The sequence below is a fragment of the Andrographis paniculata genome, unplaced genomic scaffold (assembly GCF_009805555.1).
Source record: "Andrographis paniculata isolate CXL003 unplaced genomic scaffold, ASM980555v1 Contig82END, whole genome shotgun sequence".
In the NCBI taxonomy this organism is placed as follows: Eukaryota; Viridiplantae; Streptophyta; class Magnoliopsida; order Lamiales; family Acanthaceae; genus Andrographis; species Andrographis paniculata.
In genome coordinates, this window is record NW_026137620.1 from 1,962,477 (window position 1) to 2,066,536 (window position 104,060).

At 33.4% G+C, this 104,060-nt stretch overlaps 11 protein-coding genes and 1 non-coding gene across 17 annotated transcripts; 4 read left to right on the forward strand and 8 right to left on the reverse strand.

Annotated features, from left to right (window-relative positions):
* Positions 1 to 8,275: 8,275 nt before the first annotated feature.
* LOC127241415 (uncharacterized) lies at positions 8,276 to 10,161 on the reverse strand. Of its 2 annotated transcripts, XM_051260452.1 has the most exons (5): positions 9,668 to 10,161; positions 8,997 to 9,393; positions 8,704 to 8,912; positions 8,533 to 8,625; positions 8,276 to 8,432 (listed from the first exon to the last, which is right to left on the reverse strand). In XM_051260452.1, exons 2-4 carry the CDS (start codon positions 9,315 to 9,317, stop codon positions 8,556 to 8,558), a joined length of 600 nt encoding a protein of 199 aa, XP_051116409.1. In that variant the 5' UTR covers positions 9,318 to 9,393; positions 9,668 to 10,161; the 3' UTR covers positions 8,276 to 8,432; positions 8,533 to 8,555. The 2 variants fall into 2 exon arrangements, with proteins under 2 accessions (XP_051116409.1, XP_051116408.1); XM_051260451.1 differs by having other exon boundaries at positions 8,279 to 8,625.
* A 2,364-nt stretch (positions 10,162 to 12,525) lies between these two features.
* LOC127241188 (uncharacterized) lies at positions 12,526 to 17,547 on the reverse strand. 5 transcript variants are annotated; one of them, XR_007836488.1, is made up of 4 exons: positions 17,312 to 17,547; positions 16,317 to 16,414; positions 13,983 to 14,726; positions 12,526 to 13,095 (listed from the first exon to the last, which is right to left on the reverse strand). XR_007836488.1 is itself a non-coding variant. In XM_051260113.1 (4 exons), the coding sequence occupies exons 1-3, from the start codon at positions 17,101 to 17,103 to the stop codon at positions 14,489 to 14,491; spliced, it is 354 nt and encodes a 117-aa protein (XP_051116070.1). In that variant the 5' UTR covers positions 17,104 to 17,547; the 3' UTR covers positions 12,526 to 13,092; positions 13,983 to 14,488. The 5 variants fall into 5 exon arrangements, 3 of the variants coding, with proteins under 3 accessions (XP_051116070.1, XP_051116069.1, XP_051116071.1); XM_051260113.1 differs by having other exon boundaries at positions 12,526 to 13,092; positions 17,086 to 17,547; XM_051260112.1 differs by having other exon boundaries at positions 17,086 to 17,547.
* Positions 17,548 to 19,106: 1,559 nt separating this feature from the next.
* Positions 19,107 to 20,816, forward strand: LOC127241228 (E3 ubiquitin-protein ligase WAV3-like). Its single transcript, XM_051260159.1, has 3 exons — positions 19,107 to 19,640; positions 19,708 to 20,622; positions 20,745 to 20,816. The coding sequence occupies exons 1-3, from the start codon at positions 19,107 to 19,109 to the stop codon at positions 20,814 to 20,816; spliced, it is 1,521 nt and encodes a 506-aa protein (XP_051116116.1).
* Positions 20,817 to 28,668: 7,852 nt separating this feature from the next.
* Positions 28,669 to 30,114, reverse strand: LOC127241230 (E3 ubiquitin-protein ligase WAV3-like). Its single transcript, XM_051260160.1, has one exon. It carries the CDS (start codon positions 30,112 to 30,114, stop codon positions 28,669 to 28,671), a length of 1,446 nt encoding a protein of 481 aa, XP_051116117.1.
* Positions 30,115 to 40,451: 10,337 nt separating this feature from the next.
* On the reverse strand, positions 40,452 to 42,138 carry LOC127241458 (E3 ubiquitin-protein ligase WAV3-like). Its single transcript, XM_051260517.1, has 2 exons — positions 40,992 to 42,138; positions 40,452 to 40,793 (listed from the first exon to the last, which is right to left on the reverse strand). Exons 1-2 carry the CDS (start codon positions 42,127 to 42,129, stop codon positions 40,537 to 40,539), a joined length of 1,395 nt encoding a protein of 464 aa, XP_051116474.1. The 5' UTR covers positions 42,130 to 42,138; the 3' UTR covers positions 40,452 to 40,536.
* A 5,447-nt stretch (positions 42,139 to 47,585) lies between these two features.
* On the reverse strand, positions 47,586 to 49,031 carry LOC127241231 (E3 ubiquitin-protein ligase WAV3-like). The gene has a single exon (XM_051260161.1). The coding sequence runs from the start codon at positions 49,029 to 49,031 to the stop codon at positions 47,586 to 47,588; it is 1,446 nt and encodes a 481-aa protein (XP_051116118.1).
* A 4,503-nt stretch (positions 49,032 to 53,534) lies between these two features.
* LOC127241232 (uncharacterized) lies at positions 53,535 to 55,784 on the forward strand. Its single transcript, XM_051260162.1, has one exon. It carries the CDS (start codon positions 53,535 to 53,537, stop codon positions 55,782 to 55,784), a length of 2,250 nt encoding a protein of 749 aa, XP_051116119.1.
* On the reverse strand, positions 53,706 to 53,812 carry LOC127241557 (small nucleolar RNA R71). The gene has a single exon (XR_007836554.1). It is a non-coding gene; the product is annotated as a small nucleolar RNA R71 (small nucleolar RNA).
* Positions 55,785 to 67,181: 11,397 nt separating the features above from the next.
* LOC127241233 (E3 ubiquitin-protein ligase WAV3-like) lies at positions 67,182 to 68,426 on the reverse strand. The gene has a single exon (XM_051260164.1). It carries the CDS (start codon positions 68,424 to 68,426, stop codon positions 67,182 to 67,184), a length of 1,245 nt encoding a protein of 414 aa, XP_051116121.1.
* A 6,638-nt stretch (positions 68,427 to 75,064) lies between these two features.
* On the reverse strand, positions 75,065 to 76,528 carry LOC127241234 (E3 ubiquitin-protein ligase WAV3-like). Its single transcript, XM_051260165.1, has one exon. The coding sequence runs from the start codon at positions 76,526 to 76,528 to the stop codon at positions 75,065 to 75,067; it is 1,464 nt and encodes a 487-aa protein (XP_051116122.1).
* Positions 76,529 to 81,369: 4,841 nt separating this feature from the next.
* LOC127241443 (E3 ubiquitin-protein ligase WAV3-like) lies at positions 81,370 to 83,317 on the forward strand. Its single transcript, XM_051260495.1, has 2 exons — positions 81,370 to 83,092; positions 83,178 to 83,317. The coding sequence occupies exon 1, from the start codon at positions 81,558 to 81,560 to the stop codon at positions 83,082 to 83,084; it is 1,527 nt and encodes a 508-aa protein (XP_051116452.1). The 5' UTR covers positions 81,370 to 81,557; the 3' UTR covers positions 83,085 to 83,092; positions 83,178 to 83,317.
* A 3,889-nt stretch (positions 83,318 to 87,206) lies between these two features.
* On the forward strand, positions 87,207 to 89,651 carry LOC127241405 (SHUGOSHIN 2-like). Its single transcript, XM_051260437.1, has 10 exons — positions 87,207 to 87,456; positions 87,786 to 87,946; positions 88,041 to 88,078; positions 88,165 to 88,273; positions 88,360 to 88,383; positions 88,481 to 88,552; positions 88,637 to 88,678; positions 88,865 to 88,958; positions 89,045 to 89,099; positions 89,192 to 89,651. Exons 1-10 carry the CDS (start codon positions 87,387 to 87,389, stop codon positions 89,445 to 89,447), a joined length of 921 nt encoding a protein of 306 aa, XP_051116394.1. The 5' UTR covers positions 87,207 to 87,386; the 3' UTR covers positions 89,448 to 89,651.
* The last annotated feature ends 14,409 nt before the right edge of the window (positions 89,652 to 104,060 follow it).

Consider the following 104,060-nt stretch of genomic DNA (forward strand, 5'->3'; position numbering starts at 1 on the left):
ATTTTATAATAAATCAAAAAATAATAGTATTTTATTAGTTAGCGAAAGTGTAAGAGATTTTAATATTTTTGCCCACTTAACTTTATTTAAAAAGTAATTGTATGTATAATGGATGTTTGTAATTTTAGGTAAAAATTAAGTGTATTTTGGTATTTCTGTATGATTACTTTTACTAAAATAGAAAATAAGATACTTTAAAGTGGGACGGATAAAAATGGTAAAATTGGTATTTTGAGTTGGGATTGATAGAGTATTTTTTTCAGCATATAGTGACGTAATATTAGATTAGTAAGTTATTAATAATAAATTATAATACATATTAGTATATATATATATTTTTTATATGAGTAGGTATTTTAAATATTTTTAACATTATATTTGAATACAATATATATAATATAAATATTGATAATAAAATTATACTCCCTCCGTCCACGGATAAAGTATACACCTACTGTCAAGTAGACTCAATGATATCTGATTCTTCGTCATTTTTAGAACATGTGTAACTTCATTCAAGGCGAAAAATACCAGGTTTAGGACTTTTTCTAACCTTTATGGGTCGGCTTCTTCTTTCCAGATTTCTTGTGCCCCTGACCCGTTAGACAATCCTGATGCTTGATTTTGTGTGGGCGAATCAGATGCCTGTTGACGATCTTCTCTACTATGGAGGACAGATCGAACATCTTCCAAAGATAAATTATTTTTCCAATTAGTAAAATATCCAACAAAATTCTCACATGATTCGGGGCAATTATACTAACAGAATTCAAGCAGCATCCTCACAATCTAATATAACATCAATATTTCGCAGATCAAACTTTTCTAGATAGTCCCGAAGAGAGGTACCTTTCTGCATTCTGAACAGACGTTGCTTCAAAAACAACTTATTGGTTAGAGATTTTGTCATGTACAAACTCTAGAACTTCTTTCAGAGGCCAACAACAATTTCCAAATCGGCAACTTCGATAATTACATCATCGGACAAACACAACATGATTATCGAGTGGGCCTTCTCCGTTATTCCATTATTTATCATCTACTTTTGCACCTCTAGGTTTTTTAAATAGTAACGCCCACAAACCCTTCTGCTTCAGCGAAGATTGCATCTGGATCAATCATAGGCTAAAACTATTTATCCCAGTAAATTTGTCAACCTTTACGTTGAAAGAAGACATTGTTGATCGATTCACGAAACCCTAGCAGAACGGAAATAAATAGAACCCTGATCGAAATGATCAAGCTCTGATACCAGTTTTTTGTAACGGATTATGATGTAAATTGTTTTTTTAGTCCCGTAACTAAACTCCGTTATCATTTTAGTCCCGTAAGTGGAGCATGTCGCAAACTAATCCTATAAGTGAAAAATTTTCGTTGTTTTAGTTATTTGGCGCTGGAGACGCCCGCATGGCTCGCCGGAAGCCACGTGTTCCGCTAGGTCAACGACACCTAGTAGATATGAGATTTTTTTTTTTCATTTTTTTTTTCAATTGGACCGAATAAAAAAATTTTAAAAAGCAAATAAAATTTAAAATAAATTAAATATAAATTTTAAAAAATAAAAAAAATTAAAAAAAATATAATCCACGTGTCCGCCAGGTGTCGCTCACCTAACGGACACGTGGCCTCCGGTGCCGGAGGACTAAAATAACGAAAATTTTTCGCTTATGGGACTAGTTTGCGACAGGCTCCACTTACGGGACTAAAATGATAACGGAGTTTAGTTACGGGACTAAAAAAAACAATTTACCCAAAATATAAAGCACAATTTTACTTTTATTAAATATTATAAACATAAATTATGATGTAAAAATAAATTTTGATCTCATTGAGTACAAATAAATCAATTTTAGTCTTATCCATAAGAAATTATGAAAATTGATCTCAATAAACAAAATTTAATCAAATTTGATCACAATGTTAAAAAAATCTAACTGAACAATGACTGAATTTGAATTTATTTGATCCCAACATTAAAGTAACTTTTGTTGGAATTAATTTTGCTGACTATTTTTATATTGAGACTAAAATTTATTATTTAATTTTTAATAGATCAAAATTGATTTTTTCTGTATATTTTAGGTATTTCTTATAGATAAGATGTACTATGAAAAATAAAAGTTTGAAGGAAATTTTGGTTGAATGGAAAATCTAACTGGAGATCTCGACAAAATAGAAGAGCGGAAAAACTAAAATGACATATAAAATTATAACAAAAATAATTCTATGATTTGAATCGATTTCTTTACAGTGGAGAGAAATCAAACTATTACATAAAATGATTAATAAATATTAGTTTTTACAATAAATAAATATTTTTAAATATTTAACCGTCTGTCTAGTTATATATATATATATATATACATATAAAGATATGAAAAAAAAATTACAGAAAAAAATAAGTTTTTTATTTTATTTATTTATTTATTTTTATAACCCTTGAGATTTAAATAACAAATAAAATTGTATTAAAAAAACTATAATTTTATTTACTTTTTTTCTTTTTAACTATAAAATTATAAATTAGTTTTTTTTTTTTTTTTTAAATACAAAAAAGAAGTATGGGTGTGTTTTAATTAAATTCATGAATAATTTATGTTGGAGTTGAATTAAAAATAAATATACATTAATCTTAAAAATAATTCAAAAAATATCGATCTTGTTGTTCCGTTGATGAATTTTCATCTTTGTACGACTTTGACATCTCCCTGGACAATAACGTGATGCCGGTGATCTTTTGAACCAAAGCAGTGGCACGCTAGGATTGCGCAGGAATCAGTTTTGGCTACTGGATACATATAATTACGGTTGGTTACTTCACCGGGGACAACAAGCCATTGTTCCATTTCTTTTTCTACCCGTACTTAATAATCTATTTTACAAATTAACTTATATATATTTTATGTAATGCTAAGGGATATTATAATTGTTTATACAAAAAACATTGTCAATTCAAATGTTATGTTAACCATTATAAAAAAATTTTAAGAAAAAATAAAAAAGAAGTAAAGAACAGTTGAAATATATATATATATACACGTAGCCATCCACCTTTTATAAAGGTATTTTTTTTTTTTTAAGAAGAAGTGAAAGTACATTTTTTTTATTACTCAATATTTAATCCACTCCTATGAAAATATGATATTGAATAGTTATTTTTCTCATATCAAATATCATATTTAACAATTATTTCATCCAAAATAATATAAAAGAAAAAGTTTTGATTTAAAATATTTAATGTATTTTTATTTAAATGTCTCTTGTTACTAAAACAAACACAATAGTAAAATCATAGTTATATGCTTCTTATAATATGTGTTACTTTATTCTAGATAATTGTGTATCTCATTAATGATTACTATAAATACCTACATAAGACTTTTGAGTTGTTATTTGTTTATTTATTATTTATCATTTATTTAAATTTTGGTCATGTTTTGCTAGAAAAAAGAATATTGTTTTTATAAAGAAACATAAGTTAAATATTAAAAAAATAAAAAAATTAAAATAAGTTGGAAAATGATGATACACGTTGCATCTATTTCTATTAAAGATCATATCACTGCGAAGAAAACTTACCTTTTGTAGCGTCTCTGTAACAATAAACTCGTAGCAAAAAGTAGTTTTAATTACATATATAAAACCTTTGCCTCCACATAACTCTCTTGCCTCAATATTTCCTCAGTTGGCCCTCACAGCTTCATCTTTTACTTCCACCAAATAGCCCTGAACACCGGTCATGATACAAAATTTTAGGATTCTTACAACCAAGAATGTCAAAATCAATTCTTAGAGTCTAAAATGTGAGAATATAACACATGCAAAATTGAAACTTAAATAATTATTAAAAAAATAAAATAAACTTAATAACATGTAACGACAAAAGGTGAATGAAATAGATAATATATATAATTTTTTTTAATTTTCCATGTTGAACATATAATGATAAACTTAACTATTTAATGGTACTTGTAATTGAAGAAGTGAAAACAACGATTGCTCAAACAATAGAAGATCACATTTTACTTTGATAACTGGATTAATTAATATTTATGGAACTTGATAGTTAAAAGGTTACTGTGCTCCTTCCTCCAGACACGTGGTGACAAGAGACAACGCAACCAATTAACATTTTATTTTATTTGAACACCTGGCGATAGCAGTCGACTTAGAACATTTGAAAACCCGCGACTCATCAACTTCTTGATATATGCACAGTTGTTCAACATAAAACACAACTTCACCAAATTAACAAAGACTGTATCAATGTACATACATAAAGACATCCGCTTGTACACATCGAAATCAATTTATCCTTGGTTTGTAATTTTCCTGTACACATCGAAATCAATTTATCCTTCACAACATCCCAAGTAACGACAAGAAGAAGAAGAAAAAACAAAGCATGGATTGCCAAAAACTTGATCAAATCATGAATTTAACTTCAAATTAAACAGTTTTAACTCAAAACCCTCCAAATCCAAAACGGGTGAAGATCTGCGAAAAATTGGTCACAACCTCGAAGATTAAGAATTGATCTGCATGAGAGAACAACCAATTTCTCATATCAATGAAAACAACAACCAAAGATGACGAAATCGATGTAATCGCTAATAAATTAGATAAGGAAATTTAGATTAGCAAAAACCTCATAAATGGAAAAGATCCAAAGTCGAGAGAGAAGATCGAGATGATGATGAATGATTGGACAATGGTACACTACAAAAAAATATCAATTTTGTAACCAGATTTTTTCGTTGTTAAATCCACTTTTTCTGTTACTAATGATATTAGAGACGGAATTTGAGATGGAATTACGTTAGCTACGTGAACTTTAGTAACGGAATTTCGTTACGAATAAACTATTTTTTTGTAGTGGTAGGCAACAAGAGCCTTGAGCGGAGATGCGAGTTTGCGTGCGTTTCTATAGATATATATAAAGGAGGATGAAGATGAGGGGAGTCGATAGGTAGTAGGTACGCAAAAATACTACTGATGGTACTGGCTTAACTATGGTGAATATGGCTCGGTTAAGCTTATTAATACTTACCTTGTATTTTCATTTTCAATTTTATTATTATTATTATTGTAAAATATATTTGTTCATTTATTACAATTTGTTAGTGTATCAAAAGTGAATATTTATATCATTGACTAATTTGAAAGGTTACATTGTATTAATTTTATTTGGAGGTAATTTTAATAAATGAGATGGATAGAATTTTTTAAAATCAACCGGTTATAAATACTCCCAAATTAAAGTTTTTAATTGATGATAAAAATAGAAAAATAAATTATATGATTTGAGTTATTTTTAAATTTACAGTATTTTAAATTAATTTTTTCATAATATTATATTATTTAAAATAGAACATATTTTAAGATATTTTAAAACTTTCAGGGTTTTAAATAAAATTTTACATAATTCTAAGAAATTGAAAAGATGAAAAATGAACATTTTATTGGATTGTGACTATTTTTTCAAATTAAAAAAAAAATAGAAAAGGGCTATGCTTCGAGATATTAAAAAAATTACAGGTTTTATAATGATTTTTTTTTAATAATTTTATAATATTGAAAAGAGAAAATAAGAAAACTTTAATAAAGTGCCATTATTTTACAATCTAATTTTTAAATTGATGATAAAAATTAAAAAGAACATTATATGCTTTGAGATATTTTGAAATTTATAAAATTTTAAATTGAATTTTTTATAATTTTATAACATTAATTGAAAATAGGAAATATAGAAATTTTATGTTTTGCCATTATTTTAGAAACTAAAATTTAAAATTGATGACAAAAATAGAAAAATGCATTATATGTTTTGACATATTTTAGAATTTGCACGATATTAAATTGAAATTTCCATAATTCTATGAAATAGAAAATAGGAAATACAAATTTTTTTAATTAATTGTCGTTATTTTCCTACTTAAAACTTTAAATTGATGTAAAAATAGAAAAACGCATTATATGTTTGAACTTTATTTATCTAAATGATAGCCAATGCATTATAATTTTAAATATTTAATTAGTGGCTTGTAACGGTTATTTTAGTCTTAGCGCTACAAAGTAGAGCTTGTTGGTTGATGAATGAGCTTTTCGGTGTGGTGTGGCGGCGACATTCCGATTTAAGCCGACCGGTGTATTACAATTTGTATCTGAACTGTTTGATGGTTGAAACACCATGTGTATGTTGAATCCGTTTGAACTGGCTGCCTCCTGCAGTCGGGGTCATTATTCTATATATCCGGAGTAGCATTGTCTTGTTGAATAATAATGACGTTGCTTAAGCTTGTCGGTACTTGTTTTTTAAATGGAAACATTCTAATTTTTTCATCAAATAAAGTCTTCCCATCCTCTTTATAGAATGACTTGCTCACAACGCAAAAAAATATTACTTTTGTAATGAATCTTTTGCTTCGGCATACCACCCTACGCAATGTTACGAAAAGTTCCTCTTTTACAATAATGTATTCCTTGTAGAATTGTTTCTTCTGTTGCTGCTTAGCTTAGTTTATTTTCAATGATGTAATTATGTATAAGTGTTAACAATTTATGAAGTGAGAATACTTTTGAAAATCGTTCAACTTGTTTTATTTATTTATTTTTTTTTAATTTCACTAATACGAGTGGTAAAATAGACATTTTTGCTACCCTACTACACTACGTATTTATAAAATATTAATTTATCTTAATTGTGAAAGTCAATTGAAAAAATTATCATTGGACAGAGGGAGTATATTATATGCTTTGACATATTTCAAAATTTACTAGAATTTATAAATTTTAAAATTTTTGGTATATTTATTTTTTTATTAAAATTAAAAGTTGATTTTTTAAATATTTATTATGAATAATGATTTAAATTTTTAAAAAAATTTTAATTAGTAGAAAGATAATAAATATAGAAAAATATATATATATTTTTTTTCTAAAAGATGTATATTTTGTAAGAGAAAATAATTTATTTATAATTGAAAATTGTGTTACCTGAATAGTGGTAATTTATATTTGAAATACATACCAACCAATCTCATAATTGTATATATATTTTAATTATTATTATTATTATTGTTGTCGTTTATTTATTTTTTCTCGAAGAGGAAATTAGCTAAAAACATAAAAGAGACAAATATCTTATTAAATCATATAAAATTTGGAATTTATTCAATTGTTCATCTCATTGGGATCCAAGAGATTATAGTGACATACTATTAAATCCATCTTTAAAATATCAATTATATATACGAGACAATTATTTCAAAAAATACGGTGGTATTTGTAAAGGTACAATATTATTATGATTAATTTATTTCAAGTACATGCCAACACTAGTTAATGATGAATATAACAAAAAATAGTGAAACTATGTCTGATTGAAAAATGGTAGCTTTATATAATTATAATAGTCAAGTCGATTAGTTACAAGATAATTGGATAGTAATTGTAAAAAATCAAACAATTATAAAGCCATCTAAGTACATAGTGGTAAATTTTTATTCAAACAATTATCTACGTATATATTTTGAGTACACCATAATAAAATTAAAATTAAAATCCGTCCCATTGAATGATTGTAGTTTACTTTTTGCACCTAAATTTTTAAATATTAGTATTATATTATGTTGCAGTAAAAAAACAAAACTACCCGTATTAGTATTTAGTATTGTATAATATAAAAGTAATAACATGTAATATAATATATTGTAAATAAAAAGGGTATTTATTATATCAGTTAACTAGTACAATTAATAAATTATGTACATGTGACTTAAACATACAAGGTCAACAAAATAATTAAAAGATCATGAAACAAACTCAATATATTATATAAAACATATTTTTTCTCTTGCAGAATATCACATCAAAATTCCAAAACTCTGTGTCTAAATGGTGCCAAAAGGATTGGGATGCAGTGTAGTGTACCAATATTTTCTGCTAGATACCCATTCTTACATACGAAACAACATATAGTTTGATTCATATGTTTAATTTTGTGCCCATTGTAGGTGTTGCAGTGTGGGCAATACGACCAGAAAGCAACCTCTGCTTCTGCTCAATGTGCAGATTGTGTTGCACCAGGGTGGATTAATGTGAACAGGGGGAGATATTGGCTATACCAAGAGAGTAGCTGTCCTAACCAATATGACTCGCTATATGTCTTGCGGTATTCATGGACACCTGAACCCAATGCTACAGAAAAATATCAATTTTGTAACAAGATTTTTTCGTTGTTTAATCTACTTTTTCCGTTACTAATGATATTAGAGACGGAATTTGAGATGAAATTACGTTAGCTACGTGAACTTTAGGAACGGATTTCCGTTACAAATATACTATTTTTTTGTAGTGCAATTTCTCAGCATACTTTGGGCTGAGGTCTAGTGGAGTAATGTGAATGGGGGAAATATTACTTTCTTGTATTCCTGAAAAAGGATGCAAGTCGAAGAATTAATTACTCACGCATTATTCAAGTTCAACAAGTCAGCATTTTGGCGCGGCGAGTTTGGAAAAACTACAACTCACCCTTAGTCTGAGAAAACCCTTTTTTATGAGCATATATGTGTATCATGCCAGCTTTTATATGTAGAATGTAGGTTCTGCATCTCATCCCTTAACCTGAAATTTATTGAAGAGACTTACATTATAAGGATTTATAGTAAGATGGCATTATGGAGTGCAGCTAATGGTAATTACCATATTAAATACCCCCGGAGGTTCGTCTGAGGGTAGTCGATACCAAATGAACCACGGGCTTGAATGTTGGTCTTGAGATCCTTCAATATATTATCGTCCATGTGATGCGCCATGCATTGAATAAGTTCCTCAATGAATGATCCTTCTCCTTCCGGGCTAACTCTTTCCAGTGGTGGAGGTGCTTCTTTTGGGTCACCAAAATACTTCACCTGGATCAATATTTGAAATGAACAATTACAGCACCGTCTCTAATCGATCTAATATCATGGTGTGAATAATAGCCGTGAACGTACCCATGAAATCATAAAATGTTGGTTCACCCGTGTTCTGCGATTGACTTGAACTTGTACAATGCCTCTCTTCAAGTCATACTTAAGCCTCTTCGCCTTGTCGGAGATCAAGTCCCAAGCAACAGATCTCTTTTTATCTGCATCAGATGGCTTAAAGCCAAGAACCTTGTACCAATCGACCTCTTCTTCATGGACCTTCTGTACAGACTGATAGACATCAAATGTAGACAAAATTTGGGTGATGTCATCTAACTCAGGATATACAGCCTTTGCTCGCAACGCCAACTTCTTTGCCTCGATAACATAATTCTCTTGCCCCAACATTTCCTCAGCTCCAACTTTGGCCTTCACAGCTCATCTTCATGCTGTTCCATCTTAGTGTAGGCTTCACCCGGTCATACTACAAAATTTTAGGATTCTTACAACCGAGAATGTCAAAGCCAATTCACTGAGTATAAAATGTGATAATAGCACATGCATTGTTGAAGCTTAAATAATTGTAGAAAAATAATTAATTAATAACATATCATGGAAAGAGGTGAATTAAAAAGTTAATTTGTATATGTTTTTTTAGTTGACCACATAATTGTAAACTTGAACTATATAAAGATACTTTTAAATGAGAAAAGATATAAATTGTTTATTTCATAAATGATAAAGAATTATCGTTTCACCTAAAAGCTCGAACTGTTAGGGAAACGCAACCATTAATTATCTATATATCCGGCCTGAGACATCCTCTTGTTGTTGGTTTGTAATTTCTCTGGAGTCTGGACACATCAAAATCAATTTATCCTTCACAACATTGCAAGTAAAAAAAATAGAAAAGAAAAACAAAGCATGGATTCACAAAAACTTGATAAAATGACAAATTTCATCTCATACTAAACAATCCTAACTCAAAATCTTCTAAATCCAAATCAAACAAAGTTTTAGAGAAAACTGGTCACAGCCTCGAAGATTTGGAATTGATCTACATGAGAGATCAACCAATTTCCCAGATCAATGAAATCAACAACCATAGATGACAAAATTGACATAAACGTTGATAAATTAGAAAAGGTCATTCAGATTAGCAAAAACCTCAAAAAAAAAAAAAAAAAAAAAAGATCTGAAGTTGAGATAGAAGATCGAGATGACGATGGTTCCACAATAGCAGACGACAAAGCTAGCGTGAGTGGTTGTGGGAAACTGGGTGCGTTCTATAGATATATATATAGAGGAAGATGAAGATAAGGGAAGGCCGGAGAATGTGACGGGATTAATTAAACTTTAACCATGGTTAATTCTTGCCATATATTTTTATTTAAGGAAACTTTTAATAAATGAGATGAATAATTTATTTTTTTTTATAAAAATGGAAAAAGAAAGAAATATGAAATTGTAATTAATTGACATGATTTTACAAAGTAATACTCTCCTCCTTATGGTAAATTTAGTGATTATGGCTTTGGCACGAATATTGAGAAAAAAAATATGTTATTGAATGTTAAAAATAAAAATATAGCTTTGGATAATTTTTGAAATTTACATAGAAATTTAAAAAAAATGAAAAAAAATATAATAAAGACAATCACATTTATAAATAAATAAATATTGAATGAAAGTTAATATTTAAATTTTGATTAATTTACTTTTCTAAAATTAGTATTGAGATAAATTTAAACAAGCCCCAAATTAAAAAGTTTAGTAAAAGTAAATTTGACATGAGAGGAATTATTTAAAATTGAGATATTTTTAAATTAGATGATTTTAATTTAATTTTTTTATAATTCTATAAAATTGAAAAGAAGAAATATGAAACTTCAATTTCAATGAATTGCTATTATTTTCCAAATTATAATTTTAAATTGATGAAAAAAATTAAAAAAGAAATGTATTATATATTCTGAGATATTTTAAAATTTACAAAAAATTTAAATTAATCTTCTTATAATCTTATGAGATTGAAAATGGAAAATACAAAAACTTTAATGAATTGCCATTATTTTATAAAATTATATGTAAAATTGATAACAAATAGAAATATGATAATTTTAATAAATTATCATTATTTTCCAAACTAAAATTTTGATATCATAAATAGAAAAGTGTATATATTATATATTTTGAAATCTTATAAAATTTACTAGATTTTAAATTAATTTTTTTATATGTGATATTGAAAACATAAAATATAGAAATTCAATAAATTGCCATTATTTTTCAAAATTAAATTTAAAATTGCTTTCAACAACGTAAAATTGCATTATATGTATTTTAAAATTTTTTATAATTACAGGATTTTAATTCAAAATTTTCCTAATTATATAAGATTGAAAATACCAAAAATGAAAACTTTAATGAATTGCAATTATTTTCCAAACTAAAATTTAAATTGATGACAAAAATGGAAAAATATATTATATATATTTTGAGATCTTATAAAATTCACCATATTTTAAATTATGAAATTGAAAAGAGAAAATACATAAACTTCAATAAATTGCCATTATTTTCCAACATTAAATTTTAAAATTGTTGTCAAAAATAGAAAAATGCATTATATGGTCTGAGATATTTTATAATTACATAATTTTAATTCAAAATTTTCCTAATTCTATAAGATTGAAAAGACAACTTTGAAGGATTACAATTATTTTCCAAATTAAAATTTTAAATAGATGACAAAAATGGAAAAATGCATTATATATTTTGAAATATTTTAAAATTTATAAGATTTTAAATTAATTTTTTCATAATTTTATTAGATTGAAAAGAGAATATATGGAAATTTTAATGAATTATCATTATCTTCCAAACTAAAATTTTAAATTAATGACAAAAATTTTAAACATATAACATATTTAGAGATATTTTAATATTTACAGGATTTTAAATTTAATTTTCCATAATCCTATGAGATTAAAAAGAGAAAATTTAATTTAATTTATATTATCATTATCATTATCTTCCAAACTAAAATTTAAAATTAATGACAGAAATGGAAAAATACATTACATGTTTTGAAATATTTTAAAATTTACATGATTTTAAATTTAATTTTCCATAATAGAGATTAAAACGAGGAAATATGAAAAACTTAAATGTATTATTTTTTAAAATTATTTCACCAATGTTTGTATTTGTTTTGTATTTTTATTAGAAATAATATTTTTCATATGAGCTACAGAGAATTATATTAATAATATAAAAATAATAATTTGTTTGGCAAATGTGTCAAAGAAATTTTAGGTTAAAAAACAAAACTATAGTAACTTAAAAAATATATGTCAAACTAATGTCACCGGCTTACTTCAATCCCTCGTAAATAGTCAGAAAGTGTTGGAAAGACTTAAAATTTCACAAAGAAATTTGACATCATCTTTAAGTATTACATAAGAATCACATGAAATTGCAAATAATATATTCATATTCACAACTAGTGTAATCTTGGTTGTCGCCTGCCGTTGAATATTGGATGCCCGGATCCCTTCTTAACATGGTATCAGAGCCATGGTACTCGTACTGAGTTTGGATTCTGTATGGATAGTGATCAAAGCTACCATTTTCATCGTCACTTAAATAGAATAGCATTTACACACAAAAAACTCAATACAATCACTCCTCAACTTCATTCCATAAAACAAAAATGACTCGAAGAATTATATATTATATCTGATAATAGTTCAAGTAAAAAAAGACTACAAGAATTCAGATAACTATAACATACAAAGCTTCACAGGTATGATCTTAAAAATACAGCCACAACAAGCTCCCAAACACACACACACACACTTATATATACTTGAGGTTGCCTAACAAACCTTTGCCACTTTGGGCAACAAAATTGGCTGCAACAAATCCTTCGAGTGAAATCATTCTCAAGTTTATTTGAATTTTGATATATCTTTTTACGATCAGGTATCCTCTGCTGAGAATGGGCCATGTGATCTGATACATATATATATATATATGTATAATCCTTCTTGAAGCAAAAATGAACTTACCGAGTAATTTCATTTATGTATACGACGAGCACAATATGAAATATTTGTAGTATTGTAGGAGTATAAATAATCATCGATCTTGTCGGCGGCATCAGAATCAGTGATTTGTCCTTCTACAAGTAAAATTGTAACACTTGAGAGCTCAAAGGCATACACAGTGAAGCATAAGTCAAGTAATATTCAAATTAATGCTGTTTGCAAATGTACTTTAAATTCTAGGAACAAGTATAGATTGACAAAAATGGAGAAAGCATGAACGCAATTCCAGCCCATATACTTTGCTACTAACTGGTTAGATAAAAGCAAAATTATCCTCGATAACCAGAAGAAATGGGAATAGAAAAATTATCACTCAAAAGGCAACACAACATATGCATAGAAAATTCGATGAAGTACTTCAGCTAGTTATTGATTAGCAACTACGATGAGAATGGAGAACATTAAACATAAAAGCCAAATTTATACAGTAAAATAACTAGAAGAGGTAAATAACATCCCAAAACTTAAAGATTGGTGAATCTTCATGATGACTACATTAAATCTTTTGCTATCCTATAAATGGTGTTACAGTATATGGCCACAATCGCATTCGGGCCACTATGTGTGTCTTAATATTCATAAGAATAGATTTTAAGCATTTGCCGCTCCAAAAGTCCAAACCTATCTTGTCGATCATCCCACATCTGGATATAAAACCAAGTCATACAGTAATACTTTTCTGTAGAACGCTATGCCATTCCAGCACCATACTATCGCACTTAGCTTCAGTAAAGCAATGGGTCATTGATATACTATGGCATTTGGTTTCGATAAAGCAATGCGTGTCACCGTTCTTACTTTGACATGTGATTGCAATAAAGGAATAGGCGGGACAAGTAAGGAAAGTAGTATAGCATAAATTAAAAGATCAACTCAGTAATACCCAAAATACTATCACATATTTCTTATAAGCAAGTAAGAAGAAATAGCAATTAACATATAAACAAAGATATATACTTACAAGTAACATTGAGTCTAGGTTCATTAGGCTAGTCGGAAGTATCAAGCCATTGCATTCTCTACTCAAAGCATTTCCGCAAAGCATGATTGTGAGACGTTAAGTTCCCAATCCAAGGAACGAACAAATTCCATGGTATACTAATCAGGTCAAAATCCAACTCCTTTAAAAGATTTTCTTAATCATCCCTGCAGGCAAATGAAAGAATTATGTAACAGGCAGCTGCCCCTCTTGTGCATCTTAATCATCAAAGATTGCTGCCTCCTCATCAAATCCTTCGCATCAAAAACTTTCCCCAAGTACAATAGGCTAAGAAGATCAGAAACAGCTGCCATGTGTGTCTTTTCCCTTTCCCTTTCTCTACCCAAGGCCTTGAAGATTCTTGAACTTCAAAAGTTCAAATTCCCCACCAACAGACCGGACAGCAAGGGGCGAAGATTCTCCAATTCCTTTATTCCAGCCTTTTCTCTTTCCCTTTCTCTACCCAAGGCCTTGAAGATTCTTGAACTTCAAAAGTTCAAATTCCCCACCAACAGACTCGACAGCAAGGGGCGAAGATTCTTCAATACCTTTATTCCAGCCAGAATGGACGGATTAGAGTTGAAGAGCGCCTCCTGCTCTTTTTTGAGAGATTTTTCCCTGGCGAGGGACTCCTCCATTCTGTCAATGTGGTTGAGTTTCTTGCGCATAGCATGGGGACACCTGTTGTCGACGCTGAGGACGGGGAATGCCAATGCAGCAGCCTTCCTGTCGACATCAGAATATGGTGATTTTTCCTACTACAAGAAAAGTAGTTCAACACATGAAGGCTCACAAGAGGGCACATTAGACACAGCATAGATCAAGTAATATCAAATTAGTATAATCTGCTCATGTATTTTAGATTGATATGGATGGAGAAAATTGCACATTCATCACATATAGTTTCCTACTAACTGGTGAGATAAATGTAAAAGTTTCCTAGATAACAACGAGGAAATGGAAATGAAAAAATAAAAACTCAAAAGGCAACACGACATAACCATAGAAAATGAAGTACTTCTACTACTCATTGATTAGGTAAGTACGATGAGATTGGAAAAATAGAACTCAATAAAATAACTAGCAGAAGTTAATAACATCCTAAACTCAAAGATTGATGCATATTCATGATGACTACATTGAATCTTTTGCCATCCTATAAATGGTGTTATGTTTATAGGACCACAAACTATAACAGGACATGCACGCCACGTGTTCTGTGAAAACACAATGGCTTTTAACCTAAAGGAATACGACAACTGATGAAGAATAATCCCAAAGTCAATAGAATAATTCAAAGATGGCGACAAACCATCATTCAATACCAAAGCCACACAAACTTCAAATGCAAATAAGTTTCCAGAAAATTTTTAAGCCAAATATATGCATCACAACTTATGTTGTTTCTACCAAATAGATGGCGATCGACTTATTGTTTGTAGGCAAGAATATTAATAATTCACTGCTCCAAAAATCTATACCTATTTTGTCAATAGTTCCACTTATTAAAATAGAATCAAGCCATTTTTTGGTTTAGGTTCGGCCTCAATGGGAAAAGAAAAGCAATGTGAAATGCCATTCTTATAATTAGACTTTTGGTTGGCGCCATTTGTATAATATGGCATAGGGTATGAATAAAGTAATATGTGTCGCTGTTCTTATACTCTGACACATTTCAATAAAGAAACAGATAGCACAACTTTTCGACAAGCCATTTTTTCATTTCTTTTATTTATCCTATTTTATATATTCTTCTTAAATTCTATATGGTTTGTATTATTTATTAATTACTACGCATGATTTGATTATTGTATTTCATTATCTAGCTCGTATAATGTATTTTATTTGTAGATTATTTTTCAGTAAGCGAGTGCATATAATAAAATGTCTTCCCCATTTCACTTGCAGCACAACCATGCCAGTGACATATATACTAAAGTAATACAACAAGAAATACTAAGGCAGAGATGTATCTTCCATTTTCTATTCCATGTTTTAATTCTATAAGCCGATAGTTCCTCAATTGCCTTGCCTATAGTTCTCAACTTTTACAACGCTCCAAATGAAATATCGACTCAATTTAAGAATATTGAAAGTGAATACCATTTTAATAATATGCTACATTGGACTCAGTACTATCATATTATCAGTATGCATTCCATTGGTATAGTCAGTCCTGCATGACCAAATAGGTTTATGTTCCGTTGCTTCAACTCCATTACAAAAGTGATTTCTTATATGGTTTGTGATTCAAATAAGACGGATGATTTCAAGAATGTACATGGAACAAAATGGAATGAAAAGACACGTACATACATTGCAAGGTTTGTCATACAAATCTGCATAAACTTGCACGTCCAACTGCCAGTGATGGAGGGCTTCCCCACATTTTCTTTGATGGAGCTCAACGCAGTCTGTAGACAAGAAAAAACATGAAACAGAACACAAAAGTTCTAAGGAAGCAATCCAGCTTTTAAGATACACAATCAGTAACATTTTAACATTCTAAATTATTAATAGTCCACATGAGCCAATGAGGCAGCAGATCCGAGAGTGAGATAGTGTCACCGTCTTGGTTGAAAGACCTGTTAGCTTATCATAACAAAATATTGTCTATATATTCAACTAGAAGTTATAGACCATCATAACAAAAGAGAATCCTTGAACTCGGAAAAGTGATCACTTTGAAGAACTTTGTGATAAACATTTCCAAAAATAATCCTTTCGGAAACATATCACCTTTAATGAAAAGAAGAAGAATAATAACAATAACAAATACTTCTAGTTGAATAAGTAGAAGTAAGCAGTGTCTCCATAGATAGTAAGACACATTTTTTCATATTATTTTTTCTTCTAGTTTTCCAAAAATATACATTTCCGCATCGCATCAGTCAAACGAGACAAATGTGCAATTCACCAACAGACTAACACATAAAATTATCGACTATATATATGCTCTATAGTTTCATTTACCGATCTACATCAGATATTCATAAATAGTAACACAATTAAGCAGATTAGTAAGGCATATATAAAGATTAATGCATCAATACTTAAAAGACTATACCAAAAGTCCTGTACTCACAAGGGAAAGCGAATGCATGTCTGTTAGGGAAAGGGAAAGAACTTTCTCAACAATAATCAACAATAATCAGGTCTAAATCCAACTTCTTAAAAAAAAAAAATCTTTGTTGATGATGGAATCATGCAGGAGACAGCTACGAGAGCTACTCCTCCTCTCCTTCATCCGAATCATCAAAAATTGCTGTCTCCCCATCAGATCAGTAACATCAAAAATATTTCCAACGTACAGCAGACTAAGGAGATCGGAAGCAGCAGCAAAGCGCGCCTTCTTCTTTACCCTTTCCCTTTCCCATTCTTTAACCATGGCGAGTGAAAGTTCAATTTCGCTGGCAACAGCGCAGGAAAGCGAATAAAAGTTCAATTCTCCAACTCCTTTACAGCGGCCATAAGGAGCGCCTTCTGCTTCTTGCTGAGAGATGGCGGAAATAACGATGAAGAAATTGGAGGCTTGCTAATGGCAGCAAGAGAGAGATGAAGAAGAGTCTAGAGAGTGAATGGACAGATAGATATATATATATATATGTATATGCAGGTTCTTTATGGTGACGGCTGTCGATACACTGTGCAACAATATAAATAAGAATAATCTCTCTATGATATATTCCCTCCGTGCCCGATAAGATGGGCATGTTACCGTATAGGAAAATTCAGGTAAAATATAATTAATAAAAAATTAAAAATTATATTAATAAAATAATTATTAATTAAAATAATTAAATAATTTAATTAAAATTAAAATAAATTATAAATTATAAATTTTTAAATATATAAATATAATTAACTTTTTAAAAAGAAAATTGCGAAAATAGAAAATAAAGGAGTATTATTTCTTTCAACCATGATTTTTTAATTATTTATTTTTATGTAATAATTTTAAATAACACACCATAATTTTATAATTTTTCTTTATAAATAAAAAAATAAAATAAAAAATTAATTAATTATTTATTTTTATAATATAAAATTAATTTAATTTAAGATTTTTTATGCAAATTTTATATTAAAATAAGAATGATGTATTATATAATTTATCTTTATATTTATTTAGATTTACTCTGTATGTCCGGCAATCATTGACACTTTTGGTTTATAATATGATATTTAAAGTAATAATATAGAGTATGATATTATTCTATTATTTTTTATGTAATTAGTATTTTTTGTAGTTTTAAAATAATAATAATAATGTATATGACTTAAAAATTAAGAATATGTATTTAAATTAAATATTTTTAAAATTATATCTAAATAAAATATATGTAATATCAATACTCTCTCCATTCCATCGAAAGGTTGTCATTTTTTATTTTTGTCAGTACCCTTTCAACGTACAATATATTATAAAAATGTTATTATTTTTATATTAAACTATTTTTGTATTTTTTATTACAATCCAATATAATACTGATATTAAAAAATTTACGTGAAAAAAGCAAATGTCACTCTTTCACCGAAACGGAGGAAGTATTATTTTATAATGAATAAAATTTTATATTATATAAAAAAAATAAAAAAAAATATATTTATTTAATTAATTAAATAAATTAATGAGAAATTTTAAATATATATAGAAAAAAAATAAGAGTTTTAGAAATACCAAGATTTTGAATAAAATTTTCAAGCAATCTGAATCAGACCGAACTTGACTTACAAATATCGAAAATAGACTGACCGGCCCGGAATGAATAAACCGGCCTGGCCCGGAATCGCAACCGGTTAATTTTATTTACAGCTCTTTTGACTATTTTATTATTATTATTATTACTTATTCAGCGCCCCGCTCAAACTGCATTCTCGAACTTGTTAGCAGTTATTTCCATCTCCCATAACCACTTTAAAGCTTCCTTTGCTGATATTACTATATACGAAAGATCTGTTGCAGATCTTTAAAAGATTACTTGAATCATCAGTCTCTCCTTCACCACTCAAATCAAAGTTTCATAATCTGCAATCGATCCATTTCTTCGCATTCAATCCAATTTCAAAACAAATTTCCCCATACACAGATCTACTTCAGTTTCCATGGCATCTTCTTCCCAACAAGAACCCCACCCCTCACTATATCTGTACAATGACGACGATCCTCTGCCGGCCGTCGACAAAGAATCGAACGACGGCGACGACGCACCGGAGATCAGAATCGAAGCGGTTCCACACTACCTTGCTCTCGATGCTTCCGCTTCCATATCTTCCGTCTACGTTTTAATTAAACTGGTTGCCCCGCCGATGTCTGAATTCCGGCAAGAGCTCCGGCATGCTCCGATCGACCTCGTTATAGTGCTCGACTCGAGCCAATGCAGCTTCGACGACTCGTACATGGCTCACATTAAAGAAGCACTTCATTTCGTTATACAGAACTTAGGCCCCTTCGACCGGCTTTCGATCGTGTCGTTCGCGAATCAAGCTCGACGAATTTTACCGTTGCGCGCAATGAATGGCCGCGGGCGAGAACATGCGGCGGCAGCAGCCGAGTCGATCGTGGTCGAAGGTGGCTCGGCGAATCTTGCCGAGGGGTTGAAACAGGGGATTCGAGGAAAGGCGATACGACGAAAATCAGTTTGCGAGTATTATACTTTTATCCCACGCGAGGCAAGCGTCGCCGATTCGCGACAAACATTTCCAGTTTCCTATTCACGCCTTCGGCATTGGTCGGGACCATGACGCTGTCGCAATACACGCGGCGTCGGATAAATCCGAGGGCAGCTATACGTTCCTCGAGTCGTATGGAACAGTTCTTGAGGCGATTTCTAGCTGCATTGGAGGTCTTTTAAGCGTCGTCGCGCAAGATGTTCGCATAACGGTATCGGTGACCTTGCCGGTAGAAATCAAAGAGGCGTACACCGGAGGGTTCAAAAAGATCAAGTCCGGTGAAAAGAATCAAGTTACAGTACACGCCGGGGACTTCTACGCCGACCAGAAAAAGGAATTCGTCGTCCGTATAGTGATCCCTCAGCTGTTTTGTGAAAACATCGACGGATTTGGGAAGGCGCCACCGGTGAATATCGTATGTTTATACGACGATTTGGTGACACAACTCTCGGTGTTGGTAAAGTGCCCCTTACTCGAGCTGGACAGGGCGACGACGACATTCTTGCCAGGCGAAGAATTTCGACCAGGAAATGAGATTAATGCATTCTTTGCCTGCCTTATTAGCGCACATCGGATCGAACTTGCTCGATCGTATCTAGAGGAGGGCAATTTGTCGAAGGGGACGGCTGTTATCTCGAAAGCTATAAAATTCCTCGACTCCTTATCTGCCGCTGTTCATGATGATCGATGCGGTTGGGCTTCGGGTGAGATGCACGAGATTCAAAAAAGAGTAAGAAGTTTGGAGGAGTACAAAGCCGGTGGACGAGCTTACATGCTCTCGACTATAAGTTCGCTAAAGTTTCAAAGGGCGACGACAAGAGGCGATCGACTGCCCAAGGCATTCACGATGCGAGAAAAAGCTTTCGACGAATGCGACGCAGCTCCTAAAATGGCTACAAAGATGAAAGACAGCTTTATTACCGACGGAAATCGCATCGAAGATTGGATGGTTTCTAAGGACTGATGCTAAAAGTATGGATCATATAAGTTCGTTGTTGTTGTTAGCTTTTGGTTTTAACATTTTTGTGTCCTGATCTTGTTTTTCGATTGTCTATGGCTTTCGCTATGCAGCCATTGTCGTCATCCCTACAAGGTTTCCATTTACAGAATATATCTGCTGACATTGAGTCGAAGTTAAAGTGAAGAATGTTTTCAGCTTAAATAAGGATTGAGGAATGAGTAAATTATGTTATAGTTAGAGTTACCGCTCAATTAATGGCACGGTGGATTGAATAGGTTGAAAATTAGATTTCTTGATAAAAAAAAAAAAAATTGTTTAGATAAAAAAAAAAAATTGAAAATTTGATTTGATATTTTGTGAAAAAATAAAAAATAAAAAAAAATTAAAATTGTATTTGATATAATATTTTTTGAAAAATGAATAGTGTCATATATAATTGAAAGTGTGTTGCTTAAATAGAGCGTTTATAAACAAATTAGCACATATCGCTGAATCGAAATAATAATAATAATAATAATAAGCAAGGCGCAGCAAAAGTAATTGAAATTAGGGATGTCAACGGGGCGGGGTTCGGGACGGGTTCTATAGGCCCCGAGACCCGCCCCGCTAGAAAATATTAAGCTCCGAGATCCACCCCGCCCCGCCCCGCTTTCACCCGGCCTTAGGACCTGCCCCACCCCGAACCGGAGGGTTCAGGGCCAACCCGACAAATCCGTTTTTTTAAAAAATATGGAATAATAAATATATATTTTTTTAACAATCGAATATTAAAACAATCGCGGTTGAAAAAGCAGAAAAAGAAATTAGAAATTTATGGTTGGGGGCAGACAACTAATTGAGTTTTATGTTTAAAATTATTTAATTAAATAAATAATATATTTTTATTATATAAAAATATACATATATTAGGTATAATAATTTTAAAAAATTATTTAGAACAGATGACTAATTGAATTTTATATTTAAAATTATTTAAATAAATAAATAATATATTTTTGTTATATAAATATACATATATTATTAGCTATAATAATTTTAAAAAATATCCGGGTTCGGGTTGGGGCTGATTTTTAGTAAAATCCGTATCCCGCCCCGAATTCGACCGGATTTAAAATTTTAAATCTACAATCCGCCCCGAAACATATTATTTAGACCCAAACTCGCTCCATTAAGAACGAATCCGAAGTGGGTCCGAGGCTAACCCGCCCCATTTTTGACATCCTGATTGAAATGTGTATATATTAGTAAGTGCGTTTGTGATAAATACACAATATAATGAAATACAATATATATATATTTTATATATATATATTTATACGTAAAGAGATAGAGAGGCAGAGAGATAATAAATATGAGAGAGAATGGGAACTTTGGTAGTCAAATTCATATAGATACGTCGTTGCCTCTATTTCATTACTTATTTTTTTTTTTCATTTATATTTAGGGTGTGTTTGTGTGGGGGAAAGGATTTTAAATTTACTGTTTATTTTATTTTATTTTTTAAAAATATTAAATTAAATAATTATTTTTTATTTTTTATATTATACTAAAAATTAATTTTACATTCAAAATATTACATCAAACACCTATTTATATCACATCATACAACTATTCAAATTCAAAATTTTTACTACTCAAAATTCAAATCCTCGAACAAACACAAACACGTGTATATTTATTTCTATACAAATTGCTTTCTGTATGACCCGTTATAATAATCAACTTCTACAAACTACTTTTACTATTTTATAGAACCCACATAATTTATTTATTTTTATACATTTTTATTACATAATATATATTATTTATTCACTTCTGTTGTACATAATTTGTTCCTCTTTTTTATTTTCGTTATATTCACATAACTTGTCCTTTTTTTTTAAAATATAATTATAAACTTTAATCACATTTAAAAAGTTATATTTTATAATTTTTTTAATCTTAATTAAATTATTTAGTTTTCTTAATCTTAATTTATAATTATTTTTATTATAGAATAATTACTTTTACTAATATACTTTTTAATTACTTACTAATTATATTTTACCTAAATTCTCGCGTTTATAATGACACGCTCAAATTACATGGGACAGAGAGAGTATTTATTTATACATATTTCTATATATTTTTAATGTATAATAATATTTTTTTTAATATAATATTATATTTTAATTTTTAAATATTATTCTATATAAATTTTAATATATTGAAATATATGATTCAATATTTTAAAATTTAAAATTATTCAAAATAAATCAATATATATATATATTTATAGATTTATGTTAAATTTAAAATTTTAAAATTAAAAAAAATAAAAAAATTGAATAATATTTAAATTTTTTTTTTTTAAAGGGTAACCTGCAAGAGGCTCTCGTAATAGCATCTCCAATTAAGTACAAATGGCTATTTATAAGCAAATGACATCATCCTTGGTAATCATTTTAAATTTGTCGCGTGACACCTATATATTATGAAAGATAGGTCCCACTAATTAAATGCATTAATGATTTAATATTTTCTCCGTCATTAAAAATAAATGGAGAATTTTGATATAATTCTGCGTCAGATAAAATATATTTAATGTTCGGTCCCTACATGTTATTTCAAGATATTGCACTTTCTATTTTTGTAAAATATTTACAAATAGTTTTTTACTATCCATTTTGCCCCTAGAATGATGATTTTATTTAACGGATATATTATATACTCCCGTTGAATTTACGTAAACCTACATTCTTTACTTACGTACTCTAAAATTATCGTGTTATACATGTTTAATTCCTATGTAATGTACCTTGATTTATTATTTATATACTATAATCGGTTATAAAAATAACTCCAAAAACAAAACCAACCTAAAAAATACACACGATCTTAATCACTCATTTTTTTTTGAAACCTTTCTCCTCTCATTTTTAAGTCGTCGCCTCCGATCGTCATCCTTGAAATCATCATTGCGAATGCACTGAAATTTTTTTTTTTTTTTTTTTATCAAAGACCAACCGAAATGATAAAACAAAGGTGCCCAGTCTGCTCAAAATGTCGAAGAGAGTCTCCTCTCCCAAACGAAGTTCAAGAATTAAGTTAAAAATTTTGTATTTGTAAAATCGATATCTTAGTTTTGTGCCTGTTTGGTTTATATAAGTCTAGGTGCCAGTCGAGCTTATTTTGGCATCGTAACCCAACGTCATTTCAAATATAGGTTACTTTGATGTGTTTTAAATTATAAGTAACTTTATTGTATATAAAAAATTTTAGTTTTTATCTTGTTAGCTTTAATTTATAGTAAAATGGTTACGATATGAGGCGGGTGGAGTTCGATTTTTTTCCAATACCGTTGGTGACAATTTGTTATGTGGAGTGACTTTTTTAAGTATTGAAAGTGTTTGTTGATATCTCTTTCGCATTGTAGGTTGTTCATGTATCTATTTTGTCGATTTATGAAAATTTTGTTTGTTTTTACTAGTGTGTGTTAGTGCCTCCAAATGCTTTTGGTTACAACAAATGGCATAAATGTGTGCTCTGATTTTCAATTGATGTTCCTCTACAGGAAAATTATATACTTATATAGTTATGTCATAAACTTAAATTGGTGTATATATGTTCTTGCAGACTTATGTACGCTTTATGCAACACGAAAACTTACTCACTTTGTAGATGGGCTACCAAATTTGACAATATCAAAATGTATTGATAAAAAATTGTTGTGAAGATTTTATCAAAAGACCCTGAAGACACTGTCTAGAATCATTTATCGGATTTTTATTCAATTATTATGCATAAATTGAAAAAAAATTGAGGTTTGAAGCATATAATTATCAAAATTTGGGTAGTTAGTCATTAATGTTATTTTTGTCAAAAACTTTAAGGATCATCATAATTTCTAATTTAACATACAACATATGTGGTTCTCCATAAGTATGAACCTTGGTATTAGATATACGTATACAAAGAATTAAGAAATATATTTTGGTGCGCAAAATTTTATGATTGGGTGTGGAGAAACCCCTAAATTGGAATAACATACTCCAACAAAGATATATGTTCCTCAGTTAATTAACTTACATACTTATGACATGATTACATATACTCATATTAAGGAATAGACTTTGTAAGTAACTGCATACATATTCGACATGTAGTGAAAATAGGAGTACTCACCATATTATCTTGAGAACACCGATGGACACATTCAATGTAAACCTTAATGACAAATGCTTACTTATAGTATGGATAGTACCCATATGTCTCGTGTATAATATTTTACTTCTCATAAAAAATTCCCTTGTGTTTCCCGAATTCATTAAAATCCCTCATAGTTCTAAAATTCCAAAATCTACTCGTGATTTCTAAAATGTTACAGGAAAACCTCTCTCAATTAAGACTTAACTGTTGAAATGTGATTTTTAATTTTTAATCTAATTTATTAGAAGATTCAAAAATTTCTTTCATTTTAATTTTAAGTCCGATAAACCCTACATCAGAAAATTCTAATCTTACAGCTACCAAAAATTGAGAAAACCAAACTTGAATTTGAACACCAAATTTAGAATACATTTAATCAAACGGAACGAAGACGAGAATGCCGCTCAGCGTCGATTTTTTGCTCACCCAACCTAGAAATCCAACTTTACTCAATCTACAATTGACTTTTGTTTCACCCAACCCAGAAATCCAACTTTACTCAATCTACATCCTATACAAACCGCAAAACGCCAGTTCAAACTGCCGGTTTACGGTTTGAACCGGCGGTTCAACCCTTATATTTTTATTTTAAATTGGCGGCGACAATTGTGGAATGTTGTGGACAGGTGGCAATTGAAAAGGAGGAAGAGAAAAAAGAAAAGAATTTGAAAAAAAAAGAAGAAGATATAGAAAGAACCTGGTGGGTGCGGCTGCGGTGGCGACTGTGAAGAATGTGGAAAAAAGAAGGAATAAATAAAAGAATTGAAAAAAAAAAGAAGAGATACATAAAGAACCTAGTGCAGGTGCATCGGTGACCATGAAGAAGAAGAATGAGGAAAGAAGAAGGAAGAAATAAATCAATTGGGGAAGAAGAAGAAGAAGAAAGGGGAGAGAAGAACATGTTGCCGGCAGGGGGAATGTGCAATGTGGATGTGTATGGTTGATAATCATATATCGCATATGATAAATATTCATATTATTTGTAATATTTGGTTGATTTTGATTAGATTTTACATGATTTGGGTATATATTATTTATATGTGATTTGCAGGAAAAAAAAAAATAAAATTAGAGAACAAAAAGACCCAAAGCCCAATTATTACAAAATTAGAGCAAATATAAAGGAAAGAAAGAAAGGAGATGCGCCACTTTTGCCACTTTACATGCCACGGAGGAGAACACCTTGCAAAACAATTCCAAGGAGAAATTGCACAAAGGTAAGAAGGAGAAAAAGTCTTCCAAAAAGATTTCGAGTTCTACCCCTACCAACATTATTCTCAGGCGATGTTTATCTTTGTTTTCTTTGTTCTTCCTCCTATGATTAGCCAGTAGCTTACTTTTCTAGTGTAGGAGTGAAAAATAATTTTGTATGGATTTGAGAGATTAGACTTGTTTTGATTTATCATATTTCTTTTGTTCCTAAGTATTTCTGTGGTTTTTTATTTCTTTGGTTTATAATCTTTTATTTGGTTGGATATTGTGGCCAGATATTTCAATTGGATTAAGGATTTATTGCTAAACTAAATTAGATGTCCGTAATTGTTTTTCAATTTGGTTCAAGTAGCAAATAGTGACAAGTACCATTAGGAAATTACTTAATCAATTTAACAATTTTGAATTAGGCTATTCTAGTTCATAAGACGGTTAGACTAGTAAATTCTTTATGGCATCACTAGGGTTCTAGTATAACTAGGGAAGCAATTGACGGACGTACCTAGACTGTCGAGAAATTAAGGAAGAGTTGGTTATTAGGCGCGTGTCGGTAACTATAACTAATTTATTTAGAAACCAGTAAAATTAAATATTTATCGATGATCAAATCCACTATCCAAGTTGTCAATTTCATTCATAGATTGAAAACTTATTTTTATTGAATTTATCTTTTAGTCGTAGAGTTTTTAATTTGTTATTTTATTTTTATTTTCTAATTCAAAAATCCTCCATTTTATTATATTTATAAATTAAACAATCGAAAATAAAACATTTTTAATTCCCTTAGAAGACGATCATACTTCATTGATACTACATTATTTTTATTGCAGAAGTAGGTTTATTTTATTTAAATTTTGCAGCGTGTGACGAACGTCTGTCGATGGTGTAATGGATTAGGGAAAAACTGTGTATTTAACATAAATAATACGACCTCCGTCCGATTCTAAGGGTATTATTTACTTTTTGTGTGTTGATATTTGAATATTAATTATTATATCAAAACGTAGTACAAATTAAGAAAAAATTGCAAAAATATTTCCATTAGTATCTTATAATACTAAAAGAAGGATATTTGTACAAAAGTTATACAAATATAAAAAATTTGTAATGTTAAGTACATTGACGCAAAAGGTAAATGTAACCTTTAGAGGCGGACGGAGAGAATATTATATTCATAATTTAATTACATAGGATCAATCACATTATTTATTATATAATATTTAGGGTAAATTTTATAAGACCCTTGTGTTTTTAGTAAAAATACACAAAACATCCTATATTTTATTTATTACGTGAAACTCCTTTGTGTTAATGTAAAGTTTGTACGAAACATTCTCCTTGTCCAAAATTGATCTTTAGTTTTAAATAAAGACCTATATTACGCAAGTCTTAACAAATAAAAAATAAAAAATATCTTAAATAATTTTTTTGAATAAAATAAATAAATAAATAGTTGTTTAATCCTTCATTTTATAGTTTTTTAGAGATAAATTGTTATTGATTTTTACACAAGCTATAAAAATAAATGATTGATCAATTATTTATTTATTAAAAAATAATTTAAAATATTTTACGTTTTTTATTTGTATAAAACTTGCATAATTTAAGTTTTATTTAGAACCAAACATTAGTTTTGGACAAGAAGTTGTTTCGTGCAAACTTTATATTAACAGTGCAATAAATAGAACACGAGAAATTTTATACATTTTTATAAAATATAGTGGCATATTATATAATTTGCCCTAATATTTTCAATAAAAAAAAATCAAATAATTTAAATTCAAATATTTTCAAATCAAAATCTTTTTTCAAAACTCATATCTAAATGGAGTTAGAATTTTTTTTAGGTAGATTAAAATATAGATACCAGACTGTGTTTTTTTTTTTTTTTTTTTTTTTTTTTTTTTCTCTCAGTAATTTTAATGTGATTATTATTATTTAGTTTCGGAATCTTTCGCTAATTTGTTCAATAATTTATCCGGCAATACACAATTTTGAATCTTTTATCGGAAACGCCCAAGCCGAAAGTGCGCACGGACCGAACCTAATACCCTGCAAATTAAATTCGATAGGCCAATCACACTACACTAAGCGAACCACGTGTGGCAGTGACATAAGATCGATCAGTTTTAACAAGACCAAAGTTAAATAGACAGGGACAATTAATTTTTTTAAGAAATGAAACATGGTTTCATTTGAATTTCCACATAATAAATCCTTTAACCTTTTAGTAATTCACCTACCCCAAAATGATATATATGAATAATTAAAATCATCAATATTATGCTCAAAAATGGCAAACATACTCAGATGTTTTAAATCGTTCCATAGATCATCTATAACAACCATTCTTCACTATAAATGCAGACTGCTTCCAATGAAAGAAGTTGCTTTATTATTCTGTAAATGGAAAGCTTGTAGGGATGACAACAATAGCTGCATATATAGCGAAAGCCATAGACAATCGAAAAACAAGATCAAGACACAAAAATGTTAAAACCAAAAGCTAACAACTAACTTATATGATCCATACTTTCAGCATCAGTCCTTAGAAACCATCCAATCTTCAATCCAATTTCCGTCGGTAATAAAACTGTCTTTCATCTTTGTAGCCATTTTAGGAGCTGCGTCGCATTAGTCGAAAGCTTTTTCTCGCATCGTGAATGCTCTGGGCAGTCGATCGCCTCTTATCGTCGCCCTTTGAAACTTGAGCGAAGTTATAGTCAAGAGCATATAAGCTCGCCCCCCAGCTTTGTACTCCTCCAAACTTCCTATTCTTCGTAGAATCTCGCGCATCTCTGCCAAAGCCCAACGGCATCGATCATCACGATCAGTGAAAGATAAGGATTGGAGGAAATGGATCATTTTTGAAATAATCTCCTTGGCATTCGATACATTTCCCTCCTCTAGATACAATCGAGCAAGTTCGATCCGCTCTGTGCAAATAAGGCAGGCAAAGAACGCATTAATCTCATTTCCTTGTCGAAATTGTTCGCCTGGCAAGAATGTCGTCGTCGCCCTGTCCAGCTCGAGTAAGGGGCACTTTACCAACACCAAGGGTTGTGTCACCAAATTGTCGTATAAACATGTGATATTCACCAGCGGTGCCTTCCCAAATCCGTCGATGTTTTCACAAAACAGCCAAGGGATCGCTATACGGACGGCGAATTCCTTTTTCTGGTTGGCATAGAAATCCCTGGCGTGTACTGTAACTTGATTCTTTTCATCGGACTTGATTTTTTTGAACCCTCCGGTGTACGCCTCTTCGATTTCTACCGGCGAGGTCACCGATACCATTATGCGAACATCTTGCCCGACAACGCTTAAAAGACCTCCAATGCAGCTAGAAATCGCCTCAAGAACTGTTCCATACGACTCGAGGAACGTATAGCTGCCCTCGGATTTATCCGACGCAGCGTGCATTGCAACAGCGTCATGGTCCCGACCAATGCCGAAGGCGTGAATAGGAAACTGGAAATGTTTGTCGTGAATCGGCGACGCTTGCGCCACGTGGGATAAAAGTATAATACTTGCAAACGGATTGCCGTCGTATCGCCTCTCCTCAAGAACTCGAATCCCCTGTTTCAACCCCTCGGCAAGATTCGCCGAGCCACCTTTGACCACGATCGACTCGGCCGCTGCTGCCGCAAGTTTTCGCCCGCAGCTATTCATCGCACGCAATGGTGAAATTCGCCGAGCTTGGTTCGCGAACGACACGATCGAAAGCCGGTCGAAGGGGCCTAACTTCTGTATAACGAAATGAAGTGCTTCTTTAATGTGAACCATATACGAGTCGTCGAAGCTGCATTCGCTCGAATCGAGCACTATAACGAGGTCGATCGGAGCATGCCGGAGACCTTGCCGGAATTCAGACGTCGGCGGCGCGATTAGTTTAATTAAAACGTAGAGTGAAGAGATGGAAGCGGAAGCATCGAGAGCAAGGTAGTGTGGAACCGCCTCGATTCTGACCTGCGGTGCGTCGCCGCCGTCGTTCGATTCGTCGTCTACGGCCGGCAGAGGATCGTCGTCATTGTACAGATATAGTGAGGGCTGGGATTCTTGTTGGGAAGAAGATGCCATGGAAACTGATTATGAAATGGATCGATTGCAGATTATGAAACTCTGATTTGAGAGACTGATAATTCAAGTAATTTTGTAAAGATGGAAGCTTTAGAGTAGTTATAGGAGATGGAAATAACTGCAAGCAGTTCAAGAATGCAGTTTGAGGAGTGATTATCGCTGACTAAGTAAATTAATAATATAATAATAATAATAATGTTATATAATAAATATTATATTTGGTAAGTATAATAGTATATATATATATATATAGTGTGTATTATAGATACAATATATGTTCATGTAATGATGATATATATATATGTATGGTGATAGCAGTGTGTGAATGACGCGCGTGTGTGTGTGAGTAAATATATATATATATATGTATGTAAGTAAATTGAGTGAAAGAGAAGGAAGAGAATGAAATATTGGGTGGGATGAGACTTCTGCTTGTGTATTTCATTTTATTGAATTGGGTACTTACAGCATAGCAATAAATAACATTTGTGGTTAATAATATACCACACAAGTTATCAACGCACTTACTACGTATATAGTATATAAAGTATTCAAATAACATCTACCTAGTTACTACATGTACGTTTTGTAACACTCCCCCTTGGATGCTTTCATACGGAAAATGTGTCTCGATAAAACCTTACTATGAGAAAACCCTGTGAAAAAAAATCATAGTGAAGGAAAAAGAGTACATCATTCTTGTATTAATGCGCTCCCCCTGTTATGAACTTTATTTGATGTCTTACATCCGACGCATTCCAATTCCTTGCACCAGTTTGTTGAATGTTGTAGTCGGTAGCGTCTTCGTAAATAAGTCTGCAAAATTTTCAAAAGATCGAATTTTTTGCACATCAATTTCACCACTTTTCTGAAGATCGTGAGTGAAAAAGAACTTCGAAGATATGTGCTTTGTCTGATCGCCTTTAATATATCCTCCATTTAACTGAGCTATACAAACCGCATTATCTTCGAATAATGTTGTAGGAGGTAATATATCATCGGAAATCAAGCCACAATTTTTCTGAATATGGTGAGTCATAGACCTCACCAAACGCATTCACGACTGGCTTCGTGAATTGCTAAAACCTCAGCATGGTTTGAAGAAGTAGTTGTTATCGTCTGTTTAGCAGATCTCCAAGAGATTGCGGTTCCACCAAAAGTAAATAAATAGCCAGTTTGAGATTTTGCTTTGTGTGGATCAGATAGATAACCAGCATCAACATAACCAATTAATTCATTTTGAGATTCACTCGAATAAAATAAACCGAGGTCATGAGTCCCCTGAAGGTAACGAAAAATGTGTTTGATACAATTCCAATGGCGCTTTGTGGGGGATGCGGTAAACCTGGCCAGTAGATTTACTGAAAAATATCTGGTCTCGTACAATTTGCAAGGTACATTAATGCGTCAATAGCGTTGAGATATGGTACCTCGGGGCCAAGTATTTCTTCTTTTTCTTCTCTTGGCCTAAATGGATCTTTACCGGGATCAAGGGATCTGACCACCATTGGTGTACTAAAAGAATGAGATTTATCCATATAAAATTGCTTTAATACCTTTAGGGTATATGTGGATTGATGGATAAATATTCCATTGTTCACATGATCCACTTGTAATCCCATACAATATTTTGTCTTTCCAAAATCTTTGATCTCAAATTCTTTCTTTAGATATTCAACTGCAATTTGGATCTCTTCTGGAGTTCCGATTAAATTGAGATCATCAACATATATCGAAATAATGACAAAATTTGATCCATTTTTTTCTTGATAAAGACGCATGGGCATATTGGATCATTAGTATAACCTTCTTTTATTAAACATTCGTTGAGACGGTTATACCACATTCCCCCTGATTGTTTAAGTCCATATAATGACTTCTTCAATTTGATGGAATATGATTCCCTTGGGTTTAATTTGTATGCTTCGGGCATATTTAATTCCTCATGAACTTTTATATAAATATCAGTATCCAGTGAGCCATGAAAATATGCAGTTACTACGTCTAGAAGACGCATGTCGAGCTTTTCTCACACTGCTAGGCTCACAAGGTATCTAAATGTTATTCCATCGACAACTGGAGAGTATATTTTATCAAAATCTACTCCAGGTCTTTGTGAGAATCCCTGAGCTACAAGACGGGCTTTATATCTCACAATTTTATTATGCTCATTTCTTTTTCTTACAAACACCCATTTGTATCCAATTGGTTTTATACCATCTGGTGTTTGAACAATTGGTCTCTCTTTTGTTTAATGAGTCAAGCTCTGATTGAATCGCATGTTCCCATTTTGGCCAGTCATTTCTTTACCGACATTCATAAACTGATTTTGGCTCTGGAGCCTCGTTTTCTTCCATTATATCAAATGCTAAATTGTATGTGAATGCATTATCAATTATTGTCTCTTTGCAGTTCCAACATTTTCTTGAAGTAACATAGTTAATTGAGTTTTCAATAATTTCATCATGTTCTTCAAGATCGTGCTCTTCTGGAGCAATTATTTCAAGGTTGACTTCCTCATTAGGTTGAGGTTTATCAATGTCATTCATGATATTTTAATGATTATCATCATTAATTCCTCATTTCTTTCGAGAATGTTTGTCTTTGGAACCGAGTGGTCTGCCACGCTTTAAACGTGTGGCTGATTCATTAGCACTTGTAATTTGTCCATCAGGGACAATTATTTTAGCCGGAGCATTAGCAACTTGGATATATGATCGAGTGACTTTGCTCGAGCCATTGAATGCATTTGGTAACTGATTTGCAATATTTTGCAAATGTATAAAGCGTTGAACTTCTAGTTCACACTGCTTTGTATGAGGGTCATAAAAATTCAATGGGATTTTCCAGTTAATATCCCTTTTCGGTTCATTTTTGTCTCCCCCTAATGTTGAAAAATATGATTCATCAAAATGACAATCTGCAAATCTTGCAGTGAATAAATCACCCGTCATAGGTTTAAGATATTTTATAATTGACGGCGATTCATATCCGCCATAAATGTCCAATCTACGTTGAGGACCCATTTTTGTACGTTTGGGGGGTGGAATAGGAACATAAACAGCACACCCAAAAATACGTAGATGAGATATATTTGGTTCGTGACCAAATACTAACTGGATTGGGGAATAGCTATGAGAGCTTATCGGCCTCATTCTTATAAGTGTTCCTGTATGTAAGATTACATGCCCCCAAGCTAAAACGGGCAACATAGACCTCATCAGTAATGGTCTAGAAATCAATTGCAATATTTTAATAAGTGATTCTGCCATACCATTTTGTGTATGAACATGAGCAATTGGGTGCTCTACATTAATTCAAATCGACATGCAATAATCATCAAATGCATTTGATGTATATTCACCAGCATTATCCAGGTGTATAGTCTTGATGGGATTATCGGGGAATTGTGCTCGTAATTTAATAATTTGGGCAAGCAATCTCGTAAATGTCATATTGCGAGTAGATAATAAACAGACATGTGATCATCTGGTAGATGCATCGATAAGCACCATAAAATATTTAAATGGCCCACAAGGTGGGTCTATTGGTTCACATATATCCCCGTGTATTCTTTCCAAAAATGTAGGTGATTCAATACCTACTTTAGCTGGCGATGGCCTAGTTATCAATTTTCCCTAAGTGCAGGCAACATAGGTTAATTCATTTGAGTTTAACACTTTTTAACCTTTTAATGAATGGCCATGCGAATTCTCAATTATTCGCCTTATCATTATACTGTCAGGATGGCCAAGACGATCATGCCATATTTGAAAATCGGTAGTCTTTTGATCTACCGTGAGGTGTGTTTCAACAACACCTAATCTGGCATGATATGAGCCAGTAGAGAGTGAGGGTAATCTCTCAATGATGCATTTCTTTTTATCAATGAAATTGGTGATCAATAAAAATTCACAGTCGGTATCACTCATAGTTTCAATGTGATAACCATTTTTCCGAATGTCATGAAAGCTCAGTAAATTTCTTCGAGCTTTAGTGGCCAATAGTGCATACTGTATCACAATTATCGTCCCCGCGGGGAGAAATATAATGGCTTCTCCAGAGCTTTCAATTAATTTTGCACTGTCACTTATTGTATTGACATTCATCTTTTCCCTTTTCAAATGGGAGAAATATTTTTCGTGTTTCAATATGGTATGTGTCGTTGCACTGTCAATAAAACACATATTTGCACCATTTTGATTGGCATCCATTTAACCTTCAAATATAAATAAACGCAGTATTAATAAAGACATATATAAGTATTACAAAATGCATTACAAAAAGGTAGTATGCGATAATTTAAATATTACAAAATATAAAATGACATAATATGTCTATCACTAGGGGTTTGCTGGATCTACGACAAAATTCGCTATATCAAGATGCGTTGTGTCATTATCCAGAAGATCATCATCGGGGTCGTCATCATTATCAACGTGATTTGTCTCGACCTTCTTCCCCTTTTTCTGCAGTGAGGCTTGATAAAGATCGGCTAGGTGTTTGGTTGTTCTGCATGTATTGGCCCAATGGCCTTCAATGCCGCACCGATTACAAATGCCGATTTGCCTCTTTCCATATTTAGCCTTTTCGGTTATGTCCCCATATTGGGGTTTACTCTGCTTCCTGTTAATGTCAATACCGCGATGATTGTAAGAAGTATATCGACCGCGTTGACTCTCACAACCGCGACCACGTCCACGGCCTCTACCACGTCCTCGGCCTCATTCATAAAATGTCACGTTCGCTTCAGGGAACAGACTGGAACCAGTGGGCCGGGACTGATGATTTTTCATCAATAACTCATTATTTTGCTCAGCTAATAAAAGACATGCAATGAGCTGTGAGTACTTTTGAAAATTTTTCTCGTGATACTGCTGTTGCAGCACAACATTCGAAGCATGAAAGATAGATAGAGTCTTCTCCAATTTATCATTCTCAGTAACAATTTCTCTGCAGAGTTTGACCTGAGATGTAATCTGATGGATAGCAGAGTTGTACTCTGTAACAGTTTTAAAATCCTGCAATCGCAGGTTAAGCCAATCATGTCGGACTTTCGGGAGAGTGATATATTTCAAGTGTCCAAATCTCTCATTTAATTCATTCCACAAATCTAGTGGATCTTTCACCATCAAATATTCACACTGTAGAAGAATGTCCAAATGATGACGGATGAAAATAATAGCCTTAGCCTGATCTTGGCTTGTAGCCGTATTTTCACTGGCAATTGTATGAACAAGACCCATAAAAACCAGATGAATTTCTATATCCAAGGACCAAGTCAGAAAATTATTGCCGGTAAGAGACAGAGGTTTAAAAAAAAATTTGCAAGATTTTCCATAGTTTAGAAAATAGATAATATATATAGTATAAAAATAAAACTTACCAAAAATAGGCAAGAGCACATTGTGCTGATAATGTGTTATATAATAAATATTATATTTGGTAAGTATAATAGTATATATATATAGTGTGTATTATAGATACAATATATGTTGATGCAATGATTATATATATAATTGGGTATTTATAGCATAGCAATAAATAACATTTGTGGCTAATAATATACCACAACTTAACAACGCACTTACTACGTATATAGTATATAAAGCATCCAAATAACATCTACCTAGTTACTACGTGTACGTTTCGTAACAAATAATAAGAATATAATGGTTAAAATTGTTGAAAACGAAATTAAAGGTTGCGATTTCGGGCCGGGCCGGCATAGTCCATTTTCAATATGTGTAGGGCAAGTTGGGGCTGATTTTCAGTATCCAGTGGACCCATCAACCCCATGTGCAGCAAATCCAGACATGTGTTGTTGCTTTGATTAGTGGCGGACTTAGGATTATATTCGAGGGGGGGCTAATGTTGAAATTTATAAAATTATACTCCCTCCGTCCCAAAACTATAGTCTGGGTTGTGTTTGACACGAGATTTAAGGAATATTAATATTATATTGGCAATGGGGTAAAAAGTACGGGTAAAAGACTTTTTTGCCCTTGTGAGTGTATTAGGGTAAAAAGTAATGGCAATTGTGTAATAATAATAAAAAAGTAAGGGTAGTTTTATAGTGATATGATTATTTATGAAAACGAGACTATTGTTTTGGGACGGAGAAAAATAGTAAACAAAACTATTGTATTGAAACGGAGGGAGTATATTTTATTTATAAATATTTCTTTGTTATCCGAAAAAATTATCATTGTGATTATTATATTTTGAAGAAAATAAATACAAATAATGAACTACAACAATAATAATAGTTATACACTGTATTATAAATATTTCTTTTTGTATTCCTTTTTATTCAGACAAGATATACAATTTTTTAGTATTTTTTTTATTTATCCATTTTCTCTACATTACATATATTTAAAAAAAATACATAAATTTAAATAAGTAAAAAAAAAATTGGGTTGGGGTGGGGTGGGGTGGGGAGGGGGGGCTGCAGCCCACCCTTGCCCCCACCTCGGTCCGCCACTGGCTTTGATGTTCCAACTGTGAATGAGAGACACGCTTCTGCTTTTCACGAGCACAGTCACCACAAACAAAGTCTGATAACTTTGAGAACCTAGGCATACCTCTGATAATTCCCGTTTGGTCATCCTCAAGGGATCGAACATACTTTTAACCCTTTGGAGTTTTGTTTCATTGACTTCAGCAGTCCATTCGAAAGCATTCTTCAAGGTTCTCCATGGATTCTTGGCTTTCTTACAGTTTGAAATGACAAAAAACTGAACTTCATCGACAAAAGAAAATATGGCATTTACAGCTTTATTATTTCCACTTGCTGTAATTTTTCTTCAGTTGTCCATTCATTTTTCAGCTTCAGAACAATGGTTGGGGGGTCATTCTAAGTTTCTCCACGCATTACTTCGGTTAGAAGAGTCCAGCCAAGCTCTACAGCTTCCCAAGTTTCATCTCCAAGGGTTAATAAGTAAGCCTCTATCCTGTTTTTCCAATAGCTGTAGTTGTTTCCATCGAAAACTGGTAGACGAATGGATGAGAATACTTCATGACTCATCTAGAACTACAGACAGACCTAATCTGGGTATTGAGCATGCTGCTCTAATACCATATGTTGGAAATCGGGGGGCCAATCGAGTAAGATGTTCAACGCCTCCGAGTAACTTGCACAGCGGAACTGAGAAACATTTCAACGTAAACATAGCTTTACAGCGTAGTTGTCGTGTGGTCGAAACTGTAGTGTGTGTTCGTGCACAGACCGATGGCTGAATAAGTGCAACAAACTAAACAACACACAAAGTTTGTTTACCCAATTTGGTTTTCCAACCTACGTTTGGGGGATTTCAATCCAAGAGTCTTAACTAAGTCAAACACTTAGTTTACACCATACAAAACTACCCAAGCTCAATTTCGTTTTTACAAACTCTCATGGACTGACTATTACTACTCTGTAACGACTCCAGCAAACCTACGGCCAAGCTAAGAATAATGTTGCATGTCGGATGATTATCTCTTTCGGCTTTGACTCCAAGAATCATTCTTCTCGTCTCTTCAAATCTCCACGGATGAACCTCTCAAAACTCTATCTGGTAGAGAGAATAATATACTCAAAGTTCCTGTGTTTCATCCATGTAAACACATCCATACATATAAACAAAACACAAATCTAGTGCGCCCAGGTCACCTGTCACGCATGGTTCGCCTAGTATGACTTGTCTGTTGGGCCTAGTTTGCAGAGTATTAGGTTCAGCCGGGAGTTTACCCAGTGCGCACTTTCGAGTATCGGTTGCGGGTTCCCACATCATTAAAAAAAAAAACACAAATCCAAACATAAAAGACAAAGTTGACTATATGTAGTGTAGTTTTATGACAGCGAGTACGAGACATTAAATGCCTTCCAAGATGAGTGCAGCACGCACGTATCATCTCATGCACGTCCTTTAATGGGATAAGTTGATTTGTCCTGAAACATTTAATGTTCAAGAGGTTTGACCTGCCCAAAGGTGGCTACTTGGCCACAGTATCTGTTTGTGTTATAATTACCAAAATTGTGTCACACAGCTGCTACGACAACCTGACTGATATCTGCTTATTGTAAAATACAACAAAGAGTAGTTTTCGTCTTTTTGCATAATATAACAAATTCAGCCCGTATGTGTGAACCACGGCCGAGGCAAGAGATCTAATTCAAAACTAGTCCCATCTAGGGATGACAATGAGTCGGGTATAATCATACTTGAGACCCAATCCGAATATATATTATTGGATCAAAGACCCAAATCAGACTACGCTATACTCGGACCGGAGCATACTTGGATCCGATCCGAATAATATCCGATAAGACCCGCAAAATATTTTTATAATTTTTAAATTTTAATTTAAAATTAGATCCGAACATGGACCCGACATATATTAAAATGTATGTATTTTATTTAAAAATATTATAATTAAATAATGAAAAAAAAAATTAAAGTAAAAATATTTCCTCCGTCCCAAAATAATTGACCTATTTTATTGGTGAGACAGTATTTAAGATAATAATGTTTAAATACTTAATAATAGTGAATTATGGTATTATTTTATTATTTTTTTATGTAATTAATAATATTGAGAGTTTTAAAATAAATTTAGTATATATGATAAAAAGAATCTATGTTTTTGAGGAAAAAAAATATTCCTTCCGTCCGTTTTAAGCGTCATATTTACCTTTTGTCTTATTGTATTTAATATTAAAAATATCATTATATTTGTATATTTTTTTGTACAAATGTCCTTATATTAGTATTATAAGACATTAATGAAAATAATTTTTTATTTTTTTTTAATTTGTACTACGTTTTGATATAATAATTAATATTCAAATATCAACATACAAAAAGTAAATGAGACCCTTAGAACCGGACGGAGCTAGTAACAAATAGTAGAAATTCAGGGAAATATTGCAAACGAACACATCATTAGTAAATTTTACCCAAAAGAAAAATGTGTAATTGTTACGAGAGAGAGACAAAAGTAAATGTATCAATTGATATAAGACGGGAGAGTATTTTTTAATATAATTTATACTGCTAAAAATTATTTTTAATATATTAAATTGATATATTATTAATAGATAATCGGGTTCGGATAAGGTCCAAGTCTAGGTAGGATCTACCCTTGGACCTGAGACCCGAATCGAATCCGATAAGAATACACAATATTCAACTCAAACTTGATCTGATATTCAAATAATTAAATTCGATCTCAAATAAATGGGTCTGATATCGAGTCTACGGACCGCTACCATCTCTAGTCTCGTCATAACAAAGTATCTATTTTTTTCATTTTAATCCGTCCTATAACAAAATATTCATTTCTTTTTTTTTAGTAACTGTACTATCTGCCTAACATTACAAATACCCTTACAACTTACAATATATTACACGAATGTCTTGACCTTTGTATCACACCATACTAACAAAGTTATTTTAGTCATTTCTACTTTATTCCTGCTATATTCCAATATAATACTAATATTTTTAAAATTACGTGCAAAAAGTAAATGAAAACCCAGTTATGGGACGGAGTATATTAATATATATTTTTAATCAACTTTTAAATTTACTTTTATAAATTTGATATCATTGTAGTAATTTTCATGTGATTATTCGTATTATTTAGTTTCGGAGATCTGTTGCTAATTTGTTCTATAGTTTATCCGGCACAACACAATTTCGAATCTTTTATTGAGAAGTTTAGGGTGTGTTTGTTTGGGGGTTTGGATTTTGAATTGGGATATAAATAGGCGTTGATGTGATGTTTTAAATGTAAAATTGATTTTTAGTATAATATAAAAAGTAAAAAATAGTTGTTTGATTTGATATTTTTTTTTGAAAAAAAAAATAAGATGAATAGGAAATCCAATCCCCGAACAAACACACCCTAAGGTGTTTTTTGTTGGTTCGATCCACCGAGCCGTAGAATTTTTTTGACATATAACACTATCTAAAAGATAATTTACTTACTCCTCAATTTTTATTTAGGCTGAAAACAAGCAATAAAATATTTTCCTTGTTCTTATGTTTTTACAAGATCAAAATTAAATAGATCGAGGGGAATTAATTCCTTTTAAATTTGAATTTCGACATAATAAATCCTTTAAGTTTTTGAGTAATTCAAAATCCTCCAAAATAATAGGAATACACTGACTAAAATCATCAATATTATGCTCAGCAATGGCAAACATACTCAGATGGTTTAAATCCTTCCATAGATCATCTTCTTCACTATAATCCAGACTGCTTCCAATGAAAAAAGTTGCTTTATTATTCTGTAAAAGGAAAGCTTGCAGGGATGACAGCAATGGCTGCATAGCGAAAGCCATAGACAATCGAAAAACAAGAACAGGACACAAAAATGTTAAAACCAAAAGCTAAGAACAACGAACTTATATGATCCATACTTTCAGCATCACAACTTATAAACCATCCAATTTTCGATGCGATTTCCGTCGATAATAAAACTGTCTTTCATCTTCGTAGCCTTTTTAGGAGCTGCTTCGCATTCGTCGAAAGCTTTTTCTCGCGTCGTGAATTCCTTTTGCAGTCGATCGCCTCTTGTCGTCGCCTTTTGAAACTTGAGCGAACTTATAGTCGAGAGCATATAAGCTCGCCCCCCGGCTTTGTACCTCTCAAGAGTTCCTATCCTTCGTAGAATCTCGAGCATCTCTGCCAAAGCCCCACGTAATCGATCATCACTATCAGCGAAAAATAAGGATCCGAGAAATTGTACCGCTCTCGAGATAATAGCCTTCGCATTCGACGCATTGCCCTGCTCTAGATACGATAGAGCAAGTTCGATCCGATATGTGCAAATAAGGCAGGCAATGCATGCATAAATCTCATTTCCATGTCGAGATTCTTCACCTCGCAAGAATGTCGCCGTCGGCCTGTCCAGCTCGAGTAAGGGGCACTTTACCACCACCGAGAGTTGTGTCACCACATCGTTGTATAAACACACGATATTCACCAGCGGCGCCTTTCCGAATTCGTCAATGTTTTCACGAAACAGCCGAGGGATCGCTATACGGACAACGAATTCCTTTTTCTGATCGGCGTAGAAGTCCCCGGCGTATATTGTAACTTGACTGTTTTTCCTGGACTTGACTCTTTTGAACCCACCGGTGTACGCCTCTTTGATTTCTATCGGCGAGGTCACCGCTACAGTTACGCAAAGATCTTGCGCGACGACGCTGAAAAGACCTCCAATGCAGCTAGAAATCGCTCCAAGAACTGCTCCATACGACTTGAGGAACATATAGCTGCCCTTGGATTTATCCGACGCCGCGTGCATTGCGACAGCGTCATGGTCCCGACCAATGCCGAAGGCGTGAATAGGAAACCGGAGATGTTTTTCGCAAATCGGCCACGCTTGCTGCGTGTGGGATAAAAGTATAATACTCGCGTACGGATTGTCGTTGTATGGCCTTTCCTCGAGAACTCGACTCCCCTGTTTCAACCCCTCGGCAGGATTCCCCGAGCCACCTTCGACAACGATCGACTCGGCTGCTGCCGCCGCAGCTTTTCGCCCGCGGTTATTCATTGCGCGCAACGGTAAAATTCGTCGAGCTTGGTTCGCAAATGACACGATCGAAAGCCGGTCGAAGGGGCCTAAGTTCTGTATAACGAAATGAAGTGCTTCTTTAATGTGAGCCATATACGAGTCGTCGAAGCTGCATTCGCTCGAATCGAGCACTATAACGAGGTCGATCGGAGCATGCCGGAGATCTTGCCGGAATTCAGACGTCGGCGGCGCGGTTAGTTTAATTAAAACGTAGAGTGAAGAGATGGAAGCGGAAGCATCCAGAGCAAGGTAGTGTGGAATCGCCTCGATCCTGACCTGCGGTGCGTCGCCGCCGTCGTTCGATTTGTCGTCTACGGCCGGCAGAGAATCGTTGTCATTGTAGGGATATAGTAAGGGGTGGGGTTCTTGTTGGGAAGAAGATGCCATGGAAACAGAAGTAGATCTGTGTATGGAGAAATTTCTTTTGAAATTGAATTGCATTTGAAGAAATGGATCGATTGCAGATTATGAAACTCTGATTTGATTTGAGTGGTGCAGGGGAGACTGATCATTCAAGTAATTTTGTAAAGATCTGCAACAGGTGGTTATAGGAGATGGAGATAACTGCAAGCAGTTCAAGAACGCAGTTTCAGCGGAGCGATTATCGCTGACTAAGTAAATTAATAATATAATAATAATAATAATATAATGGTTGAAAGAGTTGTAAACGAAACTAAAGGTTGCGATTCCGGGCCAGGCCGGTTTATTCAGGCCGGGCCGGCACAGTCCATTTTCAATATGTGTAGGGCAAGTTGGGTCTGATTTAGAATTGTGTGAAAATCTTAGCCGGATTACAGCCCGGTATGAATACTTATTGGATTGGGTCAGTCCAATTTTCAATTTGTTTTAGCTTAAATATACTTACGTAAATTTGTTATTATATTAAAAAAATAATATTTCTTTCGTTCGAAAATAATTAATTATTTTTCTTTTATTTTATTTAACTTGACATATTTCTATATAACATATAATACTATACATTTACGATCCACTCAAAATCTATTTACTATCTCTCCTTTATTATTATTTATATTTAAAATTTCTTTTATAAAAATTCATTTATGTTAATTACAATTAAATCAATATACTTTTTATTTATTTATATTATATAAAAATTTTAATATCTATTAAATGATATCATATTATATATCTTATTCATTTAAAATACTTGAAGGTCTATATAGGCGTATCGGAATGTCAAATCTTCTATAACCGGCAGCGTTTTTTACAGGCCGACTTACGGTAATGATGCAGTACTTCCGTTGGAGATTACAGTGTCTTCACTCCAAATTTTGAAGGTGAATGGGTTGTCGATGGAAGAGCATGATATGGCCCTGCTCCAGAAGCTCAATGCCTTGCCCGAAGAGAGGTTGCAAACCGTTGAATGCATTCGACATCAAAAGAAGAAGGTTGGATCAACTTTCCGGAAGCACATGAGGCCTCAGACCTTTCAGGAAATATTACATGGTCTGGAAGGCCGTCCTCTCGGAGGATCCCAAAGATGCAAGGCTGGGGAAACGGTCCTTCACATGAGAATGACCGTTTGCTATATCGGCTAAGTCATCTAGTGGTGCATACAGACCGATGGAATCCGAGGCGAAAGAGTTGAAGATGTTAATAAATAAAAAATATTTGAAGAGATTTTATCCCTCTCTATGGGAACTGGAAATAGAGGAACCTGCTTGATCAAAAGTTTTGAAGTTATATATCTTTCAAGCACAATCGAGACATAAAAGCAGTATGTTGGAGGAAAGAGGAGAGCGTGTATTAAACTGATCAAAATCAAAACAGAAGATTGTGTCATACTTGTCAATGCCTTCGTACACGGATTACCCTACATGATTATAGACCAAAACAAAATAACAAAGGGCATGTCGAAAATGAATCATGCAAAAAGAAAGTCACAACGAGACACTACACTATTCGATAGGAAGGTCATTCAAGTCCACATCACGGTTAACACTGACATCCATTATTAACATAGTATAAATATATTTCTAATGAATATATATTTTTTCATTAGAAATAGTATAAATATAAAAGAGTAAAAATTATTAATATATGTATTTTTATTAGATTAATTTTTAATTAATATATATTTACATTAAATTTATAATTTTAAATAAATATATTTATTTTTAATAAAAATATTATGTGATAAAAAATGATACATAATTGATTCAACAATATTAATATTTTTATATTATCTTTATTCTAAAAAATAAAAAATAAAAAATAAAAATTATAAATAAGATAATTGACATATAAAAAAATAATTATTTAAAATTTATAAATTTATGAATTTATAAGTTATTAGAAGAAAATAGTGTAATAAAAAATATATGAATATTATGCGAAAGAATTAATTAATTTTAATAGCAAATAAGGAATAAAAAAATTAAAATGAAAAAGCTAATCTGAAACGTTCTGAAACGTTGGTATATACAGTTTTTTTCAATATTAGCTTTTTGGACCCAATAAGCTAATTGAAAACGTTAATTTACCGAATACCAAAGCTAAAAGCTTTTCAATAAGCTAAAAATTCTGGAAAAAACTGTTTACCAAACACCCTCTTAATTAAACGAAACGAAGACGAGAATGGCAGTCAGGGTCGATTTTTTTGTTCCATTTCACCCAACCCAAAAATCCAACTTTACTCAATCTACAATTGACTTATGTTTCACCCAACCCAGAAATCTAACGTTACTCAATCTACATCCGATACAACCTGTAGAGAGACTTGCCAATCCAGTTCTAAACCGCCGATTCGCCGTTTTTTATTTGTGTCTTTGCCAAACCACAAACGCCGGTTCAAACTGCCCGGTTTATAGTTAAAACTCATTTATTTATATCTCTCCTTAAAAAATATTTTTATCTATAGTTAAAACTTGTAAAATTAATTTATCTTAATTATAAATAGATATATATAAATTATTTATTTGTATTATTTAAAATTTTATTCTTAAAAAATGATATTCATATTGTATATTTTTTTAGATATAATATTTAAATACATATTTCAAATTTATTTTAATTATATATTAATTTTTTTTTTGAAAATTACTAACTATATTATTTATATAAAAATATAATAAAAAAATATCGTAATTCACAATTATAAACTAATTAAACCACTTTACCTAGTAAGGTGGGACCGAGGAGAATGAGTATTACATATGATTTGTACCATTATAAATGATTTTATATTAATAATAAATTAATATTTTTATTTTTTATATTATGTAAAATTTTATTTTTTTAAAAGTATGTATGTATTGATTATATTTGTATTAATATATTTATAAAATTTAATTTAATTCATTGTTCTGTATAATACTATCTCAAATGATCATTTCATGGCTATTGATAACTAATTAAATCAGATAGTTCAATTACTCAATCTTTCTGACTTGCTTCTATTAATATATATATAATTTAATTTAATTCATTGTTCTATATAATATTATAAGGATCTCATTTACTTTTTTATATGGATTTTTAAATATTAATTATTATATCAAAATATAATAAAAATTATGAAAAAATTGCAAAAGTACTTCAATGAGTGTCTTATAATACTAATAAAAGGAAATTTGTACAAAAAGTTATACAAATATAATGATATTTTTAATGTTAGTACAATGATGCAAAAGGTAAATGTGACTTTGAGAGGCGGACGGATGGAGTATTATATTAATAATTTAATTATATAGGATCAATCACATCATTTATTATATAATATTTAGAGTAAATTATATAATACCCCTGTGTTTTAGTAACAATACACAAAACACCATGTTTATTTATTGTGTGAAACCGTGTTAATGTAAAGTTTGCATGAAATACTCTCCTCGTCCAAAATTGATCTTTGATTTTAAATAAAAACCTAAATTACGCAAGTCTTAAGGAATAAAAAATATCTTAAATAATTTTTTGAAAAATAATAAATAAATAAACAGTTGTTTAATCTTTTATTTTATAGTTTTTTTTAGAGATAAATTGTTATATGCTTTTTACAAAAAGTATAAAAACTAAATGATTGATCAATTATTTATTTATTTATTTATTTTATTAAAAAATTTATTTAAAATATTTTACGCCTTTTTTATTTGTATAAAACTTGCACAATTTTAGTCTTTATTTAAAACCAAACATTAGTTTTGAACAAGAAGATGTTTTTGTGCAAACTTTACATTAACAGTTTCACACACTAGAACACGAGAAGCTTTAGGCATTTTTATAAAATACAAAGGGATGTTATATAATTTACCCTAATATTTTCAATAAAAAATTATTTCAAATAATTTAAATTCAAATATTTTTAAATCAAAATCTTTTTTCAAAACTCATATCTAAATGGAGTTAGAATTTTTTTAGGGAGATTAAAATATAGATACAAGACGTTTTTCTTTCTTTTTTTTTTTTTTTCTCTCAGTAATTTTAATGTGATTATTATTATTTAGTTTCGGAGATCTTTCGCTAATTTGTTCAATAATTTATCCGGCAACACATAATTTTGAATCTTTTATCGGGAAATGCCCAAGTCGAAAGTGCGCACAGGCCGAACCTAATACCCTCTAAATTAAATTTGATAGACCAGTCACACGAAGCGAACCATATGTGATAAGTGACCTGGATCGATCAGTTTTGAGAATTAATTTTTCTAAGAAATGAAACATGGTTTCATTTGAATTTCCACGTAATAAATCCTTTCACCTTTTAGGAATTCACCTAACACCAAAACGATCTACTTCCTCCGTCCCAATACATTTATCATTTTTGTCAGTATCAAAACAAGAGTCTCATTTCCATAAATAATCATATCACTGTAAAATTACTCTTACTTTTTCATTATGATTATAAAATTACCACTCATTTTTACACTAATACACTCACAAGAACAAAAAAAATTTTTACTTGTACTTTTTACCCGCTACTAATATTATATCAGTATTCTTTAAATCTCAAATACAACTCAAACTATAATTTTGGAATGGAGGAAAGGAGTATATGAATAATTAAAAATCTATCAATATTATGCTCAAAAATGGTAAACATACTCAGATTATGGTAAACAAACTCAGATGTTTTAAATCGTTCCATAGATCATCTATAACCATTCTTCACTATAAAATCCAGACTGCTTCCAATGAAAAAGTTGCTTTACAATCAAGACTCTTGATATGTCTTTAATTTAGGGATATGATTTGGATATTACAGGTGTATTTGTTTGGGAATTGAATTTTAATTATACTATTTATCTCATTTTTTTTCCCAAAAATATCAAATCAACCACTTATTTTTCATTTTTTATATTATACTAAAAATTAATTTTACATTCAAAATATCACATCAACCCTATTTATCACATCATACAACTATTCAAATTCAAAATTTTTACTATTTAAATTCCAACTCAAAATTCAAATCTCGATATGGATATTAGATAGTATTATATCATAGATTTAAATATATGAAACAAGCCGCGGCTCAAATTCTCCAATAAAATTTGTTCTTCCGTGGAGGTAGCCAACTCGTTTTTTGTCGACCACGTAAATCTGTATCTTATTTACGTTTTCTGTTTGTTATTCGATCATTAACCTTAATCCATCACAACAATACTTTATCTTCACAGAATTAATGTCAGGAGAAATATTCTGTAAATGGAAAGCTTGTAGGGATGACAACAATGGCTGCATAGCGAAAGCCATCAACACAAGCTCGAAAAACAAGATCAGGACACAAAAATGTTAAAAGCAAAAGCTAACAGCAACAACGAACTTATATGATCCATACTTTCAGCGTCAGTCCTTAGAAACCATCCAATCTTCGATCCAATTTCCGTCGGTAATAAAACTATCTTTCATCTTTGTTGCCATTTTAGGAGCTGCGTTGCATTAGTCGAAAGCTTTTTCTCGCGTCGTGAATGCTCTGGGCAGTCGATCGCCTCTTGTCATCGCCCTTTGAAACTTGAGCGAAGTTATAGTCGAGAGCATATAAGCTCGCCCCCCGGCTTTGTACTCCTCCAAACTTCCTATTCTTCGTAGAATCTCACGCATCTCTGCCAAAGCCCAACGGCATCGATCATCACGATCAGTGAAAGATAAGGATTCGAGGAAACGGACCATTTTTGAAATAATCGCCTTCGCATTCGATACATTTCCCTCCTCTAGATACAATCGAGCAAGTTCGATCCGCTGTGTGCAAATAAGGCAGGCAAAGAACGCATTAATCTCATTTCCTTGTCGAAATTCTTCGCCTGGCAAGAATGTCGTCGTCGGCCTGTCCAGCTCGAGTAAGGGGCATTTTACCAACACCGAGAGTTGTGTCACCAAATCGTCGTATAGACACACGATATTCACCAGCGACGCCTTTCCAAATCCGTCGATGTATTGACAAAACAGCTGAGGGATCGATAAATGGACGACGAATTCCTTTTTCTGATCGGCGTAGAAGTCCCCGGCACATACTGCAACTTGTTTGTTTTTACCAGACCTGATTTTTTCGAACCCTCCTGCGTGCGCCTCTTTGATTTGTACCGGTGAGGTCACCTCTACCGTTATGCGAAGATCGTGCGTGACGACGCTGAGAAGACCTCCAATGCAGCTAGAAATTGCCTCAAGAACTGTTCCATACGACTCGAGGAATGTATAGCTGCCCTCGGATTTATCCGAGGCCACGTGCATTGCGACAGCGTCATGGTCCCGACCAATGCCGAAGGCGTGAATAGGAAACTGGAAATGTTTGTCACGAATTGGCGACGCTTGCGGCGTGTGGGATAAAAGTATAATACTCGCAAACTGATTTTCATCGTATTGCCTTTCCTCGAGAACTCGAATCCCCTGTTTCAACCCCTCGACAAGATTCGCCGAGCCACCTTCGACCACCATCGACTCGGCCACTGCCATCGCATGTTTTCGCCCGCGGCCATTCATTGCGCGCAACGGTAAAATTCGCCGAGCTTGGTTCGCGAACGACACGATCGAAAGCCGGTCGAAGGGGCCTAAGTTCTGAATAACGAAATGAAGTGCGTCTTTAATGTGAGCCATATACGAGTCGTCGAAGCTGCATTGGCTCGAATCGAGCACTATAATGAGGTCGATCGGAGCATGCCGGAGCTCTTTCCGGAATTCAGACATCGGCGGCGCAACCAGTTGAATTAAAACGTAGAGTGAAGAGATGGAAGCGGAAGCATCGAGAGCAAGGTAGTGTGGAATCGCCTCGATTCTGACCTGCGGTGCCTCATCGCCGTCGTTCGATTCGTCGTCTACGGCCGGCAGAGGATCGTCGTCATTGTACAGATGTAATGAGGGGTGGGGTTCTTGTTGGGAAGAAGATGCCATGGAAACTGAAGTAGATCTGTGTATGGAGAAATTTGTTTTGAAATTGGATTGAATGCGAAGAAATGGATCGATTGCAGATTATGAAACTTTGATTTGAGTGGTGAAGGAGAGACTGATGATTCAAGTAATTTTGTAAAGATCTGCAACAGATCTTTCGTATATAGTAATACCAGCAAAGGAAGCTTTAGAGTGGTTATGGGAGATGGAAATAACTGCTAACAAGTTCGAGAAATGCAGTTTGAGCGGGGCGATTATGGCTGAATAAGTAGTAATAATAATAATAATGGTTAAAAGAGCTGTAATCAAAATTAAAGGTTGCGATTCCGAGCCAGGCCTGTTTATTCATGCCGCCTCGGCAGAGTCCATTTTCAATTTGTGTAGAGCAAAGAGCTCCAAATAATTCGAACTTGTTATCTTTGAGCTCCGTTAGTAAGGATTCGCGATCATGAGTTCATGTTTGTTTGTTAACAGATACGAGTTGGAATTTTTTTTTTTTTTTAGCTCGGCTGATTTAACAATTTTTTTGTTCGTATTCGACTAGTTTAAATTAGCTAATGAACTCTTAACAAATTCAAACGAATCGAACTGGCCAAGCTCGCGAACAGTTAGTCTCATTTAGAATTGCTGGAATATCTCATCCTGGAAAACAGTCAGGTATCAATCCTGGTCGGATTCGATCAGTCCAATTTTTAAGTTTTTTATTTTAAATATATTTTATGTAATATTTTTTTTAAAAAATATATTTCATTTGTTCTTTTTCTCTATTTCACTTAAGTTGACATATTTTTATATTTGATAAAATTATTAATTTAAAATATATTTAATAAATATAAATTAATTTAATTAACTTTACATATCGTATATTTACAATTCACTCAATATCTCTTTATTTTTACATTTCTCCTTTATTTTTATTTATATCTAAAATTCTCCATCTTTAATAAAAATTAATTATATTAATTTATTTATTTATATCATATAAAATCATATTCTTTATAACATGATATTTGTGCATATATTTCATTGAGATGTCATTTTTAAAATATTTAAATATATATTCTAAATTTTTTGGCGAGTCATATATTAATTATTATTTTTTAAAAAATAAAAATACTATTCATATAAAAAATAATAAAATAATATCATACTCTATTATTATATTATTAAATTGTATAATCAAATAAATACAACTATAATAAAAAAAATATTTTTTATTTATAATTAAAATTTAAACATTAAATATATAATTAATTTTAATTTCATTATATATTCATAATATATTTTTAAAACATTTAAAGTTAAAATTTATTTGATAAATCATGTCCCAGATATAGCCCAATTTCTACGGGCATAATTTGTGCATCGGAATTATTTTCTCCTGTGAATTTTGGGAGATTCAAAAATATCTTTAAGATACAAAAAGAATAATATATGTATAAAATAAAATTTGTATCGTGCGTATTCGTATTGTAACTTCAAAAACTTGGTCAAAAAAAATATCTTTAACCGGTGAGTACGAGGGTCGAACTCAGAAAATATGTTATTGGTATTGGTGAAAAAGGATTAAGTGAGATAGGAGGGATTGTGTCCTACATAGGAAACACAAACAACATCACCCCAAAGAATGAGAAGAGATCAAGGTGAATCGAATTCGTTTGATGGTTTCTGTACTAATCTTGGAATACATAATGAGTATTTAGCCCCAAAGACCTCACAAAAAAAATAGAGTGGTAGAAAGAAACAATCGAACACTTTAAGAAATGACTCGATCAATTATGCAAGCCAAAGGTGTTGCGAAATACTTATGAGCTGAGGCAATCAAAATTTAATGTTATGTGATCAACATAGTATATATGAGACCCCACACTGATATCACACCATATGAGCTATGAAAAGGAAGGAAGCCGAATGTGTCATACTTTCACATATTTGGATGTCGATGCTACATCTTAAATGAAAGAAGCTATCTTCAAAATTTTGACTCGAGATCATATGAAGGAATATTTATTGATTATTCTCACAACAGTAGAGCTTATCGTGTCTATAACAAGAGGATAGAGAAAGTGATGAAATCAATGGATTTTACTTTTGATGACTTATATGTGGAAAGAAGATCAATCAATCAAGAGGATGACGAGGATTTGATGCCTCTACCGAGCGTTCAAAATTAGATTACATCATCTGTGGTTCAGAACCCTCCACCTCAGGTTCCAGAACTAACTCGTAATGAGAGTTCGATGCAATTCAATTGAAGTGAAGCAGAGGAATTGCACTTGAAGGCAGCAAAGCTAATCTTAAGGTATATTCTAAGAGATCTTCACTTGATCTAATTGGATTAACTGATTTCGATTGGGCCTGTGATGATCGAAAGAGTACGACACGGGGATGTTACTACATTAGTGAGAATTTAATAAGCTGGAGTTCTAGAACCAAAGTTCGATTGTTTTATCTACTGCAAAAGGGGAGTATGTAGCAGTTGGAAGATGTTGTGCTCAAATGTGTGAAAGTATGACACATTCGGCTTCCTTCCTTTCCATAGCTCATATAGTGTGATGTCAGTGTGGGCTCTCATATATACTCTGTTGATCACATAATATGCAATATTGATTTCCTCAGCCCATAAGTATTTCGCAACACCTTTGGCTTGCATCATTGATCGAGCCATTTCTTGAAGGGTTCGATTCTTTCTTTTTACAACTTTATTTTGTTTTGAGGTCTTTGGGGCTGAATACTCATGAAGTATTCCAAGATCAACACAAAAATCCTCAAACATCTGATTCTCAAACTTCTTTCCATTACCAGTTTCAATTCAACTTTGATCTTTTCTCATTCATCAATATTTTGTACAACTTCTCAAAGGTATCAAATGTATTAATCTTTCTCTTTCATAAAATCAATCCAACCCATGTGTATCTTGAATAGTCATCAATGCAAACAATTATGAATTATTTACCTCTAAGACTGGGTGTATGATATATGCAATATTAGATAAATATTTTGCTATATTTTAGACGGTTTTTAAATGCGAAATTTGTATATATGCTCCTAATGATGTGTTTTTGAACTTTCTACTAAGCGTTGAGGAGTTGGCAAATTTTGGGCATATTGGAGAGAAAAGCAGAACGCAGGAAGTCCTTGGGCGTGATCATGAAGCAGGAAGAATAAAAATTGCAAAAAGGTCCTCCGGGGTTAATTAGCAATTTTAGAATTGTTTGGTTTAAAGTGCAAAGGGGATCTAAAGTGATTAATTGAAAAGGAGAGTTAGGGTCAATAAAGAAGGGGAAGAAGAAACGAAAAACAACGATCTAACCTACAATCCATTTCTGAGAGAGAAGAGAAGGAAGGAAGAACACTAAGTACGGGAACTTTGGAGAGCAACGCAGAAGAACTTCCGGACACCTTTTTCTTCATTTCTAGAATTGGTTTGTTGTCGATTTTTAAACTTGAAGGCATGATGAACTCTTTGATTTATTTTATATTTTTAATTGCTATGGATTGCGAGTAGTTCCATTTCTAGTGTAGGTATGAATTGATGTTCGGGATTGAAATTGTGAGACTTGGTTTCGATTAAAATTGGTGTTCATCGATGTTGGGTATTTTTAATTCTTCTAATTGATGAGTTTAGAAATCTTGAATTGATTATTGCACACGTATCAATTTAGGATTTCATAGCTATATTGGGGATTGGCATACGTAATTCTGTAATTTTCCAATTGGCGTAGCAACCTAGAGAAGAACACTCTAGGGAAAAATTAAAATCAATTTTAAACAAATCCTCGTAGGAGCTTGTTAAATTGAATTGGGCCTTTCTAGTTTTACTGATGTCGAGTTAGAAAACTACGGTCGTACCTAGGATTCTTTCCCGATTAGAGAAATAGCTAACGGTCGTACCTTAGCTATCGAAAAAGTAATGAAAGGTTGGTTGTGAACGCGTGTAGATCAACTATAACCATTCTAGTTAAGTTGCGTTTATTTAGTAAATTTTATTCTTCCTTATTTAGTGTGATAATCGAATCCCCCCAATATATATTAATATAATTATAATCAATTAAATAGAGAAAGAATTCATGTTTCCCTGCGGAGACGACCCTACCCACTACTGCTATACTGCATATTTTGGGACGTAAGAATTGATATTTTATTTTGCAGCTATACGACAGGCTAGCAATTTTGGCGCCGTTGCCGGGGAGCAGTAATTTGATTTTTTTTATATTTGGTTGTTTATATTTAACTATATTTTCTTGTTTAGTATCTGTCGAGGGTGAAGTGGCCAAGGGAGTTGAAGAAGTTGTGATACATCCAATGGAACGACAAAGAACTCTTAGGGAGCTAGCTGCTCCCGATTTAATTCAGCATCCATTGTGTATTACTTTTCCTGCTATAGCCGATAATACGGCATTTGAGCTTAAATCTGGACTAATTCATTTATTGCCGTCTTTTCGTGGTTTGGCAGGTGAGGAACCACACAAGCACTTGTAGTAGTTTGATGTGGTGTGTACGAGCATGAAACCACCGGGAATCACTGAGAAGCAGATAAAACTCCGAGTTTTTCCATTCTCTTTGAAAGATGCAGCCAAGGATTGGTTGTTCAACTTGCCCGCCAGGAGTGTGACCACGTGGATGGATATGAAGCGCAAGTTCCTCGAAAGGTTATTTCCCGCATCCCGGGCTATGAATTTGAGAAAAGAGATTTGTGGCATCAAACAAATATCAGGGGAGTCTTTATACGAGTATTGGGATCGATTTAATAAGTTAATTGGTAGATGTCCTCAACATCAGATTTCTGAGCAACTTCTAATTCAATATTTCTATGAAAGACTAACTTCGATTGACAGGAGAATAATTGATGCTGCCAGTGGAGGAGCTCTCATGAACAAGACTCCGAGAGAAGCTTGGGAATTGCTTAATGATATGGCCATGAACTCTCAACAATTTGGGCTAAGGGATGTCGTAAGAGTGAAAGAAATTGCCGAGGTAAGTTCTCCTATGCAACAACAATTGAATGAGCTAACTGCTTTTGTGAGGAAACTTGTTGTAGGTAATGCTCAAGTGAAGCCGTGTGGAATTTGTGTGAGTGTTGAGCATCCCGGGGATGCTTGTCCCACACTAAGAGAAGAGGTGGAAGTGAATGCTGCAGGTTTTGCACCAAGAAGGGCTTATGACCCATATTCAAACACATTTAATCCGGGATGGCGAGACCACCCCAATTTTCGATATGGGAATCAGAATCAGCAATCCTATGGACAGCAACAACTATCGGGATTCCAACCACCTGTGCAGAAGCAAAAACAATGGACCATGCCCCAAGCTCCTAGTCCTCGTAACTCTTTGCACGATATGGTTAAAACTATTGCCTCTAATGTTTTGCAATTTCAGCAAGAGATAAGAACAAGTATTAAAAACTTGGAAGATCAAATGTCTCAAATTGTGAAAGAGGTGCAGGATATAAAACAGATGGAGAAAGGAAAACTACCTGCTCAAACCCACATGAACCCGAGCAATGTTATTTCAATGGTCTTGCAAAGTGGTAAGGAGCTAGAAGGTCCGAAGGTTGTTGCACAAAAAGAGAAAGCTGGAGAGGAGATTAAAAAGGAGATTGAGCAAGAAGCGAACAAGTCAACTGATCATGTGAATTCTAAACCTCCTATTCAATCAAATGTTAATGTTGCTCCATTTCCTCACAAGTTAGCAAAACCGGCTAAGAGCGATAAAGACAAAGAGATCATGGAGATATTTAAGAAAGTGGAGCTAAGCATTCCTTTGCTTGACGCAATTAAGCAAGTCCCCCGTTATGCAAATTTTCCGAAGGAGCTGTGTACCAAGAAGAAGAAGTTGAGAGGGGACGAAAAGGTGCTAGCTGGAGAGACTGTGTCCGCCGTGCTGCAAAGAAAATTGCGACAAAAATGCAGAGATCCAGGTATGTTTTTCGTCCCATGCAAAATAGGTAAGATGGAAATTAAAATAGCTATGCTAGATTTGGGTACAGTTATAAATGTTATGCCTAAGTCTATTTTTAACTCTTTGAACATTGGGCCCTTGAAAGAAACAGGGATAGTGATTCAACTAGCTGATAGAACTTACGCTTACCCCGAAGAGATAATTGAGGATGTTCTTGTGCAAGTGAATGAGTTAATATTCCCTGTTGATTTCTATGTTTTAGATATGCATGATAAAAATTCGCCTAATCTTTCACCTATTCTGCTTGGACGCCCTTTTATGTATACTGCACGCACAAAAATTGATGTTAGGACAGGGACACTTACCATAGAATTCGAAAGTGTAAAAGTTCATATCAATATTTTTTATGAATCGAATGATCCCGTGGAAACTCATGCTTTGTATTGTGTAGTTGTCCTTGATCAAAATATGCAGGAAGTCTTTGAAGTTGGAGAAATAAGAAAATTGTTGTTGCAAGAGTTTGAGGAAATTCAGAACAAAGCTTTCGAAAATGCTAGGATTAATAAAGGAAATAGTAAGGAATTTCATGATCCAAATATTTTGAAAAAAGATTTTAATGTTGGTCAAAAGGTTTTGCTTCATCATTCTCATCTTAAGATTTTTCTGGGTAAACTTCGTTATCGTTGGATAGGTCCGTTTTCGATTACTAACGTGTTTCCGTATGGTGCATTTGAGATTCAAAGTCTAAGCACGGAAAAGAGGTTTGTTGTGAATAGGCATCATCTTAAACTTTACTATGAGGGGTTTCAGAGCAAAGAAGTGGAGTGCGTAGCTTTCTTTGAGCCGCGTGATTAGCTTAAGAGATGTTGTGTCGAGCCAACGACAATAAACAAAGGCGCTTCTTGAGAGGCAACCCAAGCGTTTTAATTTTACTTTGTGTGTTTTGAGTTTTGGTTGTGTTTGTGAGTAAGTCTCATGCCTTCTTTTGGTGTTTTGATGCAGGTATAGTGTTCATGGTGGAATGAGAAGAATGAATAAAGTTTTTAGGCGTGGCCACGCATCCAGTGTGTTGTGATTGATGAGAGATAAAAAATTTTAAAGTAATCAGAACGTAAAACTTTCTTGGGCGTGATCACGCATAATAAAATCTTACATTCTGAAAAATTGTGCAAAAAGAAGATTTATTTTGGGGAATTATTATATATATTATATTTATTATTATTAAATTTAATATTACTATATTTATTTATTATTTCTATAATAAATATTATTATAGCTATTAATTTTATTTGATTATTATTTTTTATATATATATATATATTTTGTTTCTATATTTATTATTATTATAGTTACTATATTTATTCTTATTATTATATTTATTACTACATCTATAATTATAATTATTATGATATTTATTACTATATTTATAATTGTTTCTATAATTATAATTATTATTATAGTAATTAAATCCTAATTTTTTATTTCCATATTTATTACTATATCCATAATTACTTTATTATTACTATATTTATTATTCTTACTATTATAATAATAATAATAATAATAATAATAATAATAATAATAATTATTATTATTATTATTATTATTATTATTAGGGTAAACTGTTTTTTTAGTCCCGTAACTGGACCCCCTTATCATTTTAGTCCCGTAAGTGGAGTCTGTCACAAACTAGTCCCATAAGTGAAAATTTTTCGTTGTTTTAGTCCTCCGACGCCGGAGACGCCCGCGTGGCTCGCCGGAGGTGACGTGTCCGCCAGATCATCGCTGACCTAGCGGACACGTGGATTTTTTTTTTTTCATTTTTAAAATTTTTTTTAAAAACTTATTTTTAGTTTTATTTGTATTTTTTTTATTTTTTGATGTGGTAAAATTAAAAAAATAAATAAATCCACGTGTCCGCTAGGTGTCGCTGACCTGGCGAGACACCTGGCGGACACGTCACCTCCGGCAAGCCACGCGGGCGTCTCTGGCGCCGGAGGACTAAAACAGCGAAAACCTTTCACTTATAGAACTAGTTTGCGACAGACTCCACTTACGGGACTAAAATGATAAAGGGGTCCAGTTACGAGACTAAAAAAACAGTTTACCCTTATTATTATTATTATTATTATTATTATTATTATTATTATTATTATTATTATTACACCGTTAAAACCCTAATTCCTTTTTCTCTCTCCCTCACTCTCTCACAGGAGCCGCCGTCTCCCTCTTTTCTCCGCCGGTTTGAACCGTTCACCATTCCACCGCCCCTCCACGACGTCACCCATCAGTCGCCGCTGTTTTTCAGCCGGTCCGCACCACCAGCCAGTGCCGCCCTTTTCGTTGCTTCGATCTTCTCCAGTTTGCCGGTTTGATTTCAAGGAGTTCTCCCACTTTTTAATCTATTGCATTCTCTTGGTTAACCTCTATCGATTATTGCCTAGATATTATATAAAATCAGTTGATGATGAAGAATTTTAATTTGGGCAATTTTCATAGAGGTTCTTTGATGCAATCGATAAATGGATGCATATAGATGATTGAGAATGATGTTGTGATGGTGAAATTGTCAATTGCACATTGAATACATGTTTGAGATTGATGTTGGGTGTCGGGGCTGAATTATTAAGGAATTATAATTTGGTTGTTGAATTCACTTTTGTATAGGCACCATGGGCAAAGTGCGAGTGTCGAAAATTTGGCACGCAGAACGGCCCTTTAAAGGAAATTGGACTCCATTGAACAACACATAAGCGCCCGTCGCCAGTCCTAAGCGGGCCGGTCGCCCCCACCTATTCCAGGGAAGTTTCTTTTCTCCTTTCTTTTATTCATCTTTGTTCTTGCAATAGGGACATTGTACTAATTAGGTGTGGGGGGAGATTAGAATTTTTGATGCGATATAATACTTTATTTTGATAACTTCCCTGCATGTCTTCTTGTGTATTTTGAGCCGAGGTTGTTGTGCTTACTTAATTCATTAGGATCTTGTCGTGTTTGTTGATGAAGTTGGATGATGAGTGTGCTTAGCCTTCTAATAAATAAAAAAAAAACAAAACAAAAAACGTTAAGTGAGTTATTTGAGCCTTATTTGAGCAAATTCACTCATACATATCATATATGCTCAATTTTTTTGGGATTGTGTGAACATATGTTGTATTTGACTACCTAGAACTTGCTTGCTTATGCTTATTGACTTTGTTTTTATTGAGAATTGATGGGATTAAAATGATAAGGCACTAGGATTACCCATGTTGGCCTTAATTTCATATCTTTACCTATATTATCCCCTAGTGAACAAAATTTGAGCTTAATGGTACTATCTTATTTTTCTTGGTTTATATTTAACCCCGAGCCTATAAGCCCTTTTATTGGATTAAGCCAAACGCCTACTTGAACCCATGGGAACTCGAGGGATTGTTCTTTGATTCATTACATTAGATTATTTAGAGTTGTATATCATCCACTACAAAAAAATAGTATATGAGTAACGGAATTCCGATCCTAAAGTGTGTGTAGTTAACGCAATTCCCTCTCTAATTCCGTCTCTAATGTCTTTAGTAACAGAAAAAAAGGATTTAGAGACAAAACAACTTTGTTACAAAATTGACATTTTTTTGTAGTGATCACTATATTATTCGATAGTTGCATTTGAAAGTTCTCATATCTGTGGCACAATTATAAATTCATATATATTTTTGCTAAAAGTATTTCATTGACCAACCTCCTAAAGAAAACACTAAAAAAAAAAAGGAGGTTGTGTGAAAAAAAGAAGAGAAAAAAATATTCCGAGTCCAAAAAAATAAATATAAAAAAAGGGGACTCGTGAAAAGAAAAGTGAGTATGATGTTGTCTTGCATTGATCAAATCTTGGGAAGTATTGTGTTGTTCTTGTTATGTTGTTTTTATTCATACGTGTGTGCGACTTGCGTTCATTTTGATGTGGTGAATTGATAGATTAATTCCTCGGTCTCATTAGCTATTGATATCCATTTTCCTACCCCAACCACTACAAGAAATTATCAATTTTGTAACGAAATTTTTTCGTTCCTAAATTCACTTTTTCCGTTACTAATGATATTAGAGACGGAATTAGAGATGAAATTACGTTAGCTACGTGAACTTTAGGAACGGAATTCCATTACAAATGTACTATTTTTTTTGTAGTGAACCATGGCCCCATTACAACCTTTAATTAAGACCTTTGATTATGAACGTTAATTTTCTTGATGAATTGTGGAGTTAATTTGATTTGCTTGCAAGCCTATGGGGTTCGTCGTTTACTTCATGTGCATTGAGTGAATATAGCCTAAACACTTGAGGGTGAGAGCTTTTACTTATATACATTCCACATTTGGTGAGGTTAGTCGGTTCTTGCATGCTTTGAATCTGACGTAATTGATAACACAGCTAAGTGACTTTTGCGCTAGTGAGTATTTCAATTCTTGGTTTGGATATATGCTTGAGGACAAGCATGGGATAGGTGTGGGGGAGTTGATATATGCGATATTAGATAAATATTTTGCTATATTTTAGACGGTTTTTGGATGCGAATTTTGTATATATACTCCTAATTGTGTGTTTTTGAACTTTCTACTAGGCATTGAGGAGTTGGCAAATTTTGAGCATATTGGAGAGAAAAGCAAAAAGCAGGAAGTCCTTGGGCGTGATCACGAAGCAGGAAGAATGAAAATTGCAAAAAGGTCCTCCTGGGTTAATTAGCAATTTTAGAATTGTTTGGTTTAAAGTGCAAAGGAGATCTAAAGTGATTAATTGAAAATGAGAGTTAGGGCCAATAAAGAAGGGGAAGAAGAAACGTAAAACCACGATTTCACCTACAACCCATTTCTGAAAGAGAAGAGAATGAAGGAAGAACACTAAGTACGGGAACTTTGGAGAGCAATGTAGAAGAACTTCCGGGCACCTATTTCTTCATTTCTAGAATTGGTTTGTTGTCAATTTTTAAACTTGAAGGCATGATGAACTCTTTGATTTATTTTATGTTTTTAATTGCTATGGATTGCGAGTAGTTTCATTTCTAGTGTAGGTATGAATTAATGTTCGGGATTGAAATTGTGAGACTTCGTTTCGATTAAAATTGGTGTTCATCGATGTTGGGTATTTTTAATTCTTCTAATTGATGAGTTTAGAAATCTTGAATTGATTATTGCGCACGTATCAATTTAGGATTTCATAGCTATATTGGGGATTGGCATACGTAATTGTGTAATTTTCCAATTGGCGTAGCAACCTAGAGAAGAACACTCTAGGGAAGAATTAAAATCAATTTTAAACAGATCCTCGTAGGAGCTTGTTAAATTGAATTGGGCCTTTCTATTTTTTACTGCTGTCGAGTTAGAAAACTACGGTCGTACCTAGGATTCTTTCCTGATTAGAGAAATAGCTAACGGTCGTACCTTAGCTATCGAAAAAGTAATGAAAGGTTGGTTGTGAATGCGTGTAGATCAACTATAACCAATTTATCCACCTAGTCGATGAATTTGACTTTTCGTCGATGATCAAATTTCATATCCCGAATAAAAAATTCATGTATGTGCTAGAGTTTAATTATATTTGGTAAACCGCTAATTTTGCATTCTAGTTAAGTTGCATTTATTGAGTAAATTTTATTCTTTCTTATTTAGTGTGATAATTGAATCCCCCCAATATATATTAATATAATTATAATCAATCAAATAGAGAAAGAATTATTGTTTCCCTGAGGAGATGACCCTACTCACTACTGTTATACTGCATATTTTGGGACGTAGGAATTGATATTTTATTTTACAGCTGTGTGACAGGCTAGCAGTGTATCTAACAAGCGAAATATGTACGAAGAATATAGGAAATTTAAAATGGTTTTATCAAATGAAATATGATTTATTGGGAATGATCAGATATAAATTATTAAGATGAAGTTGTAGACCCTGAATCGGATTATCACAATTATTTATACTTTTTTTTACTATGAGTTTTCAGGTCGAATAAAAGGATTTTAAGTTATGAAATTAAATCAAGAGTTTTATACAAAGTTAAACGCAACGGAAAAGCAGTAAGGCGCTCGCTCGTGAGGGAGCCAAAATGGAATTTAACTACTACAAAATTTAATCAAAAACGAGTAAAATGAGCGGTTAAGGGTAGATGTAGTGAAAATGGTGCGCGAGTGGTTGATGCAGTGAGAAAATTACTGAGCGAAGGCGAGCGGGTGAAAGGTGAGCAGATTATAGATATATGAACGACAATATGTGGACGATGAGGGGGATCAGATAATATTGTGTATGACTTGTGCATTTCTTAATGGCTAGAAGTTAATGGATGTAATGAGCGAGCGATGTTGGTGGGTAAGCGGAACATATACTTATAACACGTAATGACAGAAGAAATCAATGTAATTGTTTAGATTGATTAACACAGAAAATTGAATCACTGATACTTGACCTTAAGAGATTTACAACAAGACTTCAATGACAACCAAAATCAGAACATTATAAGTAAGAAATGATACTGTCATTAGACATTTCAATGGCCTAATAGACAAGCGCATATGCCCCTTTAATTATCCTAAATTATGTCTCATTAGTGGCTTTACTCTTCTATTACCTCTTTTTAATCAAAATCGAATTCAAAACAGCAGCTAAGCAGGTCGACAAGGCTTCCGTGTACTTAACTAGATTGAACTGCCTAAATTATGTTAATGAATACAACTCGAATCTAGATTTATTTAGTCGATTCTTCTATGTTCTTTCTATACAAACCAGAATTCTAAGTTCATCATTCAAAGCACAAATATGAAGCGGGAACGAAGATGAGTATGAAGAAATCATGATATTTCATTAACTAATGAAAACAATAAAGATCTTCATTATGAAAGCAATATCAAAACTGTAAATCAAAACTGTAAACTACTCTAGAAAATTGTAAGGTGAGCGGCCAAAGGGGGAGAGAATCTCGACTCCTCTGGCCATTCCTATTTAGAGAACTCTCTTATATAGTTGGAGCTCTCGGAAAGCACAGAAATCTGCATAAATGAAATTAATTATTGTGTGTAGTGTGTTGTTTACAAATGGAATCTGGGCCTATTTATAGATCTTCGGAATCGGCAGTTGAACAGCAGTTGAGCGGAAGTTGAAACCCTTGAGCAGTTAGGCGGTTGACAACAATTAATCTGTTAGAGCGGGTTGCACTAGCCGTAACTCCCAAGGTAGTCGCTTCGCTTGCCTCAGATTGTAAGGGCGCAGATCTTCCGCGTTTGTCTGCTTTGGCTGGAGGGCATCAATGCTACTCAAGTGATGCTATCATTGCTTGCCTGTAATGGAATAGCTTGACCGCTGGGAGAAGAACACTTAGTCAAATTTCGGAGTGGTCAAATCTCGCTTACTCAGCGGCGGATGTCTGGTCGTTGGCGCTGACTCAAGCGGTGCCTAGCCAGAAGCGCCTTTGCTTGACTTTCAACACTTAGTTTTTCTAGGCCAGTAACATCACTTTAAAAGGCTGAAAATGTAAATAATCTCAACAAACAAACTCTGGATCATATCAAGCGAAACAAATCAATAAAGCATGCCATAAATCAAATATTTTGATGGTTTTCACATAAAAATTCAAGTAATACATATTTTTGTCAAGCGAAAAATATGTTGCTATTTGGAGTTATCAGTATCCACTAGACCCATCAACTCCATGTGCAGCAAATTCAGACATGTGTTGTTGCTTTGATGTTCCGACTGTGAATGAGAGACACGTTTCTGCTTTTCACGAGCACAGTCACCCCAAACAAAGTTAGATAACTTCGAGAACTTAGGCATACCTCTGAGAAATCCCCGTTTGGTCATCTTCAAGGGATCGAACATACTTTCAACCCTTTGGAGTTTTGTTTCATTGACTTCAGCGGTCCATTCGAAAGTATTCTCCAAGGTTCTCCATGGATCCTTGGCTTTCTTGCAGTTTGAAATGACACGAAACTGAACTTCAGCGACAGAATATGGCATTTACAGCTTTAACATTTCCACTTGCTACAATTTGTATTCAGTTGTCCATTCATTTTTCAGCTTCAGAACAATGGTTGGGGGGGTCATTATGAGTTTATCCACGCATTACTTCGGTTAAAAGAGTCCAACCAAGCTCTACAGCTTCCCAAGTTTTATCTCGAAGGGTTAATAGGTAAGCCTCTTGTTTTTCCAATAGTTGTAGTTGTTCCCATCAAAAACTGGTAGACGAATGGACGAGGTTATTTCATGACTCATCTTGAACCACAGACGGACTTAATCAGGGTATTGAGCACGCTGCTCTAATACCAAATGTTGGAAATCAGGGGGCCAAACGAGTAAGAGGTTCAACGCCTCCGAGTAACTTGCACAGCGGAACTGAGAAACATTTCAACAAAACATAGCTTTACAGCCTAGTTGTCGCATGGTCGAAACTGTAGCGTGTGTTCATGCACAGATCGATGGCTAAATAAGTGCAACAAAGAAAACAACACACAAAGTTTGTTTACCCAATTTGGTTTTCCAACCTACGTTTGGGAGATTCCAATCCATGAGTCTTAACTAAACCAAACACTTAGTTTACACCATACAAAACTACTCAACTTATCTTCTACCCAAACTCCATTTAGTTTTTATAAACTCTCATGGACTGACTATTGCTACTCTGTAACGACTCCAGCAAACCTATGACCAAGCTAAGAATAATGTTGCATGTCGGATGGTTATCTCTTTCGGCTTTGACTCCAAGAATCATTTTTCTCGTCTCTTCAAACCTCCATGGATGAACCTCTCAATACTCTATCTGGTTGAGAGAATAATAAACTCAAAGTTCTTGTGTTTCATCCATGTAAACACATCCATACACAGAAACAAAACACAAATCCAACACACAAGAGACAAAGTTGACTATGTGTAGTTTTGTGATAGCAAGTACGAGGCATTAAATGTCTTCCAAGATGAGTGCAATACGCAAATATCATCTCCTACACGTCCTCTAATGGGACAAGTCGATTTGTCAACATTTAATGTTTAGCATGATTGACTTGCCCAAAGGTGGCTACTTGGCCACGGTATCTGTCTGTGTTATAATAACCAAAATTGTGTCACACAGCTGCTACGACAACCTGACTGATGCTTGCTTATTGCCAAAAACAACAAAAAGAAGTTTGTCTTATTTGCATAATATAAAAAATTCAGCCCGTCTGTGTGAACCACGGCCGAGGCGAGAGATCTAATTCAAAACTAGTCCCATCCAGGGATGACAATGAGTCGGATATTGATCGGATCTTGTCAGACCCGAGACCCGATCCGAATACATATTATTTGATCCAAGACCTAAATCAGACCAGGCTATACTCGGACCGGAGCATATTTGGATCCGATCCGAATATTATCTAATAAGACACGCAAATTTTTTTAATAATTGTTAAATTTTAATTAAAAATTGGATCCGAACCCAGACTCGACATATATTAAAATGTATGTATTTTATTTTAAAATATTATAATTAAATAATGAAAATAAATTAAAGTAAAAATATTTCCTCGACCCCTTTCGTTGGGGAGACAGTATTTAAGGTACTAATGTTTAAATAGTTAATAATAGTGAATTATGATATTATTTTATTATTTTTTATGTAATTAATAATATTGAGAGTTTTAAAATAAATTTAATATATATGATAAAACATCTATGTAATATGAATATCATTTTTTAAAAAAAAACTATATAATACAAGTAAATAAAAAATATGTTTATTCATTTATAATTAACATAAACTAATTTTATAAAAGATGTGGAGTTTTAAATACCGATAAAAATTTATCTATTTTTTTTTAAGAGAGATATAAATATAGAGATTTTGAGTGGATTTGTATAATGTTATATGTTATATAGTTAATTAAATTGATTTATATTTTCTAATTATGTTGTGATTTAGGATGTTTGTTTGGGGGTTTAGATTTTGAATTGGAATTTGAATAGTAAAAATTTGAATTATAATAGTTGTATGATGTTATATAAATAAGTATTGATATGATATTTTGAATGTAAAATTAATTTTTAAATAATAATATTAAAAAAAATAAAAATAGATAGTTGATTTGATATTTTTGGAGAAAAAAATATTTTCTCTATCCGCTTATAAGGATCACATTTTACCTTGTGTGTCATTGTATTTAATATTAAAAATATTATTATATTTGTATAATTTTTTGTACAAATGTAATTCTATTAGTATTATAAAACACTAATGAAAGTATTTTTGAAAAAATTTCTTAATTTGTACTAAATTTTGATATAATAATTAATATTCAAATATCAACACGCAAAAAGGAAATGGGACCCTTAGAACTGGATGGATATAGTAATAAATAGTAGAAATTCAAGGAAATATTGCAAACGAACACATCATTAGTAAATTTTACCCAAAAGAAAAATGTATCAATTGTTATGGGACAAACAAAAATAAATGTATCAATTGATATGAGACAGGGGAGTACTTTTAAATATAATTTATATTGTTAAAAATTATTTTTTAATATATTAGATTGATATATTATTAATAGATAATCAGGTTCGGGTAAAATAAAGGTCTAGGATCTACCTTTGGACTCGAGACCCGAATCGAATCCGATAAAAATACACAATATTCAACTCAAACTTGATCCGATATCCAAATAATTAAATTCGATCTCAAATAAATGGGTCTGATATCGAATCTATGGACCCACTACCATCTCTAGTCCCATCATATTATATTGTGAAAAATAATTGGGATAAAGAAGAAATGTTAAGGATAAACCAAAAGAAACAACTAACTTTGTTTATATTGAGGATGTGTTTAGATCTTTTATCTGTTAATTGACTCAATTAGCTGTTAGCTGATTTGACTAGCTGACTCAATTAGCGGTTGTATTAAAGTGTTTGGTAAAACAATTGTTTCGTATTAGCTGTTAATACGTAAAATGACAATCGATGACATTTATATTGAATTTTAAAAATATTCAACTATATTATTTGGAGTTTTAGACTTTTGATAATTTGTATTATTGAGTATCGAAAATTGTGAAGTTATTATTAATACATTTATTTTTCTATTTTTAAATATATTTGTAAAAAAATACTTCATCCACCCAATTTCCAAGTAGTATTTTTATTATTTTAGTCCGTCTTATTTCAAAGTATTCATTTTCTTTTTTAGCAAAAGTAATCATATACTAATACCAAAATACCCTTAACTTTTATTTAAATTACAAACATACCATTACACATACACTACTTTTTACATAAAGTCAAGGACCAAAATTGTCAAATTTTCTTATACACTTTTTCTAATTAATAAAATACTAGTATTTCTTAATTTACTACAAAATCCCAAAGAACCTCTCTCAACAGGGACGGAGGGAAGTAATATGTTTTTACTAAATATAATAATTTTTTGTATTGAAAATAATATTAAAAAATATTAAAGAACAAAATTTTAATATATATATATTTAATTATGTTAATTATTAATTAATTTATTATTACAATTTTAAATAAATATAATCAATTTTATTTATTTTTAATATAAGATTTATATAATAAATATATATAAAAATAAATTAATAAAATTAAATTTTATCTTTAATTTAATAAACTAATATATTTCAAAAAGAAAATAAAAAATATATAAATAATTTAATAATTGTAATTAATTGAAAGTTAAAAATGAGATTTTAATTATCAAAAATACAAATTTATCTAACTAATAAATAAAAACTGTGTAAGAAAAATAATTAATATTTAAGGGCAATTATGAAATAAATATACTTGAACTGCTATTTTGGAACGCTAGGGAGGATATGTGTTTGGAGAGCCTAAAAAAACTAATTTTTAAAATATTGTATTTTCTGTCTTTTTAGAACAGTAATTTCACTTTAATTTCTTTTATTTTTTATTTGATCTTGAAATAAATAATTTATCTTACACATAGTAATACTAATATACTTATCATTGTAGTATTTATTAATTATATTAATATATATTTTTAATTAACTTTTAAATTTACTTTTATAAATTTGATATCAATGAAGTAATTTTCATGTGATTATTAGTATTATTTAGTTTAGAAGATCTGTTGCTAATTTGTTCAATAGTTTATCCAGCACCACACAATTTCGAATCTTTTATTGAGAATAGAGTTGTTTACGAACCGAGTTAAATTTTAAGTGTTCGTTAAAACAATAAAGCTAAGAACAACGAACTTATATGATCCATACTTTCAGCATCACAACTTATAAACCATCCAATTTCCGATCCAATTTCCGTTGGTAATAAAACTGTCTTTCATCTTCGTAGACTTTTTAGGATCTGCGTCGCATTCGTCGAAAGCTTTTTCTCGCATCGTGAATTCCTTTTGCAGTCGATCGCCTCTTGTCGTCGCCTTTTGAAACTTGAGCGAACTTATAGTCGAGAGCATATAAGCTCGCCCCCCGGCTTTGTACCTCTCAAGAGTTCCTATCCTTCGTAGAATCTCGAGCATCTCTGCCAAAGCCCCACGTAATCGATCATCACTATCAGCGAAAAATAAGGATCCGAGAAATTGTACTGCTCTCGAGATAATAGCCTTCGCATTTGACGCATTGCCCTGCTCTAGATACGATAGAGCAAGTTCGATCCGATATGTGCAAATAAGGCAGGCAATGCATGCATAAATCTCATTTCCATGTCGAGATTCTTCGCCTCGCAAGAATGTCGCCGTCGGCCTGTCCAGCTCGAGTAAGGGGCACTTTACCACCACCGAGAGTTGTGTCATCACATCGTTGTATAAACACACGATATTCACCACTGGCGCCTTTCCGAATCCGTCAATGTTTTCACAAAACAGCCGAGGGATCGCTATACGGACAACGAATTCCTTTTTCTGATCAGCGTAGAAGTCCCCGGCGCATATTGTAACTTGACTGTATTTACTGGACTTGACTCTTTTGAACCCACCGGTGTACGCCTCTTTGATTTCTATCGGCGAGGTCACCGCTACAGTTACGCAAAGATCTTGCGCGACGACGCTGAAAAGACCTCCAATGCAGCTAGAAATCGCTCCAAGAACTGCTCCATACGACTCGAGGAACGTATAGCTGCCCTTCGATTTATCTGAGGTCGCGTGCATTGCGACAGCGTCATGGTCCCGACCAATGCCGAAGGCGTGAATAGGGAACCGGAGATGTTTTTCGCGAATCGGCGACGCTTGCGGCGTGTGGGATAAAAGTATAATACTCGCATACGGATTGTCGTTGTATGGCCTTTCCTCGAGAACTCGACTCCCCTGTTTCAACCCCTCGGCAGGATTCCCCGAGCCACCTTCGACAACGATCGACTCGGCTGCTGCCGCCGCAAGTTTTCGCCCGTGGTTATTCATTGCGCGCAACGGTAAGATTCGTCGAGCTTGGTTCGCGAACGACACGATCGAAAGCCGGTCGAAGGGGCCTAAGTTCTGTATAACGAAATGAAGTGCTTCTTTAATGTGAGCCATGTACGAGTCGTCGAAGCTGCATTAGCTCGAATTGAGCACTATAACGAGGTCGATCGGAGCATGCCGGAGATCTTGCCAGAATTCAGACGTCGGCGGCGCGATTAGTTTAATTAAAACGTAGAGTGAAGAGATGGAAGCGGAAGCATCGAGAGCAAGGTAGTGTGGAATCGCCTCCATTCTGACCTGCTGTGCGTCGCCGCCGTCGTTCGATTTGTCGTCTACGGCCGGCAGAGAATCGTGGCCATTGTACGGATGTAGTGAGGGGTGGGGTTCTTGTTGGGTAGAAGATGCCATGGAAACTGAAGTAGATCTGTGTATGGAGAAATATGTTTAGAAATTGGATTGGATGTGAAGAAATGGATCGATTGCAGATTATGAAACTCTGATTTGAGTGGTGGAGGAGAGACTGATCATTCACGTAATTTGTAAAGATCTGCAACAGGTGGTGTATAGTAATATCAGCAAAGGAATCTTTAGAGTAGTTATAGGAGATGGAAATAACTGCAAGCAGTTCAAGAATGCAGTTTGAGCGGAGCGATTATCGATGACTAAGTAAAATAATAATATAATAATAATAGTTAAAAGAGTTGAAAACGAAATTAAAGGTTGCGATTCAGGGCCGGGCCGGGCCGGCACAGTCCATTTTTAATATATGTAGGGCAAGTTGGGGCTGATTTAGAATTGCGTGAAAATTTTAGCCTAAAAACAGTCCGGTATGCATCCTTATTGGATTGGGTCAGTCCAATTTTCGAAAAAACAATTTTAGCTTAAATATACTTATGTAAATTTGTTATTAAAAAAAATAATAGTTCTTTTGTTTCAAAATAATTGATTTTTTTTTTCTATTTTAGTTAACTTGACATATTTCTATATAATATATAACAACGTACATTTACGATCCACTCAAAATTTACATCTTTTATTACTATTTATATATAAAATTTCTCATCTTTTTATAAAAATTCATTTATGTTAATTAAATCAATATATTCTTTATTTATTTATATTATATAAAATTTTAATATATATTAAATGATATCATATTATATATATTTTATTCATTTAAATACCCGAAGGTCTCTATAGGCGTATCGGAATGTCAAATCCTCCGTAATCGGCAACATTCTTTAGAGGCTGACTTACGGTAATGATTCAGTACATCAGTTGGAGATTACAATGTCTTCACTCCAAATTTTGAAGGTGAATGAGTTGTCGATGGAAGAGCATGATATGGCCCTGCTCCAGGAGCTCAATGTCTTGCCCTAAGAGAGGTTGCAGGCTATTGAATGCAATCGATATTAAACAAGAAAGCCGAATCAACTTTCCGAAAGCACATGAGGCCTCAAACCTTCCAGGAAATGTTACATGGTCTGGAAGGTCGTCCTCCCGGAGGGTCCCAAACATGCAAGGTTGGGAAACGGTCCTTCACATGAGAAGGACCGTTTATCATATCGGCTTAGTCATCTAGCGGTGCATACAAGCCTATGGAATCCGAAGCGGAAGAGTTGAAGACGTTTATTAATGGAAAATATTTAAAGAGATTTTATCCCTCTCTATGGGAACTGGAAATAGAGGAACCTGCTTGATCAGAGGTTTTTAAGTTATATATCTTTAGAGCACAATCGAGACATAAAAGCAGTATATTGGAGAAAATAGAAGAGCGTGTATCAAACTAATCAAAATCAAAACAGAAAATTGTGTCACGCCGGTCAATGCCTTCGTACACGGATTACCCTACACAATTATAGACCAATAAAAATAACAAAAGGCATGTCAAAAATGAATCATGCAAAAAGAAAGCCACAACGAGACACTATACTATTCGATAGGAAGGTCATCCAAATCCATATCGCAGTTAACACTGACATCCATAAACCCAGCATTAGAAAAAGAAATGCCCTCGGCTAATGACGCGGACACTGCATCGGCAGTGCCCGATTCCCTTATAGTAGTGACCGACATCGGAGAGCATGGGTCGGTTGGCTTCGGCTGTTCAAAACACAAAGAGGTCCCTTGGGCAATCATATCAGGCCAGGCCAGCCGCAGCTCTTCCAATCCTCTCTCGGCTTGCTGAAAATTCTTTTCGAAGATGATTTTTTATCCGTGAAGCCCCGAAAAGGGCTCATTCAAGGCCCGCGCCTGATCATATAGTTCCATCCTCCGGGAGGCCCTGGCGGCAAGGCTTGCCGCCACCTGATCCAATTCTGATGAAATCTCCTTCAACCGTTCTTGAATTCAACTCATTTCAGCCCACAAAGCCACCTCCTCAGCAAGCAGACCTTCTACATAGGCCAGAGAAGACCTGAAAAAGATCTGAATTCAAAGATTAAGAAAACTGTAGGCTTTGGCATCTAAAGAGAAATCTGCATATGGGTGTATTCTTTTTTCCTTGTTGGTTCCTGCTAATTCCTTGCAGCAGCTCTAAAGTTCATTTTAGATTCCCATTGATTCCCTTTCTAAGTTCGATACGGGACGTATGATTCTAATTTCCAGATAAGCTGGGCGTATATAGTTATGATTCTTTCCTTCTTATTGCTTTCATCTTCAGCCCGTTGTTTCTCATCTAAGAAATTCCGGACACAGGTTTCTTTTTCCATCTCCATGGCCGCCAGCTCTTTGAGGCTACTGTCGTTTACGCTGCAAAGGCCCTGCAACATCTTCAGTCGTCCGGAGACTTCATCCGAACGATCAGCAAGATCCTCCAGCCGCCTTCTACTGTCCAAATACGGGGGCATAAATACAACTGTAGCAAAAACAGATACCTGCAAGGGGTCCAAAATTCCCGAATTCTCCGGTAGAGAGAATTGATAAGCAGAAAAGGGATCCCGATCCAGCCGAAAAAAACTGCAGGAGAAGGATGTTCCGGTAAGATCCTGAGAGAAGTATGCCTCCACATTGGTAGGGATCACCACCGGAACATAAGGGATAGCCCGAGATGTGGAAATCCTCATATTGTCAAGTCCAGCTAGAGCAGGGAAATGAGTCTGGGCCGACTCAATCGCCGCCTCCAAGATAAGCTATTCGCAAGAGACCTGCACGGTTACACCAATCAGAGCGGGTTGCGAAAGTAAACCCGTAATGTACACCAGCTAGTACCTAGATAGAAGACGGTGAAGAAACGAATCGTTCGCTGACCTGGCAATAGGCTCAGGGATAGTCTCTGTCTAGAGGTTCTACATGATAGTGAATATCATAATATATCACATGATCAGATATTCAAATGGGGAAAGAAATTATACCTGAAGAGAAGATGGTGACAAAGTCGATTCCCTTACTGAGGCAACAACAGATAATGGAGTAGCCTTTTTCGGATGAACCTGCACAATCATAAAGGAAATAAGAACTTGTCTTATGAATGAGAATTTGTCTAAGAGTTACCTGACGTGAGGGCGGCGACGAAGTTGGCCGTTTAATAGGCCGTTTGGGTTGCGACTTAGGCACGGTGGGCTTCGAGATTAACCTTCGGGAGTGCCGAACTGTGGAGAATGGTACGGATCGAACACTCGACATAGAAGGTGTGCCTGTGATACAAGGAAGAGAAATTACATAACTAGACATCACCAAATTGCATGGTAAATAAGAAAGATTACCTATAGCTGAAGGCGCGGGTATCTCTTCTACACCCTCGGAAACATCATCGGGCGAATCCTCATCACTCGAACGTTCGTCTACTAGTTTAACTAAGGACAACCGTAAAGCGGCTAGGTCCACGTGGGTAAGAAAGTCCGTCCACTATCAATAAAAGGAAGGTGTAAGGTACTTGGGTCGAGAGAATGAGGCGAATGCGGGAGATTTTCCAAATCACAGACGTAAATGCGCCAGGCATCAACAGTGGCTAACCCCAAGTTTTGACCCGGACTAAGAGGGGGCTGCAATAAAAAGCCGAACAGAGGGATTCCTTGAGCCAATCCGAATTGACGGGCGCAATATTGGGTTTGGTAAACTTCTCCAAGTAACGGATTATATCGGGAACACACGGCTAAGCCTCCGATCAAGACCTGGGGGATCAAGCACTTATTCTAGCATACCATACGGAGGGTGCTGAGAACTACATAGATGTTAGCACTGGGAACTGCGGGGTGGCCAGCCAGAGGACAAAAGTCACTTGGAGATTTATCAGTCTCATGTAAGAGAGAATATGTCACGTACCGGAGATTACCTTTGAAAGAAGGGTAATGTATAAGGTGTGGACCTAGAACTGTGAGTTGATCAGATAGGAGGTCAGGACGTAGACTGATTATACTAGGAAAATATAGCCGCGCCATAGCTCGAGGAACCATAAGGGACCGGCCCCTACCGGCTCACGAGAAGTCAAAACGGAGAGTTTTCCTAGGAAATCATTTATACCGCAGTATCATAGACCCAAAAAATACGAAGTCAAATCTAATAATTGCACCAGAAATAACGGTGTTCAGTATCGGTTCAGCTTCCTGGACTAATACCTCCGACGCACAATATGCAAAGTACTTGCTAAACCAATACAAGAGAAAGGCATTATTCTCGGAGGGCTCAACGGCACAAGAAAGTTTGTTCGAGGCAAGAAATTGGCCATAGTAGTATTGTTACCATACGCTACATGGATAGGCAAACGATCTGACCTACATGACGGAGTTAGGGGAGGCTTTACCCCTTTTGAAGGTAACCCCGAGATTGCTACTACGTCCAATACGGTGAAGTCAGAATTCCAAATGGGAATACAAAGACGTTAATGTTCGGACTCCAGAAAAACACAAAAGAGCCTTAATCATAAGATTGTCAGGGGGGATGAAATCAGCACATAAGAATAACATATCCCGAATACTCCAAGTATGCCAACATGCATCAAAGAAAGGACCGAGTCTATCCATCCATGATTTGAACTCTAAAGCATTGCTAGGAAAACGAAATATTTGAGAATGGAAACTAGTAAGATTAAACCAGGGTTGAGCCAACAAGAGTTTACCACATCCGAGGATGTCATGGGAACCCTCCGGTACATCTCAATCACCCCTCGTGAACGGCTCGAGCACCGGCCGACCGCGGTCGGACACTATAGTCGCCTCCCCTGAGAGCACCACAGAGATATGGCAGGTTTGGGTCCCTGTTGGGATATGAAGTCTGATTCTAAAATTTTGGGATATGATTTGAATATGATTTAAATATTATTTGGATATTATATCATAGATTTTAGAGATTTAATTTGGATATTATTGGCATAGGCTTAGACTATAAATAGACATGTATTTTCACTTTAACATATGTTCTGCGTATATTATAATAAAATTTCTGGCTTGATAGCGCCCTCAGACGTAGATCATTCTAATCAAACTGGGTAACCAAATTCTTGTATTCTTGTATTTTTATTTGTCTCTCTTCTTGATTTCTTGATATTTCCGCAACACTCCCGTGGTGCACGCGCTTCCAAGAATCAAGTCGCCGTTAAGAGTCGCCAAGAATTTTCGAATCGTGCCGTAGACCGCCGAAAACTACTGAAACCGACGCCAGAAAGTACCAAATCTCCACTGGGGGTTGAATACTACAATTGTCGTGGCTTGGTCTAGGGGTGCTCGGGGGTTCTGGGTCGTCGGCGGAAAGAAGGGAAGGAGAATGACGGTAGGTGATTCGTGGGTAAAGGAGGAACAAGGGTTTCGGCCGATCGGTGAGAGAAATTGAGATTTATGAAACGGCGGTGAAAGAACTTGAAGGAAAGTAAGTTGATATAATGCTCGCGCGAAGCAGTTGATTTGAAAATATCCAATCCAAACAAAATTAGTCGGTCTACAAGTAAAACTTTTGTCCTGAATAATTGTGGGGGGCATGTGTAGTCCATTATAAATCAAATTGGTGTCGGCCTAGTTCAAAAATAGTCCAATGGGTGATGTATGGCCAATCTAGTCCAAAGCCATAGCTAGCCCAAGAGTTTGTGCGATGTGGGCTCGTGGACCTGTCTGGCCCAATGGCTCAGCCGACTTGGAGCTAAGCGGATGAAGGAGAGGCTGGAGAAGTTTGAAACGGTTGGAGAAATATTGGGGACAATATTTTATCCAAGATTAACAACATCTAAGATAAGAGAAAAAGAAGACGCAAATCATCATCTTCTTTTTCTTTCTCTGCACTTATTTGTTGTATTACTTTTTCCAATTTTAGTTTCTTGCTTGGACTATTAGTTTTAGCTTCTAGTTACTTTGATTAGTAGATTATTCGGTATCCGAGATAGCTCGGATCTTTTCTTGAAGAGATCGGAAAATCATTCGAACAAATCGATTTGGGCAGGCTTCCGATTAAGCCACCGGAAGTGATTTTTTTACGACAACAATTTCATTTGAATTTCGACATAATATATATGAATACACTGACTAAAATCATCAATATTATGCTCAGCAATGGCAAGCATACTCAGATGCTTTAAATCCTTCCATAGATCATCTATAATCCAGACTGCTTCCAATGAAAAAAGTTGCTTTATTATTCTGTAAAAGGAAAGCTTGCAGGGATGACAGCAATGGCTGCATAGCAAAAGCCATAGACAATCGAAAAACAAGAACAGGACACAAAAATGTTAAAACCAAAAGCTAAGAACAACGAACTTATATGATCCATACTTTCAGCATCAGTCCTTAGAAACCATCCAAACTTCGATGCCATTTCCATCGGTAAAACTAATCTTTTATCTTTGTAGCCTTTTTAGGAGCTTCGTCGCTTTCGTCGAAAGCTTTTTCTCGCGTCGTGAATGCTCTGGGCAGTCGATCACCTCTTGTCGTCGCCCTTTGAAACTTTAGCGAACTTATAGTCGAGAGCATATAAGCTCGTCCCCCGGCTTTGTACCCCTCCAGACTTCCTATTCTTCGTTGAATCTCGCGCATCTCTGCCAAAGCCCAACGGCATCGATCATCACGATCAGCGCAAGATAAGGATCCGACGAAATGTATCATTTTTGAAATAATTTCCTTCGCATTCGATACATTTCCCTCCTCTAGATACAATCGAGCAAGTTCGATCTGATATGCGCAAATAAGGCAGGCAAAGATTGCATGAATCTCATTTCCATGTCGAAATTCTTCACCCGGCAAGAACATCTTCGGCCAGTCCATGTCGAGTAAGGGGCCACATACGAACACCGGTAGTTGTGTCACCAAATCTACGTATATACACATGATATGCACCAGCGGCGTCTTTCCAAATCCATCGATGCATTCCAAAGACAGCTGAGGGATCGCTATACGGACGACGAATTCCTTTTTCTGATCAGCGAAGAAGCCCCCGGTGCATACTGTAACTTCATTTTTTTTACCGGACTTGATTACTTTGAACCCTCCGGTGTACACCTCTTCGATTTCTACTGGCGAGGTCACCGCTAAGTTTATGTCAAGATTTTCCGCGACGGCACTGAGAAGACCTCCGATACAGCTAGAAATCGCTCCAAGAACTGTTCCATACGACTCGAGGAACGTATAGCTGCCCTTGGATATATCCGACGCCGCGTGCATTGCGACAGCATCATGGTCCCTGCCAATGCCAAAGGCGTGAATAGGAAACTGGAAATGTTGGTCGCGAATAGGCGACGCTTGCGGCGTGTGGGATAAAAGTATAATACTCGCAACCGGTTTGTTGGTGCGCCTTTCGTTAAGAACTCGAATCCCCTGTTTCAACCCCTTGGCGAGATTCGCCGAGCCACCTTCGACCATGATCGACTCAGCTGCTGCCGCAGCATGTTCTCGCCCACAGCCATTCATTGCGCGCAACGGTAAAATTCGCCGAGCTTCATTCGCGAACGACACGATCGAAAGCCGGTCGAAGGGGCCTAAGTTCTGTATAACGAAATGAAGTGCTTCTTTAATGTGAGCCATGTACGAGTCGTCGAAGCTGCATTCGCTCGAATCGAGCACTATAACGAGGTCGATCGGAGCATGCCGGAGCTCTTGCCGGAATTCAGACATCGGCGGGGCAACCAGTTGAACTAAAACGTAGAGTGAATAGATGGAAGTGTAAGTATCGAGAGCAAGGCAGTGTGGAGTCCCCTCGATTCTGACCTGCCGTGCGTCTTCTACCGCCGCCGGCATTGGATCGTCGTCATTGTACTGATGTAGTGAGGGGTGGGGTTCTTGTTGGGTAGAAGATGCCATGGAAACTGAAGTAGATCTGTGTATGGAGAAATTTGTTTTGAAATTGGATTGCATGTGAAGAAATGGATCGATTGCAGATTATGAAACTCTGATTTGAGAGACTGATCATTCAAGTAATTTTGTAAAGATCTGCAACAGATCGTATACAGTAATATCTGCAAATGAAGCTTGAGAGTGGTTATGGGAGATGGAAATAACTGCAACCAGTTCAAGAATGCAGTTTGAGAGGAGCGATGATTATGGCTAAATAAGTGATAATAATAATAATAATAATAATAATAATAATTAATAAAAAAATAAAAATGGTTAAAAGAGCTGTAAACAAAATTAAAGGTTGCCGATTCTGGGCCAGGCCGGTTTCTTCGTGCCGGGCCGGAACAGTCTATTGTCAATATTGTCGGGCAGGTTCGGTATGGTTATAAATTGGACTTAAAAATCTTAGCCCGAAAATGGTCTGATATCAATCCTTGTTGATTGGATCAGTACATTTTCAAATTTTTTTTTTAATTTTAAATATATTTTAGGGAAATTTTTTTAGTTCCTGACCTTTATTATTTTAGTCTGGTAAGTGAAGTCAGTCGCAAACGAGTCTCATAAATGGAAAATTTTTGTTGTTTTAGTCCTCCGGCGCCGGAGACGCCTCACGTAGATTTTATTATTTTTTTTAATTTTTTTTTCAATTGGACCAAATAAAAAAAATAAAAAATAAAAAATAAAATTACAAAAAAATTGAAATAAAATAAAATAAATAAATAAATAAAATCCAAGACGGACATGTGGTCTGCGACGAGCGCTCTATTTACAGGACTAAAATGATAAGAGGTTAAGTGAGAGGACTAAAAAAACACTTTACCTTATATTTTATGTAACTTTTTAATTAAAAAATAAATTATATTTCTTTGGTTCTAAATTAATTGAATTATTCTTTTCTATTTCACTTAACTTACATATTTCTATATTTGATAAAATCATTAATTCATAATATATTTAATAAATATAAATCAATTTAATTAATGAATTGTTGGAATAAATATCGTTAGTTTGCCATAAATGTTTGTTTGCTTTATGCACTTCCTGGCTTTTAAGTGTTAATTGGTAGTTGAGAGTAAATATTGTCGCTGAAAAGTCGCGACTCAATTAATGTCGCTTCCGTGATGTCAATGCAGAATTAATGCTCGCTAATAAATTTTTACGCTCATAAATGTGTCGGGACCTCACTTGCGCAGACTTCCTAGGGTCACTCATCCTCAAATTACTCTAGATCAAACAAGTTTAATTATAAAGTTCTTTCAATAGGGTTCCCGAAAGGATATGTACACATTATTGATATGAGTAGTCTGTCTAATTCATTTAACCTCTAATCAACTTTGAATGACCTAATATCGGCTCATCCACACATAGAAATTGGCTAAGCAACGACCCAACTCCGAGATATCAAATATAGATTTTGGCATTTAGGAAATTACACAGTTAATATTTATTTAAATAAAATAAAATAAAATATTTATTCAAAAAGATTAATTAACTAATTTGTCAAAATTAAATACTACATTCGTCCGCCGTCAATCTATACATTTGCATTTTACGTTATTGTTTTTAACATTAAAAATATTCTTACATTTGTATAATTTTTTTGTACAAACGTCATTATAATAGTATTATAAGATACTAATAGAAGTATTTTTGGTATTTTCCCTTAATTTATATTATATTTTGATATAATATTAATATTCAAATATTAAAATGCAAAAAGTAAATGGATAGATTGACAGTAGATGGAGGTAATATTTAAATTATACTTTCTTATAATATTTAATTCAGCTAAAATTAAATATTTGAATAACACATAAATAATGCCTAAAACTATCATTTAAGAAATACATCAATTAAATTAATTTATACACCAAAATAACTATAAAATATACCTAAAAACTAATCAATCAATATTTTACACACAAGATGAAATAAATACAATTATTAAAATAAAATAACATAAATTATATCAAAACTAAGACAATAATAAGTATTTAAATAAATAAATAAAGGCTATAAATATATTAAATCAAAAATTATCAATGACAATGTCGATATACAAAAGATAGACACGTAAACATACTTGTTGGTTTAACCATATTTATTGCTAAATATTGTCTCACATTGCTAAATGTGTGGAAACTTCCCTATTATACAAGGGTGAAAGGCCGCTCCACCTATTACAAATTGGTTTTAGGTTGGATGCTCGGATCTCTTCTTAATATTTACTATGGCAAGGTTAAATTTTTATATAACGTTGGAACTCGTTAAATTTTTATATAACGTTGGAACTTGCAGTTGTTATTCGAAAGTGCGTACTGGGGTAAACCTCGGCCGAATCTAATACCTTGCAAACTAGGCTCGACAAGGCAAGTTAAACTAAACGAACTATGTGCGATATGTGGACCTAGAGGCGTAATCCAATTATGTGCTTATTTGACCAAACACGATTTTTAAAAAAATAAATAAAAATAGAAATTTTTACTGTTTAGGATAAATAAAAATAGAAAATATTGAATTTTTTTACTAAAAAAAAAATATAAATTTAGATGACAACTGAAAAACGAAAGTACAAATAATTGAATATCCTAGGGAGTACTGGTTTTGCTTTCATATGCTTGGCTCTACATACTACAATTCCTCTTTAGGCATAATGAAGTTTATGCAATTCTAGTCTAACCAAATTCATGCATTCTATGTATGTGTTTGGAAAGGAAATTCGGACTAGGTAATGAGAATCACCACAAGACAATCAAATTATATATTGGGTTTTAGACAAAATTTTGGAAAATCATATCCCTAAACACTTACTTTTAGCGCAAAGTTTAAAAAAATAGTAATATTTTAATTGTAGTAGATAGTTAAAAGTAATGTAAAAATATTTTTATCCTTACTTTTTAGAGTAAAAAGTAAAGATGTTATGGTAAAATAGGAGTATCTGTAGAGAAAAAAAATTGGAATATTTAATGAATGATTACTTTGTAATTTGACCACCTAAAATAGAAATACATATACCGGATAGAGTATTAAAATAATAATATTAATAAAATATAAATTATCATTAATAATATAAGGAATAATCATTATTATTATTTTAAAATCAAAATTTTAATTATTTGGACACTTTTGTCATTTTGAATTTTAAATTTTAAATAGTACACAGAAAAAAACTGGACATGTCAGTCAATTCAGCCCGTCTATGTGAACCACAACCAAAGCAACACATCTAATTCAAAACCAATCTCATCTAGGAATGACAATAGGTCGGGTCCATTCGAATCCGAGACCCGATCCCAATGCACATTTTTGCACCTGAGACCTGAATTGAATTTGATTATACAGGAACCCGAGCATACCTGAATCGACCCGAACAATACGCGATAAGATTTAATGGACCCGTTAGGCTCACAATTTTTTTTTATAATTCTTAAATTTTAATTTAAAATTAGATCCGAATCCGGATCCGGACCCGACATATATTGAAATGTATATATTTTATTCAAAAATATTATAATTAAATTATAAAAAATAATTAAATTAAACTAAAACTATTCTTAATATAATTTATGTTGTTAAAATTTATTCTACATATATTATAATATATTAATCAAGTTCGGATATGGTCTACCCTTTGACCCGAGATCCGATTCAATTCTAATAAAAATACACAATATCCGATCCAGATCCAATTCGATACTCGAATAACTAGACCCGATTCCAAATAAATAAATTGGATCTGGATCGAATTTCGAGTCTACTCGAATCCATTGCCGTCCCTTTCTATAATACTATGTCGTGAAAAACAATTGGGGTAAAGAAGAAGTTTTAGGGATGAAGCAAACCAAAAGAAGCAAGTAACTTCGCCTAGAACCATTTCACCCATTTGGCACCTTTTTATTTTGGACAGTGGCGGAATCTTGACTTCGCTTAGAACCATTTCACCCATTTGGCACCTTTTTATTTTGGACAGTGGCGGAATCAGGATTTGACGAGAACAGATCGGATTATTTGTCTCATTAATATTCTCTATCACCCTATCTTCACACACATAATATGTATGCATATACATGTGTATATACAGAGGGCGGATGGGCAACGGGGGCTCCGGCTCCCCTCCCCCCACTCCACTCCTTTTAATTTTTAATATTTTGTTTTTATTTTATAATATATAATATAAAAAATTAAAAAAAAAATTAAAAAAATTGTTAAAAATTGATAGAGTATTTATGTGAAAATTTAAATTTTGAATAATAAAAAAATTTATATCATAATATTTGTTTGATGTTATAAAAAAAGATATGAACAAAAAAGTAATAAACAATAATTAAAAAAAAAATCTTCAAAAAATTCTCAACCAAATACATAGGAGAAGATATTTTTAAGAGCTATTTTTTTTTTTTAATAAATGTTTTTACTATTTATCAATTTCATATAATACAAAATTCATCCGTAATATGCAGTTGTCACTGCAGATTGATATTTGAAAGATTTTCGAAATATGATAATTTCATTGATAAAATTATTGGATAACAAATAAATGATGATTGTTTCAAAATTTGAAAAATTGGCCCCCTCTCATCCCGTCTGGTTCCGGTATATATTAATATACACTATGTGAGATATGATTTATTTTTAGGACAGAGAATTCTATTGGCCACGAGAGAAAGTTAATTTTTAAAATTTTTGAAATAAGACAATTAATTTATTATCAAATAATTTACAGCTCTTTTAACCATTATTATTATCACTTATTCAGCCATAATCGCTCCGCTCAAACTGCATTCTTGAACTGGCCGCAGTTATTTCCATCTCCCATAACCACTCTAAAGCTTATTTTGCTGATATTACTATATGCGATCTGTTGCAGATCTTTACAAAATTACTTGAATGATCAGTCTCTCAAATCAGAGTTTCATAATCTGCAATCGATCCATTTCTTCACATTCAATCCAATTTCAAAAGAAATTTCTCCATACACAGATCTACTTCAGTTTCCATGGCATCTTCTTCCCAACAAGAACCCCACCCCTCACTATATCCGTACAACGACGACGATCCTCTGCCGGCCGTAGACGACGAATCGAACGACGGCGACGAGGTACAGCAGGTCAGAATCGAGGCGATTCCACACTACCTTGATCTCGATGCTTCCGCTTCCATCTCTTCACTCTACGTTTTAATTAAACTGGTTGCGCCGCCGATGTCTGAATTCCGGCAAGAGCTCCGGCATGCTCCGATCGACCTCGTTATAGTGCTCGATTCGAGCCAATGCAGATACGACGACTCGTATATGGTTCACATCAAAGATGCACTTCATTTCGTTATACAGAATTTAGACCCCTTCGACCGGCTTTCAATCGTGTCGTTCGCGAATCGAGCTCGGATAATTTTTCCATTGCGCGAAATGAATGGCAGCGGGCGAAAACTTGCGGCGGCAGCAGCCGAGTCGATCGTCGTGAAAGGCGGCTCGGCGAATCTAGCCGACGGGTTGAAACAGGGGATTCGAGTTCTTGAGGAAAGGCGCGACAACAATCAGTTTGCTAGTATTATACTTTTATCCCACGCGCCGCAAGCGTCGCCGATTCGCGACAAACATTTTCAGTTTCCTATTCACGCCTTCGGCATTGGCGGAGACCATGACGCTGTCGCAATGCACGCGGCGTCGGATAAATCCAAGGGCAGCTATACGTTCCTCGAGTCGTATGCAAGAGTTCTTGGAGCGATTTCTAGCTGCATGGGAGGTCTTCTCAGCGTCGTCGCGCAAGATCTTCGCGTAACCGCAGTGGTGACCTCACCGGTAGAAATCAAAGAGGCGTACGCCGGAGGGTTCGAAGGAATCAAGTCCGGAAAAAACCATCAAGTTACAATATGCGCCGGGGACTTCTACGCCGATCAGAAAAAGGAATTCGTCGTCCGTATAGCGATCCCTCCGCAGTTTTGCGAATACAACGACGGATTTGGAAAGGCGCCGGTGGTGAATGTCGTGTGTTTATACAACGATTTGGTGTCGCAATTCTCGGTGTTGGTAAATTGCCCCTTACTCGAGCTAGACCAGGCAACGACGACGTACTTGCCGGACGAAGAATTTCTACATGGAAATGAGATTCATGCATTCTTTGCCTGCCTTATTTGCACACATCGGATCGAACTTGCTCGATCGTATCTAGAGGAGGGAAATGTACGGAATGCGAAGGCGATTATTTCAAAAACGATACGTTTCCTCAGCTCCTTATCTTTCGCTGATTGTGATGATCGATGCCGTTGGGCTTTGGCATCGCTGCGCGATATTCGACGAAGAATAGGAAGTCTGGAGAAGTACAAAGCCAGGGGACGAGCTTATATGCTCGCGACTCTAAGTTCGCTCAAGTTTCAAAGGGCGACGACAAGAGGCGATCGAATTCCCATAGCATTCACGATGCGAGAAAAAGCTTCCGACGAGTACGACGCAGCTCCTAAAAAGATGAAAGACAGTTTTATTACCGACGGAAATTGCATCGGAGATTGGATGATTTCTAAGGACTGATGCTGAAAGTATGGATCATATAAGTTCGTTGTTGTTGTTAGCTTTTGGTCTTAACATTTTTGTGTCCTGATCTTGTTTTTCGATTGTCTATAGCTTTCGCCATGCAGCCATTGTTGTCATCCCTGCAAGCTTTCCATTTACAGAATAGTAAAGCAACTTTTTCATCGGAAGCAGTCTGGATTACAGTGAAGAATGGTTGTTATAGATGATCTATGGAAGGATTTAAAACATCTTAGTATGTTTACCATTGTTGAGCATAATATTGATGATTTTAGTTTGTTTGAAGGATTGGGAAATAATTACACTACTCATATAAATTTTTTCTCAAAAAAATATAAAATCAAACGCTTATTTTTTATTTTTTATATTATACTTAAAAATCAATTTTACATTCAAAACATCAAATTAATATTTATTTATATCACGCTACTATTCCAATTCAAATTTTTTACTTAATCTTAATTCAAAAACAAACACACCCCCTGTATTCATATTATTTTGGAGGATTTTGAATTACTCAAAAAGTGAAAGGATTTATTATGTCGAAATTCAAATGAAACCATTTCTTAAAAAGAATTAGGGTGTGTTTCTTTAGGCTGCATGATAAAATTTGGGTTTGAGTTTTTGTTTTTATTTGAATTTCCAGTTAAGTTTGAATTTTGATATTTTTTTTTATTTATATTTTGATACGATTGATTTGATGAGTAATAAATATAATAATATAAATATGCATTAATTTGTATAATTTAATTATAAATTTATATTATATCTATATATATTTCTAAATTTATTAAATTATACATATTATAAAAATTTATATTTGTAATTTAAATTTAAAGAAAAAAAAAAAAGCATGTCCGCTCTATGCAATGCACAGAACTTGTCGGGGCAGTAAAAGCTGTTGGCACCTAAACATAGGCTAACAGTGGGCAAAAAAACATAAGAACAAGGATAATATTTTACTCTTATTTTCAGCCTAAATAAAAATTGAGGGGTGAATCAATTATGTTATAGTTATAGATTGAACCAGTAAAGCATCAGGTGCATTATCACATAGCACATACCGTAATTAATTTTAACTCATTACATACTTTTATACAACACATAAATATATATCGTGTATAATAAAGACAAATAATGCAGCATGGTGCCATTTTTCCAAACCAGCCAATCTCCCTTGAAAAATTCCAACTCCATTTGGATAAAAGTTTGGAAAAAAATTTTGATTTGAAGATATTTGAATTAAAATTATTTGGGATAATTATTTTTTATAAATATTACTCCATTCGTCCCACCGAATTAGACCCATTTTTCTTTTTTGGATCATACCACCAAATTTCTATGGGATCCTCTGTCTCAAAAATAAATCATATCACTCTATATGGTGTGTTAATGAGACAGAGGAACATGTCCGCACCAATTAGTCTCGTTTTCTCTTAAAGTAATAATTAATTATTAATTATTTAAACTAAAACTTAACAATATTTTATAACTATTAATACTCATAATTTGTTTATATTAATATGATATTTTGATTTTTAAATTAATTTTTAATGTAATAAAAAAATTAAGTAATTGATTTGAAATATTGGAAAAAAAAAATAGTGAATAGTAAATCCGAATTAAAATTTTATTTCTTCTAAAAAAGATTACATATTTGAATTTTAAATTTTTATATTTATTTGATTTAGTATAAATATAAATTAATCGTGATATTTAAATGTTATTTTGATTGATATTTTGTGTGAAAAATAAAATTTGAATTTGAATTTAATTTCTTCTAAAAAAATAATTAAAGAAAATAAATTCATCCACCCAGTTTATCTCCATCTCTTCTTAGTATAGAAGAAAATCAATCAAAATATTTTTAGGAGTAACATTTTTGGAAATTATTATTTAAAAAATTGCTTAAATTAAATTTTTTTTATAGTTACACTATGTTATGTTGGCTAATTACATTGAAATTACAAAATTTCTTTATTTGGTTTTATTATCTAATTGTTTTACTCCCACCGTCTTATAGCTAAGTATTATATTAATTATTATATCAAAACGTATTACAAATCAAGAAAAAATTGTAAAAATATTTCTATTAGTGTCTTATAATACTAATGTAATGACATTTTTATAAAAAATTATACAAATATAAGGATATTTTTAACGTTAAGTACCATGATGCAAAAGGAAAATGATACTTTGTTACGAGACGGAGGGAGTATTATTTTATAGTTGGTATAATATTTTCTTTAGAATTAATTTTAATACATAAAATATATAATATTAAAAAATTAAACAAATATAATTTCAATTTTTATTTCTTTATCTAATACAAATAATTAAAATAAAAATACATTACAAATATTAAATCAAATCAAAATAATTAACTATACAATAAAATACTCCTTAAACTTCGAGTGTTTGTCCGGAGGATTTTATAAAATTTATACTCCCTTAATCCACCATCAATCTATCCATTTTGTCATTTTAGTCTAACAAATGTATTCATTTTTTTTTTTTAATAAATGTACATTTCACTAAAATATAAAATTAATCCACCTTTTATATAATATTACACAAATGTTATCAAGTAACACCATTTAATACCATAAATGTTAAAGGGTATAATAGTCTTTATATATATTAATTATACCGCATATCAATATAATATTAATATAATAAAATCTACCTACAAAAAGTAAACTGATAGATACGCGGTGCGGTGACAGAGGAAGTATTATTTATTCAATTTTTTTTTCCAAAAATATCAAATCAAATACTTATTTGTTATTTTTATATTATATTAAAATTTAATTTTACATTCAAAATATCATAACAACACTTATTTATATCACATTATATAACTATTCAAATTCAAATATTTTACCATTTAAATCTAACTCAAAATCCAAACCCCAAAACAAACACACACAACCAGGTACTTCTTGAAAAAAAAAAAAAAGAAATTAATTCCAAAAAGAGTGTATAATAAATGAAGTGATTGATACTGTACCACTAAAGTATTACTCTATCTATCTCATATACTATATTCACGTTGCCGATTTCATCTATCTTATGTCTTATGTTATTATTTATTTTTTTAAAAAATAATTACATATTTTAATCTCATTTAAAATTCTCTAATTTATAATTTTTAAATTTTAATTAAAATAATTATTTATCTTAATATATAATTATTTATATTATAAGATAATTATTTTTACTAATATATTATTATTTATTTAGTAATTATATTTATTCTAAATTTTCGTATTTACGTTAACCAAAATATGGTACATCGGACAAAATGAGTAATATAATATTTATAGATCAATGAATTAAATTAAATTTTACAAAGATATTAGTATAAATATAATCAACATATATTTATTTCATAAAAAATATTACATAATATACAAAAATAAAATATACTTCCTCCGTCCCGTCACAGACGACCCAATTTTCTTTTTGGTATGTCCCCGGTCTCACAAAAGAGGACCAAGTTTCATTTTTGGTAAGTTTATCAATTTTAAACATACTTAACAAATATAAATCAATTTAATTAAATTTTTAACATCGTAGACCTACTCAAAACCCATTTCTTTCTATTTCTCCTCAATTAACAAATATTTTTATCCATCTTTAAATCTCCTTATTTTTTATAAAATTAATTTATGGTAATGATAAATAAATAAATATAGTATTTTTTTTTATTTATTTGTATTATATAAAATTTTGTTATGTACAAAATGATATTTAAATTGCATATATTTTATTGAGATATAATTTTAAAAATATTTAAAATACCAACAGTACTATATATACCAAAAATAATAATATATTATCATAACTTATTATTAATAACTTAATAAGCTACGTGTCCTAAGTTTTTACAGTCATGTTTTTCTCAAAAATATTAATACATATTTTAATATTCTTTACACGATCTATTTTTTTTTTTCAATATTCTCATAAAATAAATACACATATTAATAATTTAACATAAAATTTATTTAAAAGTTCAAATTGGGCTTAAATGTTTTTTTTTATTCAGCCCAATTATAAAACAGATAAAATTAGAAGCCCATTTTTAAATATCTAGAAATTTTGGTTCGGAGTGCCGTTAGATTTTGGTTTCATCTTCTCCTTCCCTCCTCGTTTGAAATTTTCACCGATCCCCGCCCCGCCGGCCGGCCACCGCACCAGCGGAGGAGACTCGTAATGCGAAGTACGTGTTTGGAAGTGTGTGGAGTGAACATCTGAAGCCAGTGATTCGAACGAAGGATACATTTGGGAAGCGCGACGATGTCGAAGACTGGAGGTTTTCTCATCCTCGATTCAAATGAGACCACTGCCGCCGCCGCCATAATCGGAGGTAAGTTCTGTTTTCGTTTAGTATTTCTGTATTTATAGTTATACGGCGGTGAATTTCTGCTAGATCTGGAGCTTATTTGCTCTAACCATACATGCGAAGCCCGTTCATTCTCGTGCCTAAAATTTAGGGTTTTTTCTTCCTCCGTTCCATTTTCGTCTGCTCAATCAATACTTTTGTGTGCACGCGTAGGCTCTCGGTCGAATGATTTTCCCTAATTTTCGGTTTGCTTAAGAAGCTTTCCTCGCCATCTTAGGGTTCTTGTGTTCTGCTGTATACTAAGTTTGAGGTTTTTGATTTACACTAATGCTGTGCACGGCCACAACCTCCAGAAGAAGCAGAAATTGCAGCTAAGCCATGCCCTCAAAATTTGGTGCCGAAGAAGCTGGTGGACATTAGCAACTTACCCCCTAAACACACGGGCCTAGTGCAGGAAGGTAAACCCCAACCCGTACCAGTAACCATCAAAGACTATATAGAACAGCTACAGAAGGTTAGTCAGTTTGCAGTGTTATTCGCCATCTTTTCATTTTTTATGGATCAAATATTTGATTTTCTGCTGCTGTTTGTTTGTTTCTGTGGTTCAGGATAACATGGCTTTATCTAATGTTTTGGCACAGAAAAAGTATCCTTTTGACGAATTACGTTTACCTATTAAGCGTCTGGTAGTTTAGATTTTTCTTGCATCTCCTTGACACTGTTTTTCCATAGCAAAATCATTGCGGAGAGAGGAAATGAACTGGAGAAATTGAGGGCGAACATGATTAAAGTGCAGGAACAGAATCGAAAATTAGCTCTTTCACATACCCAAATGCTTGCAGTTTGATCCCTGACTTAAAACTTTTTTGTTTCTTAATATTTTGATTTCCCGAACCTTTTTCAGTTATGAACTTTATTTATTTTCAGGATGTGAATACAGGTAAAGATCAGGTAATTGCAATTGTGCCCTTTTGGTAATGCTGCCGTTAAAACTTTATGTGCTCGGTCCAGAACTAATGTCTTTCATAAAACCCCTAATTTATTTCAGTTGAAAGCATTGAGACATGAGCTTGGATGTAAAACCGGTCTGCTCAAAGCTAATAATACAGATTTTGTCGAGGCATGTGTAATTTTCAGGACAACTTCTCGATCAAATTTCTCATAGTTTTTTTCTCTCTAACTAATTAGCATTTTGTTTACTCAGAACAATACTGGCGAGGGACAATGCCAGAATGCAAATGTCGAGGTAACCGGGCTTAAGTGATTTACTTGTCTCACTCCAATTGTATTGTTTAGGATCTATAACTCGTGGTGGCTTGTGTTTAACGTTCTTTTTAATTTAATTTATTATTATTTTTTTCTTGTATGTGAACTTCGGTTTACTTTCTGAGTTCAAAGCCATGCTTGATTTGGTTGCTTTGGACCTCCACAGATGAAATCGATAAAATTGCAGAAAGAACAACTCTCAGAGAACAGCGACGAAGATGAACCGAGGAAAAATGCCAAAAGGAGATTGAGATCACACAGTGAGCAGATCATTGTCAAAATGTTTGTTCTATAACCCATTGATTAATTTTCTCACCTCCTTCCCATCCCCTTACGTCATTTACAGGTTTGGGCGCGTCTGAGTCTGCTCAACCTCAGGTCAATGCCGGAAACAAGAAAAGGTTTTTGCTTTTAAATAGCGATTATGGATTTAAGATATGATGTTGTAAGATTATATGATGAAATTTATTTGATTCAATATCTGCTCTATCAGGCCACTTACAAGAAGGCAATCTGCTCGATTCAAGGCTGACGAATCGAAGCATGCCACGGATCTGTCTGATTCGGACAGTCCCAAAGCAGTCCCAGAAAACAGGCCACCATCCAACAGTGCAGATGTTGATGATGATGGGAGACGAGAGTCCCTAGAGGTTGGAAGATCATCTCTATGCCGACCACTTCGCCAAGCTGCTAAAAAGGTACATTCGTACAAAGAAATTCCTTTAAACGTCAAAATGCGCAGATCTTAGTGAGAAAACTTAGCCCTCGTAAAAACTTCTACATATTTGATAAATCACCATTCCTTACATTGTTGTTATAAATAGAGCATCGTTGGTTGTCATGTTGCATTGTTGTGATAATGTCTCTTGTACTATTTGTTGGCTGGCTACCTATCGACATTATCTTATTGTATGTATGTATATATACACACACATATATATGTCTTTTTAACAAAGAACCAATCATGAACTTGAGGAGTGAGATTCAGAGAGGGTAGAGACCTCTTGTACCACTCCAGCCGGGTCAAACCGGAGTGTCACCGCTACGCCCACACTGAAAAGTTCATTCATCGACCAATGGAGCCGTGTATTGTGGCGTTAAGGCTAAATACAAACAACTAAATAAGAATTTAAAATTAAAATTCAGATTTTTAAAAAAATTTTAAAATTCGGAGGTATTCAATCCTTATTTTTAAAAGTACTTTACAATTTTGAAGTATTCAATAATCCATAAATTTTTAAAGTCTATAAATTTTATTTGATATTGATGGACAATTATGAAAAATTTGTACAGTAAAAAATGTCCAAAGAGATTTTGATGGATTATTATTATTATTATTATTATTATCATCATCATCATCATCGTTGATGAAATATATAAATTATAAATAATATGATAATATTTATTAATAATATTGTAAATATTTAATAAAAAAATTTAAAAACAAAATATATTAGCAAATTATTATTAATTTTTTTTTTGAAAATATGTATTTTAATTTTATATTATAAATATAATATTTAAAAAATAATATTATCATAATAAATATATATTATTGTCTTATTTTATTTTTATTTATCGAATACACTATATTGTAGGTAAAATTAAATTGTTAGTTATATTTATTTACTTTCTAATTTTTTTTAATTTCATTTTATCCCAAAAATTGTAAATGCAGTTTTTTATTTTATCTATATATATATTTTATATAAAAAATTATATAAATAAGAATAATAATAAATATAAAAATTGATATATCGAAGGATAATATAATAAAAACTATAAAATTAGAAATACTAATATACAAAATAATATTATATATGTTACAATATTTCTACGTCATTAATAATTATTTATTTTATTTTATAAAATATAATAATATATAATAACTTTAATTATTAATATATTATATCTATAAAACTTGTGTTTACATAAGTTTGTATAATTATAAAAAGTAATGAAAAAAATTATTTTATAATCCTATCAAATCGACATAAATCTACAAATTTTTTTTTTTATTAAATATGTAAAAATCCATCTAAATTAATTAATAAAATCAACAGAAATCCATAAATTTTTTAAAATTAAAAAAAAATTCAATAAAACCTCAAATAAATACACCCCCTTAATTTTAGACACCACAATGTCCAAAAAAAACTTCTCACAAATGCAGAATTGAACAAGATGGTGCAACATTTACATAGAATCTGCGGAGAAGGAGAGGAGCCGGCCAGAGAGTTTTATAAAAACAACACTTTTATTAAACTACTTTGTACGGACAGTTTGAAGGCATTGAAAAACTGCAAAAAAGCAATGGGAAAGGGTAAGGCTGTGACCGTATCTAGAAAGAAGAGTGTGATTAGAAATGATAAGAAATAACCGAATACAAATGCAATAGAAAGATTATTCTTAAAGCTAAAGGTCTTCAATCATAAATCTAGCAAATGGGCTATAAATGAGTTATAATGTTCAAAATCAGTTGTACACAAATGAATTAAGGAGAAATATGTAAGACATCAGACAGATGCAATCAGACCTGAACTCATAGATGCTAACAAACTAGTAAGGTTATATTTTCCAATAGAAGCCCTTGATATTTATGAGTGTATTGAAAAGTTTTATTTCAAAGTATGCATAATATAGTACACATTGATGAGAAATTATTTTCTTTGACAAAGATTATACATCGATTTTACTTGACCCTTACGGAGAAGGATCCACATAGAACTTGCAAAAGCAAAAACAATTCATCACAAAAATTATGTTCATGTGTGCAGTATCTCGACCTATATAGGATGAGGATGTGACCTGATGTTCGAGGGAGAGCGGGTGAATTCCGAGTACACTCTTCTCCGTAATTGGATGGAGATGTGGCTCAATCACTTATTGCGGTTTGCTCGTTTGCACCTAGACCCCGATCCTTCCTTTCATGATCGAACTCTGATTCGCGCAAAGAGTTCATTTTTTGATAAAAAAATAGAAAATTTACCATTTATAGAAGAAGTCCCAGCAAAAAATTCAAGCAAAAGTTGAGTGGCCAGTACATTATAAACTAAACCGGTTCAATCAGTAACAAATTAGATTACTAAAAGTTGTTTGATTCATCAAGTTAGCTCGATTTTCCTAGTTGAAAGAAATAATTTTTTTTAAGGAAAACATAGTGTTAATATCTTATATTCTCTTATTTAGAATAGAAGATCTCTAATTCGTTGTTACATTTCAGTTTACGTATGTACCTAAACTTTACTATGCAATGAAAGTGTATTTGCCTATATGCAGATTATCCTATCAATAAAGAAAAAACAAACCGTCAATCAAACAAAATATATATTCATACAACAAGACAATGCAAAGTCACATATAAAAGGGATGATACAAGCTTTGTTCATGCCATTACTAGTGATGGTTTTAACATTGTTCTTATTCAACGACCGTCTAATTCTCCTGACACGAGTGTCAATAAATTATGATGATTTCGAGCAATCAAGAGCTTACAAACAAAAAAATCATATAAGAATATCAATGAACTACTAGATGCAGTCAATACAAAGAATTGACACCATACTATTTAAATAAGATTTTTTTAAATTAACGAAGTTACATGATTGAAGTACTGAAGGCAAAGGGGGACAACTCTACAAGATCCCATATATGAAATAAGACAGCTTGTTGATAGTCGGAAATCTCCCAAATCACCTAAATGTTCCCATGGAATAAGTGCATGAATGCATTCAGTACCTAGTTGAAAAAAGTGAGGTAAATGGACTTGAAAGGGTTATGAATGATTTAGGATATTAGAAGTAGGAGAGCGTGTATGAAAAACTCGTGTGGAAAATCAGTTTCTTTTAAAACCTTTGACAACAGTTTAGTGCAGGTATTGTTTTGTAAATGGTTTGAAAACTTTATTTTGGACAGGATGAATACATATATATATATATGTAGCGATGTAGGAGTAATCTCTATAATGAAATGAAATGTTCGAAATGTTTATTTTCACAATTTTAACTCAAGTTAATGCTCAAGAAATCGAGTTTATGAGTAAAAATATGATTACTTTGAGTATATTCAATAAGATTAGAGGCAAGAAGGTGAACATCAATCCAATCCAGCAATAATATACTACTAGAATCGTTCACTAATAGTGAGCAGAAGGCATGTATATACATTATCGTGACATAACAAGAACATATTGAGAGACATCCAGGGTGTAACATAATGAAAGTAAGACGTAATAACATTCACAACAACCAAAGTAAGGTAAAAGCAAACCATAACACTTAAACATGACATGAATTGCAATATACTCAAAATTAATCCAACAACATTGATTGATGAGTAAAAGTTGGGTTATATATCACCAAGGTCCTCGTAAGAAACGTGTTCTTCAGGGCGATCATAATCATGGTTCGCCGTCGCGGATCGGCCTTTACCACTCCAGATACGTCACGGTGTATCGGTCAAATATTGGTCAATATAATTTTTTTATATTTATTTTTATTTTAAAAAATTATGATAAGTCATTAAAATATATCAATTCATATAATTAATTTTAAAGTATATAATATTAACAAATATATTATAATTGATAGTAAATTAAAATTAAAATCTTGTCTAAAAAATAATTTTAAATAATATATTTACAATTAATTATAAATTATTCTAAAATATTAATTCTAATAAAAATTAATTTTTACAAATTAAATAAAAATTAAATACAATTCAAAATAAAATAGTAAAATCTATCAATTAAATAAATAAATTAATTAAAATAACTAATTTTTTTCCCTACACACACGCGTTCTTCCTCCCATCTTCCTCCCCGATTTTCTTCCCCAACCTTCTTCCTCTTTCCAAACCTTTTCAACCACAGACGCTCCTTATCCACGCAAACAAACGCAGGTACTTTACATTTCCCAAGTTCCAGATTTCAGAAATAACAACAATTACACTCCCAGAATGATAAAAATGAAATTTCATAAAGACTTTTTAAAATATCGGATATTTTGCCCGTTCCGGTTCCGGATCGGCCGGCCGATCCGGCGAACCATGATCATAATAGATAAGTAAGTTTCTCCACACATTATGCTCAAACTCACGCTCATCCTCTGAGTCAGGGACAAACCCAAACAAAAATCAAACATCAGCACCATCGGTAGCATATCCAACGCAACCATCAAGTCCCGCGTCCATTTCTGGCAAAGCTCGAGGACGAAGGGAAGTTACAAGCGCTGCTTTGCAAAACCGAGCACCGACGTTGATATCCAAATCCAAATCGAAGGGCACCTCCATGTCCGGCACCCACCCACTGTTTCCTTCGCTCCCTCCCAGCTGTTTCCCGGAAAATATGAACATATCAGTGTCACCGGAAAGGTATGAGAAGCGGGTGCTTAGATTTCATTCAATTTAGGGATGAGAAAAGAAGAATAGCCACAGTTAGGGTAGCGAGAGATCAAAGTCGGGGTAGGACTTGTTGGAACACATGGAGTCGAAAGGACAGTCAGTACCACTGGACGAAGCGACGGTGATGGCATATTAGGGTTTTCGGACATCAGGAAGAGAGAAGTGGAGGGAGAGAAGTGCGAGACGGTGGGTGATGTAGATTTTTAAATATAATTATAATAAATTAAGAATTTTAATTTTAAATGAAGTTTAAAGTGGGTTAATTTTTGCCAAATATGAAAAGTGACAAAATATTTAGAGTTATACAAAAAAAAAAAAAAAAAAGTGAAAGGGAGGAAGTATATACTTAAAATTAATTTTTGAAGTATAATCATATAAATCAAATAAAATAAATAGATAAAAAAAACTAAATTATATTACTTAAAATTTAATAATAACAACAACAACAAATACTAGTTTAAGATTTTCCCTCATGCTAAGCAACTTTATTCTTGATTGGGATATAAACTTCATGAAAACATAGTAATCGAACATTCTTTCAAACAAAAACACACAATAGAATACTAAAAAATTAAAAATTAATAAAAAAAATTGCTTTCACAAAAACTCAATTTATTTCACTAAAAATAATAATAACAACAATAATAATAAAGATCAAATTTCATAATCATCACAATCCTATCTCGAAAGGCCCTCTTGACAAACTATACTTCTTCTTCTCCAACTTCTTGTCGATAGTAGAAAGTGTATGATTCAATGGCCAATCATACTTCTTCTCCATATTCTGAAGGTCTTTCCCAAAGAAGATTCCATTGGGATCTGCAGCCCAATAGCAGTTCCGCTTCGACCCACATAAACGAGGCCCGGCGAACTGCGACGCGAAGGCTACAATCGTAACACGGCGAGCTGGTGCATCGACCAATGCAATATCGCAAGTCCAGTTACTATCCGCCATAAAACGGTCGCAGATGGTGAAATTGAAGTCTTCATTCGGGAGAACAGTGTGCGTGCCGATGTCGTGCATTACCGAGTTGCAATGCGCGCTTAGGTTCGTAACTTCGCCCATATGGTTAACGATGTGGATTCGATATCGCTTAAGAAGAAATCCACAAGGGGAGACTTGTGCAAAAATATTACATACCAATAACAATACCAACAATGGAACACCTTTTTTGTATGGATCCATACTCTTTTCTTGTTGTTTTTGTTCAATGAAAATTTCACTATGAGCTTTGTGTATTTATAGGGATTTTTTTTTTTTTTTTCATGCATTTAAGACATTTTTATTGCATGTAATTTATTAGTTAGGTGAATTGGATACGGTTGCATTGGAGTTCTTGTTTGGTAATTATTATTATTATAAAAATTTATTTTGTGAAATTAGTTTGTTTTAGTTTAAAGTGTGCACAAAAAACTCTTATTGTTCGAAACAGAGTTTCAAATTATGCAAGTTTTATATAAATAAAATAAATAAAAAAATAAATGATTAATTATTTATATTTATAGTTTTTGTAAAAATCAGATAATAATTTGTCTTAAAAAAACTATAAAATAAAGGATTAATCAATTATTTATTTATTCTATTCAAAAAATTTATTTAAAATCTCTTTTATTTGTATAAAACTTGCATTATTGGATTCATATTTACAATCAAATATCAATTTTGGACGAAAATAGTGTTTCGTGCAAATATTACATTACACAAGGGAGTTTCACGCAATAAAAAAAAATACGAATTGTTTTATACATTTTTACTAAAAATTAAACACAATGAGGTATTATATAATTAATTTACCTTTTATTATTATTATTATTATTATTATTATTATTATTATTATTATTATTATTATTAGTATTATTGTCAACTTTTATTTAACTTTCCATTTATTTATTTTTTCTTATCTATTTCTTTTTTAAAATATATGTATTACTATATGGAAAAGGGGATTTGGTTCGGATATAAAGGTGCGGTGTGGCGCAGACACAATGATAGCTGAATTTCGCACAAAAATGTGTTACTTACACCATTAGATAATTTGTTCGTTGTTTTTCTTTTAACGGTTGGAGTGTTTATGAAGCTTTAGAATACTCTGAATGTTTGTGAGATGATAATTTTGGTATATTAAGCCATCTTTAGATAAGAATAGTGAAAGTCGGTCTTGAGAAATTTGAGAAAATGTTTGTAAACTTGAGGTAAGGAATTGATTGCTGGAAAAAGATAAATATTGATGGACATTTAGGATTGTAATAGTTTTGCTCAAATGTTCTTGATCGAAGAACGAATGTCTTGGTTTCCACACTTAATTGTCTAGATTGTGATGCTTAATTGTCTATTATATTGCTAAGGATTGATTGAGTAATGATATTTAACATATGCAATTCAACAAATTAGACTAACTGAGAGTATTCAAGCATGATCTCGTAAGATTTTGCGAGATTTTTAAAATTCGGGTGTATTAGACTTTTAAAATTCGAGTGCATCAATCCAGACTTTGAAACTTTTAAAAAAATATAGAGATATTCAATTCAGATTTTCAAAAGTCTTTTAAAATAAGAGGTATTCAATCCAGACTTTTAGCACGTGTATTCAATCCAAACTTTGAAAAGTCTTTTAAATTCTGGAGGTAATTACACCACATCAGACCCGTCTTTCCGGGAAGGCTTCAGACGATGGAAGCTAGACCAGGAACCAAAAGGAGCAGGTATTGCGACCTCCTACTATGGTCCAAAAGAGAAGAATGCATCTACAGTGGTTGGCTGCTCGCCTTTCCTAGGATGATCAGGCTAGGGGGCTGAAGGCTGATGACAAAGAAGGTCAGAATGGGGGGTAGTAAGCCGAGGACCCGGAAGGAGCTGCCGTTGGAACACAAAAGCTTGGTCGGAAGGACCTGCATAACCAGCTTCAGGCCCGAAAAAAATTGAGACCAAAGGACATTTCAGCATGGATCGAATATCCTACTAAATCACACTTTATAGTAACACTTGGGGCATACCAAGTTCCCAAGAATGAGCCAATGATCGGGGCCCTTGATTGCAATGAGTTATCGGAGGCTAATTGGACATAATTATGTTTGAACAAGACCTTAAGGTTAATACGAAATGAGTCTTGCTCTGAGAATTCGAAGCCCCTCAGGTCCAGCCCGATTATCTCCAAGAAGATGTGATATTGGAAGGAGCTGGCCCGTTATGTTTGGTGAAGCAGGATTTCAACATTCTGGGGAGGGGTCTGGAGTCACTAATTTTTCAGAAGTTAGCGGACAAAAATACGCGCTACTTGAAGCCCTTATTCGTTACGGTGCATCTTGACAGGCGGACGGTCAAAAGGTTCTAGTCAACGAATGAGCTTCTGTCAATGTGATGACTCTATCTACTATGAGGAAGATAGGAAAAAGTAGGAACGATCTTGTCCCGACAACAATGCGAAGACCAATTTTACTGGGAATGCACACATGGCAGCATATGTATTGGTGGCCAAAGTGCAGTCGGAATAAGGATGGATCAAATGGCCTTTTTTGTCATCGAAGGAAGGCTAACTTACTCAACCATTCTTAGGAAGGACTAGATTCATACCACCTAGTGCATCCCCTTGACGTTACACCAGAAGGTCATATTTTGGAACGAAGACCAAGTCGAGATAGTGGAGGCCGAGGCTGATCCGCTATGGAGGTTCATTCTACAGAGATTGTTTATTATTCCTCTGATGTGTACCCGCTGTCCATGATGCTGGAGGACGCTGGAATTTGGAAAGAATGTAATCTAACTATGAAAGGATTCGAAATCAAAGTCGAGACCGACGCATGGCCTAGTAATTAAGGTATTTATCATGTCTGACAACCTGATCTTGCAGGATCTGGAGGCAAGAGAAGGCAAGTCCGGCTGTCCCTTCATATGGGCTGAAAATCATCCCGCTGACCTTCTCGACGGGCAAGTAGGGATATCCTTCCAGTTGTCTATTTGGGATCTAGGTGAAGAGGAGGTCTATTCTCCAATCCGAAGAGCCGCTTCACCTTTCAAAGCGCATGATCCATTGAAGGAGATCAACCTGGGGGATGAGACAACTCATCGAATGATATTGATGAACGCATGTTGGATGTCGAGAAGAAAGAGCAAATAATTGTCTTGATTCGAGAGTTCAATGATTGTTTCGCGTGGGATTACCACGAGATGTTGGGGTTGTCAAGGAGCTTGGTGGAGCACCGACTGCCCACCAAAGCATCATTTCAGCCTCATAAACAATCCCTAGGCACTTCAACCCGAAATTGTTGCCGAATGTGAAAGAGGAGTTTGAAAAACTCCTTAAAGGTAATTTTATCCAAACATGCATGTACCCGAAGTGGAGTTCCAACATTGTACTAGTGGTAAAGAAGAATGTGAAGATCCGGATCTGCATGGATTCTTGGAACCTCAATTTGGCAACGCTGAAGGAAGAATACGTGATGCCCATTACCGATATGCTAGTGGATTCTACGGGTGGATACGGAATTCTTTATTTTATGGATGACAACTCTGGCTATAATCAGATATATTTAGTCGAGGAAGCTGCTCATAAAATAGCTTTCCGTTGTCCGGGAGCGATCGCTATCTTCGAATTGATAGTTATGCCCTTCGACTTAAAAAATGCCAGAGCGACCTACCAGAGGGCGATGAACTCAATATTCTATGATCTGATTGGCATTTACATTGAGGTATACATAAGCGGTGTGATGGTGAAGTTCTGGGCATTCGATCACCACTTGCTGGACCTTCGGAAGACCTTTATACGGATGAGGCAACATGACCTCAAGATAAACCCGATGAAGTGCGCTTCCGCAGTACATGTAGGGAATTTTTTGGGTTTTTTTTGTTCATCAAAGGGGCATCGAAGTTGACAAAAATAAGGCCAAGGCTGTCCAAAACCTTTGGCCCCCATTTAAAATTAAAGAGTTGCAAAGTTTGATGGGGATGGTCAATTTTCTAAAGAGGTTCATAACAAGCGCTGTCGGGAAAATGAAGGCCTTCTTGGTACTGCTACGTGAGAATAAAGACGTACTCGAGTGGGGAACAACCCAACAACATGCCCTGGACCAGATTGAGAAGACTTTATCTTCACCTTCGGTGTTAATGCCACCAATTAGTGGAAGGGGGCTGAAACTGTATATAGCCGCAGCCGATGACACAATAGGTTGCCTCATTGCCGAGGACGACGATGAAGGTCGAGAGCGAGCTATCTATTATCCTAGTAAGGCCCCAGAACTTCCAGGAAGGTGAAATAGTATGGAAGACCGTCATTCCAGAAGGTCCCAAAGATGCAAAGTTCAGCAAGTAGTCCCCCACATGGGAATGACTGTTTATCATATTGGCTAAGTCACCTGATGGTACCCGAAGGGGAAGAGCTGAAGACATTTATCAATGGAAACACCTGGAAAGGTTTTATTGTTCCTTTTGGGGTTGGAAGGAGGGCACGATTAGTACTCTTTTGACTACGATCTTGCCGAATGAGGAAAAACGGATGAACATGCCAAGTAATCGGGGATTAGCCTGCCCGAAAGAAGATCTTGGATGTCGGATACCAATGAATAAAGGTGTAATAAAATTATCCGAACTACAAGTTAATTTTGTCGGGATAAATTTTTGGGGGGCATTTGTAATCCACGACCCAAACTAGACCCCACAATAGACGTCAAGTGTGAAGGTTGGTTAGTAGAAGAAAATTGAGATTTTTGGTGAGTTTAAATAAATGAAAAGACTTACCGAAACGAAGGAAATCTTATCCAAACAATAAAAATATTCAAGGTCAGATATTATTTCAGATTCAAAAACACTACATGACATTCATCTTCATATTCTTCATTGTGTTTCTGTTATTTTTCTCTGCATTTTCTTTTATTCAAGAAGATTAATTTTCCAGCTGCTTTATCAATTAAAATTCCAATTTTAGCTTATTCCTCGCGTTGTTAGTTTTAGATTTTAGTTTCTTATTCGGATATCAAGAGATAGCCAATATCCCTTTTTGAGAAGATTGAGAAACCCTTCGAAAAAATCAATTCTTGCAGGCTTTTTTGATCAAGCCGCTGAAGTTGATTTTTCTATGACAACAATCAAAAAGTGAAATTGCATAATTTACAACCACAATCTTGCAACTAAAGACAACAACCAAAATAAATTAAAATTCGAAACAATAAAAAGCCCAAATCACATACTTTGTACTTCAACCAAATGTCATATGTAGTAGCATAAATAGCACCGCAGACCAACAAGGTCCCAAAAATAATTTTCAGCCCAAAATCCTGTAACCCGGTCCAACCCAAATCACTCCCTTTCAGCCCAATAGTTTAGGCATATTAGCCCCAAACACAAATCAACCCCCGGCCCAAATCCCATCCAAAATCCCAGCCTACTTTAAGCCCGTCAAACAGAACCCAAATGCCAAACCCTTGAGCCCAATTATCTAAAAATAACCATAAAGACTCAGACCAAAACCCAATCAAACTCAATATTCATTTTAATTACCATTACTCGTGAATTTGTACTTAAAATGTATAAGTCATGATGATAAAATTGTCTATTGTATTCCTAATGTCACGGACCGCCTGCTTGTTCCTCGAACACCGTCCGTGCGGCCTAGCAACTTCCGAACACTTAGAGGTCGCTAGTACAACATTTTCTCGAACAACTTCAAGAACACTCAAGAACACGATCAAGAACACTCAAGAATCATAGAGAGAGGAAGTAGTGAGAAAAAGTATATGTTATTGCTCTCAACTTGATGATTTACAAATGAGTACTACCACCTATTTATACAAGTCCATAATCTTCCAACTATCATCTACCTACCATCTACCAACCTCCACCTACCATCTTTCACCAACTATCTACCAACCTCACCTACCATCTTCTACCAACCCCCAACTACCATTTTCCACCAACTATCTACAAATCCTCAACTACTTCATACAAATTCTAGTTTTATTTACAAGGTCTCGAACTAGCCTCCGGGTTTTGGCTTATTCTCTCGGTCATCTTCGGTCACGGATTTCGGTCCGTGACACTAAGATTTAATTGATTAGTGCCTAGAGATGTCAAATGGGGCAGGTTAGCGCCGGACCCGCCCTGGACCTGATCTTAATGGGGCGGATTTGGATTTAAAAGATTTGGTTTAGGGCGGGTTGTGGATTTTGAGTTTTAGACCCGGCGGGGTTCGGGGCCGGTTACGAGCTTTACTAAAAATCCGCCCCTCATCAGACCCCGACCCGAAGTTGGATATTTTAATAATTATTACTACTTCCGTCCAGTTCTAAGGGTTTCATTTACATTTTGCGAATGATCTTTAAATATTATTATTATATGAAAATATTATACAAAATAAGAGAAAATATAGACAAATACTTATATTAGTATCTTATAATATTATTATAATAATATTTGTGCAAAAAATTATATAAATATAAGGATATTTTAAATGTCAAGTACGATGACACAAGAGGTAAATGAGACTTTTAGAGCCGAACGGAAGGGAGTATAATTTATTTATATTTTTATATAATATAAATCATATTATTTATTTATTTAAAAAATCTTAAACATAAAATAAAACCTTAATTTTAAATCAAATATGTGTTTACATTTGTTTCTCCAATAATTCTCTTTATAATCAGGATTACAGCTGACCACCATCACTGCCGACTATTGTCAATATTTGATTGTTCTTATTTTAGAACTATAATTTTTTTATTATTTTTTTTAAAAAATTATACTTATTTTATTGTTTTCTTAAAACAAAACCGGATTTGTCGCGTTCGGGGGAAGACGGATTATGAGGGCAGGTTGAAGCGGGTTGGAGCGTGTCTTAGATCATAATATTTTCTAGCGAAGCCGACCTTGGGGTCTGCAAAACCCGTCTCGAAATCGCCCCATTGACATCCTTATAGTGGCCTTTTGTATTCCACATATAAAATTCAACAAATCTAATTAATGTCCATGTGAGAGATTGTGAATATGGTAGCATATCTTATATTAAGAATGAACACATAATTCATCTGATTTTCTATTTTCCATCAATCGTATTTCGATTCTATATTAATTTGCACACTACGGCTTTTAAAGGACGTGGAAATAGCGATCCGACTAAAATTCATGCAAATATATGCATGTGTTCACGAGTGAATTATATAAATGATATGTCAATATAGATAGTGACGGAACCAGCTTTGCGGCTTCGGGAGGCAAAATTGTTATGTTTATTTGTTTCATTTTTTTACCGTTTATTTTTAGTTTCAACTTATTTTGAACATATTTTTTATTTGATCGGTTGTTTCTGTGTGTACAAAAAATAATATAAGAACTTTCTTATCGATTCATTTATATCAACTTGATGTCATCTTAACTTTTTCAATTTTTATTAACACTATAATGTGGTTGTGAAGAAGAAAAAAATAAACGGAAACAATATTTAAGATAAAATATTTTATTTTTTATATAATATATTTATAAATAAAAATATTATATATTATTATAAATTAAAATAATAATAATATAAAGGTTTATGTAGAGTTTTAATTCCAAATTGAGGGGACAAATTTGATTACTAAGGCCATCTCCAACCTGTCGCTTCATTTTTGCAGTGGCTACAGTACAAATGCAGTTGATGTACAGTAGTTTTACTCAAACCATAAACTTCAATTTTTACTTCAAAAATTATATTCTTTATATATTCTTCTTTTATATTATTTTATATAACTTTTCATATTTATAAATTACACTCCAACTTTAATTATTTTTACATTATAATCCATACACATAAATTTATATTTTATTTAAAAATTACATATATTAAAATTAAAATTTATAATTAATAACTATTACAAATAAAATAATTTTAAATAAATAATAAAATGTTATCAAGACAAATAATTATTTAAAATAAAAAAATTGTACATAAATTTTTATAAAATAAAAGTACATGTAACTTTAAAAAAAAAATTAAAATTATCACTTTCCAAAAAGTAAAATTATATATTAATTTTAAAAATAAAATTATACATTATTTTTTAAAAAAATAAAATTATATATCTCTTTTCAAAAAATAAAATTATACATCACTTTTATAAAATAAAATTATACATTATTTTTCAAAAAAATAAAATTATACATAACTTTTTAATATATAAAATTATATATCATATTTAAAAAATAAAATTACACAATATATTAAAAAAAAATAACAAAAATACAAAAAATACCCTAAAATATCATAAAACCTCCACTCAAAAAATGAATTGGGGGGATTTGGGGGTGGGTTGGAGCCCCTCCAAATGCTGATAAGTTTAGGTTTTGCATATTTTGAATATACACACAATTCAAATTTAATTTTTTTTATTTGATTTTTGTGTGACAACGTATTCAATTACTATGAATAGCATTTTCAATTGTCACCGACATTCTTTATGTGGAGTTATTTTGGCCAATGATTTGGAAGGTTCGGGATGCACTCAACCTGATCCGCGCAACCCGAAAACTCAGATCCTGTAATCGCGACCATTCCCAGTTCTTTGTGAGACCGTCGGTTTATTGTTGGACCGTCCTCTTCAACCGGTTTGAATCAGTATATATATTTATATGCTGCGAACGGTTCATCAGACACTCACTCTCTTATTTTCTCACAACGCGATTCATCTCTCTAAAAACCCTAGCATCCCGACATCGACTTCAATTGATCTTCCTTGGGTTTTCTCCGGTGATCTGTCCGGCGAAGTGAAGGTTCGACTGTTGGCTTCGATGTACGGTCTGTTCTAAGGCTGTTCTTCGGTTTGGTTTTTTGATCTGTGCCTTCCTTACAGTGTATGGTGTATATTGTCTGTTTGGATGAGAACAGGCTAGATCGTTGATATTTTCCTTAGATCGAGGTCTGGTTCGCTTATGTGGATGTCGGTTGTTTTGGGTTTGGTTTGTGCACTACGGTTGATTTTCGGTTGTTTTTTTTTTTG

Bases quoted from the DNA above. Each gene is read 5' to 3' on its own strand.
- LOC127241405 (XM_051260437.1), top strand. From the start codon at position 87,387: ATGTCGAAGACTGGAGGTTTTCTCATCCTCGATTCAAATGAGACCACT. The intron at 88,274-88,359 runs GTTTGATCCCTG...ATTTATTTTCAG, and splicing joins CACATACCCAAATGCTTGCA to GATGTGAATACAGGTAAAGA. The intron at 88,679-88,864 runs GTAACCGGGCTT...GGACCTCCACAG, and splicing joins GCCAGAATGCAAATGTCGAG to ATGAAATCGATAAAATTGCA.
- LOC127241415 (XM_051260452.1), bottom strand. From the start codon at position 9,317: ATGTTGGGGCAAGAGAATTATGTTATCGAGGCAAAGAAGTTGGCGTTG. The intron at 8,913-8,996 runs GTACGTTCACGG...ATATTGATCCAG, and splicing joins AACATTTTATGATTTCATGG to GTGAAGTATTTTGGTGACCC. The intron at 8,626-8,703 runs GTAATTACCATT...AATAAATTTCAG, and splicing joins CTCCGGGGGTATTTAATATG to GTTAAGGGATGAGATGCAGA.
- LOC127241230 (XM_051260160.1), bottom strand. From the start codon at position 30,114: ATGGCATCTTCTTCCCAACAAGAATCCCAGCCCTCACTATATCTGTAC.
- LOC127241233 (XM_051260164.1), bottom strand. From the start codon at position 68,426: ATGGCTCACATTAAAGAAGCACTTCATTTCGTTATACAGAACTTAGGC.
- LOC127241458 (XM_051260517.1), bottom strand. From the start codon at position 42,129: ATGCAATTCAATTTCAAAAGAAATTTCTCCATACACAGATCTACTTCT. The intron at 40,794-40,991 runs GTGAAGAATCTC...GGGCTTTGGCAG, and splicing joins GACGGCGACATTCTTGCGAG to AGATGCTCGAGATTCTACGA.
- LOC127241443 (XM_051260495.1), top strand. From the start codon at position 81,558: ATGGCATCTTCTTCCCAACAAGAACCCCACCCCTCACTATATCCGTAC.
- LOC127241232 (XM_051260162.1), top strand. From the start codon at position 53,535: ATGAAACCACCGGGAATCACTGAGAAGCAGATAAAACTCCGAGTTTTT.
- LOC127241231 (XM_051260161.1), bottom strand. From the start codon at position 49,031: ATGGCATCTTCTTCCCAACAAGAACCCCACCCCTCATTACATCTGTAC.
- LOC127241188 (XM_051260113.1), bottom strand. The intron at 14,727-16,316 runs GTATGTACGTGT...TGATGTCGACAG, and splicing joins TGTATGACAAACCTTGCAAT to GAAGGCTGCTGCATTGGCAT.
- LOC127241234 (XM_051260165.1), bottom strand. From the start codon at position 76,528: ATGGCATCTTCTACCCAACAAGAACCCCACCCCTCACTACATCAGTAC.
- LOC127241228 (XM_051260159.1), top strand. From the start codon at position 19,107: ATGGCATCTTCTTCCCAACAAGAACCCCACCCCTCACTATATCTGTAC. The intron at 19,641-19,707 runs GTTTGCGAGTAT...AAACATTTCCAG, and splicing joins AGGCGATACGACGAAAATCA to TTTCCTATTCACGCCTTCGG. The intron at 20,623-20,744 runs GTTTCTAAGGAC...TTCGCTATGCAG, and splicing joins ATCGCATCGAAGATTGGATG to CCATTGTCGTCATCCCTACA.